This window comes from Ictalurus punctatus, chromosome 6 (genome assembly GCF_001660625.3).
Source record: "Ictalurus punctatus breed USDA103 chromosome 6, Coco_2.0, whole genome shotgun sequence".
Classification (NCBI taxonomy): Eukaryota; Metazoa; Chordata; class Actinopteri; order Siluriformes; family Ictaluridae; genus Ictalurus; species Ictalurus punctatus.
In genome coordinates, this window is record NC_030421.2 from 10,356,701 (window position 1) to 10,458,587 (window position 101,887).

General features: G+C 40.3%; 2 protein-coding genes across 6 annotated transcripts; one reads left to right on the forward strand and one right to left on the reverse strand.

Moving 5' to 3' along the window:
- Positions 1 to 24,593: 24,593 nt before the first annotated feature.
- LOC108266599 (transmembrane protein 50B) lies at positions 24,594 to 40,101 on the forward strand. Of its 3 annotated transcripts, XM_053680860.1 has the most exons (8): positions 24,673 to 24,742; positions 25,297 to 25,390; positions 27,212 to 27,416; positions 27,574 to 27,686; positions 30,100 to 30,167; positions 32,974 to 33,066; positions 33,477 to 33,534; positions 38,344 to 40,101. In XM_053680860.1, the coding sequence occupies exons 3-8, from the start codon at positions 27,318 to 27,320 to the stop codon at positions 38,387 to 38,389; spliced, it is 477 nt and encodes a 158-aa protein (XP_053536835.1). In that variant the 5' UTR covers positions 24,673 to 24,742; positions 25,297 to 25,390; positions 27,212 to 27,317; the 3' UTR covers positions 38,390 to 40,101. The 3 variants fall into 3 exon arrangements, with proteins under 3 accessions (XP_017325621.1, XP_017325623.1, XP_053536835.1); XM_017470132.3 differs by lacking the exon at positions 25,297 to 25,390 and having other exon boundaries at positions 24,594 to 24,742; XM_017470134.3 differs by lacking the exons at positions 25,297 to 25,390; positions 38,344 to 40,101 and adding an exon at positions 33,622 to 37,805 and having other exon boundaries at positions 24,594 to 24,742.
- Positions 40,100 to 101,522, reverse strand: LOC108266598 (glycerol kinase). Of its 3 annotated transcripts, XM_053680858.1 has the most exons (20): positions 101,211 to 101,278; positions 95,997 to 96,070; positions 95,698 to 95,749; positions 94,024 to 94,130; positions 93,828 to 93,905; positions 90,701 to 90,780; positions 90,080 to 90,217; positions 89,612 to 89,721; positions 72,719 to 72,785; positions 70,165 to 70,200; positions 69,939 to 70,006; positions 60,670 to 60,712; positions 60,513 to 60,593; positions 58,132 to 58,210; positions 57,253 to 57,349; positions 52,386 to 52,470; positions 51,596 to 51,716; positions 48,574 to 48,717; positions 47,807 to 47,890; positions 40,100 to 44,163 (listed from the first exon to the last, which is right to left on the reverse strand). In XM_053680858.1, the coding sequence occupies exons 1-20, from the start codon at positions 101,261 to 101,263 to the stop codon at positions 44,150 to 44,152; spliced, it is 1,611 nt and encodes a 536-aa protein (XP_053536833.1). In that variant the 5' UTR covers positions 101,264 to 101,278; the 3' UTR covers positions 40,100 to 44,149. The 3 variants fall into 3 exon arrangements, with proteins under 3 accessions (XP_053536833.1, XP_017325619.1, XP_047012151.1); XM_017470130.3 differs by lacking the exon at positions 95,698 to 95,749 and having other exon boundaries at positions 101,211 to 101,522; XM_047156195.2 differs by lacking the exon at positions 95,698 to 95,749 and having other exon boundaries at positions 94,024 to 94,197; positions 101,211 to 101,255.
- Positions 101,523 to 101,887: the final 365 nt, after the last annotated feature.

Genomic DNA, 101,887 nt, shown 5'->3' on the forward strand with positions numbered 1-101,887 from the left:
CATGCTGAAGTGTCCTTGGGCAAGACACTGAACCCCAAGTTGCTCCCAATGGCAAGTTAGCGCCAGGCATGACAGCTCTACTACTATTGGAGTATGGGTGAATGAGACACAGTGTAAAGCGCTTTGGATAAAAGCGCTATATGAGTGTGCCATTTACCATTTACTTGCGTGTCTTTCTTTATCTTCTAATGAGTCCTCTAAACAATGATGCTGTTCACGAAATTTACTTAGAGGACTTTAAGTGTCAGAGGATGTACAATTAGTCACCAGTAGTTATATCATACACTTTTTGTCAAACTGTCAATCAAAGTAGTGTGTGCTGATTTATGGCCCTCTGTGCTTCTCAGGCCGACGTTTCTGTAGGTGACCTAATTTATGACCAGGGGTGGGGGCAAACCTATCGACTGTATCAGTGGGTCAGTCTGGCTGCTGTGTGTCTGGGCAGTGGTGGAGATGGGTGTGTGGTTGAGTAGCCCCCAACAAAGGTGTTTATGTTAATGAGTCTGTTTTTTGTGGGGTGATATACGTCTGAAAATCGTATCAGTGGTTACTATTGGGCATGTGTTTGTGTTAATATGTGGGGGGTATTTCGCTTGTGTAACCATATTGTTAGAAAAAGCATGATGTTTGAATGTGTACATATATGAGTAAAATATTTGTTTGTGGAATAAATGAAAACAAATGTTGATTACGTTTTTAGGGATCCCGGTTTGCCTTTGAATAAAAAGTTTAGGAGGTAAAGCGTTTTTGTTTTTTTGTTTAAAAAAAATAATCATCTGTTTAAAAGAATCGCGTGTATTAAATACCTTCTAAACATAAACCTTTAGGAGGTAAAAATGATTAAAAGGGCTGTTTAAAAAGAATCCGTATTAAAAAACACAAACCTTTAGGAGGTAAAAAAAGGTTAAAAGAGTTGTTTAAAAAGAATCATGGTTATTATACGACTTCTAAACAAAGATCATTATGAGGTCATAATGTTAAATGAGATCATAATGTTAAAGTGTTGGCTAAAAGAATCGCTGCATTGTTTAAACTTGAAGATAAGTTTTCTCGAGATGGGTTAACCCATCGCTGGGTTAAAGTATTAACGATGTTAAAACCGAATCGCCTCTCTCTCTAAACCCCGCCCACACACGCGTGTTTCAGAAATACCCCCACCCCCCTCTCTCTCTCTCTCTCTCTCTCTCTCTCTCTCTAAACCCCGCCCATACACGTGTTTCACTGGTAGACAGTACTTTCTGTCAAACTGTCAATCGAAGTAGTGTGCTAATTTATGATCTTTGTGTTTTTTCTGAACGACAGTTTGTAGGTAGTCTAATTTATGGCCATAAATGGCTAAATGAGATTTCACTATGTTCTATATGACTTTTCTACAGTATATGCCATTAAGTCCTCGTTTCCAGCCATCATTACAGAACAGGAGAGTAAATCTTTGTTCATCAGATGTGTGATGTACATCTAGACAATCTGATAACAAACTACACACAACATTTATGTTGAGAAAATTCAGCTTGCTCTTTGTCATCATCTGCCCAAATGAATTTAATCTGTACTACAAGTACTGAACAAGTTTGAGGAAGAGAATATGTAGCTTTACTTTTCATTGGAACTTTATTGTTTATTTGGATCTGTCTTGATTCATTTTCATATTCAGTTTTTTTTTTTTTAATTCATTTCATTATTATTTTTATGAAGTACCTTCAACCTAGGAGAGTGTGGCATCTAACATAACGTATGAATGTAGGAACATGGATTTTCACCACGCGCTCCACCAGCACCCTAGATGAAAAGAAAGTCAAACGTGTTAAATCTTCAAAAGTCAGGCAGTGCAAGAATAAGGAAAATAAAAGCACATCACCTATTTAGATTATATCTATGATTGAGTTAACATTCAATTAAGAAATGAAGCTCATGTTAAGGCTATTTCTTCCACAGATGTCTTCAGAAGAAATTGATGACCAATTCCCTGGGCATTGTGCCTCCATTTAAAATAAACACTCAAATGCAGAGGCAAGACAGACAGGAATATTTGAAATGAAATTTATAATATTTGCAATGACAGATATTAACCATATGAAAACCAAGTAGATGAAACAGTTTTGAACAGTGGCTGGTGGTACTCAATGATCTTGTTATTTACTGCATTTGTAATGATGATGATTTTTCAAATGAACTTGAGCACTCTTTTGGTGGATTCATGTTAAAATTATGTTCTGCCTGTGATTGATGTCATAAAATATATCCATTAAATCTGCATTGCAAAAATAGATCAATAACTAAATTAATTAATTTTAAAAATCTGAGCAAATTTGAGATATGAAAGGTTTCCCAAGATTGGAGATAATGTGCCACAAACCTTGGCACCAAGGATTCCATATAATCCGGGGCATACCCACCTTCATCTATGAACAACAAAAACACAGAATGTGACCATATAGGGCCATGATCTGTTCCACCAGAAAAGTATCAGAAGTCCAGATAAGACTATTGAGTTCATTGTCATGACTTTTTGCATGGCATGTGTTTCCATATTTTCATCATAGGCTGTGGAATTATATCTCGGAGTACTTTGAACAAGCTTCCACAGTAGTCTGGGAGTTGTGTAGTAGACCTGTATATGAGCATTTTGCTTATAAATATACTCTCTATCTGAAAACATTCAAACCCCTGTCAGAAATTTAGCTTAATCAGACTGTAATGCTAGTCTACAATACATCTAATGTATTAATGTATGGAGTTAAGTTTTTTCTTCATATGATGTGAATGTGATGTAATTGACATCACAAATCTTTACACACACAAATTTACAGCAACAGAGACACATTTCATAAGGTTTGGCACCCAGCAGTCCAAATACAGGCAAAGAATTAGCAATTTGCAATCTTTTCATGTGACTCCTTTCAGAAAATGGTCTTTCTGAAAGGAGTGCAGCAAATAACAAGATCATTGAGTATCGCCAGCCACTATTCAAAACTGTTTCATCTACTTGGTTTTCATATGGTTAATATCCATCATTGCAAATATTATAAATTTCATTTCAAATATTCCTGTCTGTCTTGCCTCTGTGCACAATAGTATACCTTCTGTATCTGAACAGGAAAGCAGAGCGATGTCCTCAGCAGAACAGGAAAGCAGGGCGACGTCCTCAACGGAACAGGAAAGCAGAGCTACGTTCTCGGCGGAGCATTAAGGCAGAGCGACGTTCTCAGTGGAGCAGGAAAGCAGAGCGATGTACTCAGCGGAGCAGGAAAGCAGAGCGATGTCCTCAGCGGAGCGGGCAATCAGAGCAACATACTCAGCGGAGCAGGAAAGCAGAGTGACGTCCACATCGGAACAGGAACGCAGAGCGACGTCCTCAGTGGACTATGCAGGCTGAACTTGGTAGGCTGTGTCAGCAGATTCGGCCGTGAGCATAACTTGGTTGATCATGTCAGCAGACTTGGACGTGAGCAGAGCTTGGTTGTCCATGTCAACAGACACTTGGTTGATCATGTCAGCAGACTCCATTGTGATTGGAGCTTGATTGTTCATGACCAGAACTTCAGGCATGAGCAGAACCTGGTCAGTACTGACTTCAGCACTGACCTGGGGCAGGAACTTGGCATGTGCAGAGCTTGGGTTGGTCTTCTTTTCGACCGGGGATAGTAATGTGTCTTGGGAGGCCGTCTCTTCGACCTGGGAGAGGAACTTGGCAAGAGCAGAGCTTGGGTTGGTCGTCTCTTCGACCTGGGACTCTGGAGCTGAGACCCCCTCATGGGTCTCAGGCTGAAACTCTTTGGCTGAGGTCTTCACGTGGACCTCTGGCTGGAGCTCGGTGGGTGAGACCACCTCATGGGTCTCAGGTTTGAGCTCTGAGGTCGCCACGTTGTGCTCTGGCTGAAGATTAGCATGTGAGACCACCTCATGCGTCTCAGGTTCGAGCTTGGGTTCTGAGGTCGCCATGTTGATCTCTAGCTGGAGCTCAGGTGCTGAGACCTCCTCGTGGGTCTCAAGCTGTAGCTCTGAGGTCACCATGTTGACCTCTGGCTGGAACTCCGGTGCTGAAACCTCCTTGTGGGTCTCATTCTGGAGCTCTGAGGTCGCCACGTTGTATGACCGGGTGTATGACCTCTGTTCTATTACAGAAACGTGTAGACAAGCTGAGATCAGTGGCTTATTTTTCTGGTAAGTTCAATCCTGTTGCAGCGGGTCTGGCAGCAGAAGAAAAGGATGTCGTGGCCTCACGGGATTTAGTAGGATATGGGGAATTGACCCTTTTGGTCCCACATGCTGTCTCCATGCTCCTGCTGGAGCACACCTGTCTACCCAGTGCTGGTTAAGGTATAACACAGTTCTATTGGACATGCCTAATATCACTATCAAACGATGTACTGTCTTAAATCCAGCAACTCTCCTCCAGACAGCTGATCGCGAATCGTGAACCCCACGATTGTGTTATGTTAACTAACGAATTGTGTTCCCCAGGTTGGACCTGAAAAAATGAACCACTGGTCAATCCTGATCTGATATTGTTTGTGGATTGTTCAGCATCACGTAATCCAGAGATGGGCAAAAATAGAGTGGGTTATGCAGTAGTGACCAGCCATGAAACTGTGAGAGATGGCAGTTTGCCATCTAACCTCTCTGCTCAGGTGGCTGAGCTGGTAAATCAGTAACAATCTGCAGTGACGGCTGTGGCTCAGGTGGTAGAGTGGGTTGTCCACTAATCGTAGGGTTGGTGGTTCGATTCATGGCTCACATGACTCCACATGCCGAAGTGTCCTTGGGCAAGACACTGAACCCCAAGTTACTCCCGATGGCAAGTTAGCACCTTGCATGGCAGCTCTGCTACCATTGGTGTGAGAGTGTGTGTGTGAATGGGTGAATGAGACACAGTGTAAAGCGCTTTGGATAAAAGCGCTATATAAGTGTGCCATTTACAATTGACCTTACACTGACAGCAGGTATGCCTTCAGTGTAGTACATGATTTTGGAACAATCTGGAAACACAGAAATTTCCTAACTAGCTCTGGTACACACAGTGCACACCACCAACTAGTCTCTGAATTGCTGGATGCCATCCTACTCCCTAAAGCTATTGCTGTTTGTAAATGTGATGCACATACTAACTAAATTGATCCTATTTTTCTAGGAAATGCCTGAGCAGACAAGACGGCTAAATATGAAGCGACAACTCTACTGGTAACCTCTGTGGAGCTTACGGACCTACAGAAGCGGACAACAGCAGAGGAAAAAGCAACTTGGCGAAAAGCTGGCTGCTCTGTGAAGAACGGTGTCTGGGAATGCCCACAGGCTCGTCCGTGTCTCCATAAACACATGTTTCCCTATTATTCTAATTTGACACATGGTAAAGACCATGTGTCAAAAGGGGGGATGGTAGCCGCAATAATGAAACATTGGTTTACTAAGAGCTTCTCAAATTACTCTCAAAATTTTTGTTCAAAATGACTAATTTGTGCAACTCGTAACGTGGGTCGAGATTTGAAAGTGGAGAAAGCTGCTCATCCAACACCAGAGAAACCTTTTGATCACTTACAAATGGATTTCATTGAACTCACACCAAGGGAAAAAAAATACTGCTTAGTGAGGGTTGACATGTTTTCAAAATGGGTTGAAGCTTTCCCCATCTCCAAACAAGACTCAGCAGCGGTGGCAAAGGCGCTATTACGCGATGTGAATCCTAGATGGGGAATCCATAGCAAAATCTCAAGTGACAATGGAACACCCTTTGTAAGTGCAGCTCTATTTCAAGTAGGTGAATATTTGGGAATCCATTTGAAAAAACATTGTGCTTATCACTCAGCTAGTGGAGGAGGCAGTAGAGAGGGAAAATGGGACATTGAAAAATAAGCTGATAAATGCTGCCCTGAAACGGGTTTGGGATGGACAAAGGTACTCCCCATAGCTCTAATGCAAATGCATATGAGAGAAAGACTAAAACAATGCATGAATCTCTTTGAGATATTGTTTGGGTGACCTCCAAACATGGGAATTGGGCACGTAAAACCAACCCTACCAGACACCTCCCAGTGCGATGATGTAATGTTGAAGTAATGTGCAACCGTCTCCTCTGCTGTGAACTCGGTCCACAAGCAGATTAAATAAGCTCTCCCAACTCCGGCAACAGGCCTGCTGCATGACCTGAAACCAGGAGATTGTGTACTGGTCAAGGAATTTCGAAGGATGTGTTGGGACAAACCAAGGAGGACAGGGCCATTCCATATGCTCTTCATCACCCACTCAGCAGTGAAGGTCAGTCAGCGAGTCACCTGGATTCAAGCCAGCCATTGCAGGAGAGTCCCTGAGCTGACCTTCAAGCTGGAGAAAAAGGAACTTCAGGAGCAACGGGAGTAGAAAAGAAGCCTACAATCAAACTCATAAATTTTTCCTTCTGTATGAATATGTTATTGTTTATGTTAGAATCATAACTCTGTAGGCCAGGACCTTGTACATAATGTTCTGAACAAAGAGTGTAACTTGTTTTTTCCTCAAAACTGGGTTGAGCTTCCTCTTATTGAGACCCACACCTGCATGCTTGTGTGTTCTCTCTCTCTCTCTCTCTCTCTCTCTCTCTCTCTCTCTCTCTCTCTCACACACACACACATATCCAGAAGTTCACTGTTTAAATGGAGCTGTGAGAGATACAGAGCGCTCTTTTCTTTTCCTCTCTTCTCCTACTGTTGATACGCTTCAATAAAAGATGCTGTTTGCTATCTTAAGGACGAGTCCACTTGTGTTTGTCAAATTTCCGTGACAACTCTTAACAAGAGGCCAGTGAGAGACAATTTGACTGAACGTCATCTCTATGATCTACTTTGTATCTCCATTACATGACTTACTCTTAACTTGACAACAATTCTGAAATCCAAGGCACAACGTCACTGTTCACATTAGTAGAGTTATTGGTGAGTAAAATTTATGGAAGACATTACTGTTGTATTATGAATTCAATATTATTACAATACTATTGTAATGATTTACATGAGTTAAAAGTATATACAGTATAACATCATGTGACAATTTCTTTTTGTTTTTTTAATTTACCATCCATTTTTAAAGCATACTGTACAGTAACATTTTTTGCCTAGTATCTTTAAAACATAAGCAGACAGACAAATTAACGGTGTCACGTAATGGTGGCTGAGACGGATACAAGTGCAGATATGAAATTTAATCAAATGAAACACAAGTACTAACACAATAAACTAAATACATAAAAACATGAACTAAAGGCAGAGAGAAATAACATGGACTGAGAAACTAGACAACATAAGACAATCAAAGCAAGACAAAGAATGCAGTGCAAACTGCAAAAAAAAGTGCTCCTTAACATGAATGAGAATCAGGTGCAGGTGGTCATGTGACAGTGAGGCAGAGGTGCAGTGGCTGCTGGGAACTGAAGTCCAGAGTTCCTTTGGGATATTCATGACAGAGGGAGGAGCGACGCTCTCCGCAAGGCCAGAGGTACTAACACAATAAACTAAATACATAAAACATGAACTATGGGCAGAGAGAAATAACATTGACTAAGAAACTAGACAACATAACAACAGCAACATAAGACAATCAAAGCAAGACAAAGAATGCATGACTATGACTATATACACACACAGAAGTGTTTGTTAACATGAATGAGAATCAGCTGCAGGTGGTCATGTGAGAGTGATGCAGAGGTGCTGCTGGGAACTGAAACCCAGAGCTCCTTTGGGATATCCATGACAAACGGAGGCAATTAAGTAGTTTGTCTAATAGTAACTTTTAAAAAATATTATTATTATTACAGTCATGCGGCCCATGACACCTTATTTGTTTATTTCTTTTGCACCTGGCCCCAGTACAAAAAGTTTGGACACTCCAGTGTAATTCATTCTAAATAGGAGCAATAAATTTTCTGATCTATGGTTAAAAAATAACTTATAGCTGCATGTTCATACTATTGTTTAAAAAAATAGAAAGGCTGTTTCATAACTATAAACAGTCCAATCTGCTTTTATTAAAGGCATAGACAAGTTGAACTGCATCTCACTGAAATGTTATCAATATTTAAATAAAAAAATGCATGGATATTATGTTTGTCAATTCTAGGCTTTGGTTTACTTCTTGCAAATGGATGCACCATGTTTTATGCTTTCATGCAACAACCTCAGTGTAAAATATTTGCTTTTGCAGCCTTCTGTCACAGGAGAGGTCTTTAGCTGGAGAAAGTGTTGAGTGACTTTCTTTAGCATTTAGTGCACAAAACTGGTAATTATTGGAGACAGAGAGAAATGGAACATGTTATTAGTGGGATTTACAAAATGCTTTGTGCTCATCGAGAGGTTCAACCAAGCCTTCAATCAGATGCTACGACGGGTGGTAGACAAAGAGGGCAGAGATTGGGACCTCCTCCTACCCTACGTTCTCTTCGCTGTTCGGGAGTGCCCCCAAGCCTCCACAGGCTTCACAACCTTCGAACTCCTCTTCGGGCGGCGACCTCGAGGACTGCTGGACGTGGCCCAGGAAGCCTGGGAGGAACAGTCCTCCCCGTTCAGCACAGTCATCGATTACATGCAGGAAATTCAGGAGAGAATTGACCGAGTGGCCCCGATCGTCCAGGAGCATATGTGAGCCGCCCAGGAGGAGCAGAGTGTACAATCGGCCAGTGCAACCACGGAAGTTCCAACCTGGCGATCGCGTTCTCCTACTGGTGCCGAACAGCTCCTGCAAATTCCTAGCCCGGTGGAAAGGGCCATACACAGTCCTTGAGCGGAAGGGGTCCGTAAACTTTTGCCTGCAACAGCCCGGTAAGCGAGCGGAGACACAAACGTATCACGTGAACCTGCTAAAGAAATGGGTAGAGCTGGCACCAGTAGTGTCTGCGTTCGTGGCACGGGACACAGGTCACGACGAGGGTACCTTGGTCCAGCTAGGGGAAGACCTCACTCCCGGGCAAAGACAGGAGCTATCCGAGTTGGTGGGCCAATTCACGGATGTGTTCTCTACCTCCCCAGGGATGACGCACTGGTCCACCACGAGATCAAGACCCGACCGGGAATGGTGGTGCGGCAGCGAGCCCTACCATGTCCCGGAGGCCCGCCGCAAGGCTATTGAGGAGGAGATCGGCCGAATGCTGCGGGACAACATGATCGAGGAGTCCAACAGCCCCTGGTCCAGCCCCATCGTAGTCGTGCCAAAGCCTGACAGAAGTATGCGCCTATGCAATGACTTCTGGAAGCTGAACCAGGTCTCGGAGTTCGACAGCTATCCCCTCCCCCGAGTGGATGACCTAGTGAAGCGATTGGGGAGGTTCATATCCACCCTGGACCTAACCAAAGGATACTGGTAAGTGGCCCAGGCCCCAGAGGTGAGACCGAAGATGGACTTCAGCATGACGAACGGCCACTGGCAATACCGGGTTCTCCCCTTCGGGCTCCACAGGGCACCCGCAACGTTCCAGTGACTGATGGACATTGTCCTGTGCCCCATCGTGCCTTCGCAGCCACCTACCTGGACGATGTAGTCATCCATTCCTCCACCTGGTCAGACCACTTGTTCCACCTGGGGGAGGTCCTGAAAGAGCTCCGGAAGGCCGGGCTGACAGCCAACTACAAAAAGTGCCACCTGGGGCTGACTGAGGCATAGTACCACAGGTACCGTACTGGCTGGGGCCTACTAAAGCCCCAGATGAAGAAAATTGAGGCAGTAAGAGACTATCCCCGGCCTACATAAAAAAAACAGGTGCATGCATTCTTGGGGTTGGCGGGGTACTACCGCAGATTTGTGCCTAACCTCTCCTCTGTAGCCTCCCCCCTCTCAGATCTTACGAAGAAGGGCCAGCCGGACCGGGTGAAGTGGTCTGCAGAGGCGGAGTGGGTGTTCCAAGCCATGAAAGAAGCCCTCACCAGCGCCCCAGTGCTACACAACCCAGACTTCGCCCTTCCATTCACTGTGCACACAGATGCATCCGAAACCGGGCTGGGCGCCATTCTCTCACAGACCTTCGGCGGAGAATAACACCCAGTCCTATACATCAGTTGAAAGTTATCCCCAGCCGAGAGGAAGTATGTGGCCATGGAAAGAGAGGCCCTGGTGATTGATAAAGTGGGCCATTGAAGAGCTGCGTTACTACCTGGCTGGTCGGCACTTCGTCCTGGTGACAGACCACGCCCCACTGCAGTGGATGGCCAAAGCCAAGGACACTAACGCCAGGGTAACGCAATGGTTCCTCTTGTTGCAGGATTTCTCTTTAAAGGTCCAGCACCGGGCGGGGACCCACCATGGGAATGCAGATGGCCTCTCGTGACGGGATGCACTGTGGGCCAGACATGCGGCGTCAGTAGGCTCAGAGCTGGGTGGAGGTACTGTGGCGACGGGCCGGTAGCTGGCGCACAAGAAACAGAGATCGCTCCTCCCGCGACTGCCGCGGTGGAGCTGAAGAGACAGCTCCGTTTCAGCACCACCAATGTTTTGGACGGCCGGAGAGCACGTGGCGGCGGAGCTGGGCCCCCGATACACACATGGCCTGTGAATGGTGGCGACTAAGCACTTCACCTCACACCCCCACTTCGACGCACACACGCGCACCTACACCCTCTCACAAACTATTTTTGAATAAAGATTTCTCCATGAGTGACACCGATACTGCCTCCTGTGTGTCTGTGCTCCGTCACCCACTGGCTAGATTCCCTACATTTTGTACTTCTTGCTAAACATAACCCTCATTAATATAATATTCAAGATTTCAATCAAATAATAATATTATTATTAGGCACCTATTATTAGGTAATAATTTAAAGTGTTCGATTTTATGTCAAAATATTGAGTTAAAGTTAAAGTGTCCACACTTAATGTATTCTAGTGTTTTAAAAATTTACTCAAATTAGAAGGCATATATATGTATATACACACACACACACACACACATATATATATATATATATATATATATATATATATATATATATATATATATATATATTGATCCGTTGATGAAAATTGTTATGCTAAATTGTTATGCTACAGTAGCATAAAGAATAACAACAAAATTAAAAGCAGAATTGCAAATCTAGAAAAAAACAAAAATTAAATAAAGCATCAAAAAGAGTAATAGTAATAAATAAAAGAAAAAAGGAGTGATAAAAACAGTTGTGCAAAAAATGGGAGTGAATAATATGTACAACATGTGTATGAAATAAACAGTATGTACAGATAATTGTGCAATAGTGTTCACCTATCACACAGAGATGAGCTATTGTACAGTGTTATGGTGGAAGGTAAGAATGATTTCCTAAAATATTCTTTATTGCAGCAGAGTCTGCTGGAAAGTGAGCTCTGCTGTCTTTGTAATGTGTCATGCAGAGGGTGAGATGGATTGTCCATAATGGAGAGCAGTTTGTTCACTGACTCAAAAGGTTTGTCCAATGATGGTTTCGGCCTTGCAAATGAGTTTATTGATCTTGCTGGCATCTCTGACACTAATGCTGCCCCCTCAGCAGACCGAAGCATAGTAGATGGTGCTCTCCAGCAGATCTCCAGCATTTTAGTGCATACATTGATAGATCTAAGCTTCCTCATAAATTTTACATACAAAAAAGTATTTGCATTCAAAAAAGCCAGTGTTCTGTTTTCTAGTACAGTCAACATACTAATGGAAAGTTAGAAGAGTGGGGTCTAGATTTACATAGTAAATGTCTCCAGTAATGGCCATCAAAGCTTTAGGGTTTTGAGACTCTAAATGATGCTGTTTGACCACTCCTGGGGAGGGTAACAATGGCATTGATTTCCTCCATTTGTACACAACCTGTCTGACTGTGGATTGGAGTCCAAACTCTTTAGAGATGGTTTTGTAACCTTTCCAGCCCGAGGAGCATCAACAACTCTTTTTCTGAGGTCCTCGGGAATCTCCTTTGTTTGTACCATGGTACACTTCAACAAACATGTGTTGTGAAGATCAGACTTTGATTGATCCTTGTTCTTTAAGTAAACTGGGTGCTTGCCCACACCTGATTGTCATCCCAGTAATTTAAAACACCTGACTCTAATTTCACCTTCAAATTACTGCTGTCCCTAGCGGTTCACGTACTTTTGCCACTCACAGATATGTAATATTGGATCATTTTCGTCAATAAATAAATGACCAAGTATAATATTTTGCCTCATTTGTTTAATTGGGTTTTCTTTATCTACTTTTAGGACTTGTGTGAAAATCTGATGATGTTTTAGGTCATATTTATTCCAATATGTAGAAAATTCTAAAGGGTTCACAAACTTTCAATCACCACTGTATGTTCTGTCAGCAGTGCGTAAGTAATTTGTACTTTGGGTCCAGGAGAAACATTATTTCATTTTTAAATTTCTAGTCTACTTGACTTGAATGTGTGTGTGTGTGTGTGCATCGTGCGCTGTTATGGATGGATGATGTCCCACCCAGTCTTCCTGGGATAGCCTCCAGATTCACAACAAGGCTGAGCAAGATAAATTGCTTAATGAAAGTGAGTGAGTGGGAATAAGCTAAAACCCACCTAACAGGGTATGTTCTCAGAACTTTGCCTAACGTTCTGACAAGGTTCTATCAAAGCTATGAACAAACATTCTTCCAGTAATGTTAATAGGACATTTGTTCAAAGTTATCTTGTCTTTAAAAATGTTCTCAAAATGTTATTTATTTAAATGTCTCAAAAATTTTATTTATACATCATTCATGGGACATTTTTTATGTCCAATTTTAATTGGACAGTCATCTAACGTTTTTTTTTAAATGTTACTATTTGGATGTTTGATCATAAAAGAATTTACAACATGAAGTCACAAGACACATGTATAAGGAGCAAACAATGAATGTAGGTTATGCAATATATTGGCAAGCAGGTATAATACATTTTACTGACTTCATTGAACCGAATGCGTTACTATAAGCAATCAGGACTTCGATCTTCCCCTGCCTGTAAAAGCATTTAATCTGAACTAAATTCTCTCCTTGTCCTTGGAATGCTCACAACTCTGCGTATGCGGTCTGTACCGTGCCATTTCAAACCTATGGCATCCAGAGTCTGCGTATTTAGTCAAACTGCAGCCGTTCTAAAGGTGAGTTGGTTACTTAGCTGGCTATCTTGGAGAAGTTATCATGACTGGATTTATAGTTTACCTTAGATTAATTTTTTGTTGATTTGAAAGCCAAACCTTTGGTTGTAAGAAATTAATTGCTCATGTTTTACCTTTTTTAAATTATTTATTTATTTATTATTATTATTATTTTTTTTTTTTTATCATTTTAACAAATATAAATGATCAGTTTCAGGCATGATCTCTGTCTCTGAAGGTCTCTAGTTTGTTTCATGATGTACCAGAACCAAATTGTTTTGTGATCTTGGTATGTGTTGTTTTGAGCATTCCTACAACCCCCAACCCTCGCTCTCTATCTCCATTCTTCTTCTTCTCTTATTATCTGGTGGATTAGACGTCTTGTAGTTCGTTTGTTACTCGAACATATGTAACAGATGTTTTGATTTTTATATGTGACCTGTTGCAATTGACATTTATCATTCTTTATCAATATTTCTGTGTGTGTATATACTATGCTTTCTGTATCATTAAACTAAGAACTTTTCACTGAGCGATGGTGTCAGTGTGACTTCTTACCGAGCTCGGACGAGAGGAAATCAGTCTGTGCAGAGTCCAAATTCTGGTTCTGTGACTGGTATCAGACAAAGAACTTAACAATAAACATGAATATAAGCAATGTTCCAGGGGGAGCATTGGCAGGACTTTTGCATAGAGACAAAATGGAAAGTTCCCTTAACATTTTCTTAATGTTCCCATTCCCAAAAATGTTCTTAAAACATTTTTTTTAAACTGGACAGAATAACGTTTTCATAATTTTATGGGAATGTTAGCAAAACGTTCTTATAACATATTTGTGTTAGCTGGAAAGTGTCCCAGGCTGCAAAAAACAGACTGCTGAGGGCCTAGATATGAGTCATCAGCTTGGAATGGTTAGTAGTTATATCATACACTTTCTGTCATATTAGAAAGATAGTACAGTCTTTGTTGATAAGTTACAAACTCATACTTTATAACAAGTTGTTTAGGAGCATCTGAATCTGGCAAATAACTTTTATTCCATTTAGGCATGTGTCGCGACGGGCAGAGAGCCGGCGCACACAAGAAGGAAATCGCTCCTTCTCCAACTGCCACACCGGCACGACGTGGGCAGCTTCGTGCCGAACATTCTGCCAGCCGGAAGGACCGCCGCGGCGGGGCGGGACTGACGCGACACCGGCCAACGATTGGGGGACCCAACGGAGAAATTCCACCACTCAGGCGATGGCGGAGGAGGATAAAAGGGCGCGCTTCCGGCTGTACGAGAGAAGAGAATACCGTAGCGACAAGACGGACTCCGTGCATGTTTTCCAGCGACATAGCAACTCGCAATTACCGAGCACGACGGTAACCTCACGCCCCACGCTAATCTCTCTCTCTCTCTCTCTCTCTCTCTCTCTCTCTCCACAAAAGGTGCAAGCGCGGACGAGATCGCCGGGTGGTGAGAGTCCCACCTACGGAGGATGCCGGCCCGGGAAAACCCTCGCCCCCGTCTTGGGAATCCCGCCTCCGCCATGAGTAGGCTACACCGGCAGTCACGCCTCCACAAGCCCCGCACTCATCCCCTCACAACCCACTCACTTCACCCTTGCACCAATAAACCACCGTTTGTGAACGCTCTTCTGCCTCCTGTGGGTCTGTACGCCGCCCTTCCCCGGGCTAATCCCTCACACTGGTGGAGGATGCGGACATAGTACAGACTCGCCTACCACAAAAAAAAAAAAAAAAAAAACAAGAGAGAGGAAAAAAAATAAAAAAAAATAAAAAAAACGCCCCACAAAATGAACCACACCCTGCGACACCTGCTGGAGACAAGCCTCCAGCAGCACGCTGTGACGCAGCAGCTCGCCGAGAGCCTTCAGGTCGCCACACAGACACTGATCGCCATGAGGACTGAGACCCCCGCCGCCTCCATGCCTCTCCCCGACGCAAGCAGCGAGATCCGCCGCCTACTACCCCCCCTCAGCCCCGAAGAGGACCTCGAGGCGTACTTCGAAGCCTTCGAGAGTATCGCCCGCCGGGAGGGGTGGGACCGTGACGACTGGCCACGCGCCCTTGGTCCACTGCTCACGAGAGAGGCCCGAACAGCCTACTATGCCCTCAAGCCGGAGGAGGCCGCGGACTACCTGGCGATGAAGGAGGGAGTCCTGGCATGGTGTGGCCGAACCCCTGGCCAGGCTGCTACTGAATTCCATCGCTGGCGGTCGACCGTTTCCTGAGGGCGCTACCCCGGGCAGAGAGACAGGCCGTGGGGGCACACGCCCCAACTATGCCCCAGGAACTCCTAACTGTCCTGGAGCGAACCTTGGCCACCCTGGAGCTCGACCCCGGGGAGCAGCAGCACCTCGATCGGCCCCTCGGTGCCCCGGGCCCCCGGTCCGACCGCCAGACCCGGCCCCGCACCTGGAGAAACCCCCAGAGGGCGCCCACTTGTGAACACCCCCGAGATGAGCCCATGCCTACAGAGCCGGAGAGGGAAGCCGCCCGGCTGCTTACAAAACCATGGCTGGCAGGCTGCGCCCTCCATCAGCAGCAACCGCCGGAGGCGCCCTCCTTGACGGTGTGGGTCGAAGGGAGACCGGTAACCGCCCTGCTGGACACCGGGAGCACGGTGACCCTCGCCCGGCCCTCCATCCTGCCTGAGGAGCGCCGCCCAAGGGGGGCGCTCACCATGACCTGCGTCCATGGGGACACCCGGGAAGTCCCCTCAGCTGAGGTCCAGATCCGGGGCGAAGCCGGCACCTGGCCCCTCCAAGTCGGAATCATCCCCGAACTCCCCGTGCCCCTCCTCCTGGGACGAGACTGGCCAGGATTCCTGGTGGTACCGAGAGCCGAGCCCTGGAGATTGCGGCGACGTACGAAGGGGACCCTGGCCCGGCCGGCCTACCTGGCCCAGGACGACGGAGAGGCCACCACAGAAGGTAAGACCCCCCAAACTACTAACCCTCTGTCGTCTGTCTTTCCCCAGGTGAACCGGGAGGGGAAGTTCGGCCGGGAGCAGAAGGAGGACGACCAGCTGAAGCACTGCTGGGCTCAGGTACGGGTGATAGAGGGGGTCGACCAGAGTCCAGACCTGAGGCTCCCCACATCGTACTTCCTCGTCCGAGGGGGGCTCCTCTACCAACGGGCCTGCCGCCGCAGGGAGCAGGTGGACCTACTGGTGGTGCCCCGACCCAAGACGGCTGTCTTATTGCACCTAGCCCACACCCATCCACTTGGCGGCCACCTGGGGGCCCGAAATACCCTGGAGAAGCTGCGGGACCGCTTCGTGTGGCCCGGGATGGACGCGGAGGTCCGGGCCTTTTGCCAACAGTGCTCGCAGTGCCAGCGCAAAGCCCCGCGGAGGCCCCCGCCGGCGCCCCTGATCCCCCTGCCCATTATCGGCGTCCCGTTTGAGCGAGTGGGCATGGATCTCGTGGGGCCCCTACCCAAGTCTGCCCGGGGCCATGAATACATCCTGGTCCTCGTCGACTACGCCACTCGGTACCCCGAGGCGGTGCTGCTCCGCAAGGCCACCTCGCAAAACATCGCCAGGGAGCTGGTACTCCTCTTCAGTCGAGTGGGGATCCCCAAGGACGTTCTGACCGACCAAGGTACGCCTTTTGTCTCGAAGATAATGGCGGATTTGTGTCGTCTGTTGCAGGTGAAGCACCTCCGGACGTCGGTCTACCACCCCCAAACCGACGGGCTGGTCGAGAGGTTCAATCAGACCCTCAAGCGGATGCTGCACCGGGTGGTGGACGAGGAGGGGAGGAACTGGGACCTCCTCCTCCCCTACATACTTTTCGCCGTTCGGGAGTGCCCCCAGGCGTCCACGGGCTTCACGCCCTTCGAGCTCCTGTTCGGGCGGCGCCCGCGGGGATTGTTGGACGTGGCCCGCGAAGCCTGGGAGGAGCAACCATCCCCCTTCCGCTCCGTCGTCGAGTACGTGCAGGACATGCAACCAAGGATTGACAGGGTGGACCCCATCGTCCGGGAGCACATGCACGTGGCGCAGGAGGAGCAGAAGAAGGTATACAACCACCCCGCACAGCCCCGGGAATTCCAGCCGGGGGACCGGGTCCTCCTGTTAGTGCCCAGCAGCGCCTGCAAGTTCCTCGCCCGGTGGCAAGGTCCATATACCGTCCTTGAGCGCCGGGGCCCGGTCAACTACCGCCTGCAGCAGCCCGGTAAGCGGACGGACGAGAAGCTATACCATGTAAACCTGCTGAAAAAGTGGGTGGAACCAGCCCCGGTGGTGTCGGCGTTTGCAGCTCAGGACTCGGACCAGGGCAAGGGTACCTTGGTCGACTTAGGGGAGGACCTCACCCCCGCCCAAAGACAGGAGCTTACCGAGCTGATCGACCAGTTCGCAGATGTGTTTTCGGCTACCCCGGGGATGACCCAGCTGGTCCAGCATGAAATCAAGACTCGTCCCGGTGTAGTGGTGAGACAAAGGCCCTACCGTGTCCCCGAGGCCTGGCGCCAGGCCATCGAGGAGGAAGTCAGTCGCATGCTGCGGGACCACGTCATCGAGGAGTCCAGCAGCCCCTGGTCCAGCCCCATCGTTGTTGTGCCGAAGCCGGATGGGAGCATGAGGCTATATAATGACTTCCGGAGGCTGAACCAGGTGTCAGAGTTCGACAGCTACCCCCTCCCCAGAGTGGACGACCTGGTCGAGAGGCTGGGGAGAGCCCGATTCATATCGACCCTGGACCTCACCAAAGGCTACTGGCAAGTGGCGCTCGCACCGGAGGCAAGGCCCAAGACGGCCTTTAGCACGGCCACCGGCCACTGGCAGTATCGGGTTCTCCCCTTTGGGCTGCACCGGGCGCCCGCCACGTTCCAGCGGCTAATGGACATCCACCTGCGGCCCCATCGGCAGTTTGCAGCGGCCTACCTGGACGACGTGGTCATCCACTCCTCCACCTGGGCCGACCACCTGTTCCACCTCAGGGAGGTCCTGAAAGCACTCCGGGGGGCCGGTCTGACCGCCAACCCAAAGAAGTGCCACCTAGGGCTGACGGAAGCCCAGTACCTGGGATACCGCATCGGACAGGGAATGCTGAAGCCCCAACTAAAGAAGATCGAGGCTGTGAAGGGCTACCCGCGTCCGACATCGAAAAAACAGGTACGTGCCTTCTTGGGATTGGCGGGCTACTACCGCAGGTTCGTGCCTAATTTTTCTGCTGTAGCCTCTCCCCTCTCAGACTTTACAAAGAAGGGCCAGCCAGACCAGGTCGGGTGGACAGCCGACGCAGAAAGGGCCTTCCAGGCCCTAAAAGGGGCCCTCACCAGCGCGCCGGTACTCCGCAACCCGGACTTTGACCTCCCGTTCACCGTACATACTGATGCATCCGAGACCGGGCTGGGTGCCGTCCTCTCCCAGACCTTCGACGGGGAAGAACACCTGGTCCTCTACATCAGCCGGAAGCTGTCCCCGGCCGAGAGGAAGTATGTGGCGGTCGAGCGGGAGGCACTGGCAATAAAATGGGCCATCGGGGAGCTGAGATACTACCTGGCAGGCAGGCACTTCGTCCTCATAACGGACCACGCCCCCCTGCAGTGGATGGCCAAGGCGAAGGACACCAACACCCAGGTAACCCACTGGTTCCTCGCCTTACAAGACTTCTCCTTTCAGGTTAAGCACCGGGCGGGGGCCCAGCATGGTAACGCGGATGGGCTCTCACGACGAGACACCCTCTGGGCCCACCACCGAGCGGCAGTAGGCTCGGAGCTGAGGGGGGGGGTACTGTCGCGACGGGCAGAGAGCCGGCGCACACAAGAAGGAAGTCGCTCCTTCTCCAACTGCCACACCGGCACGACGTGGGCAGCTTCGTGCCGAACATTCCGCCAGCCGGAAGGACTGCCGCGGCGGGGCGGGACTGATGCGACACCGGCCAGCGATTGGGGGACCCAACGGAGAAATTCCACCACTCAGGCGACGGCGGAGGAGGATAAAAGGGCGCGCTTCCGGCCATGCGAGAGAAGAGAATACCGTAGCGACAAGACGGACTCCGTGCGTGTTTTCCAGCGACATAGCGACTCGCAATTACTGAGCACGACGGTAACCTCACGCCCCATGCTAATCTCTCTCTCTCTCTCTCTCTCTCTCTCTCTCTCTCCACAAAAGGTGCAAACGCGGACAAGATCGCCGGGTGGTGAGAGTCCCACCTACGGAGGACGCCGGCCCGGGAAAACCCTTGCCCCCGTCTCGGGAATCCCGCCTCCGCCACGAGTAGGCTAAACCAGCAGTCACGCCTCCACAAGCCCCGCACTCATCCCCTCACAACCCACTCACTTCACCCTTGCACCAATAAACCACCGTTTGTGAACGCTCTTCTGCCTCCTGTGGGTCTGTACGCCGCCCTTCCCCGGGCTAATTCCTCACACATGCAATAAACGTTAATAAACAAATTAGGAAGAAATGACTTGTACACTACTGCTGCGGATATTAAGTCAAACCATTTTGTTCAAACTTCAGTGTGATCCATAGAGTAGCAGAAACGTATGGCACCTTATGAATACCATGTGAAGGATTAAGTTGACTAGTCACTTACAGTTACAAAGACATGTCCTTGTGCAGAATCACCTTCACACCAGCATTGCCCATTGACACGTCTTCTACCATGTCAACATATAAGAAAAAGCAAAAAGTAATATGAGATGTATAAGAATATATTTTATCAAATATAAGACATTATAATGAAAAAACATAATAATATTTTTTAACAAGGTCTTACAATCAGCCCTCTTAAGTGTAAGAGCATTATCAGTATTGTATGGCAGTTGGGACAGTAGTTAGCAGCAGTTGGGACAGTAGTTAGCTTTCAGATGTCAGATGAAAGACAACTTTTTGAGTCACAGTGCCAAACTACTGGCAGAATATTTTGATCTTTCTTTTTCAGCGTGAAGGACTGGCATTTATTTAATAGACAGATGGCACAACCGTGTACTTGGTCAGAGGATTTAGGATTTTTTTAAAGAAAGGTTAGTTGTTTTTGTTCTTTTATCATAGCTTCAGTTTGTATACTTACTTTGGTTAGTGTCTTAAATTGTTTTATTAGGTGGTGACAGATTTGGTTAACAGGGAATGATGATAGGTGATGATTAGGTTCATATGCATGTACAAAATAAAACTGTCTATATGCATATTTGTCTGCTATGTATCTGTTTATGCATTACTTTAATAGCGATTAATAGCCCATTAACTAATTCATAGACCCCCTTTCTACCTTTTCAACTTCGTTATACGTGTTTCTTTTCAAGCATTGTGTGCAGAAATTGCAAATCATTAGTCTGAAGGTTAAGGGATCCTTAGACTTTTGCTTCTTCAGCATCAACAAAGTCTAAACAAAGACTAAACTCAGAAACAATATAATTGTCTGGTTGTGATCAGAATAAAAAGCAAAGTGAAAGGTGACTTAATTCCCAAAGCGCTAAATGAGATTTCTCTATGTTCTACATGACTTTTCTACAGTATATGCCATTAAGTCCTAGTTTCCAGCCATCATTACAGCACGGGAGAGGAAATCTTTGTTCATCAGATGTGTGATGTACGTCTAGACAATCTGATAACAAACTACACACAACATTTATGTTGAGAAAATTCAGCTTGCTCTTTGTTCCAAAATAACATTGGACCAGATCCTTAGTTTACATCATCTGCTCACACGTATTTAATCTGTATTACGAGTACTGAACAAGTTAGAGGAAGAGAACGTGTAGCTTTACTTTTCATTGGAACTTTATTGTTTATTTAGATCTGTCTTGATTCATTTTCATATTCAGATTTTTTAAAAAAATTCATTTCATTATGATTTTTTATGAAGTACCTTCAACCTAGGAGAGTCTGTCATCTAATAATAACGTATGAATGTAGGAACATGGATTTTCACCATGTGCTCCACCGGCACCCTAGTTGAAAAGCAAGTCAAACATGTCAAATCTTCAAAGATCAGGCAGTTCCGGAGTAAGGAAAATAAAAACACATCACCTATTTAGATTATATCTATGATTAAATTCACATTCAATTAAGAAATGAAGCTCATGTTAAGGCTATTTCTTCCACAGATATCTTCAGAAGAAATTGATGACCGATTCCCTGGGCACTGTGAATCCATTTAAAATAAACACTCACATGCAGATACAGAAGGTATGATATTGTGCACAGAGGCAAGACATACAGGAATATTTGAAATGAAATTTATAATATTTGCAATGATGGATACGAACCATATGAAAACCAAGTAGATGAAACAGTGTGGAACAGTGGCTGGTGACTCAATATTCTTGTAATTTACTGCATTTGTAATGATGATGATTTTTCAAATGAACTTGAACACTCTTTTGTTGGATTCATGTTAAAAATATGTTCTGCCTGTGATTGATGTCACAAAATATATCCATTAAATCTGCATTGCAAAAATAGATAAATAACTAAATTAATTTATTTTAAAAATCTGAGCAAATTTATGATATGAAAGGTTTTCCATGATTGGAGATAATGTGCCACAAACCTTGGCACCAAGGATTCCATATAATCCGGGGCATACCCTCCTCCATCTATGAACAACAAAACACAGAATGCGACCATATAGGGCCATGATCTGTTAAACCAGAAAAGTATCAGAAGTCCAGATAAGACTAATGAGTTCATTATCATGACTTTTTGCATGGCATGTGTTTCCATATTTTCATCATAGGCTGTGGAATTATATCTCGGAGTACTCTGAACAAGCTTTTACATACAACTAGTTTTAAACATCCACAATAGTCCGGGAGTTGTGTATTAGACCTGTACCTGAGCATTTTGCTTAGAAATTAAGCTTAATTTTCAGACAGTAATGCTAGTCTGCAATACATCTAATGTATTAGTGTATGGAGTTAAGTTTTTTCTTCATGTGATGTGTATGTGATGTAAATGTAATTAACAAATCTCTACAGCATGATGATTCATTCATGAAATGTGCCTCTGTTGCTATAAAGTTTCATTATAATGCAAATTAGTTCCATCAATGAATCATCATGCTGTAGAGATTTGTTAAGTCAATTACATCACATACACATCAGAGATTCTTCTGTGTTTTAACTACAACTTCTTAACCATTATTTAAGCACTGAGATGCACTACTCTCTCCTTAATTCGTTAACATAAACACATTTGTAAACATTCTGGTCAGCAAAACCCCCAGAAATCACATGTCTCTCTCACACACAGACAGACAACTGCCAGGAAAGATCACACATTCAGATCAAACAGTGTTACAGAGGGCCTAAATGTACACGACTTGACTTTCAGCCAGTGGGGACATGGGATGTCAAAGCATAGACAAAATCGTATGTATTTAACGGCAGTTCTGTATAAGTATCCTCGTTGGCGAACCATTTTCCAAAATCTTGTTTTTAGTTGAAACAAAACGCACGATTCTTTTAAACAGCACTTTCAAACGTTTTACCTCCTAAAGGTTTATGTTTAGAATGTATGTAAAAACATTTTTTACATTTCTTTGGCCATATCGATGGTTTATCTGTTTCAGGGGTTTTATTTCAGTAAATGTTTATTCAAAGTCTCCCAAACACGTAATCAACAGTTGTTTTCATTTATTTCACAAGCAAACATTCTGCTCATATATATTCACATTCAAACATCATGCTTTTCTAACAATGTGTTTACACAAACGAAATAACCCACACAGTAACACAAACACATGCCCATATTAAACATTGATATTCTTTTCAGACATATTTCACCTAAACCATCCTTAAGCTTCAAAATAAAACAATACCACAAAAGTAATTTCAGAAAGAAACATTCTCTTATACCACAAAAAGGTTTACATATATACATTATATATATATATATATATATAATTCAGGGAGAAACAGTGTCATTAACATAAACACATTTGTTGGGGGAGATCCCCCACAATACCCCACAGGGAAAGGAAGGACACAACCCAGACATACAGGTGCCAAAATGACCCACTGATAAAGTGGATAGGGTTACCCCCACCACCCCTGGTCATAAATTAGGTGTACCTACAGAACTGTCGGTCAGGAAAAACACAAACCATAAATTAGCCCTACTACTTCTACCTCTACGATTGACAGCTTGACAGAATGTACTGTCTTCGATGAAAACACTTGTACGGGCGTGTTTAGAGAGAGAGAGAGAGAGAGAGAGAGAGAGAGAGAGAGAATGTCTGAAAACACTTATGTGTGGGCGGGGTTTAGCGAGAGAGTGAGGTGGGTTCGGTTTAACTTTCATTAACGCTTCACACAGCGAATGGAATACACCTCTGGAAAGAAGCCCTTTATCTCCTAGTTTAAAACATGACGGAGATTCTTTTAGCCAGCACTTTAACATTTTTACCTCGTAAGGATCTTTGTTTAGAAGTCATGTAATACGCGCTATTCTTTTTAAACAGCTCTTTTAACCATTTTTACCTCCTAAAGGTTTTATGTGTGGTTTTTTTTAGGAAGACATGTAATACGGATTTCTTTTTAAACAACTCTTTTAATCTTTTTAGTATCCTAAAGGTTTATGTTTTAGAAGGTATGTAATTCACGCGATTCTTTTAAAGAGATTCTTTTTTTTTTTTTTTTTTTTAACGCTTTACCTCCTAAACTTTTTTATTCAAAGGCAGACCAGCCTCCCTAAACGTAATCAACATTTGTTTTCATTTATTTCACAAAACAAATATTCTACTCATATATGTACACATTTCATTCATAATGCTTTTCTAACAATGTGTTTACACAAACGAAATAACCCCACACAGTAACACAAACATATGCCCATATTAAAACATTATTTCTTTTCAGACGTATTTCACCCAAACCAAAAAACCAAACTCATTAACATAAACACCTTTTGTTGGGAGGGGGATCATTCCCCCCACACACCCCTCTCCACCACTACCAGACACAAATTAGCCAGATTGACCCACTGATACAGTGGATAGGGTTACCCCCAAGACCTGTCATAAATTAAAGTGTACCTACAGACCTGTCAGTCAGGGAAAGAGAGGGGCCATAAATTATCAAACACACTACTTTGATTGACAGTTTGACAGAAAGTGTATGATATAACTACTATGTTTTTTAAACCTTTTCAGTTGACTACAAAACATCTTTGTCAAAGTTCATCTAAACTAACTTATATCTATCAGTATGTTGTTTTCTAACCACTGGGATTAATAACTATCCTAACTTTTGAGACATGAATGGAAGAAACCTCAGCCCCTGGTTTAATGGTAATTAAAATATAATGCACAGGGAACCTGTGATCTAATTAATGTATGCAAAATGCTAACGCTCAAATAAAGACATAAAGGGCTACGGCATTCTAGGAGTGTAAATAACACTGGGCAAGCCAGGGGACACTTTGTGATGATCACCCATATGATCACCGCTCTCCTGGAACTGTCTGTCTGTCTGTGGAATTCCCCCAAAAATCCTTCCTACCAGCTACCCACACATCCTGCCCCCTGAGCTACGAGGGGGCAGTTCCCGTGCTCTTCATCATGATTGGCTAATCTGTCGGCGGCTTGTTTAAAGGTTGTCCATCTGGCCAATCAGCGCACAGTAGGAGGCACTGTGGTTAGAAACTAAAACTCTGCGTTGGAAGGAATCAAATAAATTCGCCCTGTGTCCCGAGGTGAATAAACAGCCTAGAGCGAAGGTAAATCAATTTAAAACATAATCATTTCTCTTACAGGTGGTATTTGCGTTCATTTCTCATACACATAGCTACATTAGATGTTAGCGTTAGTAGGTAATTAGTTTGGACTTTCACTTTGGCTGAACAGTCTGTGAAGCTAAGCTAACTGGTTAACTACATGCTGTAATTATTCTCTTACTTGTAGTTTGGTGTTTTTTTTTTTTGTTTTTTTTTGTTTTTTTTTAAACTCCAAATGCAGCAGCACCAATAACAACAAAACAATAATGTGACTGTTATATACTACTGCTACTACTAAGAATAATATCCAGTATGAACTTTAACCTATGACCTTTAGTTTTTAATGGTTATAAGATGCGTAGTGTGTTATAGAGCTGTTTGTGAATGTCAAAAGTCTGCAAAGTTTCAAAAATCAAAGCGCACGACAAACGGAGTTATCAACTCCCCAAAGAAGGAACCGATTCTGAACAGTTGAAACGAGTCGTTAGTAATTTCAGACTTAATTCCTGTACTCACCTACTTGGGTTTGTAACAAAAAGGCCCCCCCCCCCCCCCAGTAGAACAATCACAATGGACTGGGACATCTGACCAATCAGAGCAGAGTATGCTCTCTGAAAGGAAGAGTTTACAACCAATCCGGATCATTGAAAGGTAATGCTGGGGTTTAAATTATGAGTACATTAAAAAATTTTTTTTTTTTTTTTTTCCACCTTGGGTGCATGTAAATCTATTGTATGAGACCTTTAAAACAAAATTAGGCACGTTTCAAAACCATGCTGTGTGCGCTTTAAAGACAGCTAGGCAGCTGTCTGTCGTTTAGTTTAATTTTTATTTTGAGTGGAATATTTGTGTTTTAAGGTATTTTGGTGGAGGCTGTATCTCATGTGTGCCTGAATCGCTGCTGATGATGTGTTACAGGCATGTCAGCTGAAGCATATCAGCTCAGTACATATGAAATCTACTTTCTCTGTGTATTCTGCAGTTTTTCACTGATTGACTCCATGAAGCTACTGCGGTGGGCACAGCCTCCAGACGTATCTAATTTTATCTGACTTCCCCTCTGAGAGGTTCACCACTGAAGTCATGTTAATTAGATCCCAGAGTAGTGCATCTGGCATTCACATTAATCCACAATGTGAGATTCAGCATTAAGATCAAGTGAATCCAGAACTGCATCAACCATAGCTCCTGCAGTACTCTGAGTCGCTCTTAAAAACACTCAGTATTACATCAGGTCCTGAAGACAGACTGAAACCTTTCAGGAATATTAGTGATTATACTGTGGGATTTCAGCAGATTTTCAGAATGTATCAGATGATCCCCAAACAATTTTGGCTTATGAAGATCCTCTAATCATAGACCTGCAATGGAAGAAAGCATTTATGATTGGCCATTGTGTCACTGAGGCTGTCCTGTGAGTTATGCATAAGCCGATGCGGTCTTCAACTCTAGTACCCCAACTCTAGTGTGTGTGTGTGTGTGTGTGTGTGTGTGTGTGTGTGTGTGTGTGTGTGTGTGTGTGGATATAATTAATCTAATATGGATAAAATTAATCTAATATTGAATATGGATAAAATTTGGGCACCTGGTTACACTGACGATGAATCTGAATCAGCCTGTGTGGGTTTTTAATTTTTTTATTTTTTATAAATATATTTGGAAAATAAGTCATTGCATTCAGTTCAACTTATTCTAAAGGTTATTTTAATGTACATTATATCATACATTTAAATAACATTAAAAACAGTAAATGGTAATGGTAACCTCAGTTTCTACTATGAACCTGCTAATCTCTTGGCCTTTTAAAAAAAAAAATTTTTTACTTTACTAAATTGAAAGAAAAAAAATCTTACTCCAATTATGTGCAAAGCCTCTCAGTGAGATTTTGAAACTGGATTGAGTTACACAGCAGGTGTTTTGCAATCAAAGATTGTTTAACTGCATATCTTATGCCGTTTTCTATTGAAGTTCTGGCTTTTTAACATAATAGGTATGTCTAAACTTGATGAGAACATAGAAGTCCTTTATATCACAGGAATGAGGCAAGCTGAGGCCTGACATGCTATTAAATGTGTAATAACAGGCTTTTCATGTCACCACACAGATATAAATGCACGTTGCTTCATTTCCCTGTTGCATCACCTCTTCCTGTCAGAACTCTGCACACATCAGCTTGTAAAAAGAAAGAACAGTAAATTGACATCTTCATGTGTGAGGCGAGTTTCAGCATGAGCATCATGCACCAGTACAAAAACATAGAGGCACATTTTTATAAAATATAGAGGTGTCTGATAATTTTATCGTTTGGTTGCAAATTCATTTTGAAATGAGGTGTAAGTCAGTGTGGTCCTGTGGGAAATTACGTTGTTCTTTAATGAACCACTATGGACTAAACAGGATCAAGTCAACATTTAAAATGGTTGTAGGTCTGATTTGTCTGATTTTAAGAAATTAATATGTCTGTTATTCCAGAGAGATAACTGCATTCAGAAAAGTCCTGTCTGCAGTGTGTGCTAATGAGACGAGCACGCTGAGGTCAGGAGGTGTGTAAGTCAGACGCTGGAGGCTGGGGACAGACATGGCTGGGTTTCTGGATAATGTACGCTGGCCAGAGTGCGAGTGCATCGACTGGTCAGAGAAGAGGAACACGGTGGCCTCCATCGTGGCTGGTATTCTGGTAAGTGTGTGTGTGTGTGTGTGTGTGTGTGTGTGTGTGTGTGTGTGTGTGTGTGTGTGTGTGTGTGTGTGTGTGTGTGTGTAAGTTTCTGAATATTAATTTCTGAAAGCACAGGGACACAGAACAAATTCATTAACACCCCCCCCCCCCCCCCCAGTTTTTCACAGGATGGTGGGTTATAATCGATGCTGCTGTGCGTTACCCCAGTTCGGAGGATCTAAATCACGCTTTTCACGCATGTGGGGTTTTCGCTACGGTGGCGTTTTTCATGTAGGTGTTCTTCAATCATAACAATAAGTCACTATATTTTGTTGAAATAACGTAATTTCATCTTATGTGAACATGAAATTAATTACTAAATCTGTATTGGTACTAAAACAGGTGAAAATCAAATATCTGTAGAGAAGACAAAGGTTTCTACATAATACTTCTACTCTCTCAGAACCATGATGTCCAGTGAAGCATCATGGTTTAAACATAATTTAAACGTATCCAGGCCTACAGCTTTATTTTCTGCTCTGCATTTTAATATAGTGTTCAATGCTTCATTTTTCACTCTCTTAACTTCAAACCTCACACAGTCACTTGGGTCATTGTGTGGGTCATTTGATTCCTCATTTCCTCTTTTGTGCATTTGCTTACGATTGTGGAAGTAGGAGGGAAACATGTTTGAACCATGAAACTCGTACCACTTCGTTTTGCTTCATTATCCTTGGCTGGGACTATTCATCTGTTTCCTCGCCAACACTGAAGTTCTTTCTTTGTTTGTTCTGTTTGGCAGGCTTCCCAATGGCCATTCAACACAGCCCAATACCAATTTTATACAAATACCTGCATTTAACTGAAGTGTGCATATGGAAAATCTGACCTTAATATCACACAGCTGCTCACATTTAAATGGGGACCTAGAAATAGTGCACAATCTTGAATATTAAATATTCAGTATTTTGAATATTAGCTTTGTTTTTTTTAAATATTTCAAAATTCTAAAACCTGTTTATTTTCATATTTAAAATAATTTTTTTTAAAAATTGCTTTTCAATGTGATCTCAGACTTTAGAACCCCACTGTACATACAAAGACACTATTACACAGATGTACAATTATATCTCATATTCTACATTATTTAAGTATTCTTCTAAATAGTGTAAGAAAAAAACACATTATACAACCCCAATTCCAAAAAATCTGGGACTCTGTGTAAAATGTAAATTTAAAACGGAATGCAATAATTTGCAAATCTCATAAACCCATATGTTATTTACAATAGAACATAGAAAACATATCAAGTGTTTAAACTGAGGAAATGTACAATTTTATGAAAAAATAGGGTAATTTTGAATTTGATGGCCACAACACGCCTCAAAAAGGTTGGGACGGGGCAACAAAGAGCAATAAAAGTAAGTGTTACTAAAAAGAAACAGCTGGAGGAACATTTTGCAGCTAATTAGATTATTTGGCAACAGGTCAGTAACATGATTGACTATAAAAAGAGTATCTTAGAGCGGCAGAGTCTCTCAGAAATGAACATGAATGGAAGCATATGTTGCTCTAAAACCTGTATAAACCTTTCAGCATTGATGGTGCTTTTCCAGATGTGCAGGCTGCCCATTCCATAGGCATTAGTGCACCCCCATAACATCAGAGATGCAGGATTTTGAACTGAGCACTGATAAAAAGCCGGATGGTCCCTCTCCTCTTTAGTCCTCTTTAGTTTAGAGGACACGGTGTCCATGGTTTCCAAAAAGAATTTCAAATTTCTATTCGTCTGACCACAGAACAGTTTTCCACTTTGCCTCAGTCCATTTTAAATGAGCTTTTGCCCAGAAAAGACAGCGGCGTTTCTGGATCATGTTCACATATGGCTTCTTCTTTGCATGATCATGCTTTAACCAGCATTTGTAGATGGCATGGCAAACTGTGCTCACAGACAATGAGTTCTGGAGGTGTTTCTGAGCCCATGCAGTGATTTCTGTTACAGAATCATGCCTGTTTTTAATGCAGTGCCGCCTGATGGCCCGAAATTCATGGGCATGAAATATTTTTCCCCCTTGTGCACAGAGATTTCTCCAGATTCTCGGAATCTTTTGATATTATCTACTGTAGATGATGAGATATTCAGTCTTCACAATTTTTGTGAAGGAAAAAAGGAACATTATTCTGAAATTGTTCCACAAATTGTACTCTGCCCATCTTTACTTAGATACTCTTTGAGAGGCATATCTACTTTTTATACCCAATCATGTTACTGACCTGTTGCCAATTAACCTCCAGCTGTTTCTTTTTAGAAACACTTACTTTTCACGGTTTTCTTGCCCCCGTCCCAACTTTTTTGAGACGTGTTGTGGCAATCAAATTCAAAATTACCTTATTTTTTTCCTTAAAATGGTATATTTCCTCAGTTTAAACATTTGATATGTTTTCTATGTTCTATTGTGAATAACATATGGGTTTATGGGATTTGCAAATCATTGCATTCTGTTTTTATTTACATTTTATACAGTGTACCAACTTTTTTGGAATTGGGGTTGTATTTAAGCATTGCTGTTTGGTAATTATATGACTTAAACCTTGACTATAGGGCTGAGATTTATATCAGAGTCATGCATGTCAGTGTAGGCGGTGCATGGAGCATTTATTCAGTGATTTCTTGTGTGTGTGTGTTTGTTTGTTTGTGTTGCAGGATTAATGCTGTGTCAAATGCTCATATCCATGGGGACATGTATGGAGAGAGCTGTCTCGGGAGGACAGGTATGGAGATGATAATGCTAATGAGTGGTACTGCAGAAATAACCGATTGCACTAATAGGATTTTTATGATATATTGAATGTAAAATACTTTAAGTTGTATGTTCAAATATTTTATTAATATGGCATTGCTGAATTCTCTATTTTGATTGGTCAGAAGGTGTTGATTCATTTTCTATAACCGCAGCTTTGACATTATTCAAGTTTATAATAATGTGCCCGTTCTAATGACATTGTTTCTATAGTAACAACTTGCATAGGGACGGTGAACACACCACTTAACCAGATTTTAAAAACATGTGACATTACTCCTGGTGAGGGAACGACAGGTTACAGCTGCTTTAACATAAATGATAACAGGAACGAACTTGTTTCGTGGACATTCCACAACAGTAAACAAAACTATAAATGAATTAAAAGTATATCCTTTAAATAAAATCTAAAATAAAAATCGAATCATACCTCCGTCTCGAGTGTGTGGAGTTTGCATGTTCTTCCCATGGGGGTTTGCTCTGAGTACTCCAGTTTCCTCCCCCAGTCCAAATACCTGCGTTGTAGGCTGATTGGCATTTCCAAATTGTCCGCTGTGTGTGATTGTGCCCTGTGATTATTTTGGCACTCCCCTCCACGGTGTCCTCCACCCTGAGTTCCCTGGGATAGGCTCCAGGCTCCCCGCGACCCTGTGTAGGATAAGTTGTACAGAAAATGCATGGATGGATGCTGCCTGGATATGGTTTCAGGTGTTTACAGTGTATAGCTTCAATATACGCATGTAATATTTATATGCTTTGCTGAAATTACAGATGAAATGAACTTTAGATAATGCTGAATGTAGATCAGAGCATTCAGTTACTAAGGAAACGAGACTGCATTTAGTAGACCTCAGTGGTCCCTCACTCTGACTAGCCATTAAAAGATCCTGTTTTTTTCACCACTGTTAGGAAATATGAATGTAGGCACGATTGAATGTAGCATTAGTGAGGACCGCTACATGGAGAATCATTATTTACCTGCACAGAGTCTTCTCATTATATCAGAAATAGTTGCTTCATTTCAGCTTGGGCTCAGTGGCCCTTATTAATCAAAGCTGCGTACGGTTGAGTCGGACAGTAAAAACACCCATTGTCATTTTCACCTTTCACCTGACGTCTGGCTCGAGTGTCTGAATTTTTGAGAGTGATATTTTTATAGCCTGAAAAAATATTACTGTCTGATATGCTGATTTGTAGGTAAGGCAAGAATACAGGTAAAAAAAACACCACCACTATTTTATACAATTTAAGAAAAGACAAGATACAGATACAATTTATACAAAAATCTGAAAAATGATTGACATCATTTCCACAGTGGCTTAGCGGTTAGCACGTTTGCCTCACGCCTCCAAGGTCTGGGGTTCGATTCCCGCCGGGGCCATGTGTGTGCGGAGTTTGCATGTTCTCCCCTGACGGGGGTTTCCTCCTGGTCTTCCGGTTTCCTCCCCCAGTCCAAAGACATGCATGGTAGGCTGATTGGCGTGTCTGAGGTGTCCATAGTGTATGGATGGGTGTGTGAGTGTGTATGTGATTGTGCCCTGCGATGGACTTGCACCCTGTCCAGGGTGTACCCTGCCTTGTGCCCGATGCTTCCTGGGATAGGCTCCAGGTTCCCTGTGACCCTGAAAAGGAGTAAGAGGTTGAAGATGGATGGATGGATGGATCATTTCTACATGTGTTGTCTTGCCCATTATAATCAAAATCAACATCAAGAATTTTAGCAAGTATAGTGAGTAGAGTTGTATAAATAATAAGCAATAAAATAGATAACACTGATAAACTCAATGGCGCATATGGGAACCTCTGACAAAAATATATTTAATGGGGGTTTAGTGTCAGCGTGTAATGTGTAAGTGTGAATCAGAGGCTGTGTGGATCTGTATCAGCTCATTACTGGTGTAATTGAGTAATAGGTGCATTTGTGTCTTGAACAAATGAACCACACATCTGGGTATATAATTACATATCAATACTAAACACATCATACATGATTTTATTTCTTTTGGTAGTCTGCTTTTCCATGTTTGTTTAATTCCAGGTTTTCTTTGTTCAGGATGAAAACTTGATTTGCATATATGTAATTAAATCATCTGACTTTATTTAAATCCATTAAATGAAGTAAAAAAATTTTTATAAAACTTTTAGAGTTGGTGTGAACATGGGGAAATGATTCATTTGGTACCTGATTTTGACCCAACTTTAAAAAAACAACAACCCTTCTATAACTGTCTATATACGTATGTGTACATTAATTTTAGTAATAATAAAAGATTGCAAAAGACACACATATTGGACCTTCCTTTCCTCGTCTTAAATTGTTTTAATAATTGGTTTTCTGGCCAGTTTTCTGTTATTTTTGAGGATACCTTTTATCATAGTGACCTCAGACACATGCACCTCTAACTCAACTTCGCTGAATCTGGCCTTGATGCTAGTCTGCTGAATGCTTTCCTTTTATTGCAACCTCGGCATAGATTAGGGCATGTTTGTGATGTCAATTAGATGAGGTGTCTTCATTATTTGAACTCACCCCCCCCCAAAAAAAAAAAAACGGCTTGTTTTTGATGTCGCCGTTGTTCGTTGTGTCTGTTTAAATCTGCACTTGTTACCACGAAAATTTATTGAAGTGTCTGTGTCCTCTTCTGTCTCTCTCACCTTTTTAACCACTGCTGGTTTGAGCAACTCACTTGTGAAATTTAGACATATTCTGAATTTCCTGAATGAAGGTCATTGTTTGTTTATCTGTAATTGGACTTGTCCATGTCACCATCTCATAGGCGCTCGTCTTTGGATCTTCCTCGGCTTCCTGATCATGTTCATGTCTCTCATCGCCTCTATCGGGATCTTATTTGGAGCTTTTGTTTCACCGGGTGAGTTTCTTCCTTGGCTCCAATAATTATATTACCTCATCTTACATCTTTGTAGATTATTGTTTGATACAAAATTGATCTATTCAAGAATAAATATAATAATAATTATGAATAATAATAATAATAATAATAATAATAATAATTGATACATTATTCTAATGTAAAAAATTAAATTATAGTGTGATACTCATGCACCATGTAGCAACTGTTTTTATTCATAAATAAATAAGTGTCTAACACAACCAATAGCATTTGCTGAGCATTTGTTGCTTGTCCAAAATTTCCTTATGAAGCTTTCCCCCCAAAAAAACACAAACCATAGAAATTCATTAAAACACAAACAGGTTTGTGTATTTGGAAATTTTTACAACAAAACGCACTCAAACCATTTTTTTTCTGTTCTATGTCAGGGCATCCTGTGTCTCCTAGATTGTCTGTGTTCTTCCAGAACTTGTTCATATTTTTCAGGTGGGTGTGTTTGTTAATGAATTTTCACACTTTATATTTACATACAGAGTACCTCATGGAGCTGACTGGTCACTTACTCCCATTTAGAAAGCTGAAGCAGCGATCAGGCCAGCAGTGTGGTCAATAAAATGCAGCGAGAGAAAAACAACAACAACTCAATAGTAGCCTATGCAAATAGAGGACATTAAGGGGGAAATTGCATGTGATGCCTGTTTCTAAGATTGTTTCTGTTGACAGAAACAATCTGTCATGGTTACATCTGACGTATGTCATTTTCCACTATATATAGAGTTCTGAAACAGTAGGGTTTCCTGAACTGAAATTCACTTTTTCTTGTGTCTAGCATTTTAAAATCTGGTTAATTTACATTTAATATACCATGTAATAAATAACAAATAATCATAAATAAATATTGATATACCAATGAGAAGCATGGAAATAAAATCTATGCTGATCTTTCTAGCAGTCTTTATTGTTGGCGTACTGACTGATATACCGTAATTTTCGGACTATTGAGCGCACCTGAATATAAGCCTCACCCACTAACTTTAAAAAGAAAAACATTTTTGTACATATATAGGCTGCACTTGTCTATAAGCTGCAAGTGTCCACGTTGTAACATGAGATATTTACACAGATGTTACACAAAGATTTTTTTTTTACTTTTAATTAAATACGTAGCGTAAATGCTTTTTTCCAAACAGTGCCTGTAACACGGCTGGTTAAAAAAATAAAAAATACAGTTGCCTACCAGGAAAAGTCATTGATCGCTATCTTCATCTTCCTCCTGCGCACTAAAACCACTAAAGTCATCTTCTTTAGTGTCGGAATTGAACAGCCTCAGAATTACCGGTACGTCGTGCAGCAGCTCTATTTCCTTCTTCGACAGCCAGCTGCATCATAAGCATTTCTTCGTGTGTTTTCCATGATGAGGGTGTGTGCATGAAGCGCAAAATGACTGATCTGAAGGATTTAGTGTGAGTGCGTTTGATTTAATTCACTCACAGTTTCACTGGTCCACTGTGACCTGTTCGGTAATTTCATTGGTCTGATGTAGTGAGGCTAAATGTTTTGGCGGCATGGAGTTCGTTAGCCCGTAAAAATCCATAAATTAGCCACATCATTGTTTAAGCCGCAGTGTTCAAAGCGTGTGAAAATAGTAGCGGCTTATAGTCCAGAAATTACAGTAAATATAATGACTATTCAGAGGTCCTGCCCATTCAGTAGTTATTAATAATAATAATAATCCATGTGAGCAGTGGTGGCTTGTCCATAGTCCCATTTATATCAGCCGATCAACAGATTTGAATTTTAATAAAAGCCTTATTCACAACTCCATGCATTTTAAATTCTATTGAAATAATAATTACCCCTTTTGAGTAAGCAATTTTTTTTTTTTTAAAGAACTATAGCTACTTGACAGATATAAGCCAATGTTCCATTGATTTGCTGGCCTTTCTAGGGGAGCGTCCATGCACCCAGAGGTAAAAATGGTAACTGCAACGATGAAAATGAAGACAGTGTGTCTATTGTAAGCTATATTGCAAAGATTGGGAAAAGGAAAGTTTGGAGTGGACACATCTTAAACATGTCAAATACTTGTTTCCTTACACAAAGGCTGAGAAAAAGAAGAAAAATGTTTCCCTTTTTCAATGCCCGATTTATTTATATTTTTTTGGGAATGTCTTTTGTGTGACACTTGAAATGTAGTTGATCTGGAAATTTTGCTGAAACCTGGCAACCCACAGTTGAAGAAATGAGCTGCTAGACTGTACGTCAGTTGACTGTGTATTATCATCTCTCAACTGCCTAGTCAAGCCAAGTGGGTTTTCATTGTCATTCCTCTATATAGCTTGTATACATTGGAACGAAATGACATTTCTTCAGGGCCATGATGCGAAATGGAAGAGTACGCAAGACTACATAAAGTGCAAATGCACAACAGTGTGAGACGAGTGCTAAACAATAAATACACAGAACAAAACAATAAATACAAGGACAATAGATGCACAGAACATGGACTGTAAACTGTAACTTGGACTGTAACTAAGCTATTGTTTAATATAGCAGCAATACTGGCAGAAAAAACTAATTCCATAATATAGGATTACTTTAAGTATTCACTGGATAGTAGCCTATAGCATAAGTCAAGTATGATAGCCTTTCGACCTAAAGCTTTTTGAGGCTATGTCATTATTAATGTCGTTCAGCCCCGCCAAATTCTCCAATCACAAGCCTCTGCTTCTGCACTTTTTCTTATTTCCACCTACCTGCAATAGTTTCTGACAAACTTAAGAGGGAGGCACCGGACATGCTGTCTCTCCCCTGTCAATCACAACAACAGTTTCCACCCAACAGCCAGCACTCTATATCACACAACAGCTAGCAATTTTGGAGGGGGAGTGCTAACATACACTAGATCACGGGCGTCTGTGAGCTCATGTATGTAATAAAGGGCAGATGGCACTTTTCGCTGAGGTGTTATGCTTCCCTGTGATTTAGCATGAGCAGCAGATAGAAAATAAATTTTTGGCTTTACCTGTCTCAGGAAGCATGTATTAGCATCCCCCTCCCCAGCTGGTGGCAGTTGTGTGATATAGAGAGCTGGCTGGTGGGTGGAAACTGCCAGGTGACCGAATTCAGGAGAAACAACATTTGTAGATTATAGGAGTCATTATGTTTTACATCAAACTATTTTAAGTTGGAATTATCTTAACCTGATTTAATATTATGTTGAGCAGACAGGCTGTATCAGGCAAAAGCCCTGCATTGGGAAATCAATCCTTACTTTAATTATCAGCATCATCCACATCAGCTTCTGTCTCATTGCTTGAGGAAAAAGCACAAGCCTCTTCATCGTCTCTTCACTCCACTGATCTCTGTGCACTCAAACAGTAATAATAGCTCATTAATTTAGTCAGTTTGATTCTGTTGGCCCTTATTCTTTATTTAGGTAATTGAAACATATTTAAATATTTAGTTATGGTGAAGTATATTATGGTTTCTTAAAGTACAGATTTCATTACATTTATGGCATTTGGCAGACGCCCTTATGCAGAGTGACTCACATTTGTATCATTTATACATCTGAGCAGTTGAGGGTTAAGGGCCTTGCTCAAGAGACCAGTAGTGGCAACTTGGTACTGGTTGCTGGGACCTTCTGCTATGTGGTCTAATGTCTTAACCACTGAGCTACCACTGCCCAAATGGTACATCCCTGACCTGTGCTGCGGCAGTGAGAGCACCGAATCCTAACCGTTAGACCACCAGGGAGATCAAAGTATTAAATTATAAGAAAAAAAAAATTGGGTCTCTTCATTTTTTCTAGAGTTCAGCCATAGTGACCTCAGGTGGGTTTTCCCAGACTGCAATTTTGCTGTAATCAAAGGCAGAAGAACTTAATCATTAGCTTAAAAGCTTGTATAAAGGGGCTGAAAAGTATTAGCTTATGAAGGCCACAAACCTGAATATTCTCAACAGAGCTATTTTCACAAAAACAAAAATCCAAAATCGTTAAACCTGGGGGACGAAACAGAATTAGCTGTAAGATTTGATACTAGAGACGAGAAGCCAAGTTAAAACAGTGATCTGAAGACAGTGATCAGTGGGTGAAGGCTTTCAGTTTTATTTATGTTAAATGAGACTGTATGGAGGCAGCATGGTGGCATAGCAGGTTCGATCCTGAGATCGGCTTACTTTCTGTCTGACGTTTTGCATGTTGTCCCCATGTCTATAGGTGGATTGGCTATCCTAAATTGCCCCAAGGTGCGAATGAATGTGTGTGTGTACATGGTGCCCTTTAATCGACTGGCATCCCATCTAGTGTATTCCCACCCAGTGTTCCCGGAATAGGTTTCAGATCTATTGCCACCATGCCCAGGGTAAAGTGCAGATAACCCCCTGCAGTTTGAGTTTACCTTAGCTATTTGCCCAGGAGCTTTTTAAGCTTACCAGTCATTTGGCTGTCAGCTGAATAAAACCGAAAGGCCTAATGCACGAGTGGCTGCGTGTCTTAAGTGGGAGTTAAAACTTTTGTAATACCTTCTGTTCGCACCAGGGAATTGCTTTGCAGATTCTCACTTCATTTACTACTCGTACCTGAGCCACAGCCTCAGTATATTTACTGAACTCTTTATTAAACAGTCCTACCATCTCTGTAGCTGTACAGTTAGAGACATAAAGCTCATTATTTTTCTCCATACAGTGTGTGTGTGTGTGTGTGTGTGTGTGTGTGTGTGTGTGTGTGTCTTACTGTAGCCTTCATCAATGTCTTTTTTTTTTTTTTTTTTTTTTTTTTTTTTTTTTTTTTTTTTTCCTTTCTGACCACAGCACAGGAGATTTTTGCTTTGTGGACTGATTCTTAATCCAGCAGCAGTGCTTCTGCAGCTGACAAATCCACACTGCTCATTGGTGGTCCTGGGGGATAGTCCCTTGATTATCCAATGATTGATTGTATTAAAGAGGAACTGAGAAACTGTATAACAGATGGGTGTATTTGGTAGGTCAGATGTAATCAAACTTTCTCCTCATATGGACCATTTCGCTGTTTTGTGAGAATGACACCAACAAGCATGCCTCAGTCAAAGTCACCAAGATCACATTTGTAACAATTGCCATTGTAATGTTTGATGTGAACATTAATTGAAGCTCTTGACCTGTATCTGCATAATTTAATGTGTTGTGCTGCTGCCACATGATTGAACTGATGCTGGACTCTCACCATCAACTTTATTACCTAATCAGCCGAATTGTTTTTATTATGAGAAAATGGAAATGGTGTTAATGAACCCCTGTCTCTTCATTCCACAGCTCTCTTGTCTACAAGTTTGGACGAACTGAGGATTTATGGGGCTAAGTTGTGCCAAACCTTCCAAACTTTTCTTTGCATCCTCAGTCCTCACTTTGACCTCAGGTATCTATCAGTAAAATCTGGGCTGCAGGCAAATTTTTACACCCAAACCGAGTTCTTCAGTATAGTGTTAGATATTCTCCATTCTACACACAAACATAATGCATTACCTCAGGTGTGCCTGTCGTGCTGTTACATGCGCAGTCCTTTCTGTCATTTTATATATCAAACTGTTTTGCTTGTGTGTGTGGTCTATGAAATGAAAATATTTTCCTATAATAATATTTTTGAAAGGTATTTTGTTTAACTTCCTCTGAAAATCCAGCCTGCATTTCAGGCTGTAATTACTCTGAAACCTTACTGTGTCTAATCAGCTTTGCGCTACCTGTACATTTATTGCACGGTATAGCTAGAACCAAATCCTGGATCATTTAAGTGTTCTAATCTTTTATTTTGTATTTTATTTTTTTTATATATAATTTTTTAATAAACTGACACTACCTTGGCAACAGTTAGTAGACATTCATGCATTGGCTATGGTCATTGTGCTACCAGGCATTCACTGCAAAAAATTATATCTTGGCACATGAAGATATCTTGAATATGGGCAAATTTATCTAATATTACTTATTATACCATTTTTTAAATATATATTGTATGCATTATTTTTATACAGTATAACTGCATGGTTCAGACAGTATTTCCAGCTGTAACATGAACAATAGGCTTTTATTAATGCACTTGTTCTAATGGATTGTTTCTGTAGTAACAGCTCATATATGGGGACTTGTACAGTGACCATGCCACATAATGTAAATCTAATAATAAACAGATTTTTGTTAAGACATTTATTTATGGAAGGACTCTCTGGTGTCAGTGCTTTGTAATGGTGCTTCGCCAAATTTCCCAGCAGAGGAAAGTCTTCAGGACAGAAGAGTTTACCCCTTTTTGAGAGAGAGTGAGAGAGCGAGACAGACACACATGAGGGAACAGCTGTATATCATTGCAGTAACTTGTTTAAAAATCAGTCTTGAACATTCAATCTGACTGAACATGTCGCACAGCACATTTTGTTCATGGATACATAAAACATTGTAATTGTTGCCAAATTACTGTGGTATCAGCAAAATTCATACAAAAATATCCAACTTTGAGTTATTAGTGTCTGCTAGATTTGTCAGCATACAAGATTTTTTTCACTTGCTAACATTTCTGTGTGAAATAATTGGATGGCAATCCATCACTCTCAGTTTATTTTTCATTATTATAATATCTTATTGTAACCAATAATTTTGCTTGGTTTTCTTTCTGCCTTCCTCATGAGCTGAGGCTGAGGCTGGCCTGATGTCTGGGAATAGAGTTGCTGTTCATTTCTGAAATATTTTAAAGCAAGGTTTTGAGAGTAGTTGGAAAAGGAATTCATGTGTGTTCTCTGTATTTTCTCTGAATGGCCTTTTCCAGCTGTATTCTAACCTGATGAAGGCATGAGAACAGGGCAGATGATTATTGATCTTATTGACTGATGGTTTATATACTTTGTAAAACCTCTGCTTGCTCATGAGCACAGTCAATATGATGCAGTTCTCATTTATTGTAGTAACATTGTACAATTTTGCTTTTTTAACCAGCACCCAAATGTCATATTTGTGTAGAAGCTGCATGAGTGATCCATGTATGAGTGATCCATCTTAATAAAACCAGTCATTTTGAGCTGTCAACTGTTTATTTTAATCTTTTATTAAACATCATCATGGTGAAATTCAACAATAAAATACACTTAATCTTTGCACTGCTTTTCTCCTGGGCTGGAGCTTATCCTGGGAACACCAGGAATGTGTGAGGACTATACCTTGTATGGGATGCCAGTCCAGCAGAGATTTAATCTTTACATTAAAAACTATTAGGAGCCAATTATAAATAATTTTAGAATGGTCAGTTCCATTGGTTCTGATTATTTTTTTCTTACACAAACAAGTTAACAAATAAATCAACTGAAATCAATAAATAGTTATTAATTGCATCAATGTAAGCACATTAATAATAAACAATAACATTAATAACAAAGTTCTACAGCTCTTCAAACTAAACTCATTCATTAAATTCATTCCAACATCCACTCACACTTCACATCCAGAAATACGATCAGTCTGTTCAAGTTGAACTTACTGAATTTAAAAGTGGTCGATAGTTAAATAATTCACTAATTAAAGAGTTCTTGTATCATTAGTGTACTGTGAATTTCAAACTGGTATACAGGCTTTGCTTGGAATGACAATCATTAATTTAAGAAAATAGTTGGAATTCTCAATTGAATTTTGTGGCTTTATTTAAAAAAAGAAAAGAAAAACGGTGTGACAAAAAAATAGTACTTTCTTCCTGTAGGCTACTGGATCAATCAGTCACTCTCCTTTTATTCTGTTCTTTTTATTGACAAATAAACATTCAAAACGTTTGCTGAGGTAACTCCAACCCACATTCTGAAACAGTTGGGACAGTCTAAAAAATGCTAATAAAAACAAAGAGGAGTGATTTGTAAATGTACTTTGACTTGTATTTAAACAAAAAATTTATAAAGACAAAGTATTTGATGTTTTTACCTAATCAACTGCATAGTTTTTTTTTTTTAAGATAATGTTTATTTTGAAATTGATACATGCAACACATTCCAAAACACAGTTGAGGAAATCATCTAATCATAGTATATAAGTAGCCTCCAAAAAAGGCCTAGTCCTTCAAGAGCAAGTATGGGTCGAGGCTTGCCAACAGATGCGTCAGTGAATAATCCAACACTTTGAGAACAACATTCCCCAAAGGCAAATCGGTAGGATTTTGGACATTTCACCTCCTACAGTGCACAATATAATTAAAAGATTCAAGGAATCCGGTCAAATATCGGTGCTTAAAGGGCAAATCCGAAAACCACTTCTGAATGTGCGTGATCTCCGATCCCTCAGACGTCACTGTCTTAAAAACCCTCATGAGTCTGTAATGGATGTCCTGACATGGGCTCGGGAATACTTTGGTAAACTTTTGTCAGTCAACACCATTCGCCGCTGCGTCCATAGATGCAAGTTAAGGCTTTACTATGCAAAGCAGAAGCCATACATCAACACTGTCAAGAAGCGCCGCCGACTTCTCTGGGCTCAGTCTCATCTGAGATGGACGGTAGCACAGTGGAATCATGTTTTGTGAACCGACAAGTCAAATAGTTTTTGGACAAAACAGCCGTCGTGTTCCAAAGAGGAAAAGGACCATCCAAGCTGTTATCAGCATCAGGTCCAAAAGCCAGCGTATGTCATGGTATGGGGGTGTGTCAGTGCCCAGGCATTGGGTAACGTGCACATCTGTGAGGACACCATTAATGCAAACAATTACAGTGCATCCAGAAAGTATTCACAGCGCTTCACTTTTTCCACATTTTGTTATACTACAGCCTTATTTCAAAATGGATTAAATTAATTATTTTCCTCAAAATTCTACAAACAATACCCCATAATGACAACATGAAAGATGTCTGTTTGAAATCTTTGCAAATTTATTAAAAATAAAAAACAAAAAAAGCACATGTACATAAGTATTCACAGCCTTTGACATGACACTCAAAATTGAGCTCAGGTGCATCCTGTTTCCACTGATCATCCTTGAGATGTTTCTACAACTTGTTGGAGTCCACCTGTGGTAAATTCAGTTGATTGGACATGATTTGGAAAGGCACACACTTGTCTATATGAGATCCCACAGTTAATAATCCATGTCAGAGCACAAACCAAGCCATGAAGTCCAAGGAATTGTCCGTAGACCTCTGAGACAGGATTGTATCAAGGCACAGATCTGGGGAAGGGTAAAGAAACATTTCTGCAGCATAGAAGGTCCCAATGAGCACAGTGGCCTCCATCATCTATAAATGGAGGAAGTTTGGAACCAGCAGGACTCTTCCTAGAGCTGGCCACCCGGCCAAACTGAGCGATCGGGGGAGAAGGGCCTTAGTCAGGGAGGTGACCAAAAACCCGATGGTCACTCTGACAGAGCTCCAGCATGTCTCTGTGGAGAGAGGTGAACCTCCAGAAGAACAACCATCTCTGCAGCACTCCACCAATCAGGCCTGTACGGTAGAGTGGCCAGACGGAAGCCACTCCTCAGTAAAAGGCACATGGCAGCCCGCCTGGAGTTTGCCAAAAGGCACCTGAAGGACTCTCAGACCATGATGAAACAAAGATTGAACTCTTTGGCCTGAATGACAGGTGTCATGTCTGGAGGAAACCAGGCACCACTCATCACCTGTCCAATACCATCCCTACAGTGAAGCATGGTGGTAACAGCATCATACTGTGGGGATGTTTTTCAGCGGCAGGAACTGGGAGACTTGTCAGGATCGAGGGAAAGATGAATGCAGCAATGTACAGAGACATCCTTGATGAAAACCTGCTCCAGAACGCTCTGGACCTCAGACTGGGGCAAAGGTTCATCTTCCAACAGGACAACGACACTAAGCACACAGCCAAGATAACAAAGGAGTGGCTACAGGACAACTCTGTGAATGTCCTTGAGTGGCCCAGCCAGAGCCCAGACTTGAACCCGATTGATCATCTGTGGAGAGATCTGAAAATGGCTGTGCACCGACGCTCCCTGATGGAGCTTGATGGGTCCTGCCAAGAAGAATGGGAGAAACTGCCCAAAAATAGGTGTGCCAAGCTTGTAGCATCATTCTCAAAAAGACTTGAGGCTGTAATTGGTGCCAAAGGTGCTTCAGCAAAGTATTGAGCAAAGGCTGTGAATACTTATGTACATGTGTTTTTTAATAAATTTGCAAAGATTTCAAACAAACTTCTATCACATTGTCATTATGGGGTATTGTTTGTAGAATTTTGAGGAAAATAATGCATTTAATCCATTATGGAATAAGCATGTAACTTAACAAAATGTGGAAAAAGTGAAGCGCTGTGAATACTTTCCGGATGCACTGTATGTACACATTTTGGAGCAACATATGCTGCCATCCAGAGCAGGACAACGCAGAACCACATTCTGCCCGGATTACAAGTGCATGGTTGTGTAAGCAGAGAGTGCGGATACTAGCATGGCCTGGTGCAGTCCTGACCTGTCTCTGAATGAGAATGTGTGGCGCATTATGAAGCGCAAAATAAGGCAACGAAGGCCCCCGTACAGTTGCGCAGCTGAAGAAATGCATAATGGATGAATGGGGGAAAATTCCGTGTGCTAAACTTAACCAACTGGTGTCTTCAGTGCACAAACGCTTATGTGTTATTAAAAGGAAAAGGTGATGTTACACAGTGGTAAACAATTACCTGTCCCAACTTTTTTGGAGTGTGTTGCAATCATCAGATTTGAAATGAGTGTATATTTTCAAAAATACATTAAATTCACAAAGTAAAACATCAAATAATGTGTTAATTATGTGTTTTCAATATAGTGCAAGGTGAACTGAATATTCAAATGATTTTTTTTTTTTTTTTTGCATTTTCCATACTGTTCCAACTTTTTCAGAACTGGGGTTATATAATCTGCACTCAGGGCAGTTTAGCAGCCTGACCACAGGATGTCAGCTTGGAATGAAACACATTTTAAATGAGGGGAAAGCTGGGACTGCTTGGATCAGAAACAATGGACACACAGTGCAATCAGACTCTGGCTCATGCACCCAAAATGTACCCAGAAAATGCACTTCCTTTGTTATGGAGAGCAGCACTGCACAAATCTCTTCAGCCTGAATTACAAATTTTCAGGTAGCAACAGTGCTTCATATGTCTAGTTCTGATAACCTGAAACACAGAAAGAACAGATCTCAATTTCTGACGTTGGCTTGAAGTTTTTTCCCCCTAGAACTCTATGGCTCTGATTTACTAAAGGTTTGTGTGTGTAGATACTTAACACCAAACACAAATAACACAAAAAAGCATGCAAGCTTTTTTTATTATTATTATTTATTTTTTTTAAATGTATATGTACCTTATAAAAAGAACAGCTTTACTAACAGGCTCGGGGGAGGATTGTGTCTATCACATTAGCAAAATAACACATTTTACCCAATGATTAACATTTTTGAGTTTTCCTTAATGAATATAAACTTTGGGGTGTTTCTACCTAAAAGTGCAACATACAGTTCATTGAAAATAAATACATTTTGCACCCACAGTGTGATTTACTACAGCCTGAAAGTGCCTTTGGGAAACAGTGATTGCATGTGCAAATTAATATAACCAAAATGCACTATTTACTAGGTTTTAATATTAATTATACAGGTAAATGTTGACCTGCTATGGCATTACTCCTTGTCTCACCTCTTCCTGTGCACATAGGATGTAGCTGTAGCGAGCCCCACTGACACCGTTAATGTATGCTCATTTAAGATGATCTATTCATATCTCAAAATGTTTAATAATAAAAAGTTTTTACCAGAGTTAAAGTTGGTTTGATATTAGATATCCACACACAGACTGCAATACCAAAAAAGCATTTACATCCTAGAGCCTGTGAAGAAATTTTTATATCGCTTGTACCTTATAAACAGAACATGCACTCTTATTTTGCATTCATATTGTGTTTTGAACTGCATCTCACAGCCTAATTGGTGTTATGGTATCCAGTTGTGTGTTTGTGCTGTTTTAGTTTGACAGCACACACAAAAATGTTAATATTCATGTTACACAATTCATGCAATTATTCTGTGTGAATCAGCCAAAACACACTCACTTCTTGCACATGCAAATTAGCACTTATTATTTTGGATCTTAGTACATCAAGCCTAGAAGTCTGTAATAAGCAGACAAAACAGCTGAGTGCAAAAGTTTCCATCCCCTGGGAGGAAAAGAAAGTTATTTACAAATTATCTACACGTAAAAATAAAAATTAAATGTGCAAAATGTTAAAGAAATATTTTTTAAAAAATACAGGTATATCCAAAGGTAAAAGCAACAGAAAAGTCTGACATAACCCTCTTCTTCTCCCTGACTTAATTTAAAAAATGTTGTTTTTCATTAATTAACTCAACATGTTTATATTTCTGATATGTGTTTTGAAGAAACATCTGCAAGTCCAAATATACTGAAGCTATAAATTAATTTGTCAACTTTATTTTGTCCTAAGGGTGTGTAAATTCAGCCGTAAGAGCAAGTTCAGGAATTGTGAGAGCAATGGAAAGTCTTTTGGCATAACAGATTTGATCATTATAATTTACTGGAGAACTTAATTGCTTGGATAAAATTAATGTATGATGTAAAAACAAGCCTGCTGCTCTTTACCAATATATCAAATAACCAGCTCTGAATTTAACAAGCCAATATTTACATACTCACAGTCTATTTAAGGCCTGAACTTGTCCGTTTTATTCTAATGCAGTTTAAGCAATAAAATGTACTAGAGTAACTAATAATGCTGAAATCAGTAATAAATTGATCAGTCTGAAATTTCCATGTTAACACTGAAATGTAAAATGGATTAAAGGTCTGCTGTTACAGTGAATTGGTAGTGTTATACTGATACAGAAAACTAAAATACTAACAACTACACTACAGCACTGTTAATGATAATGAAAAGTCCCTGCTGTCTTTGTAAATGTGAGGAGACCAGAGGAGACAGGATAAAATGACCACATCAGTGTTGCATACAATTTAGCTGACAATTAATGCTATCATTGAGACATACAGAGAGCGTTATGGAAGTGTGCTTAGGTTTTTTTGAGCCAATAAACATCCTTATTTCATATGAAGAAGAATTCAAACACTAAAAAGCAGACTAGACAATGAATAAAATCGTATCGTATTTAGTATCAATATGAAAATATGTAATGAAATTATGTAATTATGATGACATCTAAGTATCTTTAAATAGTCCAAGGCTGTACACAGAGGTCAGAGCTTTGTCATACCTCCTGTATGCAAATGTACCTATTACTCAATTATACCACTAGTGTTAGGGTTTGGCTAGGGTTACTTTAATACCAATGTGAGCTGATACATATCCACCTCTGTGCCTCTGATTCACACATTACATTCTGACACTAAACCCCCATTAAATATATTTTAGTCAGAGGCTCCTATATGCGTCCTTGATTTTATCAGTGTTACCTATTTTATACAAATTTTTACTGGTGGCTAGCATGCCTGCCGCGGCCCAGGTTCGATTCCTGGTCAGGGAACCAACCTAACCTATCAGTGCTGGTCCCAAACCCGGAAGCTGATCTGTCCCAGAAAATGGACAGGGATGCATCAGGAAGGGTGTCCAGTGTAAAAAATTCTGTAATCAATAAGTGCACGGGTGATCCGCTGTTTTCACTATACTATGACTCTTACTATACTTGCTACAATTATTGATGACATTGATTTTCTTTAACTGCATCTCACACATTTTTAACATTGTTAACATATTATGCTCAAATTCTTTCTCTCTCACACACGCACACACACACACCCCAGAAGTGAGTTTTATCATACAGATACACTACAGAATAAGAGAGAGAGAGTATATTTTATATATATATATATATATATATATATATATATATATATATATATATATATATATATATATACACTCAGCAAAAAAAGAAATGTCCCTTTTTCGGGAGACTGTATTTTAAAGATAATTTTGTAAAATCCAAATAAGCTTTACAGATCTTTATTGGAAAGGGTTTAAACAATGTTTTTCATGCTTGTTCAATGAACCATAAACAATTATTGCACATGCACCTGTGGAACAGTCATTAAGACACTAACAGTGTACAGGCGGTAGGCAATTAAGGTCACAGTTACAATAATTTAGGACACTAAAGAGACCTTTCTACTGACTCTGAAAAACACCAGAAGAAAGATGTCTAGTGTTACTGCTCACCTGCATGAACATGCCATAGACCTGCTGCAGGGAGGCATGAGGACTGTAGATGTGTCCAGAGCAATAAACTGCAATGTCTGTAATGTAAGATGCCTAAGACAGTGCTACAGGGAGACAGGAAGGACATCTAATCGTCCTTGCATTGGAAAATTACATGTAACCATGTCCCCCCCAGATATGATCGAGAACTTGCAAATGCCTTGGTGGAAGAGTGGAATAACATCTCACAGCAAGAACTGACAAATCTGGTGCAGTCCATGAGGATGAGATGCACCGTAGTACTTGAAGCAGCTGGTGGACATGCCAGATACTGACTCTTACTTTTAATATTGACCTCCTACTTTGTTCAGGGACTCATTATTCCATTTCTGTTCATCAAATGTCTGTGAAACTTGTTCAGTTTATGTCTCAGTTCTTGAATGTTTTTATGTTAATACAAATATTTACATGTTAAGAAATTTGCTGGAAATAAAAGCAACTGAATGTGACAGGACTTTTTTTTTTTGCTGAGTGTGTGTGTGTGTGTGTGTGTGTGTGTGTGTGTGTGTGTGTGTGTGTGTGTGTGTGTGTGTTCACCATTCTTGTTAAATGGATCCATAGTCTCCCAGTTCATGGCCTTCTGGACAGCTTTCTTCCATCTTGCATATCGGAATTCACTCTCTGCTCAAACAGTTACATCATTTATAATTCTTCTTCATAAGCTTTTAGAAAATTGCCAGACTTACTGCTGTAGCACCATAAGAAAAACACATGTCTTCAAAAGTTCACATCAACATGCAGATTTGCAATTTTAACCAATTGTTGCAGTATTACCATGAGAAAAGGTCCAATCAAATGGCACATAGACAATTTTCTCCATCAGAGCAGGTTTGTGTGTGAAGTGGATGATTGCAGCGAAATAATGGCTCCTTCATTTTGTACACAAATGTATTGCTAAAGGCAGAACTGAACTGTAAACACAAGTAACTTTAACTATCAGGATCAATCATGCTGTTGATCAGGACATGGCTCATTTAGTTGTCAATAGCAGGAGGTGTGATTACATGAATATATACAGAATTATTAATTTAATGTTAAATCCAGTGTATGTGTAGCTGTATTGTTTCAATTTGATTATTATATCAATTTGGTTCTTATACTTTTTTTTTTAATATACTTTTTTTGATACTTATTCATCATTTAATTTGTTGACAGAGAGACAGATAGATAAAAATTCCAAGGGAAATAGTTTAATTTTTTTTAAAGTAAAACTGTAAAGGCCATTTAAGCAGTTTAGATATAAGTAAGATTTGGGAAGAGAAACAGTGATGAGGAAAGAAAAGGCTGATCCTTTCAGCCCTCACCTTCTGGTTTAATCTGAGGTTGGTATTTCTCAAACACCACACAGGACATGTCCTCAGGATTTAGGCTCCACACGTTGACCCCTTCAGCTGCTCCAGCAGCCATTGCTACCCCCAGTGCAGTGGTCTCAGACATAGAAGGTTTCACTACACAGGAGAAATACTCCCAGTTAGGCATGAACACATAAAGCCTGACAGCTACAACTCACACTAGATGTATCACGACATTTGAAGGAACAGAGATCACATGCATTCAGAAGTGGTTTTTGGCCTTGCCCTTTACACACCAAGATTTTACCAGATTCCTTGAATCTTTTAATTATATTGTGCACTGTAGAAGGTGGAATCCTACTGATTTGTCTTTGGGGAACGTTGTTCTTAAAGTTCTGGATTATTCGCTGACGCATCAGTTGGCAGATTGGCGAGCCTCGACCCATCCCTGCCATTGGAGGACTAAGCCTTTTTTGCAGGCTCCTTATATGCTATGATTAGATGATTGCTTTACCTGTTTCACGTCACCTTCTAATTTCAACTTGTCACATCACTATTAGTCCTAAATTGCCCCTGTCCAAATTTTTTGGAACATGTTGCATGCATCGATTTAAAAATAAATGTTTATCTTAAAAAAAAAATCTATGCAGTTGCATGATTGACGTAGATGTAGTAGCCAAATACAGTGAGGGAAAAAAGTATTTGATCCCCTGCTGATTTTGTACGTTTGCCCACTGACAAAGAAATGATCAGTCTATAATTTTAATGGTAGATTTATTTGAACAGTGAGAGACAGAATAACAACAAAAAAATCCAGAAAAACGCATGTCAAAAATTTTATAAATTAATTTGCATTTTAATGAGGGAAAAAAGTATTTGACCCCCTCTCAATCAGAAAGATTTCTGGCTCCCAGGTGTCTTTTATACAGGTAACGAGCTGAGATTAGGAGCACACTGTTAAAGGGAGTGCTCCTAATATCAGTTTGTTACCTGTATAAAAGACACCTGTCCACAGAAGCAATCAATCAATCAGATTCCAAACTCTCCACCATGGCCAAGACCAAAGAGCTCTCCAAGGATGTCATGGACAAGACTGTAGACCTACACAAGTCTGGAATGGGCTACAAGACCATTGCCAAGCAGCTTGGTGAGAAGGGGACAACAGTTGGTGCGATTATTCGCAAATGGAAGAAGCACAAAAGAACTGTCAATCTCCCTCGGCCTGGGGCTCCATGCAAGATCTCACCTCGTGGAGTTGCATTGATCATGAGAACAGTGAGGAATCAGCCCAGAACTACACGGGAGGATCTTGTCAATGATCTCAAGGCAGCTGGGACTATAGTCACCAAGAAAACAATTGGTAACACACTACGCCGTGAAGGACTGAAATCCTGCAGCGACCGCAAGGTCCGCTGCTCAAGAAAGCACATATACATGCCCGTCTGAAGTTTGCCAATGAACATCTGAATGATTCAGAGGACAACTGGGTGGAAGTGTTGTGGTCAGATGAGACCAAAATGGAGCTCTTTGGCATCAACTCAACTCGCCGTGTTTGGAGGAGGAGGAATGCTGCCTATGACCCCAAGAACACCATCCTCACCGTCAAACATGGAGGTGGAAACATTATGCTTTGGGGGTTTTTTTCTGCTAAGGGGACAGGACAACTTCACCGCATCAAAGGGACGATGGACGGGGCCATGTACCGTCAAATCTTGGGTGAAAACCTCCTTCCCTCAGACAGGGCATTGAAAATGGCTCGTCGATGGGTATTCCAGCATGACAATGACCCAAAACACACGGCCAAGGCAACAAAGGAGTGGCTCAAGAAGAAGCACATTAAGGTCCTGGAGTGACCTAGCCAGTCTCCAGACCTAAATCCCATAGAAAATCTGTGGAGAGAGCTGAAGGTTCGAGTTGCCAAACGTCAGCCTCGAAACATTAAAGATTTGGAGAAGATCTGCAAAGAGGAGTGGGACAAAATCCCTCCTGAGATGTGTGCAAACCTGGTGGACAACTACAAGAAACGTCTGACCTCTGTGATTGCCAACAAGGGTTTTTAAACCAAGTACTAAGTCATGTTTTGCAGAGGGGGTCAAATACTTATTTCCCTCATTAAAATGCAAATCAATTTATAACATTTTTGACATGCGTTTTTCTGGATTTTTTTGTTATTATTCTGTCTCTCACTGTTCAAATAAATCTACCATTAAAATTATAGACTGATCATTTCTTTGTCAGTGGGCAAACGTACAAAATCAGCAGGGGATCAAATACTTTTTTCCCCCACTGTAATAGCTTGAAAAAGCGGGTATACAAACAAATAACCACATATCTATGTGTCTACATACTGACGTGGATTTGCTTTCCGCACAGGAGTTTTTGAATAATTTCCACTGCCTCTTACCAATGTGTCAGGAGAGTGCTCCTTTTCATGTTACCATAGCCCCAGGCCCCGTGTGGTTTTAATCTTGGCCTGCATTCCAGGTGCACATACAGTGCACATACAGAGTCTCTCCTGTCCAACAGCAGACTGCAAGCAATTATTTTTTTAAACTAAAGGCAGTTTAGAAAAGGAGTGCTCTCCTGATGCATTCTAACAGGCAATTTGAAGTCACTCAGAATATAACAGGACCCACTCATCATGACAAATACACCTTTGATTTAATGTAGCATAAATATCAAAAATAGGCAAACAATTCTGACATTATCTCTAATCACTATCTTATTTAATTTAAGATTAAATTAAATAAGATAGTAAAATATTAAATATGGGGCAATTTAGGACTAATAGTGATGCATCTTAGTCATTATGTCTTCAACTAACCTCGCAACTTCACTACAGATATTGTACCCATCTTTATTAAAGTCTGTCAATAATTAACAAACTCCAACAAACCTTTGCTGATGAAATAACAAAACATCTCTCTCTCTCTCTCTCTCTCTCTCTCTCTCTCTCTCTCTCTCTCTCTCTCTCTCTCTCTCTCTCTCTCTCTCTCTCACACACACACACACACACACACACACACACACTTACCAACAGGGATACAGAGGATATCAGCCTGTAGTTGCATTAGTAATTTGTTAGCCGTCATTCCTCCATCTACCTGTAACTGAGTAAGTGAAGCGCCACTGTCTCGAGTCATCGCATCCAAAACCTGAAGGAAACATTTGTATTTTAATAAAATCAAAGCTGATACTGAGCCACTGTTACATCCTCACATGCTGTGTTACTTTCATTATGCAGAGAAAAAAGCCCTGCAGATCACATTCTAAAAGCATCACAGCAGATCTGATGTCTGGGCCACTGAAGTACACTGAACTTATTGTCAAGTTCATGGAACTAGTTTGAGATGACTTTGTGACATGGTGCATTATTGTGCTGTTGTATCCTGTCTGCCTCAAGGTTGTCCATTCTGAGATGCTTTTCTCCTTGATATGGTTGCAAAGAGTGGTTATTTGAGTTACTGTAGATTTCCAGCTCAAACCAGTTTTGTCGTTTTCCTCTGACTTCTCTCATCAATATTTCTGTCTGCAGACTTGTGTGTGGAAATCCAGGGAGATCAGCAGTTAGAGAAATTCTCAAATCAACCCAACTGACCACAACAGTCATGCCATTTTCAAGGTCACAGAGATCATTGTTTTCCCTCATTCTGATGTTTGATGTGTGCATTAACTGAAGGTCCTGACCTGTATCTGCATGATTATGCTGCTGCTATATGATTGACTGATTGGATAACTGCATGAATGATCAGGTGTACAAGTGTTCCTAATAAAGTGGCAATAAAGACTATATGCTTTGTATAAATGCGTGTTTCTTGCATTACCTCTCGTGTTTGAAAACACACTGCTTCCAGTGCTGCAAAAGCCAAGTGATTCCTGTTTGTGAACTGTGTCAGGCCACAGATAATCCTTAAAGGAATTAAATAAAATTTAAAAACACAGATTTAAATAAATTCATATTGAGAATTTTTGCACAATAATAACTATGAATATACATCATTTGAATATAATTTGCATACCTTTGAACATTATCTAGATTATCTGTGATAGTTGCAAGAAAACATTTCATTGTCTATGTATTTCAATGTTGTGATGTACAGTGCATCCGGAAAGTATTCACAGCGCTTCACTTTTTCCACATTTTGTTATGTTACAGCCTTATTCCAAAATGGATTAAATTAATTATTTTTCTCAAAATTCTACAAATAATACCCCATAATGACAACGTGAAAGAAGTTTGTTTGAAATCTTTGCAAATTTATTAAAAATAAAAACCAAAAAAAACACATGTACATAAGTATTCACAGCCTTTGCTCAATACTTTGTTGAAGAACCTTTGGCACCAATTACAGCCTCAAGTCTTTTTGAGTATGATGCTACAAGCTTGGCACACCTATTTTTGGGCAGTTTCTCCCATTCTTCTTGGCAGGACCTCTCAAGCTTCATCAGGTTGGATGGGGAGCATCAGTGCACAGCCATTTTCAGATCTCTCCACAGATGTTCAATCGGGTTCAAGTCTGGGCTCTGGCTGGGCCACTCAAGGACATTCACAGAGTTGTCCTGTAGCCACTCCTTTGTTATCTTGGCTGTGTGCTTAGGGTCGTTGTCCTGTTGGAAGATGAACCTTCACCCCAGTCTGAGGTCCAGAGCGCTCTGGAGCAGGTTTTCATCAAGGATGTCTCTGTACATTGCTGCATTCATCTTTCCCTCGATCCTGACAAGTCTCCCAGTTCTTGCCGCTGAAAAACATCCCCACAGCATGATGCTGTTACCACCATGCTTCACTGTAGGGATGGTATTGGACAGGTAATGAGTGGTGCCTGGGTTCCTCCAGACATGATACTTGTCATTCAGGCCAAAGAGTTCAATCTTTGTTTCATCATGGTTTGAGAGTCCTTCAGGTGCCTTTTGGCAAACTCCAGGCGGGCTGTCATGTGCCTTTTACTGAGGAGTGGCTTCCGTCTGGCCACTCTACCATACAGGCTTGATTGATGGAGTTCTGCAGAGATGGTTGTTATGACTAAGGCCCTTCTCCCCCGATCGCTCAGTTTGGCTGGGCGGCCAGCTCTAGGAAGAGTCCTACTGGTTCCAAACTTCCTCCATTTATAGATGATGGAGGCCACTGTGCTCATTGGGACCTTCTATGCTGCAGAAATGTTTCTGTACCCTTCCCCAGATCTGTGCCTTGATACAATCCTGTCTCAGAGGTCTACGGACAATTCCTTGGACTTCATGGCTTGGTTTGTGCTCTGACATGGATTATTAACTGTGGGATCTCATATAGACAAGTGTGTGCCTTTCCAAATCATGTCCAATCAACTGAATTTACCACAGGTGGACTCCAATCGAGTTGTAGAAACATCTCAAGGATGATCAGTGGAAACAGGATGCACCTGAGCTCAATTTTGAGTCTCATGTCAAAGGCTGTGAATACTTATGTACATGTGCTTTTTTTGTTTTTTATTTTTAATAAATTTGCAAAGATTTCAAACAAACATCTTTCACGTTGTCATTATGGGGTATTGTTTGTAGAATTTTGAGGAAAATAATGAATTTAATCCATTTTGGAATAAGGCTGTAACATAACAAAATGTGGAAAAAGTGAAGCTCTGTGAATACTTTCCGGATGCACTGTATGAAATTCTGTGTATACAAAGATACTGTGTCTTTATTGTCTTTTGATCTTTTGTTAAAGAAAATTCACAAAAATACTCTGCTGTCATGGATACCAAACAATTGCAAACAACAATTTTTATCTATATTTTACTTTGTTAAATATAGGTGTGCAACAATTATTGGCAACCTTTTAGTCAATACTTTCTGCTACCTCCCTTTGCCAAGATAACAGCTCTAAGTCTTCTCCTATAATGCCTGATGAGGTTGGAAAATACATGGCAAGGGATCCGAGGCCATTCCTTCATACAGAACCTTTCCAGATCCTTTAAATTCCGAGGTCCATGCTGGTGGACTCTCCTCTTCAGTTCACCCCGCAGGTGTTCTATGGGTTTGTGGTCAGTAAACCATTTTTTTCAACCATTGTTGATTTTGATGTAAGTTTTGGATCATTGTCCTGCTGGACGATCAAACCACGGTCTGTTTTAAGCTTTCTGGCAGAGGCAGTCAGGTTTTCATTTCATATCTGTAGATATTTGATCCAGGTCCTCTGGCAAAAAAACAAACCCAGAACATTAAAGAGCCACCACCATATTTAACCGTGGGCATGAGGTACTTTTCCATATGGCCAACTCTCTGTGTGCACCAAAACTATCTCTGGAATTTATTGTTAAAAAGCTCTATTTTGGTCTCATCTGACCATGGAACCATTTGAAGTTCCAATAGTGTCTAGCAAACTGAAGACACTTGAGTTTGTTTTTGGATGAGAGTAGAGGCTCTATTATTTATAATTTTTTTTTAAACCTTTCCAAACAACTTGTAGTGATAAAGGTGACTTCGGATTGTAGTTTTGAAGACTTTTTTTCGGCTACTCGAACCATTCTCTTCACAGTGCGTTGAGACGATATAGACACACGTCCAGTTCCAGGCTGATTCATAACATTTCCAGTTTACTGGAACTTCTTAATTATTCCCCTGATGGTGGAAATGGGCATTTTCAATGCTTGTGCTATTTTCTTATAGCCACTTCCCAGTTTGTGAAGCTCAATAACCTTTTGCCACACATCACAACTATATTTCTTACCCATTGTTATGAATGACTAAGGGAATTTGGCCTGTGTGTTGCCTCATTGTGGTTTGAATTGTGGTTGAACAACTTCCTGTTCCTAGTCACCAAGGTATACTAAAAATAATGTAAAATATCAATGGGAATATACTTAAAATATATTTCTCATATGAATTCATAGGGGTGTCAGTAATTGTGGCACACATATATTCAACAAAAATATTTTTTGATTTGTTTGTTTGCTATCCATGAGAGCAGAGTATTTTTGTGAATTTTTTTGAACAAAAGATCAAACAATAAAGACAATTTTTCACAGCCTTCTTTGCTCATATTTGCCAAGGGTGCCAATTTTAGTGGAGGGTACTATATAACAATAATTGATGGACTTGCTTTCAAGATTGACTCAAGACAATCCAATTACTAAAGATGTCATTGCAAAGTAACAAATCTATTTCCTTTATTTTCATTCATATATATTTAAACAGTAACAATTGAACACACTGTATTTATTGTGATTGTAACACACTGTATATATTATTGTCTCTTAGTGACCAGCACTTCAGTAAATTTGACTGAACTATATGTGTTGTACATGTGTGTGCTATAATGTGATTGATGGAAGAAAAACAGATCATGCAAGCAAATTTAAGCACTTGGATCTGACTGTACACACAAAACTGACAGGAAAACAGATTTCATAAAAGCTTAATAATACAAGGCAGCAGGGCGGCTGTGTAAATGGGATAACAGAGCTAAACCCTATTATCTTTCATAGATAAAAAGACATATTGAGTAATTTTTGGCATCCATGTCAGATTAAGAAATGTCTTAAAGCGGATTATTTTGGAGTTCAGTTGTCGTGGGTGTAATGAATGTGAAAGGTGGATTATTTTCTATATTATAAACTAAAAGTAGATAGATTAAGCACACATAAAATAAGGGGAAAAGGCTCATGCAGAGAGAGAGAGAGTGAGTGAGTGTGTGTGTGTGTGTGTGTGTGTGTGTGTGTGTGTGTGTGTGTGTGTGCGCAAGCACCATTATTATGCCATGAGGCTGAGCTGATGCTGTGAAATTTGTGTGAATTGATTTACTCAGAACAAATGAAATAACCTTTTAGCTGCATGTTTCTACCACAGGGACAAATGGGCTCAATAAATGCTGGATTTATGCAACTGTGAAAGTGTCAAAATGCAAAATACAGAGCTCCATATTCGACACCATGTTTAGCCTGTAATATGTAACTGCTAAATACATACATACAACAGAGAACTGTTATAAGTGTAATTAAGTATATTACTTATTTATACTGATTACAGTTCCCTGGTACTCTATCGGTTAAGGATCCCATGCCGTCGTGGCCCAGATTCAATTCCCGGGCAGGGAATCAACTCATACCCTGGGGGTTGCACTAAGTGCCGGTCCCAAGCCTTGTAATGGGAGGGTTGTGTCAGGAAGGACATCCAGCATAAAAGCTATGCCAAATTAAATATGCAGACCAATTATCCACCTAAAGGGTCTTCACTTTTTTCCTCTGGAGGATCCTTTCAAATCCATGTAGAAGAGTTATATTATATATATTATAGAAGAGTTTTTCTTTTTATAGAGAATTCCAAGTAGAACCCTTTTAAAAGTGCAAGGGCAGTCAGTTCCATGTGCACTTGCACTAAATACATTTTATTTATCCAATAGCGGCTTAAAATCCAAAATTAAAAAAATGTATCATGTGTCATGCCCTAAAGAAGCAATCAAACTGAACAGAATAACCTTTATTTATATCCAGCAGCCTGCTGCTTTTTTAGTAATTAAAGAAGCTCTGTTAATTCAGTAGAAGTTTAATGAAAAAATAAAAGTGTATATCTAGGTGTTATGCCCTTTACAATAATGGGAGGTTGATAGATGGTTCGTTATACTGTATGTATGAGAATGTATTGGCATCAACTATGGCCTAAGGTCAGATTTTACCACATCCTTTTGCTTCATTTCCATATAAAGTATTTGTTAATGTTACTTACCCTCGAGCACTGGGTTCCCAGTAGGGAGCGTAAAGCCCAGAAAATGCTGGAACAAAATAACAGCCATATGACGTCCCAGCTGCAGCAGCCAACTTTTCTATTGGAACATTTTGGAAATTTTGGGAAGAATTGGCAAAGAAATCCTCAAACTTGGACACTGGATTTATGAATACAACCCCCCAACACCATATGATCTCACAAGCTAATAGAATCATGTATCCACACAGTGGTTTTCGTACATTTCAAGTTACACTCACTTTCCCCTTATTAGGAACTCTAATAGTTATCTAATCAACCAATCATGTGGTAGCAGCACAATGCTGAAAATCATGCAGATAGTGTACAGGTCAAGAGCTTCATTTAATGTTCACATAAACATCAGAATGGGGAAAAAGTGTGATCTCTGTGACTTTAACCGTGCCGTGGTTGTTGCCAGATGTGGCTGGTTTGAGTATTTCATAAACTGCTGATCTCCTCCGATTCTCACTCACAACAGTCTCTAGAGTTTACACAGAATGGTGAGAAAAACAAAAAACACTGAGTGAGTGACAGTTCTATGGGTAGGATCACCTAGGTAATCAGAGAGGTCAGAGGACTCAAACCAGCCCTTCTGGTACCAACATCCATGCCACAGTTAAAGTCACAGATATAACACTTTTCCCCCATTCTGATGTTTGATGTGAACATTAACTGAAGCTCTTGACTTGTATCTGCATGATTTTATGAATTGCACTGCTGCCACATGGCTGAATAGATAACAGCATCAATGTGCAGTTGTACATGTGTTCCTATTAAAGTGACTAGTGAGTGTATAAACTTTAAATACTAAAATGCGGTGACAATATTGGTTATTATAAAGAAAAAAGTGTAATGACTTGCCAATTTCAGAAGAGGATTTGAGGATTCCCAGATTGTCCTTCAACCACCTCACTACTGCTCCAGCAATTGCAACAGATCCCTGAAACATGAACCAGTCAGGGGAATACAACTTTAAAAAACAAAACAAAATCAAAACATAATAGTGGCAAGTCATTTAACTCTATTTAAATTAATGCTATTAACGCTAAGAACTTTCTTCGTTCCCTAATGTCAAGCGGGTGGTTAAGATGAAGGGCTACTGATCAGAAGGTTGTGAGTTCAAACTCCAGCACTGCCAAGCTGCCACTGTTGGGCCCTTGAGCAGATGTATAAATGTAAGTTGCTCTGGATAAGGGTGTCTGCCAAATGCCATAAATGCAATGAGCTATAACTCTCACCTCCTACAGTGTATATATGGAGCTTTCCTGTCTGGAATATTTTTGCTTTATCGTAGAAATACGGTAAACAGAAATAAAACCTAAATCAAATCAATATTTGGTGTGACCTCCCTTTGCCACCCTTTTAACAGCATTCTCTCATTCTCTCAGGCACGCTGTTGTGCAGGTTTTAAAGTATTCCTCTGGATGGCTGTTCTGTCTCTGCATGCATTCCACAGACTGGTTCAGTGTTGTTGAGATCAGAGCCATACCATCTGTTTCAGAGCTCTTTGTTCTCATTTTCACTGGCAGTATTTGTCTATGACTTTTCTTGTGTGTTTGCCGTCACAATCATACTGCAGAATGAATTAAGAATTAGCTGCCACCTTGATGGTGCTGCATAATGGATAAGAATATGCATTTTTTCACTGACAAAATCACAATTTTCATTTGGAGAAATGCAATCCCAAACCTACAGGGAACTTCCACTGTGCTTCAAAGAGTGCTTACAGACACTCATCCAGCCATTCAGTGGACAAACTGTCAGGGCCAAAATTTCATATCTCTCATCAATGTAGAGCACCTTCTACCATTATTCTGCACCCCAATCCTTGTGTTTTTGCATGAAGACCAATTCTGACAAGATTCTCTGGACTGTAGATGGGGATATCAGGGTCCCAGTGGTTTCTACCAGTTCAAAGCTAATAGCACTGCTGGCCAACTTTCAGTTTTTTGGGAAGTAAGCTTGATGTATGTCTACTGCAATCAGTTTCTGTACCAACTCAGCCCTACCCATTTTTTTGTGTGCGTTTCTACGAGATCTTGGACAGCATACAAGTCGGGAAATAAGTATTGGACGCATCAACATTTTTTTCAGTAAATATATTCCCAATGAGGCTCCAATACTTTTTTCCTGTGCCATTCCACTTTATTACCTTTATTTATGGACTTTAATGTTGTGAATTATTTATATTTCCAGATTTCTTGAGTTAATACTAATGTCTGGTGAAAATTTCATGTAGCCTCATAGGAAATATATTTACTGAAAAAAATGTTGATGTGTCCAATACTTATTTCCTCCACTGTATATTGAAATACCTCACAAAATTTGAGCTTGGGTGAGACCTTGATGATGATGATGAATGCCCACCTAATGCCTTGTTGCTATGCTCAGTTTTGTCTTGGTGTAAAATTTGAAGGCTAAACTGCCCCATCTACCACAACCTCACCTCAGGCATTTTACTGGCATGGATGGGTCCAGCTGTGTGTATTGTAGTGCTGAGCTCATATACTCAGGTGCAGATTTAGTGATTTGGAGGCTCTAGGCAGAATATAGGAATGGGACACTGATATTACATTTTCTGGCATAGTTATGTAGCATTAATAATTAAACATATATATAATTTGCGTTTTGAGGCGCCCAAGGCGGTTGCCTAACTATATATTGGCATGCCCAAGCATCCAGAAGTATTAGATGAAATAAAGGAGGCCCTTCAACAGACAGTATAGTAAAATGTTGCACCCTGGGTGATATTCACCCTGACTTAGGACATGAGAGCAAGAGGCACTGATGGGAAACAAATAACCAAATAGGTTTACATTAGGAAAAACATCACATACTCTGTCCATTTAAGAAAAGAAGATATAGTAAGATGGGTAAGATACAATATGTATCACAATTGAGATCTGACTGCAGAAATGTGCACATAAGGAAGTAAAAGGCATGTTCTTAATAAGTGAATATGAATATGAAACAGCATATAATATCTTATAAAAAATATGAGGAAATAGTAATATTAAACACAAGAATAATTGTAGATAATTTAATTATGCATTTGTAAAACTGCAATCAAAAATCTATTTTGTATATAATTCATGCAGACAAATAAAACTTAAAAAGGGTAAAGGTATCTTTATATTATACTTAACATGGACTGCAGTTATTTGTATTTGGACCAAGGAAATAATGCAAGAACCTGATTTAAAGTATCTGGAATACCTCAGTAAACAAAAAAGAATATTCACCTCGAGTGCATAGTAAGCAGGTTTGTCCTTTCCCATTTTGTAGGCAACTGTTGTGAGGAGGCCATGTTCTGACATCACAGGCTGTGAGGAAGAGTTAAGAGTTAACTAAAGTCATCTATCGAGTGAGACCACACAAAGTCATTAAAGCATTAAATACCTTGAGTCCAGTATTTTTCAACATGAAGCAACCGGTTCCATATCTACAACAGAAGAAAACAGTGGTGTGTTGAACATAAGTGCCTACAGTGCTATTCATAATGTTTGAGATGTGGCAACATTTCTTGCTCGGAGTTATATTTCATCTGCAGCCAAGTCATGAACATCAGGGTTAAAGGGGTGCTTTAACCAAGACAGACAGTCAGTTTGCAATTGAAAGACCACAGATGATCAGACTGATGAGACAGACTAAACAACAAAATACTAGCTAAGGAGTAAAAATCTTTCCTACATATTAAGCATGTGGCCCTGATTTACTAATGGATTGTGTATATACAAAAACACCCACAAAATGTATGCAAGCTTTTTTATTGAAAAGGTTTAAAGAGGATTGAAAATATTTGAATTCAGATTTACCTTATTCATAAAATAAATTCTAATATCTACACTCATTCATTTACATCATATTTTGAATAATTTTTCAACGTTTCAGAGCCTTGAGACAGAATTATACAGCCAAACCACAGCTGTCATCACTGGCTCCAGCAATCATATCTAACCACCTACCAGCCTGCATGTTCAGCATGCTGTAAACAGGTCACAGTAGCTACTCTCAAAGACAGAACAACTTCACTCATGGGAACATTCATGCATTTATAAATCCAGTAGTGAAAATGATAAATGTTTCACTGTAGATTGTATAGTTATTGGCTGAACGTACAGAACATCAGTCACTCACTCTTTATCCTGGCCAGGGTCAAAGTAGATTCAAAGCCTATTCGGGAACATCGGGGATGAGGCAGGGATACATCCTGGATAGGACACCAGTCCATTGTCCATGCATACACACATTCAAACACATTCACACCTAGGGGAAATTTACCTTAGCTCAGGGATGTCAAATCTTATGCGGAAAGGGCCGTTGGTGTGGGTGCAGGTTTTCATTCCAACCAAGCCACCCTGAGTTTATTGAAAGCCAAGTTCAATTGATTAAACAGGGGGAATCACTTGTGGCTCCTGCTTGATTGGAACAGAAACCTGCACCCACACCGGCCCTTTGCTGGTAAGATTTGACACCCCTGCCTTTGCTGATCTGTTCAGCAACTTTCAGCCATATTACAAGGCATGTCTCAGTGCTAGTAGGGACAAGAACATGACAGGAATATGAGGTGTATTTAATTGTAATCACAGATATCTTGTAGCAAGCCTAAGAGACTTGCTGGAGGAGGGTATAAAAATAAGAAAGGAAATGAAAGCTGTGGTGTTCAGGAACCTCTACGGTGGCCACACACACTAGTGCAGACTGATGTTGCTTCTGTGTTCTGTGTTGAGTTTGAGTGATTCTCACCCTCAATAGAGAGTACTGTACTGTCACAAATCTTACCCACAATGGTGAACAGTATCAGTATTCTGAGCAATTTTTATCCTCAACAGAAACAGCATGAGTAATATATATGATTTTCATCCTCAATGGAAAGCAGAAACAGCACTTTTACTGATTTTCATTCACAATAAAGTACGATATGAGCACATACTCTACTGTAAGTGCAGTCTGGAGAATGCATTATCAGGGTGTGTTACAAACCCTTGATGACTTTGATATAGACCTGAAGGAAACTGCCCTTGTGCTACAGAATGTAAAGAAGTAGGTGTAAGGTTATTTATGTAACCATGGTTCTATGAGTGAGTGGAGAACCTGGGTCACTCAGGTTGCATATACAGTGCATAAAAGCACTTCACTTTTTCCAAATTTTGTTATGTTACAGCCTTATTCCAAAATGGATTAAATTCATTATTTTCCTCAACATTCTACAAACAATACCCCATAATGACAACGTGAAAGAAGTTTGCTTGAAATCTTTGCAAATTTATTAAAAATAAAAAACAAAAAAAAGCAATAATAATAATAATAATTTGTGGGTATAGATATATAGACATGGACCGCACGCTACAGCGTCTCATGGAGACTAGCCTCCAGCAGCAGGCCACGACACAGCAGCTCGCCCAAAGCCTGCGAGTTGCTACCTGGGAGCTGCTGGCCCTGAAGTGACACCGCCGCTCCGAGACCCTGGCCGAGAAGCCCAGCACCTTCTCCCCCGCCTGACCCCAGAGGACGACATCGAGACCTTCGAATGGGTTCCCCACAGAGAAGGCTGGGGCATGGAAGCCTGGCTGCACATACTCAGTCTTTTGATCTCTGGAGAAGCAAACACCGCTTCCTACGCCTGCTCTCTGGAGGACGCGGCGGACTACGGAGAGGTAAAGAAGATTCTGGCATGGTATGGCCGAACTTCCCACCAGTTGGCAGCGGAGTTCTACCGGTGGAGCTACCGGCCGGGGGCCCAGTAGACAAATGACCACCCTCTTGCACCTCACCAAACGGTGGCTCCACCCTGACCAGTGCACTGCCACCAAGGTGGCAGAAATGGTGGCCATGGGCCAGTTACTGAGAGCTCTGCCGGCCGGCCTACATGGCCCGGGGCAAGGAGAACGCCCTGGCTGAAGGTAAGTCACACACACACCCTGACCCATTCTTGTCTGCATTTCAACAGGTGAGCCGGCAGGGGAACTTCAGCCGGGAGCAGAAAAAGGATGACCGCCTGAAGCATTGCTGGGCCCAGGTGCATCAGATTGAGGGGGTCGACCGAAACCCAGAACACAGGCTACCCGCCTTCTACTTTTTAGTGAGGGGAGGCCTGCTATACCACTGGACCCAGCGCAGAGGGGAAAACGTGGGCCTCCTGGTAGGTCCCAAGACCCGAACCCAAACACTGACACACCTGGCCCATGCCCATCTGCTTGGGGGCCACCTGGGTGCCCGAAACAACTGAAGGACCACTTCATCTGGACGGGGATGGACGCAGAGGTCCAGAGCTTCTGTCAATGGTGCCATCAGTGTCAGCGTACCTCCCCCAGAAGCCCCCGCCAGCGCCCCGATCCCTCTTCCCATCATAAGCGTCCCCTTCGAAAGGATTGGCATGAACCTCGTAGGGCCGCTCCCCAAGTCCGCCTGGAGCCACGAGTACATACTCGTCATCCTGGTCTATGCCACCCGCTACCCCGAGGCGGTGCCACTATGTAAAGCCACCTCCCACAACATCGCCAGAGAACCGATACTCCTGTTCAGTTGTGTGGGGATCCCAAAGGACATTCTGACCGACCAAGGCACGCCTTTTGTGTCCAAACTAATGTCTGATCTGTGCCAGCTGTTACAGGTGAAACACCTCAAGACGTCGGTCTACCACCCGCAAACTGATGGACTGGTCGAAAGATTCAACCAGACGCTAAAACAGATGTTATGCCGGGTGGTAGACGAGGAAGGAAGGAACTGGGACGTCCTCCTTCCCTACGTGCTCTTCGCCGTTCAGGAGTATCCCCAAGCGTCCATGAGGTTCACCCGCTTCAAGCTACTCTTCGGACGGCGACCTCGAGGACTGCTAGATGTGGCCTGCGAAGTGTGGGAGGAACAACCGTTCCCGTTCTGCTCGGTCATCGATTACGTGCAGGAGATGCAGGAGAAGACTGACCAGGTAACCACGATTGTTCAGGAGCACATGTGAGGTGCCCAGGAAGAACAGAAAAGGGTGTACAACCATCTCACGCAGCCTCGGGAGTTCAACCTGGCGATCGGGTGCTCCTACTAGTGCCCAGTAGCTCCTGCAAGTTCGTGGCCCAGTGGCAAGGCCCGTACACAGTCCTCGAGCGAAAAAGCACCATGAACTACCGCTTGCAGGAGCGCAGTAAGCGAGCAGAGGAAAAACTCTACCACATGAATCTGCTGAAGAAGTGGATAGAAACGGCATCGGTACTATCGGTGTACGTGGCTCTGGACACCAATCATGGCAAAGGTACCTTGGTAGAATTGGGGGAAGATCTTACCCCCACACAAAGACAGGAGCTAAGCGAGTTGGTGGCCCAATTCTCTGATGTGTTCTCTACCTCCCCAGGAATGACGCAGCTGCTCCACCACAAGATCAAGACCCGTCCGGGAGTAGTGGTAAGACAGCGGCCCTAACATGTGCGAGAGGCCCATCGCAAGGCTAGCGAGGAGGAAGTCAGCCGAATGCTGCGGAATCACGTCATAGAGGAGTCCAACAGCCCCTGGTTCAGTCCCATCGTCGTCGTGCCGAAGGCAGACGGAAGTATGCGGCTTTACAATGACTGTCAACAGTGCCCTGAACCAGGTCTCCGAGTTCAATAACTTCCCCTTCCCCAAGTGGAAGACCCCGTGGAGCGACTGGGGAGGGCCCGGTTCATATCTACCCTAGACCTAACAAAAGGCTACTGGCAAGTGGCGCTGGCACCGGACGCGAGACCAAAGACTGCATTCAGCACGGCCACAGGGCACTGGCAGTACCGGGTTCTCCCCTTCGGGCTACACGGAGTGCCCGCAACGTTCCAGCAGCTGATGGACATCGTCCTGCGACCCCATCGTATGTTCGCGGCCACCTACCTGGACGATGTGGTCATCCACTCCTCCACGTGGTCAGACCACCTATTCCACCTGGGGGAGGTTCTGAAGGAACTCCGGAAGGCCGGGCTGACAACCAACCCCAAGAAATGCCACCTAGGGCTGACCGAGGCACAGTACCAGTGCTACCATATTGGCCGGGGTATGTTGAAGCCACAGGCGAAGAAAGTCGAGGCAGTGAAGGACTACCCCCAGGCCACATCAAAGAAACAGGTATGTACCTTCTTGGGGTTGGCGGGGTACAGGTTTGTGCCTAACTTCTCCTCTGTAGCTTCCCCCCTCTCAGACCTTATGAAGAAGGGCCAGGCGGACCGGGTAAAGTGGTCTGCGGAGGCAGAGCAGGCATTCCAAGCCCTAAAGGAGGCCCTCACCATCGCCCCAGTGCTACGCAACCCAGACTTCGCCCTTCCATTCACCATGCACACAGATGCGTCCGAGACCGGGCTGGGCGCTGTTCTCTAGCAGACCTTCGACAGAGAGGAACACCCGGTCCTCTACATCAGTCGAAAGTTGTCCCCAACTGAGAGGAAGTATGCAGCCATGGAAAGAGAGGCCCTGGAGATAAAGTGGGCCATCGAGGAGCTGCGATACTACCTGGCCAGTTGGCACTTCGTCCTGGTGACAGACCAGGCCCCACTGCAGTGGATGGTCAAGGCCAAGGACACTAACGCCAGGGTAACACGATGGTTCCTCTCGTTGCAGGATTTCTCTTTCCAGGTCCAGCACTGGGCGGGGACCCACCATGGGAATGCAGATTTCCTCTCACGATGGGATGTACTGTGGCCCCGACAGAGGGAGGGAAGTCTCCCCGTGCATGTGCACAATTCTCTGGTGTGTTTTCGGGAGATTTTCAACAAATGCCTGTCCGCTAATTGCTGTTGTGTTTTTTTTTTTCAGACACAAGTGAAGGCTCCACCCCCTGGCTGTAACCGTAGACGGCTGAGACCCTCACCACACGATTGCACTTCAGCGTACACACAAACACACGCACCCCTTTCACAGACTAACCAGAATAAAGATTTCTCTACGGGAAATACTACAACGGCCTCCTGTGTGTCTGTGCTCCGCCCACCGCTGACTAAATTCCCTACAGGGTTCATGGTCATGAGGTGACTATGCACTATGTGTATGTAACACAACCTTCATTCTACCGAAGCTTTTCAGTGCAGTCAAGTATTAGGGTGTTCTCATTTGTTTATTAATGGCATCTTCTCTGCATCATGAGCATACTCGTGTCATCTTGCTTTAAGATTAAATGTAGCAAGGTGATGAATTATGAATCTTTTAGCATTCCCAACTCAGAAAGTCTACATTTGGTGCTGAATGTATGAACTAGTATTATTAACCTTTGAAAGGTGATTTCTATTTTACGTTAATGTAATACTGCTGTAATACTCCAGTATACAGCTCCCCATGTTTGGAAAAAAAATGCTCAGGTGTTACAAAAAAAAAGGCGCAGGTTTAGTTAATCATCAAAAAGTGTGACTTCCTCTATAAAACCAGAATGTTTGGCAGTTTGGTGTTCTGGAGCACTCAGGTGTGTGTCTACATCATGCCAAAAAAAAATGACATCAGCCATGACCTCAGAGAGGCAACTGTTGCTGCTCATCGATTTGGGTAGGAGTACAAGTCCATCTCCAAACAATTTGAAATTCACCATTTTACATTGCAAAGGACTGTTTACAAATGGAGAGCCTTTAAGACAGTTGCCAATCTTCCCAGGAGTGGGTGTCCCCGTAAATTCGGTCCAAGGTCAGACCATTTAATGTTCAGAGATATAAAGAGAAACTCAAGAGCTACATCATGTGACCTACAGGCCTCTGTAAGCACTTTAAATGTTTATGTTCATGACAGCACAATCAGAGAACACTGAACAAGCATGGCTTTCAGGGAGGGGTGATTAGGCAAAAGCCCAGTCTCTCTAAAAATAATATAAAAACATGACTTAGTTTGCAAAATTGCACATGAACAACCCACAAAAGTTCTGGAACAATATCTATTGGACTGATGAGACTGTAGTGTCATCACAAACACCCTATACTAACTGTCAAGCCTGGTGGTGGGGGGGGGGGGGGGGGTAATGATTTGGGATTGTTTTTGCAGCCACAGGACCTGGGAAACTTGCAGTCATTGAGATGAATGAACTCCAATGAACAACAAACTCCACTTTATACCAGAATATTCTTGAGACAAATGTGAGGCCATCTGTCCAGCAGCTTAAGTTGGGCTGAAATTGGGTCATGCAACAGGACAATGATCCTAAACACACCAGCAAATCAACATCTGAATGGCAAAAGAAGAAAATAATCAAGGTGTTGGAATGGCCAAGTCAAAGTCCAGAACTCAACTCCATTGAGATGCTGTGGCAGGATCTTAGGAGAAGCTGTACATACAAATGCCCTCAAACATCAATGAACTGAAAAAATGTTGTAAAGAAGAGAGGGCCAAAATGTATCCAAAATGATCCGAGAGACTAAGAAACTCCTACAGAAAATGTTTACTTTATGTTATTGTTGCTAAAAGTGTTTCATGTCACTGAATTGTAGAGTATGCTTATTTTTTCACACCTGGTAACTGAATGTTGGTTTACTTGGGGGGGAAAATTATTACATATTGATTTTTTTTCACCTGACAATATTTGGTTGTTTATCAAAGTTGCTGAGGACCACACAATTGTCATTAAATAAAAACACAGAATTGGAGGGTGTGCTTTCTTTTCCCCATGACTGTATATCACGCTGATTTTCCAGTTTGGTCACTGGAAATCTATTTTATTCATGTAGATCTTTTCTTACACAACTTGATGTTTGCACCTCTCTCCCTGAACCCACTCTTGCTTCCTGTGTTAGGAATGAAGATGTGGGAGGCAGACTTTGGCACAATGGCACTTTTTGGGTAGCCGGCAGATTCATCAGCTGACATTTGCAACATGCCACACATCACCTGCACACATTGCCGTGAATGCCTGGCCAATGGAAAAGGGCCATTAGGAGGTTCAGTGTTCTATCCTGGCCTAGATGCTCAGCCATAGGATTATGATGAACCATATGGAAAAGCATTTCCCTTCGGCTCTTTGGCATCTCCCTGACACCAATCCGACATTGATGATGCAGGCAAGCCTCCCCAGCCAGTGATGCACCTATCCCACAACAGGCTTGGCTACTGCAGGACCCATACACAAACAATCCCCTATCCAATATACAAAAAAACTAGACAATTCATCCCCAGAATCAACAGATAGAATGGTGCTAAGCTTTTGACCTCAGAGATGAATAGTGATGAACACCAGTGGATATTCGTGAATTTCCCCCTGCACACAGGTCACCTGGAGCAACGCACATCTCCAGTATCACGCACAGCTCAAGGAGGGCATGGTGTTGAGTCTGGTGGATGCCGGCAGGGATTTGGATGATTTCAGCGAGGGCCGACGGAACCAGTGTGACACTCTCCTGTTGTTGTGTGGGAATTAGGATGTAGGAGGCAGGCTTGGAGCAACTCTTATTGCTGCTTTTCTTCCTGGCCATGCTTTTCAGTGCTTTCTGTCCTACACCCCAGTGCACACTGTCTTTCCCACCCTGTGATACACCAACATAAACACACATAGTATGGTACAGCACAGTTCAGCTCAGCTTTCTCTAGTGTGGCTCTCGTCTCTCTCTCTCTCTCCTTTATCTCCTCTCTGCTGCTCACTGAAATACACAGCCCTCGTTAGTTAATCAGGTGCAGGCTCATCCTTACCAATCACGCTCCTGACTCTGCCCTCTTTTCACAAACCTAGAATGACCCTGCCCCTGCTGCCACAGACCACTATGTGTATTGACTGCAGCAAGGCTATTTGTCTGTGAATGCACCTTAGTCTAAGAGTGTGCAGACTTTACACGCAGCCTGCAGATCCATACTGGTGTTCACAAAACCAGTCACTAAAGTATGTGTTAGTATTTGTTAATATGTGTTAGTATTTCTTAGTGTGAACACATTCATGAGCACTCAAAACCATCTAGAACAGCACAGACCTATGTGATTTTGAGACATTTATTGATTCCAGACGGTCTGCTGTTGAAACTCTCTCTAACTCACTCATCCATCATCCACATCTCTCTTTGTTTTGAACTGAAACTCACATTCCACTGAATGTCATTAAGTCCTGTCAGTGCATTACTTACCATTCATTATTCATATGAGGCAGCTTTTGATCTGCCCATGAGTATCATCACTGCCCGTTATATGACCTTTCATGCATATTACAGCTTTTTCATATATAGACTTTCCACTATCTAACACAGAGCAGCATTTAAGCTAAATACACATCAAACCATAGATATTAAAGAAAACACATAATCTAAAATTGTAATTAAAGTTAAATAACATTAGTCAATTTCTGAATAAACTATGGCTAGCTAGTTGACTAGTGTTGAGCTCTGTCAAATCTGTGAATTTGTTCATTCATTTAATTTAATGCTCAAGTTTTGAAATGCTGCATGCTGATATGCTCCATGTTCAGTGCAAAGTTTAGATTAAAGATGCCATAATACTAACATTATTTGGCACAGCAGATTCAAGTGGAAACACCTTTTTTGGATTCTACCAAATGCTCCTTTGTCTTCTTATGATGGATAAATATCTTTATTTTAAACAATAGTTTCTTTTAAATTAAGCACATTTAAAGCACTTTCAGAGACCTTCCAGGAAGACATCATGTATACATCCTGCATGCTCCACAAGGACAAGCCAATGAATCATATCTTACCATTTTACAAAATATAGATCACATATTAAAATTTTCAAAATATGTTTCTTACGTGTTTTTGGCCTGACCATCTCTAAAGCACATCTGTCCCACAAGAGCAGCTGACTGATCGCCCAGACACTGAGGAACAAACACATGCAGTCTGTGGTCACTACCAGAAGCAAATTGTTTAATCAATTAAGAAAAATATTTTTTGTCATTCAGCTGTATTAATAATGCATAATGCTTAGATAATATCTGCTACCTTAATAAATTCATAAAAATAAAGGATATCTTACTCCAGAAATTGGTATGCCCACCAGTGAACCTGAGTTCTAGAAACAAGAGCAGGAAACAAATTATAGGATGAAGCACATTTCCATACATTCATCCATAATTATATTGTACAGTCCCTGTAATAATACAGCAACTGTAGTACATGAAATTTGCTTATTTATGATGAAAAGCAAGGGGAATTTTAGAGTTTATCATTTAGGGGGACCACAATAATATGTATCATGTGCACAATACCTGTTTAGAGTGCAAAAGGGAACCAACGACAGTTTTGTGTGCACACATCTGTGTTGTGTATGTATGTACCGTACTGTACACTATATGGTCAAAAGTATATGGACACCTGACTAATCACCCCATATGTGCTTGTTGAACATCTCATTAAAGATTTACTTCCCCTTTGCTGTTATAATTTCCACCCTTCAGGGAAGGTTTTCACTAGATTTTGGAGTGTGGTTGTGAGGATTTGCCCATTCAGCATTAGTGAGGTCAGGCACTGATGTCAGGTTTCATGAGTTGTGCTGTTATTTAACAAAGAAAAGCATATAACTGTTGCTCAGCTAAAACTTTCTAGAATATTATTTCTTTACCAGTTTATGAAAGAAGACTTCAGTTTGTCACAAATCCACAGAATCCCATTACTACATTTCCTCCACTAGCTACAAAACCAAAAAACAGATGAGAATATCACACCATTCACTGCACATGGATGGGAACATCACACCCTGCACTGCACCACACTCTCTCTGATCCTCTAGCACTACTCAACTGGTCCCACCATCTCTCAGGGTACAAAGAACGCATGCATCATGACTCTTCTCTGTTCTGGCACCTCAATGGCAGAATGAACTTCCCCTAGATGTCCGAACATTTGAGTCACTGTCAGTCTTCAAAGGATGTCTAAAGACCTACCTCTTCCTGAAGTACTTAAATTAGCACTTTTTTAAAGTCATGTTGTCTGTGTGCTTTTCTTACTACATAACCTGCCCAACAGAACCTGGTGTTATTCTTAATCCATGACCTAGTGCAACAGTATCAGGATGTAGTTATTTATAGAGACTTCAAAAGGTCTTCTGTAAGTCACTGTGGATAAGATTGTCTGCCAAATGCCATAAATGTGAAATGTAAATTTAAAATGGACAAAACAGAGCCAAAACAGAGCCAAAACAGGCATGGTCACAACCGGAAAAATCACTGACATGAACAAACTCAAATTACAGTCCAGAATCAGGGTTGAGGCGAGGCGAGGCAAGGCAAGGCAAGGCGAGGCAAGGCGAGGCGAGGCGAGGCAAGGCGAGGCGAGGCGAGGCGAGGCAAGGCGAGGCAAGGCGAGGCATCTATATACAAAAACACAGCTCAGAACTCACAGCAAGATTCAGAAGTCTTCACATGGAAGTTCAAGTTCATACACTTTATATAGCAGTTCCACAGGAAATAGGAAACACCACCAAAGAAGTGGATTAAATATTCAGGGGAGGACGCCCTCTGGCAGTCTGGAGTGTAAATGTCTGGGCTAGATGTCACAGTTACATTTACTGTTGTGGAATGTCATCAAAACGCATTATTTCCATATTATTTATACACTTATGTTATAGCAGCTGTTAAAAAAAGTCATTTCCTCAACAGTCTCCATTTTTTCTCTTCATGAAGTAAAAAAATAAATGCAGCTTGTCACATAACCAAGATAGAGCAAAATACAGAATCCTACAGAAGAAAACTTAAAGGAGTAGTTTACCAAAGTGCTGACAGTGAATAAAGTCTTCTTTCATAAATGTTACATAAACATAGTCTGATAGAAAGCTTCACCAGAGCAGCATTTATACACTTACAACACTTAAAAAGATGTATTTATTGTGCATCATGTAAGACTTAAATAACGTGATGGCCCAGTATACTATCACTAGTTGAAAAAATATTGTATTAGATTGTTTTTTTCTTTCTGGAAGCCGAGACGATATCAGCTGTCTGGCTATAGAATATTAATCAACCTTCTGTGCAACAGTGCAGTTTTAAAAAGAGTCAAAAGAGCCTAAAAGTAAGCCACTTATTATTATGCATTATATTGCGAATAAATGAATATGCACAGAATTATTCATATTTACTTATTTAATTCATTAATTATGAATGTTCAATTGCATTACATTACCCATCAGATTTGTTATCACACCATTCTGTTGTGCTCGTGTTTTATTACAGATAAATCTTAGATTTCACTTCTGTATAAATTCACCCACACATACACACAAACACCCACACACCCCCACACACACAAACATACATAAACACACACCCACACAAACACACCCACCCACACGTACCCCCATAAACACCCACATAAACATGCACAAACACACACGCACACAAACACACACACCCACACACACACACACACACATACAAACACACACACACAAACATACACAAACACACACACAAACATACACACACACACACACACACACACACACACACACACACGCCCACCCACACACACACAAATACACAAACATACACAAACACACACACATACACACACACCCACACACACTGATAACTTACCGTATAACCATATATTTCTGAAGAGCTTCTAACCTCTGGGAGGATTTCAACAGGAACATCAAAGTACCTAAAATAACAATAAAAAAATAATAAAATCATATTCAACAGTAATTTCTTGTCATTGTCTCATATTCAATTAGAGAAAGAAAAGAGCAAGCAACTGGTCAGGAAAAAGAAGGTCTAAAAAATAAGGTAATAAAAGGTCTAAAAAGTATGTTCTTCTACATGAAAAGCAGAGGGAATAAGGAGTGAAATATTGAATATACAAAGAACATGATTAAATAAGCTTTCTACACATTCTAACTCTCTATATCTAGATCAAAGGTCATGATCATAAAAATATGAATAGTTATGTTAAATCTGGATCACATCCATTCGTGACCATACATGGTGCTGCCATGTGTGTTTTTCCGCCCCACACGTTGCGCACACCTGGTACATCTTTTCACATAGAATATGAAACTCTCTGTGGTAGGACATAAAAATATATATAGTTTTGTTAAATCTGGTTCACATCCAAATCGTGACCATACCTGGTACGACCATGTGTTCCCCCCACTCCACCCCACCCCACACAGACACAAGTTGCATACTCATGTTTTTCTAACACTCTGTGGTAGGACATCGACCATGTGTTCCCCACCCCACCCCACCCCACACAGACACAAGTTGCATACTCATGTTTTTCCTCTTCACATAGAATATGAAGCTCTCTGTGGTAGGTCATAAGAATATATATAGTTTTGTTAAATCTGGTTCACATCCAAATCGTGACCATACCTGGTACGACCATGTGTTCCCCCCACCCCACCCCACCCCACACAGACACAAGTTGCATACTCATGTTTTTCCTCTTCACATAGAATATGAAGCTCTCTGTGGTAGGTCATAAAAATATATATAGTTTTGTTAAATCTGGTTCACATCCAAATCGTGACCATACCTGGTACGGCCATGTGTATCCCACATCCAAACAAAAATATGACGCACACAAACGCACTTTATTTTCACATTATTTAAAAGGAATTTAAGTGTTATGTACTAAATTACCATAATTATGAGCACAAGTTGTTAAGTTGACAATCATTTTTAAAATTATGTTTCTCCATTTAGATTGTCTGCAGTAGAATGCAGTCTTTTAAACCAGGAAAAATGACTGCCTTTAAGTTTTATAACAATAGTAAGTAAAATCCAGCGTGATTTACATTACAAATCTCATACGTAACATCTCTGCAGGATTTATAGACGTTAAAGCACTGAATGAAATGAGCAATATAGACAAAAAATAAACACTCTGTGTCTACTACTTTTATCTCTCATAGAACTATCCACAGTCCAAAGGCTGTGGAGCTCGAAGGCTACGTGTGCGAATGACAAAAGGTTTTAAAAAATAAAATAAAAAATGTATCAATACATGAAATTAGATTACACAATGTAGTTGAGGTTTACATGAATAAGCAGAAATGTAATCATGCTTATCTTTCCTATAGCACAATTGAAAAGCCTTCTCTAGATGAACAGATTTGTCAAATGAAACTTTTTCCTTCTTTTCCACTGCTACGGTAAACTAAAGAGTGGATATTCAAATGACACTGCTAAATATGACTAGCATTAGCTACGTGTACTAGTGCAAAATAGTCCATCAAATGTATTAGCCGGTGTAGCCTATACACGAGTCCACTATCGGTCATATCGCAACTGAGAACATGCCCCAAATTCATTGCTTTAGTAGAATTTAATGGTAAGTGAAATGATAATCACATTGTAATGTCCTTAGTATTTGTTCAGTCTACAGGTCCTCTAACACTCTGTTAAATGAATAAATGTAAATGTACTACAACGTAAATTTTGTTTTAAATCAATTAACGCAGAAATTACACACAATATTAAATTGATGTAATTATCAACATTATTATGTCAACACCACTCATCAAAATAATGTGTACAACTTTAAATATTTAATTAATTCAATAAATTAGAATTTTTATCTTGCAACCTGACATCAAATTTAGATTGTGGGGGTTTGTTTTGTATAGCTCCGCTGTTAGAAAATACACGATGGTTGAATGTGAACATAAATGAGCAGAATGTAAGCTTGTGAAATAAATTCAACTTTATTGATTGCACTTTTTGAGAAAATGGCATTACTTTGAATAAAACTTTACTGAAATAAATACTCTAAAACATTGATATACCCGAAGAAATGTAAAAAAGAAAAAATAATAAAAAAATACTTTTTACATACCTTCTAAATAGGTCCCTTTAGGAGGTAAACGTTTTAAAGACGGTGTTTTATAAGAAACGCGCGTATTACATGCCTTCTAAACCTAACCCTTTAGGATGTAAAATGCTGCTTAAAAGAATCGAGAGTTTTGTTTAAACTAGAAGACACATTTTCCGGGGAATGTCTTGTAGGCCTATACACAGTGTCCTACACATCTGAAGTGTGTGTGTATGTGGGTGTGGGGGGGTGTGCGTGCGTGTGTGTGGGTGTGTTAGAGAGAGAGAGAGAGAGAGAGAGAGTCGAGTGTTTCCTGGGGGTTTGCTGACCAGACTGCTTACAGTGTGTTTATGTTAATGAATTAAGGTACGAGTCGTGTGTTTCAGGGTTTAACGATCCCTACCAATGTGTACATTTGTGGTTTAAGTGAATCTTTGTTTCTGAAATTACTTCTGTGGTAATTATCAGTTTGTGTAACTAATCTATCAGAAAATACTAGACCTGGTGACTGAATGTGGTAGATGTATTAGAATTTTGGACATGTTATGCATGTATAGCTCCCTATGTGTATGACCTATGTGTAATCCTTCTGTCAAGAAATGAACAGACTGAGGTTTGTGAAATAATTGAACTATTTATTGGCTACGTTGTTGAGAAAAACACTGTGATGTGTAAAACATTTCTACAGTCCTTCAAGGCTGTATGATGTCGTTGTTCTCTTTTATTGAAAGAAAGGTCAAAACCATCGGTGTTATTCGTTGTGAAGACTGAAGTGACAATATGTCTGAAGAAAATGAAAATATGTATTACATATCCTACCTTCTAACCAGGTTATTTTAAGGGTGAAAAAACCTTTTTTAAAGACGGTGTTTTAAAAGAGTCGTGCATTTTGTTTAAATTATAAACGAGATTTCAGAAAATGGTCCGCCAACGAGCATACTTACACAGAACTGTCGCTAAATACATAAGCTTTCGTCTATGCTTGGACATCCCATGTCCCAGCAGTACATTTATGACCTCTGGTGACCATGTGGGTGTGCGGGGGTGGGTGTGTGAGAGAGAGACACAGGTGTTCTTTTGGGGGTTTTGCTGACCAGAATTCTTACAAATGTGTTTGTTAACGAATTAAAGGGAGTCGTGTGTCTCACTGTTAAAATAATGGTTAAGACGTCGTAGTTAAAACACAGAAGAAACTCTGCAACTATCTGCTACAATGTCCGCTCCGAGAAATCCTAATACCCTTAGGAGATTGCTGTGTATTCAATGTGTTTCCTGGGGGTTTGCTGACCAGACTGCTTACAGTGTGTTTATGTTAATGAATTAAGGTACGAGTCGTGTGTTTTAGGGTTTAACGATCCCTACCAATGTGTACATTTGTGGTTTAAGTGAATCTTTGTTTCTGAAATTACTTCTGTGGTAATTATCAGTTTGTGTAACTAATCTAATCTAATCTAAAATACTAGACCTGGTGACTGAATGTGGTAGATGTATTAGAATTTTGGACATGTTATGCATGTGTAGCTCCCTATGTGTATGATCTATGTGTAATCCTTCTGTCAAGAAATGAACAGACTGATGTTTGTGAAATAATTGAACTATTTATTGGCTACGTTGTTGAGAAAAACACTGTGATGTGTAAAACATTTCTACAGTCCTTCAAGGCTGTATGATGTCGTTGTTCTCTTTTACTGAAAGAAAGGTCAAAACCATCGGTGTTATTCGTTGTGGAGACTGAAGTGACAATATGTCTGAAGAAAATGAAAATATGAATTACATATCCTACCTTCTAACCAGGTTATATTTAGGGTGAAAAAAACTTCTTTTTTTTTAAAGACGGTGTTTTAAAAGAGTCGTGCATTTTGTTTAAACTATAAACGAGATTTCAGAAAATGGTCCGCCAACGAGCATACTTACACAGAACTATCGCTAAATACATAAGCTTTCGTCTATGCTTTGACATCCCATGTCCCAGCAGTACATTTATGACCTCTGGTGACCATGTGGGTGTGCGGGGGTGGGTGTGAGAGAGAGAGAGAGACACACAGGTGTTCTTTCGGGGGTTTTGCTGACCAGAATTCTTACAAATGTGTTTGTTAACGAATTAAAGGGAGTCGTGTGTCTCAGTGTTAAAATAATGGTTAAGACGTCGTAGTTAAAACACAGAAGAAACTCTGCAACTATCTGTTACAATGTCTGCTCCGAGAAATCCTAATACCCTTAGAAGATTGCTGTGTATTCACCAACAAGAGGACCTGTTGAAATGAGAGAGGACCTCACTTTTGCTCCAATTTTATTTTTTTTTAAAAACCAAGAGATTAGTTTGACAATTTATTAATGAAGGTAATGTAAAGACGTTGTTGTTTAACCCTGAGCAGGGCGTCAACAGCTCCAAAGATCGTGTCTTAAGTCCGAGGGTTTAGTTAGGAGGTAGAAAAACATTTAAAGATGACGTTTTAAAAGAAACAAGTGTTTCATCCTTAATGGTAAAAAAGAAAAATGGTTGTACTCCAATATGAAATAAAACGGCGGAGACACACTGAGTACACTTCTGTTCCACAGTCTATAAGGATCCCCAAACTTCATGTAGTGTGGAAAAATATATACACCCTCCGTGACTACGTTACTTAAGGTTTAAACATTTTTAGACATTTTCTGAAAAGAGTCGCATGGTGAAAATCCATGTTCCTACATTCATACGTTATGTTATGTTACGTTATGTATTTTTTTAAAATTTGAATATGAAAATGAATCAAGACAGATCTAAATAAACAATAAAGTTCCAATGAACAGTAAATCTACATTTTCTCCTCCTCTAACTTGTTCAGTACTCGTAATACAGATTAAATACGTGTGGGACAGATGCTGTAAACTATGGATCTGATCCAATGTTATTTGGGAACAAAGATCAATCTGAATTCTCTCAACATAAATGTTGTGTGTGTAGTTTGTTATCAGATTGTCTAGACGTACATCGCACATCTGATGAACGAGATTTCCTCTCCCGTGCTGTAATGATGGCTGGACACTAGGACTTAATGGCATATACTGTAGAAAGGTCATAGAGAACATAGAGAAATCTCATTGGGAATTAAGGAACCTTTCACGTTGCCTTTTATTATGATCACAACCAGACAGTTATATTGTTTCTGAGTTTAATAATAAGATTAATGTTTAGACTTTTTTTTTTTTTTTTGATGCTGAAGAAGCAAAAATCTAAGTAACCCTTAACCTTCAGACTGATGATTTGCAATGTCTGAACACGATGCTTGAAATGAAAAATGTATAACGAACTTGAAAAGGTGGAAAGGGGTTCTATGAATTAGTAAATGGGTATCTCTCTCTCTTTATATCGCCATTACAGCAGTGTTTAAACAGAAACATAGCAGACAAATATACATATAGACAGTTTTATTTTGTACACGCATACCAACTTAATCTTCACCTATCATCGTTCCCTGTTAATGAAATCTGTCAGTACCTAATAAAACAGTTTAAGTCACTAACCAAAGTAAGTATACAAACTGAAGCTATGATAAAAGAACGAAAACAATGAACCTCTCAAAGAAATTCCTAAATCCTCTGACCGAGTATATGGCTGTACCATCTGTCTATTAAATAAATGCCGGTCCTTCATGCTGAAAAAGAAGGATCCGAATATAATACCGGTAGTTTGGCACTGTGACTCAAAAAGTTGTTTTATATCTGACATCTGAAAGCTAACTACTGTTCCCCAACTGCCGTACAATACTGATGATGCTCTTACAGTTAAGAGGGCTGAACGGCAGACCTTGTTAAATAATATTTTATGTTTCTTCCTCATAATGTGTTATATTTTATAAATATATTCTAATACATCTTATATTACATTTTGCCTTTTCTTATACGTTGAAATGGGATAAGAGGGGTCCGATGCTGGTGCGAAGGTGATCCTGCACAAGGACATGTCTTTGTAACTGTAAGGGACGAGTCAACGTAATCCTTCACATGGTATTCATAAGGTGCCATAGGTTTCTGCTTCTCTATGGGTCATGCTGAAGTTTGAACAAAATGGTTTGACTTAATATCCGCAGCAGTAGTGCACAAGTCATTTCTTCCTCATTTTTTATTAACTTTTATTGTATGCCTAAATGCAATAAAAGTTATTTGCCAGATTCAGATGCTCCTAAACAAATTATTATAAAGTATGAGTTGGTAACTGATCAACAAAGGCTGTACTATCATTTCTAATATAATGCATTAAATATGGACCACTATTTTCACTGAAATGTTTCAGAGATTTTTTTTTTCACTACTTTACACTAAATGTCTAATATTCTGTTCTGTTGGAAATATGCCCGAACTGATATCCCCATCCCACCCACCCCCAGATCAGGAGTGGGTAAAGACAGACTGGTGATCTGATCTATATTATATATACGTGTACCATAGATAACGTCTCTCTGAACGCCATGGTGGGACGTTCCCGAGCTGAAGTACTGTACAAGTCCTAAGCATTAGATCACCCCAATTACTCTTGTATACTCTTTCCATACCATCGTGATCTTTGCCTGACGAAGCCATACACAAAACATATTTGACATTTGGGGCCTAATTCTAAAATCACCACATACCAAATGCACAACCGTTTTGTCTTGCTGCCATCACAAAATAAAAATGTTTAAACCTTAAGTAACGTAGTCACGGAGGGTGTATATATTTTTCCACACTACATGAAGTTTGGGGATCCTTATAGACTGTGGAACAGAAGTGTACTCAGTGTGTCTCCGCCGTTTTATTTCATATTGGAGTACAACCATTTTTCTTTTTTACCATTAAGGATGAGACACTTGTTTCTTTTAAAACGTCATCTTTAAATGTTTTTCTACCTCCTAACTAAACCCTCGGACTTAAGACACGATCTTTGGAGCTGTTGACGCCCTGCTCAGGGTTAAACAACAACGTCTTTACATTACCTTCATTAATAAATTGTCAAACTAATCTCTTGGTTTTTAAAAAAAAATAAAATTGGAGCAAAAGTGAGGTCCTCTCTCATTTCAACAGGTCCTCTTGTTGGTGAATACACAGCAATCTTCTAAGGGTATTAGGATTTCTCGGAGCAGACATTGTAACAGATAGTTGCAGAGTTTCTTCTGTGTTTTAACTACGACGTCTTAACCATTATTTTAACACTGAGACACACGACTCCCTTTAATTCGTTAACAAACACATTTGTAAGAATTCTGGTCAGCAAAACCCCCGAAAGAACACCTGTGTGTCTCTCTCTCTCTCTCACACCCACCCCCGCACACCCACATGGTCACCAGAGGTCATAAATGTACTGCTGGGACATGGGATGTCAAAGCATAGACGAAAGCTTATGTATTTAGCGATAGTTCTGTGTAAGTATGCTCGTTGGCGGACCATTTTCTGAAATCTCGTTTATAGTTTAAACAAAATGCACGACTCTTTTAAAACACCGTCTTTAAAAAAAAAGAAGTTTTTTTCACCCTAAATATAACCTGGTTAGAAGGTAGGATATGTAATTCATATTTTCATTTTCTTCAGACATATTGTCACTTCAGTCTCCACAACGAATAACACCGATGGTTTTGACCTTTCTTTCAGTAAAAGAGAACAACGACATCATACAGCCTTGAAGGACTGTAGAAATGTTTTACACATCACAGTGTTTTTCTCAACAACGTAGCCAATAAATAGTTCAATTATTTCACAAACATCAGTCTGTTCATTTCTTGACAGAAGGATTACACATAGATCATACACATAGGGAGCTACACATGCATAACATGTCCAAAATTCTAATACATCTACCACATTCAGTCACCAGGTCTAGTATTTTAGATTAGATTAGATTAGTTACACAAACTGATAATTACCACAGAAGTAATTTCAGAAACAAAGATTCACTTAAACCACAAATGTACACATTGGTAGGGATCGTTAAACCCTAAAACACACGACTCGTACCTTAATTCATTAACATAAACACACTGTAAGCAGTCTGGTCAGCAAACCCCCAGGAAACACATTGAATACACAGCAATCTCCTAAGGGTATTAGGATTTCTCGGAGCGGACATTGTAGCAGATAGTTGCAGAGTTTCTTCTGTGTTTTAACTACGACGTCTTAACCATTATTTTAACAGTGAGACACACGACTCCCTTTAATTCGTTAACAAACACATTTGTAAGAATTCTGGTCAGCAAAACCCCCAAAAGAACACCTGTGTCTCTCTCTCACACACCCACCCCCGCACACCCACATGGTCACCAGAGGTCATAAATGTACTGCTGGGACATGGGATGTCCAAGCATAGACGAAAGCTTATGTATTTAGCGACAGTTCTGTGTAAGTATGCTCGTTGGCGGACCATTTTCTGAAATCTCGTTTATAATTTAAACAAAATGCACGACTCTTTTAAAACACCGTCTTTAAAAAAGGTTTTTTCACCCTTAAAATAACCTGGTTAGAAGGTAGGATATGTAATACATATTTTCATTTTCTTCAGACATATTGTCACTTCAGTCTTCACAACGAATAACACCGATGGTTTTGACCTTTCTTTCAATAAAAGAGAACAACGACATCATACAGCCTTGAAGGACTGTAGAAATGTTTTACACATCACAGTGTTTTTCTCAACAACGTAGCCAATAAATAGTTCAATTATTTCACAAACCTCAGTCTGTTCATTTCTTGACAGAAGGATTACACATAGGTCATACACATAGGGAGCTATACATGCATAACATGTCCAAAATTCTAATACATCTACCACATTCAGTCACCAGGTCTAGTATTTTCTGATAGATTAGTTACACAAACTGATAATTACCACAGAAGTAATTTCAGAAACAAAGATTCACTTAAACCACAAATGTACACATTGGTAGGGATCGTTAAACCCTGAAACACACGACTCGTACCTTAATTCATTAACATAAACACACTGTAAGCAGTCTGGTCAGCAAACCCCCAGGAAACACTCGACTCTCTCTCTCTCTCTCTCTCTCTCTAACACACCCACACACACGCACGCACACCCCCCCACACCCACATACACACACACTTCAGATGTGTAGGACACTGTGTATAGGCCTACAAGACATTCCCCGGAAAATGTGTCTTCTAGTTTAAACAAAACTCTCGATTCTTTTAAGCAGCATTTTACATCCTAAAGGGTTAGGTTTAGAAGGCATGTAATACGCGCGTTTCTTATAAAACACCGTCTTTAAAACGTTTACCTCCTAAAGGGACCTATTTAGAAGGTATGTAAAAAGTATTTTTTTATTATTTTTTCTTTTTTACATTTCTTCGGGTATATCAATGTTTTAGAGTATTTATTTCAGTAAAGTTTTATTCAAAGTAATGCCATTTTCTCAAAAAGTGCAATCAATAAAGTTGAATTTATTTCACAAGCTTACATTCTGCTCATTTATGTTCACATTCAACCATCGTGTATTTTCTAACAGCGGAGCTATACAAAACAAACCCCCACAATCTAAATTTGATGTCAGGTTGCAAGATAAAAATTCTAATTTATTGAATTAATTAAATATTTAAAGTTGTACACATTATTTTGATGAGTGGTGTTGACATAATAATGTTGATAATTACATCAACTTAATATTGTGTGTAATTTCTGCGTTAATTGATTTAAAACAAAATTTACGTTGTAGTACATTTACATTTATTCATTTAACAGAGTGTTAGAGGACCTGTAGACTGAACAAATACTAAGGACATTACAATGTGATTATCATTTCACTTACCATTAAATTCTACTAAAGCAATGAATTTGGGGCATGTTCTCAGTTGCGATATGACCGATAGTGGACTCGTGTATAGGCTACACTGGCTAATACATTTGATGGACTATTTTGCACTAGTACACGTAGCTAATGCTAGTCATATTTAGCAGTGTCATTTGAATATCCACTCTTTAGTTTACCGTAGCAGTGGAAAAGAAGGAAAAAGTTTCATTTGACAAATCTGTTCATCTAGAGAGGGCTTTTCAATTGTGCTATAGGAAAGATAAGCATGATTACATTTCTGCTTATTCATGTAAACCTCAACTACATTGTGCAATCTAATTTCATGTATTGATACATTTTTTATTTTATTTTTTAAAATCTTTTGTCATTCGCACACGTAGCCTTCGAGCTCCACAGCCTTTGGACTGTGGATAGTTCTATGAGAGATAAAAGTAGTAGACACAGAGTGTTTATTTTTTGTCTATATTGCTCATTTCATTCAGTGCTTTAACGTCTATAAATCCTGCAGAGATGTTACGTATGAGATTTGTAATGTAAATCACGCTGGATTTTACTTACTATTGTTATAAAACTTAAAGGCAGTCATTTTTCCTGGTTTAAAAGACTGCATTCTACTGCAGACAATCTAAATGGAGAAACATAATTTTAAAAATGATTGTCAACTTAACAACTTGTGCTCATAATTATGGTAATTTAGTACATAACACTTAAATTCCTTTTAAATAATGTGAAAATAAAGTGCGTTTGTGTGCGTCATATTTTTGTTTGGATGTGGGATACACATGGCCGTACCAGGTATGGTCACGATTTGGATGTGAACCAGATTTAACAAAACTATATATATTTTTATGACCTACCACAGAGAGCTTCATATTCTATGTGAAGAGGAAAAACATGAGTATGCAACTTGTGTCTGTGTGGGGTGGGGTGGGGTGGAGTGGGGGGAACACATGGTCGTACCAGGTATGGTCACGATTTGGATGTGAACCAGATTTAACAAAACTATATATATTCTTATGACCTACCACAGAGAGCTTCATATTCTATGTGAAGAGGAAAAACATGAGTATGCAACTTGTGTCTGTGTGGGGTGGGGTGGGGTGGGGAACACATGGTCGATGTCCTACCACAGAGTGTTAGAAAAACATGAGTATGCAACTTGTGTCTGTGTGGGGTGGGGTGGGGTGGAGTGGGGGGAACACATGGTCGTACCAGGTATGGTCACGATTTGGATGTGAACCAGATTTAACAAAACTATATATATTTTTATGTCCTACCACAGAGAGTTTCATATTCTATGTGAAAAGATGTACCAGGTGTGCGCAACGTGTGGGGCGGAAAACACACATGGCAGCACCATGTATGGTCACGAATGGATGTGATCCAGATTTAACATAACTATTCATATTTTTATGATCATGACCTTTGATCTAGATATAGAGAGTTAGAATGTGTATCTTTTTGACCTTTGACCTATACCTGTCAACACTACGGTTACAATATATACAAACTATCTCTCTCTACTAACATCAGATGCATTTACAGTAACTGAATTATGTGTATCAGGTCTGCCCTTATACAATAGACAGTATATTGTATTGATCATAGAGTGTGCTTTGCACTGCAGTTTCTTTTGAAGCCTCTCTACATTTTTGTTTTGTTGGGTTTAGTAAATGCATGCATTTTGTTTCTTTTGCTGCAGAAATTCAATACAAAAAATGAATGACCCATCTCAGAGTAGCTTTATGGAATGTACGGTTTATGAAAAATGAAGACTGAGACAGAATTGCTGCAGTAAAGGCTCATTTTGCAACAGGGCATTACTGCAAGATAACAAAAATATGCAATATAGCTGCCGTTTATCATGTGAAAATACAAAATATACAAACAGAAAAAGCCACAGAAGAATAAAAAAAGAAAAAAGTCATCTTCTAATCTGCCTGGTGTTCAGCATTTGGCCACATGTTCTCATCCACATTACACCTGATAGCTTCTCTGGCAAGGCATTTTGGGAAGAACTCCTTATCCACCCCTGGCAGTGTGCAGCTATGATGTCTTGGCATCTAGCATCCATTGCATCCAGGAGGGACATTTGGTCCTGCGAACGATGGTCAAAACCCCTCCGTCTCCAGGTTGAGAAAAACTCCTCAATGGGGTTGAGAAAACTCCTCAATGGGGTTGAGGAAAGGGGAGTAAGGGGCAAGGAAAAGGGACATCATCCTCAGATGGCCGTCAAACCGGGCTGTGACTGCACAGGAATGGTGGAATGCCACATTGTCCCATGTGTTCACATATACTGGCAAGTGATCTCCCACCTGTCCCCTTTCTGCCTCTGGCATCTGTCTTTCATACAGGTCTTCTAAAAACTGGAGAAGGGGGTCGTTGTTGTAGGGGCCAATCTCACATTTATGCAGGAGTGCACTGTTGTTGGAGATCACATGGTGATGTTGGCTCCTCTCTGGCCCGGCACAGTAACTGTGGCCCTTTTGCCAATTATGTTTCTTCCGCACTGACGCCTATTCACCAAGTTGAAGCCAGCCTCGTCAAGGTAGATCATTACATGTGGGATTTGAATTCCTCCAGCTCCATGACTCTCTGAAAGTAATCAGACATGGTGTGTGTAAATGCTTTGCTGTATACCTACTGTATGTCCTACTGTACTCCAGGTTTATAGAGTAGTTTACTGCAAAACACACTATGTATAGTATTGTAATGACTGTACTGCATAACCTTACCTGGACGTATTGGCGACGGAGTTCTTTGATGCGCTCACCGTTCCATTCAAACGGAACTTTGCATAGTTGTTTCATTCGGACCCTGTGTTTAGCTTGAGTCCGAGAAATGGATGTTACGCTGATGATGCAATGTTCCCAAAGACTGTGAACAATATGAACTAGAGCTGCAACAACTAATCGATAAAATCGATAATAATCATTATCATTATCGATTAATTGGTCTGCGTATGGCACGGGGGAGATTTACTCATTATGTTACTTCTATTCCGAAACCACGCTTCAGAGAGTAAATACTAAAGTTGTGTCCCAAATGAAGTGTGTGGAATTTAGAAAGGTAATATCATCTTAAATATATCACTAGTGGTTTTCTTTTACAAACCGGAAGTATAAGCTGCTTCTAGGCGACGGCACATGACGTCCTACGCACACTAGCATTAGCAAACACCCAGATTCACGGACAATGACTTTCTTCAGTTTACTTTTTGTCAGCATTACCTTTTATTCCCAACATGACCTCAGTCACCATCAGACGGAGGCGAAATCGTTACGTGACTGCGGAAGAAAATCCTCTAAGGCAGGGAGCATTTTATATTAAACACTGCGGAGATCAAACAGTGATGCACAAGCACAAAGTTATGTTTATATCCAAAATGCTCCACTGTGTGCAAGGGGCAGGGGAAACTGGTGCAAGCTGCTTAAATGGTTTAGTTTAATTTAAGTTTATCATTATATGCTGTATTTGTGCGCTTGCAGTGTAAATTCTGTTGTTTATTGTAACGGAAGTGATGTGTTAGTAACGAGGCCGCGTTGCTGATCACGCGCAGTGTAGACACACTGAAACATAGTGGGAGCGCGAGTAATATCTGTAATGTCTAATTAAAACATTATGATCAAAAATAAACACAAGTAAAATAATATTCCTAAAGACAGCGAGTAATAGAAACCACAAGGTGCAGTGAAAGTGAGTTTTTTCATATTTAATTTAAGACTGTTGTTTAATTCGGTGCTTTTTGTGCATACATAAAAAATAATGCATAAAAACTTATATACAACATAAACTAAAATAAATTATTAAAATAAATAAATTTTATATATATATATATATATATATATTTATATATATATATATATATATATATATATATATATATATATATATATATATCCATCTTCTATACCGCTTATCCTTCCTTCAGGGTCACGGAGAAACCTTGAGCTTAGGGTGCCAATCCATCGCAGGGCACACTCACATACACATTCACACACACTACAGACACTTTGGACATGCCAATCAGCCTACCATGCATGTCTTTGGACTGGGGGAGGAAACCCCGCAGCACAGGGAGAACATGCAAACTCTGTACACACAGTGGGAATCGAACCCCCGACCCTGGAGGTGTGAGGCGAACGTGCTAATTACTTGTATATAAGTATTTATGCATTATTTTTATGGATGCACAAAAAGCACTGAATTAAACTACAGTCCTAAAGTAATAATATATATTCTGGTGTGAGTGTATTGGGCTCTTTTCTGCTTTGGACAAACAGTTGTGTAAAGTTTTAGTCTGAAGTTTATATTTGTAACACTCAGTTTGTGGATATTATTTTAAATAAACCAAAATAAAAAACGTGTACTGAAAGTTTGCCCCACCCCATCTGATTAATCGATTAATCTGGGGGAAAAATAATCGGTTATGAAAATAATCGTTAGTTGCAGCCCTAATATGAACAGCTGTTCACTTTGACTTTAGCCTATAAGGTAGGTTTAGAACACGATGTTATCTGTTCTGAAATACAGTGTGAAAGTATTTGTAAATTTGGCAGTAAAAATCCATTGTTTTGGTCTTGGTCGAGCTTGTGCTTAAAAGAAGTTCAAGCATTTTAAATTTGCGTTAACTGTATGCATTTTGTGTCAAAGCAACAAGAAATGTGTTGACAATTGTATTGTCTACACAAACGGATGTTGTGCTAACTGTGTTAAGAGTTTAGGAAAATTGTTAAAAGTATTGAAAAAATTGTCACAGCAAGTGTAAAAAAACTGTAATCTGTAGAGAGGAACCCGCCAAGGCTGTCCACTGTCTCCGGCTTTGTTTAGTATAGAGGCATATAGCTCATAGAGGCAGCGAGGGAAAATACTTAGATAAAGGGGATGGAAGTTTGCGGGAAGGAATATAAAATTTAATACAAAGTATTAAATGAAATAAAGTTTATACATGAATGATGTACATTAATCTCTGGCAGATCCTGACTCCAATATCTCAGAACTTTTTCTACTATTAGAACTGTTTGGATTTATTTCAGGACATAAATAAAATATTACAAAAACACAAATTCTCACATATAATTGTCAACCCGCAGAAGAAATCAGGAGTAAATTTGCAATTAAATGGGACACTATCTTTATGTATAAAGGTATACCCACTATATCTGGGTACAAATATCCCTAAAGACATATCAAACCTATATAAAAGTAACTATGGCTCCATAAATATGTCTATAAAGTCAGAAATTGACAGGTGGTAAATACTCCCCCTAGACATGACTAATCAAATTGAAGTTCTTAAAATAAATATACTTCTACATCTGATGTACTTATTACAATCAAGTCTGATGGACATCCCCCAAATACACAAGTAAGACTTCTAGCGATACCTCCAACAAAGAGATTTTAACAAAGGACCGAGCAGGGTAGAGATACCTAATGACAATCTGATCAGTTCAATGCTTACAAAATGAGGGACAATAAGAAGTTGATCTTGAGGATATACAGGAGTATACAAATAAGTAAAAGATGCTCATCAACCTATAATGGATATAAATTTAAAAATAGGAGAAAGAATGTAATACATCAATTTCAGAGGAAGATTGGGATCATTGTTGTGGTTGGTTGTTTACAACGTCACACGCAAGATGTGGAAATGGAAACTGTAAATGTCTGCTCAGGTTTTTCTACACCACTAAAAGAACAGCATTACTTGATAAAAGATTAGATCAGGGCCTATGCTGGTGATAGTATGGAGCTCAGATGGTTGACCGCTTCCATATTTTTTGTGGAGGCCCATTAATTGAATTGTACTGGAGGGAGATTAGAAAAGTTATAGAGGACACATTTGGAATGAGATTTTTGGTTTTCATGGTTGTACCTTTTCCTTGGTAAAGTGCTTCAACTAGGGGGGAGAAATAATAAATACTACTTCAAATACTATTGGTATCTAGTAAAAAGGCCATAAAGAGAAGGTGAGTGCAAAAAAATTGCAATGGATTGAAATTGTAAATGAAATTATCTCAATGAAAAGACTATTTGAGAATGGATCTTTTTAGAAAATATTGGGATATATTAGGGAGAGTGCTATGTAGCCAATTGTGATTATGTACGTAAAAAAAAATAAATTAAAAATCCTTTTTTCTATTTTATACCTTACATACGTTTCTCTTGAAATGCTTAAAAATTAATTTATGAATTAATGAATAAAAATAAAGTTTAAAAAAGGAGAATATAGAGGAATTATTATTGCTGAATCTATGTTAGAATTCATAATGAAAAAATGGCAATAAATATTTATTTTATGGTATTTTATATTAAACAATAAAGAAATAATTTTCCAATAAACCTGTGTGTAAAAGTTTTCCTCTTAAAGCATTTTCACAGTGAGCTACATATTTGGCTTCAAAACAGCATAAGACGAGATTTTGGGGTTTCTTTAAAAAAAAAAAAAAGTATGCTAATTTACAGTATAAAGCATATTTGATTTGAATACATTTGCATAATTAATTTATGCTACATTTGCATAAATAGATGTAGATTTTTGAAAAACGGGCGATGTAAAAAAAAACAACACACACATAAGAATATCTGCAATCAACTGGTAAAGACTGATTGTGATACCGCATGTATTGTTTTAAAAAGAAAAATTACCCGTATAATCTGAAAGCATCTAAAAATAGTTCTTGTTGTTTTGGACCCGACTGATGAAATAGTGGAGAAAGCCTTGAGCCTTGAGTGTGTGTGTGTGTGTGTGTGTGTGTGTGTGTGTGTGTGTGTGAGAGAGAGAGAGAGAGAGAGAGAGAGAGAGAGAGAGTGAGTGTGTGTGTGTGCGTGTGTGTGTGTGTGTGTGTGTGTGTATGTGAGAGAGAGAGAGAGAGAGAGAGTGTGTGTGTTCACCTGCACAGATCCAGGTCCCACTCCATAGTGTGTATGTTGAACAGCATTGTGCGGCTGGCGTTGGTGACATCTGTGCAGTGAACGCCACCATTTTTCCCTCCAGTTAAACTCTGAAACAAGAAATAAGTAAACAAATGGATCAAGAATTGGAAAATTATGAGCGAGTATATCTGCTAATTGTGTAGAGGTGACAAGTTAAAGGAAAAATGGATGGCTTCGTTATGCTGTCAGAGGCATTTTGCTGGTATGGTTTGGGTCTGCTTAGTGTGAAATGTCACCACAAGTTGGGAGTTTGGAGGAAACCAGAGATACAGGAGGAAACCCACACAGAGACAGGAGGAACATGAAAACCTCCACACAGACTGTAACCCGAGCTCAGGATAAATGCTTGCTACTGTTTATCTGTATGTCTGTTTGTGTCTCTGTGTGTGTGTGTGTGTGTGTGTGTGTGTGTGTGTGGTCACTCACCCATATAAGCCAGGAGTCGACAGTTCCGAACATGGCGCGGTGAGAGCGCACAGCCTCGTCCACCTCCACCACATTGTCCATCAACCAGCGCAACTTCACCGCACTGAAGTACGTACTGATGGGCAGACCTGTCTTATGCTGCACACCAAAGCCAAAAAAAAGTGTCAAACAAATCAAATTAAATCAATTAAACTATTTGGATAAATTATGATTAAAAATTAAATACATGCAATGAAATAAGTCAAAATAAAATGTAAATAAAACATCGAGCTTCCTGGACATTATTATAGCAGTTATTTTCCAGGCTGAGGAAGAATTATAAACTATCCTCAGCTTCTATAATGATATTTTTGAGGAGTCTGTGCATACGTGTGTGTGCGTGTGTGTGTGTGTGTGTGTTCGTGTGTGTGTGTGTGTGTGTGTGTGTGTGTGTGTGTGTGTGTGTGAGAAACACCTCATCATAACATTTAAGTGGTTTTTGTTTTTTCCAGGCGTTTTCTCGTGTGCGTGCGTGCATGTGTGAGTGTGTGTATGTGTGTGTATGTGTGTGTGCGTGTGTGTGCATGTGTGTGCATGTGTATGCTTGTGAGTGTGTGTATGTGCGAGACACCTCATCATCACCTTTAAGTGGTTTTTGTTCTTTCCAGGCGTTTTCTCAACGAGATGCTCAACAGTAGACTGAGCCCTCACGTCCAGCCACACTAAAGATAAATGACGAATAAAATCAAAAACATTTCCCATGGGGTTTTTAGTCATTTTAAACACACATACAGTATGTCATCTAATCAAGCAAAACTTGTCAAACAAGACGTTCAAATCTGAACAATTTTTATTATAAAATAATATTGATATGTAGGTTATTTTTTAATCTGATTGAGCTGAGGCTGAAATAAACAAAATGTTTTAGCTCCTGTTCATTTCACACACGCACACAAATCTAATCCTGACCTTAACTTCAGTAACCAAAAGGAATAACTTAGTTTTTCTAATAAAAGGTGCAGTTTTTGTCAACAGAAAATAAATAATAATAAAAAGCAGTTTTCCTTGTGGGGATCAGCCAAATATCTTCACATGTGCTACTAATATTCAACTATGTGTGCAACTGAGATGAAGCTAAATATGTTAGGAATTAAAAACCACGGTGCATCTCTATTGCTATAAAGTCAGTAGAAATGGAATAGGACAGTGGACATTATTTGCAGTAGGTGAACAATACAATACACATTGTTCAGTAAACAGAAGCACTGTTTTAAAACCCACTTGGTTAAATGGTGATATTCTGCCCTCTGCTGTCTTCACTGAATGACACTACTTTTAAGTACATTTAAATTTTTGGTGTTAAATGTCATTGACTCTTCATAACGAACACCTGATGACTAACAAAACTAACGCAGGGCCTCTATGTCTTATGTGTTATTGTCTACTGCTTTCAGTCAATATGAACACGTGTGTATTATGCGAATTACCAATAGACAAAGGTCGGCAATGCCTTGGTCCCCGAGCTACCGAAGTCCCACAAAATGCTGCATAAACTCAAGGTTAATTAATTATGTTTTTCTAAAAATCCATACACTAAATTTCCATCAGAATGCCTAATTCATTCTAATGCCTAATTCTTCACCCCCCACATTGGACAATTTTATTGCACATCTGAAATAATTCAGCAAGGCTGAGACAGGCAGCAGGGTTCATTCTCATTTTCTTTCTCTCTCTCTCTCTCTCTCTCTCTCACACACACACACACTTCTCCTCATTCCCTCCTAAAGCTCTGCTGACCTGCTCCCAAATGAAGCAGTAGGTGAATTTAATGTCACATGATGATAGTGTGCCATTCAGATGTGGATTCCTGTTCAGTGATACTTCAAATAAATGTTTAAATATTACCACAATTTAGACAAAAAGAAGACTATTTTAATAAGTTGCTGTCCTACAGTACTATACAGCGACTTATTGTTTGCTCTTGGTTAGTGGTCGTAGTGAAATAGACATATTTATTAATATAGGCCTAACATCGAGATTAATTTGATAATATTAATATTAGAAAATGAAATTTATTATTGTTATATTATATTATTATATTATCATTATTGTCATATCAAAGCAAACCAGCGACTCCATTTCCCAGAATGCATGACCAACTACAAACATGGCCGGAGAGGACTACACTTCCCACACACACGTTCACCTTCTCCAGAGTTCTAATCAGAGACACCTGTTCCCATTTACACTCACAATCACACCACACATAAACGAGACTGTTCAAACATTAAGTCTTTGCGAAGTATACGCTCAGTTGCCTTGTCTCTGTCGTTAACCAAGCCTTATATCGTGTCTGTTTATTCTGGGTTTTTTGGTTGTTTTTTAAATAATTTGCTTACGTTTACGATTTCGTCCCTTTGCTCTGCCCTATTTGTGCTGTTTGCCTGATCACCTGATCTCTGCCTGTTCATGATTATTGTCTTCTGCCTTATGCTTTGGACTTGTTGTTGTTGTATTAAACTGCCATACCAGCATTTGCTTCTGTCTATGCCTCCATTACGTGACAATTACAGTAGTAGTAGTAGTAGTGGTGGTGGTGGTGGTCTTTTTTTTTTTTTGGGGGGGGGGAGTAAAATTATTAGATGTGGATTGATGTTAGTGCTAAAATATAAAGTTTCAGGAGTTGTACAGCTGAGTGGTGCAGCTCTCCTACACTGCACCCAGATGATGCCCCCTGACTAGCTAACATGCTTGATTGTTTAATATTCTTTGTCACACTGTTCTTCTGTTTGCCTGTTTTACAAATATGACTTAATATCTGTTCAGTGCTACTTTTATGTTTTCATTTATGTAAGTGGTGTTAAAAATTGGTATAACCATCAATGAGCCAGTGTGTTATAATGTGTCGTGTTGTGGGTCAGAAAGTCGAGGGCCACTTTTTTGTCCCAGGCCACCCCTGATTATTGCTATTAATGCTAAATAACATATGCTGAAAATTTAAATATCGATGTTAAAACACTGAAATGAGGGCCTCATTCCTACATTTTTGCCTAGGGCCCCCAAATCACTAAATCCACCCCTGTGTATTAGTGAATAATAATGGTATATAATTAGAATTAAATTAGTATTTGGACTTTAGACTGTAAGGCTTTTATGTCTTCTATATAATTAAGTAATAATCGTACTTGTATAAAATATACATTATGATGGGAATCAGAATAGGATTTTATACTAACACTCATTTAAAATATTATCACAAATCAGGCTTGAAGACAGTGACAGATGAGATATACACATTAAATATTATCATTTCATCCGTGTACTCAGTGTTGGAGAATCCTTAACTTATCATCTGGCTTTTAAAAGATGACACACAAAAACCCACAGAAGCTCAAAAAGATGATGTGACTTTCTCAAATTATATGTTATCTGTCTACAGTTATAGGATATGAGAAATAATAATGATGTATTTGCTTTGCCACTATTCATTAAATTACATTTCAGTGTAAAAGTATGCATGATCTTAATATGAAATTATGAAAACAATGGTTAATGAGGGCTATGTTTCACAAATGTTCTTGAATTTAAACAAATATATTTTTGTCTGCTTCTGCTAATGGTGCTCATAAAACCTGATATCTTCTTGCCCTGTGAATGTATCACACTATAGTGGTAAGTGTGCAGGTATTATTCTTATTAGTGGCCTGTTAAGACGGTCCACATTTAATGTTGATCTCACTACTATTGCCTTGTGGGTAGGCTGACTCACCAATGGCATTGTAGAGAGGTTCTCCAGTCTCTTTGTCCCACACCAACGTCGTCTCTCTCTGATTGGTCACTCCAATGGCTGTGTAAAACAGAGAAACTTCCATTTCACTTTTATACAATGAGGCCCTCGTGGAGGAGCATAGATGAAAATGAAGCCAAACATAAAAACATTCAAACACACACACGCATGCATGCACCTTTAATATTGGTGATGTCAATCTTGAGCTGAGTGAGTTTCTCACTGGTCCTCTCCATGCACTCGTACACAGACTGCAGTATCTCCTTGGGGTCTTCTTCCACCCATCTCACAGCAAAAAAACAACAGATGATACAGGAAGTAAATTAGAGCAAGGAAAAGCTTCGAACCAGAACTGAAATACAAATTATAACATTAAATATTTCATTATTCATTACACATTTTTTTTATATATGGTATACATGTGCAATATATACAGTATATATAAATATACATAAACTGTGGGACACAAAAATGCATCATTCTTACTCATCCCTTCATTTCCAGTTAAGTTATGCAATAATGCACTGTCAGGAAATTCTGTCAGAAAATATAAACCTTTGTACTGCTTATTGTGGACTTTTGTTAAAAAGTTAAAAAGTCCAAAAAGAAAATAATGATGCAACTTCTTGTAAATGTTTAATGGGAATTTCTAAGGAAAGACTGTCATGTGTGCATGTGTTGCTAAGCATAAATGCGTTCTAAGCTTGATCCAGTATTGTCCTGATAAGGTCCATTTTATGTTTGTGTGATTATATTATCTTAAGTAGAAAATCTGAAATAGTTGTGTTAACCGACTGAAATAATGGCATCACAAACATATTTTAGATTCAGCAGGGTTGCCAAGTGAAAATCAGAAAAAAACATCTTATTCTATATATAAACATCCTATATTGCAATAATGGACTAATACTGCTTAAGTCTGCTTTAACTAATTTAAACCTGTAAAACATTTAAACCTGTAAATTATCATTATTTAATATTTTCCTTTGTTTTTTTAAAGTGAAGTTGTCATGATCATTAAACTGTAATACTTAGATTTTGATAGTAATCAACATGCCCAGTTTTATTATCTATTGAATGCACATGCCCTATTGGAACTTTTATTCTAGATTATTATCCTTCCACTAATGGCAGTCACGCACAGGGATTAAGTAGGGTCAAATTGTGTTTTAAAATGTTTCAAACTAGATTCCATCATTGTGTCTTAATAAATATCAAAAGGTGTATCCTTATTGACTAAAACAACAGCATGACTAATAACAAAGAGGAATTAAGAACTTAGGGACCCATGGGCTGATACAACATGAAGGCCCCCTTTCCATGCCAAAGGTTCTTATGGTTATAAGTTAGCAAATTATTGTCATAGTAAGGTTATCCTCAGCACTCAGTTCTCCACTAACATCTATTGGTTTAAAATAAGTGGATCTTGCTGGTGCACCAGGCAATGCTTCTATCTCTCTTGTTTCTTGCTCTTTTGGGGTTTTCTCTTTTGGTTCCACTTTTGCTCCATTTGCAAATTTGCCAGACATTACACACATACTGTATATATCCTTAGCTAATGAACAGATGCCAAGATACATGTCTGTGTTGCCTGACTGGTCTCTGTGTCATCACCAGAAAAATAAAGACCAATTATTGACAAGGTTTTTTAGTAAAGTGCACACAAGTTATGCTCATTGGTTTGACTGTCAAAACTATCAATCTTTCACAATTTTTTTTTTTAAAAATAAAACAGTCTATAGTTTGAGACCACTTGGACCAATTAGCCCTGTGACTAATATGTCCATGACTAATAGTCACATTTAGTGGACCTAATCTTATCAATATGATCGGCACATTGTCCAGGGTGTACCCCGCTTTGTGCCCCATGCTCCCTGGGATAGGCTCCAGGTTCCCCCACGACCCTGAAAAGGATAAGCAGTATAGAAGATGGATGGATGGATCTTATCAATATGATGTTTTTTGACACTGATGTTAGACAGAGACTTTACTAAAAGCTAAAAAATTTTAAATAATTAAAATAATTTTAAAATGATTCTACTCCTAATAAGTGATCAAATAAAAACCCAACAGGGGTATCAGTCGCTAACTATGAAGACCTGTTAAATGTTGCTGAACTGTTAAAAGTGTTGAAAGGTTATTGTAACTTACCCTTCTCTGGGGAAACTCTGTGTAATTTCCACCTGATGCTGACTGACAAGCTCAGCTGTTTTAGCATTGAACACCTGTGGAGAAAAAATAAAAACGTACCACGTTGAATAACAACATGTCTGGACCATCTACTAAAGTTGTGGACTACAACTATCATGGTCCTTAGCCCATAACCTCATCACATGGCCTCCAATCCTATCCCTGCTCAAAGTTACCTGGTTACTAATGAAACTTATTTGCAGTCGCTCTTCTCACTTTAAATGAGCTCAGCAACTACAAGGTCCTGTAGGTTCATCCTTTACAACATCAAGAAAATCAGACCCTACATCACCAAACAGGCTACACAGATTCTAGTCCAGGCTCTTGTTATCTCTAAACTGGACTACTGCAACTCACTGCTTTCAGGCCTCCCAGCCAGCTCCATCAAACCCCTTGAGATGATTCAGAATGCTGCAGCGCGCCTCGTCTTCAACCAGTCCAAGAGAACCCATGTCACACCCCTCTTCATCTCCCTCCACTGGCTTCCTGTAGCTGCCCGCATCAAGTTCAAGGCCTTGATGCTCACCTACAAGACCTTGTCAGGAACAGCACCTCCGACCTCAACTCTCTCCTGAAGGCCTACGTTCCCTCTCGCAATCTGCGATCGATTAGCGACCGATGTTTAGCAGTTCCAACTCAGCGTGGCGCAAGGTCCCTTTCCAGAACCTTCACACTAACTGTTCCTCAGTGGTGGAATGCACTTCCAATCTCAATCCGGACCACAGAATCTCTCACCATCTTCAAAAAACAGCTAAAGACCCACCTCTTCTATGAACACCTAACCAACTCATAATAAAAAAAATAATAATAAAAAAAAAAAAAAAAAAAAAAAAATGCACTTACACCTCTACTCTGCACTTTGCTTCTTCTGGAATTCAATTAATAGATCTTGTATGGTAGCACTTCTTGTATTGTTCTCTGCTTGATAACGCTTTGCGTGTATCTTTCTCATTTGTAAGTCGCTTTGGATAAAAGCGTCTGCTAAGTGAATAAATGTAATGTAATGTAATGTAAATAACCTGAACTGTGGATGATAACTGGAAGCAAGATTGATATTGACTCCTGGTTTCTTCCAAACTTTGGAGATGAATTGGAGACTGCTGTCAAATGACCTCATGCAAAAGCAGGAAGGCATGTTGTTCAAGTGGTCAGTATGCATCAAAATCAGAAGGCAGAGAGGTATGAGTGATGAAACTAACTGCCTTGAAATATCTACTCAAGGTCTACACTAGGTATGGTAGTGTTGGGGCAGCTGTGGGTCAGGTAGTAGAGCATGTTGTCCACTAATCACGTGCCTCCACATGCCGAAATTTCCTTGGGCAAGACACTGAACCCCAAGTTGCTCCTGATGGCAGGCTAGCGCCCAGCAGCTTGGTGTGTGAGTGTGTGTGTGTGTGTGTGTGTGTGTGTGTGTGTGTGTGTATGTATGTGAATGGGTGAATGAGAAACTTTGTTGAACCGCTAAGGTTAAAAGGCGCTATATACAGTAAGTGCAGACCATTTATCATAGGAGGGGGCAAGGTAGTAACAGAATCCACACCAAGGTCAGAACAAAGATGTAATCATGGACCATACTGTCCTGCAAATATTCGGTGAGCCAAGAGTGGGTTGGTATTGGTGGAAAGCCAGAGGAGTGAGACCAAGATATGAGTTGACGCAGAGGCACATAGGTTTTGTTGGCATGACAGTTCTCAGGACAGGGAAGCTCTGAGATCTGACTGATATCTTCATCAATGTCCAAATGAGTGTCATTCACAATTTAGGATAGATTCCAGTTATGATGAGATCTTAATGCACTTACTGGAATAAAAGCAGGAAGGCTATCTACCTTAGTGTTCTTACTTATAGGCCTATACATATTGTTAAAAATGAAAGGAAAAAAATAGGGACCCACAGGATTTATGAGGGTTCTGTCATTAAGTGTTCTTTCCAAAAAAAGAAAAAGTGCTAATAAAGTCAGATGAGCTAGAACTACAAAAATGGGCCAATCCTTCAGAACTACAAAAATGTGCAAACCCTTTTGGGGTTTAACCCCTGTGGGATAATAAACCACCTACCCCTACTTTAATTCAATTGAGTTAAATAAACTTTTATTTGTATAGTGATTTTAACAATGGACATTGTCATAAAGCAGCTTTGCAGAAGCACTTTAGATGCATCCATCTCTATAATAAAGGGAAATTTGGATCTGGCTGCAAAAGGCTAGTTCAGCTCATTCATTTCACCTGATGGTGTGAACACCTTCAGTATGGAAGTTAACGTAGTGACATTATTGTACACTATATGGCCAAAAGTTTGTGGACACCAAAACTGCCACCTCAAAGTTTGAAGCACACATTTGTATAGGATGTATTTGTATGCTATAGCATTATAATTTCCCTTCACCTGAACTAAGAGGCCCAAACATGTTCGAGCACCATGAAGACATGGTGTGTTAAGGTTGGAGTGGAAGCACTTGAGTGTCCTGCACAGAGCCCTGACCTCAACCCCACTAAACACCTGTGAGATGAACTGGAACATGGACTGCACTCCAGACCACCTCACCCAACCTGACCTTACTAATGCTTTTGTAGCTGAATGAACACACATCACCACAGTCACACTCCAAAATCTAGTGGAAAGTCTTCCCAGAAGAGTGGAGGATATTATGATACTGGTGCTTGAAGGTTTGTGAGAATTTTCTATATATCTGCATAAATATGAATTAAACCTAATCAGTCCTAAAAGTGGATAAAGAGAACTCAATTAAGCAACTGAGATAACATATATACATTATATATATATATATATATATATATATATATATATATATATATATATATAATACTTGGTCATTTATTTATTACGGAAAATTATCCCATATTACATATCTGTGAGTGGCAGAAGTTTGTGAACCTTTGCTTTCAGGATCTGGTGTGACCCCTGCAAATAAACGTTTCCGGTAACTGTTGATCAGTCCTGCACATCAGTTGGAGGAATTTTAGCCTGTTCCTCTGTACAGAATATCTTCAACTCTGGGATGTTGGTGTGTTTCCTCACACGAACTGCTTGCTTCAGGTCTTTCCTCAACATTTCTATTGGATTAAGGTCAGGACTTTGACTTGGCCATTCCAAAACTTTAACTTTATTCTTCTTTAACCATTCTTTGGTAGAACAACTTATGTATGCTTAGGATCGTTGTCTTGCTGCATGACCCACTTACTCTTGATATTCAGTTCATGGACAGATGTCCTGACATTTTCCCTTAGAATTGGCTGATATTATTCAGAAGTCATTGTTCCATCAATGATGGCAAGTCGTCCAGGCCCAGCTACAGCAAAACAGGCCCAAACCATGATACTACCACCACCATGTTTCAAAGATGGGATAAGGATCTTAGACTGGAATGCAGTGTTTTCCTTTATCCAAACATAACTCTTCTCATTTAAAACAAAAATTTTATTTTGGTCTCATGTGTACACAAAACATTTTTCCAATAGCCGTCTGGCTTGTCCATGTGATCTTTGAGATCAGTGACTTTCTCCTTGCAACTCTGCCATGCACACCATTGTTCAGTTTTCTCCTGATGGTGGACTCAAACATTAACATCAGCCAATGTGAGAGCAGACTTTGGTTGCTTAGAAGTTACCCTGGGTTCCTTTGTGATCTCGCGGACTATTAGGGTAACAATGGTCTTACATTTCCCCCACTTGTACACAGTCTGTCTGAATGTGGACTGGTGGAGTCCAGAAATCGTCTTTGTTCGTGCCATGATACACTTCCACAAACATGTGTTGTGAAGATCAGACTTTGATAGATCCCTGATCTTTAAATAAAACAGGCCGCTCACTCATACCTGATTGTCCTCCCATTGATTGAAATCACCTGACTCTAATTTCAGCTTCAAATTAACTGCTAATCCTAGATGTTCACATACTTTTGCCTCTCACAGATATGTAATATTGCATGATTTTCATCAATAAATAAATGACCAAGCATAACATTTTTGTCTCATTTGTTTAATTGGGTTCTCTTTGTCTACTTGAGGTGTAGTCACTGAAGAAAGGTTAGTGGGTCAACTTGACATCCACTTTTACTAAATAGTCAAATCAAACGTTGCACTATTTTATTGGAAACTTACATTCATGATTGTGAAAAATGCTTTACACTAGGTATCAGCACAGTATATTCAAGAAATGCACATCTACCACAAAGTAAATAGGAAGTGTTGAGGTGATTTATTATCATTATTCTATTAAAAATGGTGTGTGGAGCTCACAGTGAGGAAAGAGAGAATAAATAAGTTTAAAGAATACTTTTCTTATTAGGTATTGTCACTTAAAGAACACAAAGAAAAAAAACCATAAGATATACTGTACATCCTAAAACATTATTAGTAGCAGGGGAAATAAAGGATTCATCCACATTAGGACATCAGAAAAAAACCTGTATTACTACACAGCACTATGATGAAACTTCTGTAACACTCATTCACCTCATTTGTTAAGAGGTCAAAGGCTAAACTGATGAACCTGTACTTTGACCTGTCTGCTGTGTTTACTTAGTTGCAGAAATCCAAGGTAGGTAAAAGTTCTACAGCAGTCTCAGTGAACTACACTGACCAAACAACCGATAAAGCAGTTACATGATATTATTGAAGTCATGATGTCACACGCAGGAAGTAAAAACAACTACTGCACTACTGCAAGTCACCTATTTCTAATAATGTCACCAATTTTAGTTAGTTTTGTTAGTACCAGTACCAGCAACTCATTTAGAAAAGAAGCATAACCTCACTCATTCAAATCTATTTCCACACACATAGTTAATTTTTAACACTTCTTCATTGTTCATAGTAAATTCCAGAAAATTTTATTCACTCATTTATTGCATAAAATCAATGTAACAGCTATCTCCTCAAGAATATTATGTTGTTGTTATTGATTATGATGATGAGGAGGAGGAGGAGGATTAGTACTATTATTATTATAATTAGTAGTAGTAGTAGTAGTAGTAGTATTAAAGTTTTTTTTAAATAAATATTATTTCTGTGCTACTTAGTACTTTTCCAGATTAGGACAAAGCACACTATGTAGTGCAGTAGTATGCAACCTCTAATATTGTTGAATGGAAACATTTCAGTCTATAACACACGCACACACACACACACACACACACACACATTCACTAACTCACCAGAAACCTTGTGGAGCTGGTCCCCTGGTCCACTGCCCCAACCAGCGGATCATCCGCCATGCTATCACCCGAAACACTGTGTGTGTGTGTGTGTGTGTGTGTGTGTGTGTGTGTGTGTGAAGTGTGAAGTTACTGTCTCGCATTTATATATCCGCGCGTTTGTGTGTGTGTGTGAGAGAGAGAGAGAGAGACTAAAGGACATGATCACAGACATAGTCACTACGTTTCCTGGCTGAGAGCTTACAGACGAAGTCTGTTAATGGTGTTGTTGTTGTTGTTTATTTCACAGATTAAATCCGATTTGTGATGTAAAATACAAAAAAGAATCAGTATTCACGTACCGATGTGTCATTCACAAACGAGCCAACTCTTTGAACCGACTCTTCCAGATGAGTTTAAACAAATGATCTGATTCACTGTAAAGAGCCGAACTTCCCGTCACTGGTGTGTTCTCTGTGTAACTGACACATCATGAGGGTTCAACTCATAATGTGTTATCACGTCTTATAATGTGTCTGTACTGTGGAGGGAAATATTATTATGAATGAACAGGAATCTTTCAACTTCAGTGGAAGTTAAGTCAAACACAGCAGCACAATAAGCAGGAATTTAAATGCTAGCAGTGACTCATCCCATTATAGAGCCAAAATGGGAAGAGTTATGGGTTGGATTTGATG

Coding starts and splice junctions, on each gene's coding strand:
- LOC108266599 (XM_017470132.3), top strand. CDS start 27,318: ATGGCTGGGTTTCTGGATAATGTACGCTGGCCAGAGTGCGAGTGCATC. Junction 27,417..27,573: donor CCATCGTGGCTGGTATTCTG/GTAAGTGTGTGT, acceptor CCCCCCCCCCAG/TTTTTCACAGGATGGTGGGT. Junction 33,535..38,343: donor AACTTGTTCATATTTTTCAG/GTGGGTGTGTTT, acceptor TTCATTCCACAG/CTCTCTTGTCTACAAGTTTG.
- LOC108266598 (XM_053680858.1), bottom strand. CDS start 101,263: ATGATCCGCTGGTTGGGGCAGTGGACCAGGGGACCAGCTCCACAAGGT. Junction 93,906..94,023: donor TGACATCACCAATATTAAAG/GTGCATGCATGC, acceptor TGTTTTACACAG/CCATTGGAGTGACCAATCAG. Junction 89,722..90,079: donor TCGACTCCTGGCTTATATGG/GTGAGTGACCAC, acceptor TTCTTGTTTCAG/AGTTTAACTGGAGGGAAAAA.